At 38.4% G+C, this 144,179-nt stretch overlaps 1 long non-coding RNA gene and 1 pseudogene across 1 annotated transcript; one reads left to right on the top strand and one right to left on the bottom strand.

The window, feature by feature from the left end:
* The first annotated feature begins 39,343 nt into the window (after nucleotides 1-39,343).
* Nucleotides 39,344-125,856, top strand: LOC131273267 (uncharacterized). Its single transcript, XR_009180433.1, has 4 exons — nucleotides 39,344-39,910; nucleotides 121,566-121,671; nucleotides 123,333-123,476; nucleotides 125,275-125,856. It is a non-coding gene; the product is annotated as an uncharacterized lncRNA (long non-coding RNA).
* Nucleotides 125,857-131,702: 5,846 nt separating this feature from the next.
* Nucleotides 131,703-132,338, bottom strand: LOC101430377 (large ribosomal subunit protein eL15-like; annotated as a pseudogene).
* Nucleotides 132,339-144,179: the final 11,841 nt, after the last annotated feature.

Raw genomic sequence — 144,179 nt, 5'->3', positions numbered from 1 at the left:
CCTGCACGAACATGTCCTCACAAGAATAATGTTTTTCTGAATTTCAATTCAAGCTCATTGACCCTTTGTTAAGAACCCCTGGTCCAGTTGTTTTATCTATTGATGTCAGTGGTGTGTTGAAGTCTCCAACTGTTGTTGTAGAGATGTCTATTTTTCCTTTCAGTTTTGCCAGAGTTTGCCTCATGTATTTTGGGGAACCCTGGTTAGGTGCATAGATATTTATGATGATTGCACCTTCCTGGTGGATTGTCCTTTTATTAGCCTATAAAACCTCTGCATCTCTTATCACTGTTTTGCATTTAAAGTCTGTTTTTTTTGACACCAGTATAACTACCTCTCTTTTGGTTACTATTTATGTGCAATATCTCTTTCTAACCTTTCACTTTCAATCTGTTTGCATCCTTAGGTCTAAGGTGAGTCTCCTGCAAGGAACATATGGATGGCTCATGTTTTATCCATTCTATCAGCCTATGTCTTTTGATTGGGGAGTTTAATCCATTAACATTCAATGTTATTCCTGTAAAGGCATTACTTACTTCGACCATTTTATCCTTTGGTTTTCATATATCATGTCTTATTTTTGCCCACTTCTACATTCTCCTCCAAGTCCTTCTCTCTTCTCTTTTCTTTTCTGGCAGCAGAAAACTCCCTTTAACGTTTCCTGCAGACTCTCTTAGTTTCTGTTTATCTGTGAATATTTTAAGCTCACCAGCATATTTGAAAGACAATTTGGTTGGGTAAAGAATTCTTGGTTGGCAGCTTTTCTCTTTCATTACCTTATTTCTATCTTACTACTGCTTTTCTCACCTCCACTGTTTCTGAAGAGAAAACCACACTAAGTCTTATTGGATGCTCCTTGTATGTGATATTTAGCTTTTCTCTTGCTACTTTCAGAATTTTCTCTACCTTTGGCATTGGCTTTCTGCATATTATGTGTTTTGGGGTAGTTCTATTTGTATTTATTCTAATTGGAGTACACTGTGCTTCTTGGACATGTATACTCATGTCTTTGATGAGAGTTGGGAAATTTTCAACCTTCACTTCTTTTAATACTCTTTCTGCCACTTTCCCTTTCTTATCTCCTGGAACTCCCATAACACTTACGTTAATTAACTTCCTGTTATCATTCAACTCCCCTGCTCAATTTTTTTCCATTCTTTTCTCTCTGTTTTTCTCTTTCTTAAATTTCAGTTGTTCTTTCCTCTACACTGCTTATTCTTTCTTCCGTTATTTCAAATCTGCTTTTGTGTACCTCTTTTGTAATTTTGTAATTTTTTCACTGCTTAAATATTTTTATTATTTTAAAAAAGTCATTTGGACATGGATAGCTCTGCAAAATACTTCTCCCATCCCAAATCCTCAAACCCTTTCCATATGTCCTCCATAAAGAAACAAAATTGTCATACCTTGTGCCCGTTGAAATCTAATTTTTAAAAACATGAAAGTTCAAAATAAAATCTTAGTTTTCCCCCTCAGAACTCATTAGTAATTTTAAACCGCAATGCAACATACTTAATGGCACTCCTTTTTAAAAATTAACTTGCCACACTATTTTATGAGAGAAAAAAATCAATTCAAGACCTTAAAAGAGAATATAAATTCCCTGTTTCTGAAAGCAAAAGACATTGAAAAATCCCTTTGTGCCCCTGAAGTTTGTGATTTCAGTATTACTAACAGAACCAGCACACAGGCTGAACTACTTAAGAGCTCTGGAATGTTTGAAAGGCTGAAATGGGTGGGCCACTCAACAATAATGACCAGGCTGGGTGATCAGAGGATGGAAGCTTTCTGAGCCATAGAGTAAGACCAGCCCAGGTTCCTGGGACCCCACGTCATGTTGGGTCTGTTTGGTGTGGAGCAAGATAGGAGAAAATCTGCAGTATGCACCTACTTCTTCTTCTTATTTCTCTCCCTTCCCTCCCCCCCCCCCCCCACATTGTCTGTTCTTTGTGTCCATTCACTGTCTGTTCTTCTGTGTCTGTTGTATTCTCATTAGGTGGCTCCAGGAGTGGGAGAGAGGTGATCATTCTCTTGTGTCACCTCAGCTCCTGGTTTGCTGCATCTCATATTGTCTCTTCTCTGTGTCTCTTTTTTGTTGTGTCATCTTGCTGCATCAGATCTCTGTGTGGGTGGTACCACTCCTGCGTGGGGCTGCACTCTTTGTGTTGGGGGGGGCACTCCTTGCATGGGGGAAGACCCTGTGGAGGCAACACTTCTTGCATGTGGCAGCACTCCACATGGGCCAGCTCACCACACGGGCCAGGAGGCCTTGGGTATCGAACCCTGGACCTCCTATATGGTAGGCGGGAGCTCTATCAGTTGAGCCACATCTGCTTCCCTCTGCTTATTTCTTAATGACACAAGCATCAACCAAAAATATTGCGCATGGTATCAGAGGTACATCAACCACTGCAAAGTTTCAGAAAGGAATAACTACACATGGAGAAAATTCTCCAAAGCTTCTTTGGGAACTGGTTGGAAGAAGTAAATTCTCTGAGAGAAAGCGAAGGAGTTAAAGTCAATCATTTGGAAGTCACTAGAAGGGGGTGGAAAAATCTTTGTCCTTGACAGATCCTCAGTGGATAGACTTTTAAGCAAACAAATCTTCATCACAGATGTATCTAAAAGACACAGTAGAGGTATCACTCCATTTCTTCCCCAATACAATTGATACATCTTATTGCTTAGCTTACAGAGGAGGGAAAGAGGGAGAAATCCCACAGTAAGGTTGTCATTCCTTGCTAATTCTCTTCCATTTAGCCAAACAACAGCAATTTTTGCAAACTGCCCTTCCTTGCACACTCAACTTACCAATCGATGCCACACAAACAAACTCTCAAGAAGCTTCAGGGGTAAGTCGGTGTTCTGAGGGGTCTGCATCCTTCAAGGAGGCTTGCAAAATACAGAAGACATTTTCTGGCATGCCATGAGAGGAGAGCTGGTTGGGAAATGAAATGGCAGGTGCTGAATGAAGAAAGCCGGCATGTTCATGCTGCCTTTCTCCTAAAGTAACATCCACGGGCTTTGCTATAAAGCTATGGTGAGCATCTGCCGCTTGGGGTGAAATTAACTGGGCCTGGCCAAAGCTAGCTGTTCCGTTGCTTTCGGCGTTTTGTCACCAAGACAATTTTTCTGACCCATCTCTGGGAATGGATGTGAATGGGTTTGCTACCTAAGATACCGGTACAGAATTTGAGGGTTCCAAAGACCTATCCTCACTACATGGGTTAGCTACACTTCTGTACAAAATCTTAGGCCTACAAATTTTAGGTATCATAAGTGCCCTTTGACTACTTTCGCGAATATTTCTTCATAGCTTCCCCCTAACTTTCAACCTCACTCATATGCAGTACCTGTGTCATTAAAAGGAAATTCCTTTTTTCTAAAAATAAAAGTTTTCCCCACCACTCATCTCACTGAAGGGCTTTACACTTTCTCAAGCTGCCCAAGCATCAGACAGGTGGCCCTTCCAGTGGCTGTGCTCCCGTGGGTTACCAGAAAATGCCGATTCCTGCCCAGCTCTGCCCATGTTTTTGGGTTGTGAATGATGCTAACCTGTTAAGCCTTTTTTTGTGTGTGAAACATATGACAACATGTATCAATCTGGAGGACATTATGTTGAGTGAAACAAGCCAGACACAAAAGGACAAGTACTGTGTGATTACACTATTATGAACTAAATATACTGTGCAAACCCATGGATTTAATAATTAAAATATAGGTCATCAGAAAAATAGGAGGAGAATAGAGAGTGGAAAGCTAAGGGTTAATCTGTGCAGAATTGTTTAAAAGGTTTGAAAATCTGCAGAAATGAATAGAAATGGTGAAAGCACATCATGGTGTTTTTAACTAGCAGTGCTATTGTATGGGTAGGACAGTGGTTGAAAGGAAAATCTAAGGTCATGTATATTACTAGAAAGACAGCTAAAAACTGTAACATGGAACTGTATAAGATAGTAAAACCTCATGTAAAACACAAATATTGATGATATTGCATATATAAGACTGTTTTTACAAAATATAAATACAAATATACCAGAGAGAAGGAAAAAAATAGCAACTATGTATGCAAGGTGAGGCAGAGAAATTGAGTGATGAATTTTGTTTGTTTGTTTTTGTTTACTATTATTATTGTAATAATGAAAGTGCTCTGGGAGTGATTGGGGTGATGAATGCCCAAATGTGATTACACTGAATACCATTGATTGTACACTTTGGATAGATTTATGCTTTATTAATATGTATCAATAAAATTGAAAAAAAATGCTTAAGAAAAATATGAATGTACAAAATAAATTAGAGAGATTGAAATTAGAGAGAAATTAGAGAGATGAAATAGCAGCTATGTATTTCAGAAGAAGCTTTTCGAGAGTAAGAGGTAAAAATTAAGGGGTACAGTTATTTGTCTTTTTAAAAAGATTTATTATTACTACTAATATTGGAATAATGAAAATACTCTAACGGTGGTTAAATTGAATTGATGAATATATAGCTATGTGATTATTCCGAAACCACTGATTATGCATGTTGGATAGATTGTATGCTTTATTAACATGTATCAATAAAATTGATTAAAATGTTAAAAAAAATCACTTAAAGAACGAAAACAAAGCAAAGGAGAACATACACATACACACTATGGCACCCTGAACCTCGAGTCGTCTGAGAGGGTTCATACCTCCCCGCCCTCCACACATCTCACAACCTCGGAGTCTCTGTTTTAGGAGAACGTGGCTCTTTCTGCTCCATCGAAAAGGGGCGCTGCCAACTACTGTGGTTTTGAGAAGCAAAAGGACGAGGTACAAATGCTAAACTGGACCCCAAAATAGTTCTCATGTTTAGCACTAAAATGTTTGCAACGCTGCAAAACTTTTGCCCCAGGACTATGCGTTTCAGAACTGCTAGTTGATTAAATATGTATATACATACAGACATATATAAATTATTAAGTCCACATTTGCTGTTTTCAATGTGAAACTGATAAAGTGCAATTCTGAATAATAGTGCATTTGCTATGGGGCCATTGTTAAAGGTACCATAAAAATAATTTCGTAGTAAAAAACAGCTTTTTTTTTTTTTAATTTTAATTTTTTATTAAGTTTAGTTTTGCCCTCACATTCAAAAGTTTGGAGCAAATGTACGGAGTAAGCAAGACTGGACTCTCTGTTCCTGCCAGGGGTCTGGAAGCCTGAACTTTAGTGTCCCCATCGCCGGCAGGGCCCAGGGAACTTTGTGGTCCCACCAGCTTGGCCTTGTTACCCAGGGGTGCTGGCTGACCCCAACCACAGAGAGGTGGAAGGGAAAGCGGACCCAGCCCCGCGTCCCGCAGCAGATGCTCTGCGAATTGCCACCTCGCTGCACAGAGCTCTGGGGAGCCCGGCTGCGCCAGGGCTCTGCCTTTTCTTCAGCTACTGGACAAAGCATCTGGGGTGAGGGAGGAGATGGGCGGCCAGAGGCCTGGGCAGGCTCGGCTCTGAGGTGGGAGCAGAGTGAGACCCACTGAGCACCAAGGCAGAGGGGACCCGGGGTGGTGACTTTCCACACAGGGGAAGGCGGGGACTGAGGAAGGAGCGGGCATTTCAGTGATACAGAAGTTAGCTGTGCAGGAAGGAAAAGTGCATTTCAGGGACCTTCAAAACAGATTCCGATCGAATTACCACAGAGAAGGAGGGAGAACTGAGCCGGCTCCCCGCACTTGTTCGGCTCGTCGGCCCTGTACCTTGCATTCTGTGGGTGACACTCCTGCTCTCTGACGCAGGTCTGTTCGAGGACAAGCAGGAACACTCCCCTGGTTCTGGCAGGTACACTTTTTTTTGCCAAGGTCAGTTTTTTGGTTACCTTTCTGAACTGCTGTCACCGAAATTCATAGAAGGGTGCACTGTGTTCAGACGCGGTAGACTGAGGGGCTGCCACCGCTCCGGAGGCAGTAGCCGCCGTCCACGCAGGCTGCGGACTCCAGGAACCGATGCGGCAGGAGCCGGCCACGGAACACCCCTGAGGTCTTCGATCGGCAGGCCTGGGACCAGGAACTGCTCCTTCCACCTCAGGAAGACTTGATCCCCATTCTTCAGCTCTTTATAATCAAAGTCATCTCAGTTAAATGATTTAACATACGGATAAAAAACCAGAAACTTGCCCCGGTGTTTCCGATCGTCTTCATCTACTTCTCATTTTCGACTTAAGAAAGGGTTTTGTTTTGTTTTCTTTCCTCCCTGATTATTTATCCTTCAAAGAAGGTTGTAAGTGTTGGACATTCCTCAGTAAGGCCTTTAATCCTCAGGCAGCTACAGAGGTAGGTGTTTTCCCCGTCCACGTGCTGCAGCGCCACCTCTCTGTCCCTTCTGGTGGCCCCAGGAACTTGGAGCCGCTGGAGAGCAAGCTCGTGGCCACGCCGGGCTGCGGGGTGTTCGTGGGCGGTGGCGGGATGAGAGAGGCATGAGGGAGGGGGTCCCTGGAGCCAGGGTGGGGGAGGGGAGAGGAAGCGCAGCCGCTAGGCAGGAGTGGAGGAGGGGGAGGGGCTGAGGCCCTGGGCGCGGGGTGGGCGCGGGTGGAGGGACCCCCTAAGCGCTGCCTATGGACCAGCACTCCAGCTGGCGCCAGGACCAGCCAGCAAGGCCTCCCCATCCGGAGCTGGGTCATTTGCCCTAGCACGCACACTCTGTTATGTTTTATTTATTTATTCATTTCCCTCCCCTTGCTGCTTGCTTGTTGTCTGCTCTCTGTGTCCATTCTTTGCGTGCTCTTCTGTGTTTTCACTTGCCTCCCTTTTTGTTGCGTCACCTTGCTGAGTTGGCTCTCCCTGTGCCTGCCGGCTGGGTGGCACTCCAGGGCTTGCCGCGGAGCCTGCCTTGACGAGCACGCAGGGCCTCCCGTATGGTAGACAGGAGCCCAGCTGACTGAGCCACAGCCGCCTCCCACTCTGTTGTAGTTTTAATCTCACTTACTGTGTCTTTCGTTCCCACAAGCTCTGTTATATTTCTATCCCAGATTTAAAATTTTTCTTTGTGCTCACTCAGTGTCTTCTTAATGTCTTTTATTTCTTTAGCCATGTTGTCCTTCGACTCCATGATTTTTATTTAATTTCTAAAAACCTCATTGATTAACTTTTTCAAGACCTGTGTCTCATCGGAAGCTTTGATTTGTTCCTTTGCCTGAGTCGTATCTTCCTTTCTCTTTGTGTGGCTTTTGATTTTTTTGCAGCTCTCTAGGCATCTGATTCTGATGCTGAACTTTCTCTGATATTCAGCTTCTCGCTTGCCTAGAAATTTACAGTGAAGTAGCTATGTGCTATCACTGTTCTTTGACTCTTGGTTCAACTTGTTCTAGATTTTTAGGATTGCACCTGTTTAACTGCTCAAATTAGGGTTAAGGACCCAGTGATGGGGTGCAGGTCAGTTTACAAAACTCTTGGAGAGGAAGGCAGTAAAGGCACTTGAATGCCTCTTTTATTTATTTATTTATTTATTTATTGATTGATTGATTGATTGATTGTTTTTTTTTTTTTTGCTTTTTCATGCACATTCCTTGTCTGGCCAGTAGGTGGTGCACTTTGACAACCCTCTCAGCTCAGACCAGCGGTGCTAGGGGGGAATGCATAAGTGTAACTCCTCAGGTGGGTGGGTGGTGCAGAAGCAATGTCCTCAGGGCTGGCTGAGCCTCACAAAGAAAGTTTCCCAGAGACAGTTCTCCGCCCTTGGCTGGGCACCCCCTCTTTCCCTCTTCCTCCTCAGCAGCCAGCCTGGGGCCTTGGAAGGGTGCTTGAGAAGGCAAATTATCTTTTGCTCCCTGCATGCTCTCAGTGAAAACAATGTCATGACCCCACCTGACCTGGAAGTGTGCAGCCCCTCCAATGTAGCAGACCAAGGTCACCGGCCAAAATACGAATTTGCTGTAGGCTGTATCCCCCTCTCTCCTTTCTGGGGAAAGAGGACCCCTGCAACCTCACAGCCACTGCAGGCCACGAGCTACTGCAGTCAGCAGACTGCTCTTTGCTATATAGGTGGGGGGATGGGCACCTGCTGCTGCTTTTGCCACTCTACTCACTGATTTCTCAGGCAGCTGAGACTCATTTCCCTCACCTCTCTCTCTTTTCTGGATATTGTCTTATCTTCCCCTGGGTGTCCTGAGCCCCAGAGCAGGCCTGCAGACACTGTTTGTCCTTTTGCTATTTCTTCTGGGAGAAAAGTGATCCTTCTGCTTCTCTAATCCTCCATCTTCCTGGTAGTTGATGGTATTATTTTTATTGGTGCTTCAAATGACTCATCTTTGTACAGGGAACACCACTTCAAGATGGTTCATGAATTCTTTTGAAATTATTCCAATAATTTTTGATAGCTTCCTTGCTTTCCAGAATGATAAGATATTCAGATTCATCTTGTAAATTTCCTGTTTCTGACTTCTATCTTTGTTCCCTTCACATGTTACCTTTCATCCCATATAATTGATAATTCTATTTAATTATAGCTTAATCTCCCATTGTGTGTGTATGAACACACACACACATCCACCTTTTCTTAGATAAATGTAATATTGTATATATATACACATTGTTTCTATAACTTGCTTTTACATTTAACATATTCTGAACATCACATATAAGGAAGTGCTCGTTCTTTTCTTTTCTTTTTTTTTTGTTAACAACTTTGTAATGTTCCATTGCAAGGATCTATCAGTTAATTCAATTCATTCCTTATTGTTGGACATTTAGGTTGCTTCCAATCTTTTGCATTTCAAATAGAACACTAAAGAGTGATGTGTAAACATCTTTTTGTGTTTTGTCATTTTATCTTTGGGATAGATTCCCAGAGGAGAGGCAACTATAAATACATATGTAATTTTGCTGGATGGTGCCAAACTACCCTCCACAGGGTTTGCAACATTTTTGCATACTCTTTAGTAATGCATATGTGTTTCTCCTGAGCCTTACCATCTAAATATGTGGTTAACCCCCTCCATTTTTGTCAGTTTGATAAATAAGATATGGTACATCTGTATAGTGTTAATTTGTGTTCTCTTGTGATGAGTTATTCTCTTAATTATTGCCTCATATATTTGAATCCTAAAACATGTGAGGGCCATTTGCATTGCCTTTTATGTAAACTGTTTGCACCCCTAACCCATTTTTTTTTTTCTATAGGGTTGTTAGTCTTTTAATTTTGTTTATGATGTGATATTTTTCATACGGTTTTGACCTTTATATATCAAATTTATTAAATTACTTTCCTCATTACTTCTAAATTTTCTATGTTTTCTTTACTTGTAGCTTACAGAGGAATTCACAAATGTTTGTACATGTGTAATTTCATTTGTTTTTACATTTATAATGTCCAATTACTTTGTAATTTTTCTTGAATTTTGATGTCAGAATTAAATTCAATTTCTGTTATTTTTCATATTGTTCTACCACTTATTGAAATGCTCATCTTTTCCCTTTGGTTTTTGATGTTACTTTATTGAAAACCAGAAGCAATTGTATTTATTTCAAGGTTTCCTACTCTTCGCTATTAATCTGCCTGTCTATTCACATGCCAATACCACACTGTTTTAGTTATGGAGGCCTTAGAATATGTTTATATATGTCATTGAGCTAGCTACCTCCCCTTTCCTCACTATTGCTCTTCTTTTTCCAGGTGAATCTAGGTCTTTGAAATCCAAATTCAACATCTTTTCATTACATTCTATTTTCTTAGTAGGCTGTCACAAAACCAGAGTGCTTGGACTATTTTAGAAAGGAAAAGAAGTAAGAAAATTGAAAGAATTTGATGGTAAAACAGAGTCAAAATATTTTGTTTTTAATTTTTGTTTTAATTAAAACCCATCCATGTTTAGTGTATTTAGCTTTTGTTTTAAAAACAGATCCCCTTAGGGAGGCATATGTGGCTCAGATGATAAGGCCTCCGCCTACCATATGGGATGACCGGAGTTCAATCCCAGGGGACTCCTTGTGAAAAAGAAGAAGAGAAAGCGTGCCTGCGTGGCAAGCCATTGCCTGTGTGGCGAGCCAAGTGCCCATGTGGTGAGCCGAGTGCCTGAGTGGTGAGCCGAGTGCCCATGTGGTGAGCCGAGTGCCTGTGTGGCAAGCCAAGTGCCCATGTGGTGAGCTGAGTGCCCGTGTGGTGAGCCGAGTGCCTGAGTGGTGAGCCCAGTGCCCATGTGGGTGCCTGTGCGGCAAGCCAAGTGCCCACATGGTGAGCCGAGTGCCCACCACGTGAATGCCTATGTGGCGAGCCAAGTGCCCACATGGTGAGGCAGTCCCCACAGAAATGAGTCACGCAGCAAGATGATGATGCAACAAAAGAGAGACAAAGGGGAGAGTCAAGGTGAAGTCCACCAGAGACCAGGAACTGAGGTGGCACAATTAACAGGGACACTCTTTCCACGTCAGAGGTCCCCAGGATTGAATCCCAGTGAATCCTAGAGGAAAAAGATGAGAAGAGAAGACAAAAAGAGAAAGAGATACAGAAGCTCACCCAGCAAATGGACACAGACAGCAATAACAGCAGGGTGGGGCAGGGGAAGAAAAAAAAGTGACATTTCCTTTAAAAAAACAAACAAAAAACCCCAGATCCCCTTAGAGAAATGTTGGGTTATCCTGATTCAGAAATAAAACTTCCATCCTGTGGATCACTTAATTGGCTCTGATGGAATAGAGAGAGATACCTTCTGTCTGAGAACATGTGAAGAATTAAGAATCTGCTCAGATTTATTAGTGATAACACTTTTCCAATAATTTGATGGTAAAGCCCTGAAGATTCTTGTTCAAGATCCAAGACATAGTTACATGGTTGTTATATTGGGAGATAAATAAATATATATACACACACACGTCTTACTAGAATATGGTGGGGTTCAATAATTAGCATTGTCAGTTTCAAAAATCCCAGTAATATTTCATAAATGGTAATCTGAGGAAAGAAAACAATAATTACAGAGCCTGGAGATTTTGATGCCTGACAGTTATAGCTACAAAGAATTGTGCTAACGTACTATTTGAGAAAAATATTGCATTTTCAGATTAAATATTACTGTCATAGGTGAGCCTGTTTTCAATAGCTTCATTCTACTAAAGGTCTGATATAATTATTTTTGTAATAAGTGGGAGGAAGCTTGCTGGCAGGTTAAAAAATTTGCCAATGACAGAAACACTCGATGAGAAAAATAATACCTCTCTTAATATTTAGCATTGAATGTTGAAGCACAGAAGAGGTGCCATAGTTTTGGCATTTTACTAAAGTATTTATGACACTAACAACTGATTATTGAGTGCCCTTACCATGGGGCAACCATCAGATAGGTCACTATGGATATACATTAAAATAAACTAAAGTCTCTGGGCTTTAACTGTTCCCAGCCTAGGAAAACGGACAAGAATACACCAAACAAAAGCACAAAGTGATGATCTCTGTGATGATGGTGTAGAAGTGCAGTGCCGTCAGGTGCTAACTGTATTTGGTAGGGCAGGGAAGACTTCAGGGAGGGAGAATGCCTGACCTGAAGCTTCTGAAGCATTTTCTTTTTAAGTTTCATGTATTTTAAGGGACATCACGAACTCCAATCATCTGGTGTCTTCCTAGTGTGCCTTTTATTTTTCTAAATTGTAAGATGATTACTTCCTTTTTTCCTCAAAGTGATAGTCATCTCTATCCCTTTTTTAAAACCAATTGTTATAACACCAGCAGGTGAAGCTGTTTTTCCCAAAAGGAACTCATTTACTCCTGCCCAATCTACTCCGTATTTCCTATCTTGTTAATTGTGTCACCATCTACTGCCTGATCTAAACTAGACATCTCAAATTGAAACCACAATGAATCATCCCTCATGTCCTATATCGAAAGGTCTTGAAGTTTTGCTATTTTTCACTGAAATATTTCTTCATTGTGCCCCTGCTTCTCAACTCCACTGCTGCTGCCCTGCTTTCCTTCCTCATTTTCATCTGTGTTACTATATTGCATTGAATTGGCCACACTGTTTCCATTGCTTACAGAACTGTTGCTCTGAAATGCAGTTGGGCCAAGTCATTCCACAGAAGGAACTTATTTGCATGGGTTCCAGTAATGCCCTTCAAAACTTGGTTGATCTTAGCCATTTACCCCTTCCTCATGAATGTCTTCATCCACCCAGTAGCATTTCCAACCTCAGCGCTATGTTCTATTTACCCCAGATCACTCTGCTATTCACTGAACATGCTGTGTATCTTCATGTCATTATGACTTTCAAACATTGTGTTCTATGCCTGTAAGGCAGCTTTCTCATAATTCTAACTCTTAAATTCCTCTTCTTATTTGCAGTCAAGGTAAAAGATTTTCCTGATTATTCTCTCCTGCTTTCTCTCCACTGCCATGATTGAGTTAAAATTTAAACCCTCATGTACCAATAGTACTTTGCACAAATAAATGCCACATTTATTGCACTGTTTTTTTGGTGTTTTTTTTTTTTTTTTTTTTTTTTTGAGATACCAGGACTGAGGATTGAACCCAGGATCTTGTATGTGGGAAGTTGGTGCTCAACAACTGAGCCACAGTGGCTCCCCTGAGTTGGTTTTTCATTTGTTTGCTTGTTGTTTGTTTTTGCTTTTAGGAGGTACCAGAACAGAACCTGGGGTCTCCCAAATAGGAAGCAGGCGCTTGCGCTTGAGCCACATCCACTCCCCTGCACTGGATTTTGAGTTGTGGTTATGGATCTAGCTCCCTGCGAAGATTGAAATCTTTGAAGAGAATGAGTGTGGTACACATACACACACGCACACACATATACAACAATATATTGTATTCTTTGTACTTTGCACATAGCCCAGGGCTTGGTAGGTAGTAAGGACTCAATAAAAAATTTAAAAATCAACATAAAACCCAGCTGGCAACAGTGGAATAGGTTGAGAGGAAGGACATATACTCATGTTTCGAGGCATACTTAGATGAGATGCTGATGAGAACTTCATGAGGGGACTATTTACAAAGCAAACCAGCAAGAGCTTTTCAGGCCTGAGGTACTAGTCAATGCGAGAAGCTGACATGGCTTCTAGCCCGAAAGAGAAATGGAAGGAAATAAATTTAGGTGTCCATGAAAGCTGGCGGTGTGGAGGAGGGGCTCTGGTGGTAGCTGCAGAGGAATCTGACCATTGCCAGGATTACGGTCCACAGCAGGGAAGAAGAGAAGGAAAATTCCTAACCTGTCTTCTCTCACCCTATTGGTATTTCCCATTGGCTGGATCTAAACGGAAGCCAGGAAAGCTCAAGGGATCGAGTCCCTGCGGGCACAAAATGGATTAGGGAAGGGCAGAGAATAGAATGGATGGTGCAGTCAGACAATAACAAGAATATGTAATTGGTTCAAACTTGGATCTTAAATGGGTGTTCTACAGTCTGTGGAGCAAGCTATCATTGGGTTCAGCCTTCAGTAAATTGTACCTATATTGTTATTACTAGTTTAAAGATCATTTGCCTGGGGAATGTAAATCTTAACTGAAATCTCTATTTCTCTTATCCATATCCTGGTAACAACAACAAAAATGATAACTGCAACAATAAAAATGACCATTTACTATCTTCCAGATGCTGCACCAAACACCTCCCAAGTTTTGTCATTTATTCCTCATAACAAACAGTCCCTGTTTAACAAATGTGAAACTGAAGCAGAGGTTAAGTAATTTGCCCGAGGCTGCATCTAGTAAGTGGTGGACCTGGGGTTTGAAATCAGGCTACTCTGATTCCAAAGACTTTTACTTCCTAAACTATACTGGTGGTGGGAAAATAGGCAATTCAGTTCAATACAAAACTGCAGCATCCTCTAACAGCATTGTGCAAGGTGAAATTCTCCCGAGGCAACCTGTATGAAATTGTGGTGAAGTGTCTATGCAAAGATCTAGGGAGTAGAATACCATTTTTGGCTACAACACAAAGATAGGCTATTTTATTTTCAATGAGGAAAAGAAAGCTAAAAATGCTAATCAACACTGCTGAGCGACTGGTTACCTGGGAGGGTTTTAATTTAGAAAATCTCAGTGCATGTGCCTAATGAAATGATGGTACTATAATTGACTATAAAGACACGTTGGTAATGAAATGAAAATGGAGAATAAATCCTTGGTGTAACAGGTTTAAGTCTTTTTTACATTATGTTCTAATGGAGCAATGCCCCTAATAGTGCTTATATAGGATATTTTACCTGCTTTATCCATTAAAGTTTTGATTTGGTATCAGAGCGTTGGTGGCCTTCCTTTCCTTTTTTCAAAAATTTGTGAGCTTGTGCTAGGGAGGTTTGTTTTGTTATATCCATCAGGATCATGTAGGTCAAAACACATGAATTTGCTCTTTGCATTTCTTCCGCCCCAGTGGTTTGGGTGAGTGTCTTGTTTTTATGGGGGAAATTGAGCCTTACGGTTCAGGACTGGTTCATGCAGGTCTCAGTTTTATCCCAGTCCCTTTGGAGGACAGGAGGGAATTGGATAATGGAGAGGAGCCTGTGACAGTGGGCCAACAGCACAGGACTGGGACTGGCTTCGTGATAACAGACTGAAAGTATAACTCACTGAGCATGAGGGACGGAGGCGGAGCAGCCACCCTGTGTCATCTCCTCATCTCTGCATTGCTTCTGGTCAAGAGTAGCTCAGTTACCCAAGATCCCAGGTTAAAAAATAGTGTTTTGTGGAGTGGTTGAGGGTGCACTTCACATGTACCAGATCCCAGATTCGTTCCCTGGTACCTCCTGGAAAAAAAAAAGGTAATATTTTGATAATGAACTTCCAAGTACGTGGCAGTTTCAATTCTTGGGAGAAAAGGAATAAACTGTTGAACTTATTGCATAATTATTTTTCTGGGAAGTAAAAGACCTGGGTGTTTTAATTTGCTAAAAGCTGCTGGGAGGAATATAGCAGAAATGGTTTGGCTTTTACAGTAGGGATTTATTAGGTTAAAAGCTTACAGTTCTAAGGCTGTGAAAGTATCCAAATCCAGGCATCATCAAGAGATGCTGTAGGAGCTTGATATTATTGATGAATTCCAAAAAGAAATATTGGATTATGCTTGTAATCTGATCTGTACCTGGGCAGGATTGAGTTATGATTAGGGCATTGAGTCCCCACCCCTTGGTGGGTGGGAACTCACAGATAAAAGGACAGAGTTGTGGGTTTCTGATGTTGGAGTTTTTATGTTGGAGTTTGATGCTGAAGTCTTAAGCTAGAGCCCCGGGGAAAGAGACAGAGCCATTTGCCTGATAGTCCATAGCTGACCTTGAGGAGAGAGGCAAAGCCTAGAGAGCCTCAGAGTCTACAGCTGACCTTGTGGAGGAAACAGAGGAGCTGAGCCCAGAAGAACCCAGGAAGCCTGAACCCTCACAGACATCGGTGGCCATCTTGCTCCAACATGTGGAAATAGATTTTGGTGAGGGAAGTAACTTATGGTTTATGGCCTGGAATCTGTAAGCTCCTTCCCCAGATAAATACCCTTTGTAATGCCAAGCAGATTTCCGGTATTTGGCATCAGCCCCTCTTTGGCTGAGTAATATAGATGCTCTTTCCAAGCGGCAGCTGTAGGCAACCAGACATGTGACAGCGTCCGCTCATCTCTCCCCTCTCCTGTGGGCCTCACTGCTTTCAGCTACCCGCCTCTCGGTCTCTAGCTTTTCTCTTTCCTGGGTTCATGAATTTCACTTTCTGGAGGCTTCTCTCTGTCTTTGCAACTTTTTTTCTGCCTCTGGCTTTTAAAAAATATTTTATTTATTTATTTTCATTTCTGGCTTTTTCTTACTCTGTTTAGAAAGGACTTAAGGACTACTCTGGGTCATGCCCTACTCAGGTGATCTAATCAAAAGGAAGGTCCCTTCACCAAATCAGAGGGTCCTGTCTACAATAAGTTTACATGTATGGAAATGAATTTGTTTTAAGAGCAGGGTTTTCTGGGGTCCACTCAGCTTCAAACTGTCATAATGGATAACCACTTAGGATGACTGCCAGCCAGCCAAACAGATGTTTTTCTCATTCAGAATTTTACAGGGAGACATTTTTACTTTTATGCTATTTGCTTGCAGTCCAGTTTATGTTTTACCACTCAAAGTCTTACCTTTTTGTTATCAAACATCATGCTTACTTTAATATTTGTATTAAAATGCTGCTGATGGAAGGATAATTCATAGATCTATTGGTGTCAAAAGAGTTAAAAATATTAGAATTATTAATTTAAGACTCAAATTTCTTTTAAAAAATAATATGAAGGAAAAAGATTTTGTTTAAAGGATTTTCTGTTAGTTTTTATTCTCAGTAAATACTCCATTAATTATTTTAATGTGAGAAGCACAGGTGAGCTTTATTGCAATTGATAGATTTTTCAAGGACAAGATGAATAATTCAAATATTTTGTAATTGCAAAAGCATACTTCTTGATCTCTCTGACTCTGCCAAATAATTTTCATTTAATATTCTTCTATATTACCTCCCCCACCCTTTTTTGATAGTACGGATACCATGTCTTATGTCTCATTAGGTAGATATTACTTGAAACCTTTCCTTTTACAATTACATATTTTCAAAGCTGGAATAATGATGCAAGATCAAAACCCATCACTTATCAACCTCTTTGATCCTGTTGGTGCATGTAATTCAATCTCTTCATCTTTTTCCTTCATAGAAATGTGTGTTTTCTTTAACATTTTGTTCATGAATCATTTTGTATTCTAGAATAGTTGGACTCCCAAACAGTAAGAATATAATCACTTCAATGTTAAAAGAAAATTTTTACTTAAATCCAAATTTAGATTAATTGATAAATATTTAAAATGAACTCCTGCATCCAACAGAGTGTTTCAAACATAAATTGGTATTTCATCCATGTGGGTGACCATGCTTGGAAGCAGAGGAGAAAGTTGCTGCTATGCCAAACTGGGCTAATTGAAAAACACACCAGAGGGTATGGGTCTTTCTGGAGAAAGATGCTCTGAAACATGGATCATTTTACTATAGGGAAATCCTGCTCCATGATTATATCTATGATATCCTGTGACTGGTCAAGGATTGAAATATAATCATTTTAATATTTTTTCTGCTCCTGGGATAACAGAATTCTGGATATTGGGAAAAATCTGAAAGCTTTGCAGCAGTTTATAAATAGTTGAATAACTGATTGCTTCCTATTCTATGAGGATGTTTTGATTACCTAAAAACCATGAAGATTGAATAGTCAAATCTCATTGTTTAAATGCTCCAAAGGTAGGCAGTTCACTTTTAAAAAGGTTTTTTATTAAAGTTAATCTCAATTTTAGGGAAGAAGAGAACTTTTAGGGCATCTCTGAACTGAATTTTCTTTTCTGATCTTTCATCTGGAATATTGAAATTAGTTCATTTGAATATTAAGAATGGTGCATTTGTGAGGGAATTCAGGAAAAAATGTCTAGGATTTGCATTGAATTGGAGGGTACATTAGAAGACAAATTTTGGACTTTTTGCATACTCTTTAATATAAACAGTTCCAAAGTGAAGTGATGGCAGTATACGGTACCTCGAAAGCTGGCATGTACAGGTGTTGGAGAGATTATCCTGAGTCAAAGGGTGGTGGGGGAACAGTTCTGGGCTTCAGGCTTCCGTGGTCTTCCACAGGGCATGCTCGTAGCAAGGCTGAGCTGAGGGACCTGGGAGCTGCTTGCAGATCTGCTAGCTGGGAGTCATTGAGAGTTGTTGCACTATGGTGTGGTAAGAGGCTATGCTGCCAGCCTTTGCTGTTGCTTTTGATCTCCTGCCCCTGCAGAAGCAACTGCTGCTTTCATGAAGCACTACTGCTCTTTTTTAGTGAAGACCTTTATATCTGCTTGTTGGGTGTTGATCCTGTAATATTCTCCAGCTGAGGAAAGATATATTGGATTTGTGCAGAAATATTTTAGGACAGCTTGAGTTAATTGCATTAATGTAAAGCTCTTGTAATGGGTAATTTTATATGTCAACTTGGCTAGATTATGGTGTCCAATTGTTCGGTCAAACACTGACCTGTTGTTACTGTGGAGGTATTTCATAGAGGGGATTAGCATCTACAATCAGCTGATCTTAAATGAAGGAGATGACCCTTTAATAGCTGGAGGTCTTAACAGGAGGGACACTTTTCTTGGGTGTACTGCTAAGGAGTAGAATATTTAGTGATGTAGCTTCCACCATTGGAGGGTTCCAATATCAGAAGAATTGTGCCTCAAGACTTCAGTATCAACTCTTGCCAGAATTTCCAGCCTGTGGCCTGAATTTTGGAATTCAGACTATGGGCCCCAAAACTGTGTAAGAAAATTCTTTATGATAAATACATATATCCTGTTGGTTCTGATTCTCTGGAAAACCCTGACTGATACACTCCCAATACTATTAAGTTTTTTAAAGTAATTTTTTATTGGGGCATAATTTATGTAAAATAAACTGTAGCTATTTAAAGTTTATAATTTGATGAGTTTTCATGAAATCATTGTTGCAGTTAAGGTACAGAACATTTCCATCACCAGAAAATATTTCTTACTCTTCTTTTCCTCTGCCCTGCCTCTGCCCCCAGGCAAACACTGATCTATTTTTTGTCACTTTAGATTAGCCTGCATATTTCTAGAATGTTATATAAATTTCTTTCACTAAGCATAATGATTTTCAGATTCTTCCATGTTACATATACCAATGAGGCGTCCCCTTGCTTTTTAACGCTGAATAATATTCTATTGCATGGAATTAGAAAATTTTGCTTGTCAATTCACCAGTTGATAAATACTTGGGTTATTTCCACTTCTCAGCTATTGTGAATATGAATCCTTGTGTGGACATATATTTTGATTTTCTTGGGTAAATATTGTTGATGTATCTTTAACTTCTATAAAAAGTGCAAAAATTTTTTAAAAAGCAATTGCATCATTTTACATTCCCACCAGCAGTGTGTAAGAGTTCCAATTACTCCACATCATTGCCAATACGTGATATGGTCTGTCTTTTTAGGTGTAGCTATTCTAATGGGTGTAGTTGTTACAATGTTTTTTGTTAAAGCCATGATTATCGAAGTATAATTAACATACAATAAAATTCACCTTTCTTGAGTATACCGTTAAGGAGTAGAATATTTACAGTCATTTAACTTCCACCATAGCCCAGATACAGATTTTGGCAGTCATTGTCCCAATGTGCCCTCTGTAGTCCATCATCTTTCCCAGCCCCATTCACGAGAATCCTTGATCTATTTTTTTTTTTTTTTGGTATACTTTTGCCTTTTCCAGAATGACATAAAAATGGAAACATATACCAGGCAGCATTTTGTGCCTGGATTTTATTCCTCTTAATGTTCTATCTATTCATCCATGTTGTTGCATGCATCAGTAGTTTGTTACTTTTTATGTTGAATAGTATTCTATTACGTTGATGTTCCACAATTTGCTTTTTCTTCAACAGTTGATAGGCATTTGGGTTGATCTCAGGTTATGGCTATTAACAAAGTCACTATAAACACTCATGTACAGGTTTTTGTATGAGCATACTTCTCTTTTTTCTCAGGATATACCTAGAAGTGGGATTTCTGAGTTGTGTTGTATTGTGTGTTTAATTTTATAAAAAAGTACCAAACTATTTTCTAAAAAGGCTAACCTATTTTGTGTTCCAAAGAACACTTTTGAAAATTCTAGCTGTTCCACATCCTTCTCAGCACTTAGTATTTTGTCAATGTTTTAAATTTTAGGCATTCATTATGGTTTAATTTTCATTTCCTTAATAAGGCATGATGTCAAGTGTCTTTTCCTGTGCTTGTTTTTTATCCATATCTTTTCTTTGGTAAAATGTTAAATTCTTTGCCCATTTAAAAAAAAAAGATTTATTTATTTATTTTTATTTCTCTCCCTTTCCCCCCCCAGTTGTCTGTTCTCTGTGTCTATTTGCTGCGTATTCTTCTTTGTCCACTTCTGTTGTCAGCAGCTCGGGAATCTGTGTTTCTTTTTGTTGCATCATCTTGCTGTGTCAGCTCTCTGTGTGTGCGGCACCATTCCTGGGCAGGCTGCACTTTCTTTCGCGCTGGGCGGCTCTCCTTACGGTGTGAACTCCTTGCGCGTGGGGCACCCTGCGTGGCAGGGCACTCCTTGCGCGCATCAGCACTGTGCATGGGCCAGCTCCACACGGGTCAAGGAGGCCCGGGGTTTGAACCGCGGTCCTCCCATGTGGTAGACGGATGCCCTAACCACTGGGCAAAGTCCGCTTCCCTCTTTGCCCATTTAAAAAAATTGGATTATTTGTTTTATTATTGGTATGTAAGTTTTCTTTATATATTTGGACGCACTCTTTTAATACATGTTTTTCTACTCTGTTACATTTTAAAAATCTGCTTGATAGTATTTTTTAAAAAGTAAAAGATTTAATTGTGATGAAGTATGATTTATCAAATTTTTCTTGCAAGGCTTATACTTTTTATTTCTTAAGAAATGTTAACCCAGTCCAAGCTTGTAAAGATATACTACTATGTTTAATTCTAGAAACTTCACAGTATTAGTTTTCACATTTATGTTTATGATTCACCTTGAGTTGATTTTTGTACGTGGTATGAGGCAATGAATGTGGTTCCTTTTTATTTTATTTCTGTTTGCACACGGATGTGCCTTAGTTTTTCAGGGCTTCTGTAACAAAGTCCCACTGACTAGTTGGCTTAAACAACATGAATGTATCGTCTCATAGTTCTGGAGGCTTGAAGTCCAAAATCAAGACATTAGCAGGGCCATGCTTCTCCTAAAGAAGAAAATCCATTTTATGCCTCTTTCCAGGTTTCTCATGCCTGGCCAGCAATCTGTGTTCTTTGGCTTGTGGTGGCTTAACAGTCTCTGCCTCTATCACATGGACATCTCTCTCTCTCTCTCTCTCTCTCTCGTTCTCTCTCTCTCTCTCAGACTCCCAGGACTATGAGCAGGCCTAATTGGAGGCTAGACTGAAGCCATGCTTTTCAGCCAGATCCAAGTCAGTTAAAGATACTGTTAATCTAGCTGCAGCCAGAGATATTTGCTGTTGCACATACCTACCTCTACTGGCCAGCAGGAAGTCCAGGGAGATACATATATATTTTTTAAAGATTTATTTATTTCTCTCCCCTCCCTCTATTGTCTGCTCTCTGTGTCCATTCACTGCATGTTCTTCTGTGTCTGCTTGTATTCTCATTAGATGGTTCTAGGAACCGATCCTGGGATCTTCTGGAGTGGGAGAGAGGTGATCATTCTCTTGCTCCACCTCAGCTCCCTGGTCTGCTAAGTCTCTTATTGTCTCCCCTCTGTGTCTACTTTTGTTGTGTCATCTTGCTATATCAACTCTCTTCGCTGGCCAGCACTCCTGCGCGGGGTGGCACTCCACGTGGACCAGCATTCCACATGGACTGGCACGCCGCATGGGCCAGCTTGCCTTCACCAGGAGGCCCTGGGTATTGAACCCTGGACCTCCTATATGGTAGGAGGGAGCCCAATTGCTTGAGTCACATCTGCTTCACAATATATATTTTTTATTATCACTTACGCTAGAGAGTTAGACTAGTTTTTGTATGATAGTCAAGTATAGGCCTCATGTTCTTATAAGAAACAGTAGTGACCCCAGCAGCAATATTTTGTTGACATAGGGTCAAGGCTTTAATAAGTTTGTGAAAAATGAACAAAATTATTTTGTCTTCCCTTAAGGCAGAAGAAAAATACAGGGTACCAATGATAATAGCTCCTATCCGAACAATTAATGAGCTTGCTTCATGTTTTTAGTCTCAGTGTTTGCTGAGCTTCTTGGGTTGATCAATTTTTATTGAATTTGAATTTTTTCAGCTATTATTCCTTTAAATATTTTTCTCTCCACCCCCTCTATCTCCTTTCCTTTGGGATTCCAATTGTACACATATTTTAGGTTGCTTGAAGGTGTTCCATAGTTGACTAATATTCTGTTCATTATTATTATTTTTATTGTCTTTTCTGTGGCTTTATTTGGGATAGTTTATATTGTTCTCTAATCTTTTCTGCGGTATCCATTCTACTCTTAATCCCATAAGGTATATTTTTTCATCTCAGAAATTGTAGTTTTTGTCACTAAACATTCAGTTGATTGGTGGGAGCACAAAGTATTTCTGACCCTGAAAGAGCTCCAGGAATTGGTTCCTCAGTCCTTTGGTATGCTTCTTGCTTGGCCTTGTACTGCTTCCTCACGTGAACGCACTGATACTCGACTGAAAATTGAGGGCCCTTCTGTCTGTGAGCTCTCTCTCTCCATGGCTTTCTCCTCTCTGGAGTGCTGCCTTATGAACTCCAGCCAGCCTAGTGTCCTTGGACTCCCAACTTCTTCGCCTCAGTTCAGGGAGAATGCTGGTCCATTGGAGTTTCTGCCCCTGCTCTGTGGCCTGGACACTGTCCAGGCAGCAGCTGGTGCCCTAGTAGGGCTCACTCTGTTTGGTTTCCTACTTTCTTTGGCTGCATGTTGTCTAATGTCTAGTGTAATTGTTTCACATATGTTGTCGGTTTTGGTAGTCATTCCAGGTGGGAGTGTAATCTGGACCCTGTTACTCCTTCTAGGAGTGAAACCATTTGCCATTCTTTGCAATTTAGTTCCATTTGCTGCCTTCCAACCTCAGCTATTTGATCAGCTTAGGATAGTCTGCTCCTTCGTGTTTTTGTGTGGTAGTGATGTTGTGTTGTGGCTGTCTGCATCCTAAGCAGAAGTGGAACCTTCAGTAAATACACATTTGGGTTTTAAACAATTAAAAATAAGCCTTTTACCATGGTTTGGGTTATATATGGGAAGAGAGCATCATAATTTTAAAAAATTGCATGTGTGCGGGAACATATGTTATCTATAGTTAAGTCAGGAAACATTATCAAGAATTGACATTTAAAATAGGAAAAAGTGGAGGCTCTTCCCCAATCAGGATGGGAGAGTGAGATGCTTCAGGGCCCCATTCCCCCACAGAGGCTTTGAACCATCAGCAAGAACCGGCAGAAATCATGGAGGCAAGAAGGCACTGGGATGACATATTTAAAGCACTGAGAGCAAAAAATTGCCAACCAAGAATTTTATATCTGGAAAACTGTCTTTCAAAAATGAGGGAGATGAAGACATTCCAAAATAAATGAAAGCTGAGGGAGTTCATCACCACTAGAATGGCTCTACAGAGATGCTAAGGAGGATTCTATAGGTTGAAAGGAAAGGACAATAGATAAGAGATGGATGCCCTTGACAAAATAAAAATCTCTGATGAGGGTAATGACATATGTAAATAAAAATGCCTGGTTATTGTACTTTTGGTTTGTCACTCCACTTTTTACTTCCTACAGGATCTAAAAGATAAATGCATACAACAATGAATCAGGGAGCTTGGGCTCATAATATTTAAACATGTAATCTGTGAAAAGAAGTACATAAAGATGGGTACACAGAGGGGTATAGATACAAAGTTTGTGTATTCTATTAAAGTTAAGTTGGCTTCAAAGCAAAGAAGACTGTTGTAGATTTAGGATGTTAAATTTAAGCCCCATGGTAATTACAAAGAAAATATTGGGGAATATTCATGCTCATTGAGGCAGAAATTAGAGTACACATTGCCAAGGGTGGGGAGCAGGGGGAGGGGAGTTGATGCATAATGGGTATAAGGTTTGGGGACATGGGGAGGTTTTAATAATGGAAGGTGGTGAGGGTACCACAATATTGTGAATTTGCTTAATTCCACTGAAGAGTATGCTTGGGAGTTGTTGAGATGGGAAAGTTTATATTGTATATATGCTCCCACAATTAAACTGAAGCATAGCCAGAAAACAGTGAAACTAAATAATACATCAGTGATTGAGCATCTGATGCCCTTGAGTTGAAATCTCTTGCTTTTCTCCTTCAGTCAAACTGCTCCTCATTGTACAATATAATATATAATGTAGTTATAAAATTTATCTCCTCCTTACTAGCCTGCATAAAACTGGTTCCTTGTAGAATTGTCATACTAGGTAATCTGTTCTTTGAGGCCAAGAAATAGGGTTGTTGTTTTTTTCCCCTGTCTGTGGTGTTCTCATAATCTCTATTATAGAGATATACACATAGAAGGTGTTCCATGAATACTTGTTGAATTGAACTGAGGGGCAGACAGAGATAGGCATAAGAGATAATACAAAGAAATTGTTCCAACAAGGTTCTGAAGTATTGCCAGAATTTCTCTAGTTCTTGTTTATGAGCGGGTCCAGGCAGAAAGAGAGAGAAAGGGACAATTTAACTTCTGTGCTTACTTTTTAAGCCATTAATTATTCTTCCCACTTGCTAATATTTGGGGGAGGAGCCCCAGTTGTTTGCTGGGTTTTTTTAAAAAGATTTATTTATTTATTTATTTCTCTCCCCTCCCCCTCCCCAGTTGTCTGTTCTCTGTGTCCATTCCCTGTGTGTTCTTCTGTGACTGCTTCCATCCTTATCAGCAGCACTGGGAATCTGTATTTCTTTTTGTTGCATCATCTTGCGATGTCAGCTTTCCGTGTGTGCGGTGCCATTCCTGGGCAGGCTGTGCTTTCTTTAGCACTGGGTGTCTCTCCTAACGGGGTGTACTCCTTGCGCGTGGGGCTCCTCTATGGAGGGGATACCCCTGCGTGTCAAGGCACTCCTTGAGTGCATCAGCACTGCGCATGGGCCAGCTCCACACGGGTCAAGGAGGCTGGGGTTTGAACTGCGGACCTCCCATGTGGTAGACGGATGCCCTAACCACTGGGCCAAGTCCACTTCCCATGTTTGCTGTTTTGATTGTTTACTCCACCTGTCAGTTCCCTTGGTGGGGTATGCCCAATGGAAAGGCCCCTTGAGAATATCTGGGGCTTTTCCTTGAACCAGGAAGATTAAGGAAAATTCTCATGGGTTCTTCCAGCTACTTTCTGGTAGGGGTGTCTTTCTCTCAGAGGTTTCCAGTGGAATTCCATAGCCACATGTTCCATGGCCATGTTTTTCTGCCAGGTTCCAGATTTGTCTTTTCATTCCCTAAACTAGCCTGCCTCAGAAGCAAACACTTTATTATTTGCTAGGGCATACTTAACTGTTACTGAGTGCCTGCTGTCTCTGTCCTGAAGTAATTCCTTCAATTCATGGCAGATAGCGTTCTCCCTAGAAGACACACTTTTCTGTCAGCCTGAGGGGTATTGTTCCTTTAAGATTTTTTCAGTGTTTTAAAAAATCGGATTTTTTTTTGGGTCCTGTGTGCTCTCGAAGTTGAAACTGGGAATCTGGGAGGGTGGGGTCTGTGACCATTATATGAAACTTTGTTTTGGGCTCATTTAGAAGCACAAAATGTGACACTACTTAGAAGAGTCTATCTCCTATTCTTGGACTTGCACAGTCATTCCCATTTTCATGCCTCCTGGGATCTCAGGCAGCAAGTGCTTCCGGTGTGGTCGCTGCCTTTCACAGGCTGCGGTTGTTGCTAGGGCTGAAGCTCCAGCCTTCTTTCTTTGTGTGTGGAATGTGTGGGGGCACGCTTCATGCTCCCTGGCTGTGGTCGCTTCCAGAGTGAGATTGCTAATCACATGCAGGGCAAATCAGGAAATGATTTTTCTGGAAGCAGAGAAGACTTTTTTCCTTCAGCCATTAGGGCAAAAATTAAGACCTCAAGCACCGTGAGGGTTACAGGGCCACTTTTCATTCTGATGTAAATAACATTCAATTATGGAAGTCACAGGTTTAACAGACATTCGTGAAAAGCTGGTAGAGGTAAAATCTGCACGAATATGCCACAGGCTCTTATCCTGAAGCTTAGAATGATGCCTGTAAAATGTCTTATACAATGGCAGTTTTATATTTCAATCATAGGCCATTAAATTATAATGGCCGGATAGTAAAAGATGCTCCACATTTCCTTTGAGAGAAAGAGAGAGGAAATGTGCATGTGTGTTTTTTTTTTGTGTGTGTGTGTTTACATACATCTGCACCTAGAATTGTGCTCAGGAGTTAGTTAGGCTTTGAAAAATGCAAGGAGCATGTTGACTGCATTTCTGAGAATCAACCATATATTAACTCTCTGGAGAAGCAAAGCAGTTTATAATAGGTGATATTACCCTCTTGGTAATACAGATCTTTCAAATGAATTTTGCTCACATTGTAATAAGATACAGTAACTGAAAAATTTCACACTTAAAAATAAAACTGAAGGAAATTAGTCTAGTAAATAGTAGTAATTTATTCCAATAATTGAAGAAATTATTTTGTGTGCACAGAAATAGTGACATTGACTCTGTGTTAGAGAACTGTTTCTTTTGAGATATTTAATTCCATTTGATAAATTTTATCAGGATGACCTGTTCAAAATAGCATTTGCATATTGACAAACCTTGTTAATGCCTGCTTCACTTAGCTATCATGCATAATCACACATATGAATGACTCTTTTGAATAGACCTATTTCTGAGAACGTAATTATAGTATATTATATTTGTGGTAATTACCATGTTCTTTGAGAACATCTTAAATAGTACATCCTTTGACTTTAGTTTTAAGACTTTTAAAAATGCTTTTACTTAGAAAATAATTAAACTAGGGCTTTTGTCTGAATGTAAAAAGGGCTTTCAGTTGATAAGAACCACATTAAATCTGACCACGGAATGCTGCAGCCAATAAGAAAATGCTTCTCCATCTTCTGACTTTATCTTCTTTCCAACTTTGTTATTGTTCAGATGATACTTTTGGCTTGAGAGTCACTCACTGTGAGGAAGTTCGTGGACTCTATAGAAAGATAAATTTTCAATTATTTAAGAACAAGAAAATGGGTGGTAACTCTTCTAAAACATTGAAACCACAGGCAGGCCAAAACCAGTTTGGGGGGAGGGTGTCCTCTATTCCTGTATCCTTTTCTTCTGAGCTTGTTTAACTGCAGGTCACGTAACCTAAGCATGCACAAGAAACACTGACTTTTGTCCTTTAGACAATCTCTGAGACACCAGGAACAAAGGTCATTTTCCTTGGGACAGGGCAACATCTGAAGCAGATCAAATGCAAGAGGTTCTTCAATAAGGAAGATCCAGCTTAAAATCCACTCTACCACATATGAACAGCTCTCTAATTAACCAACTGGATGACCCCAAGTCAAACCTCCCTAATTCTGTCCCCACCTCTCACCTCCCTTTCCCATAAAATCTCCCTTAACTCTTAGATAGGAGATACAGGTTTGAGCTATGACTCCTGTCTCCATGCCAGTCTAACTTGCATTAAAGCTCTTCCTTTTCTCAAAATCCTGATGTCATAGTATTGGCCTCTGTGCATGTAAGACAGTGAGCCCTTGCTCATTAACAATATCTCCCGAGTCTTTTTATTTCAGATCTTAATTCTTCATACAGCTTCATCTTAGCTCATAATCAAGAATTATGATATTGATAGGTAAGAATGAAAATGATGTGAGGAAGATAAACAATTTCCTTTTCTCCTCAAAGTTCAGGAGGTAGATAGATATTCATAATACAGAAGAACAAAGAAGAAAAGACAAGGTTGTAGGAACAGTACCAAAATATTTAGGAGCATTTCATCTGCGATTCTTTATTGTGATCACTTTTGCTTTTTCTCTCTCCCATCCTCTTTTCTTCGTTGTTTTATATCTTTTTGGTTCTTGTGTTTCCAGCTTAGTTCATATGGACAGTTTGGTTGTGAATCTTAGACTCCCCACCCTCATCAGCCCTCCCTAAGCACCTCCTTCCATCTGCCTCTTTGTTTTTATCCCTTGTGGCTTGATTTATTTTTGCCACTTGGTTTCTGTCTCTGGTATCACTTGTCACTTATCTTTATCTACTCATGCCTGAGCACATTTTACTAGTGTGGTATACTGGAAAAGCCAGGACCTTTGGGATTTAAAATCCCAGTGACCAGTTACCAGCTGTGTGACTTGGGATATGCAGTCTCTCTGGGCCTCAGTTTCATTTTCATTAACTATGAAAAGAGGATATTAATACATTCCTATTAGGTTGGGATGAAGAATTAATGAGTTACCTGTCTACAAAATGCTAACCACAGCAGCTGGCACCTCTTCCATCCTCAGGACCTAGTAAATTGCTTCCTTTCTCCTGACTTTCATCCCCAGAGATATCACTGCTTCTTTCTGCACTGACTTTCCAGCATTGGAGGCCTACTGGTTCAACTCCATCTCTCTCCTTACCTTCTCCCCGACTAATATGGGTTTGTGGATCATGTCATTTTAACAAGCATGACAAGCGATGGAGTTTTTTTATTCCATCCTTCAAATTGTCCTCTTTTTTCAACAGTTCTTTCCAACACCTGACCCTTTCTACCATGATCACTCCTGGCAAGGTTCTTGAGAAGGAAAGGAAAGAATCAATAAAGATAATATCTGAGGTTGCTTGGGAGTCACAAAAATAATTTAAGTCTTCAAAAATGGTATCATCTTAGGTTTAACAACAAGAACATGAATAAGAACAATGCTGCCATTCGCTTACAGCTTTTCTTTCCCTTTCTGCAGAATTCTTATTAATGATGTTTTCCTCTTGTTCCACCAAACCAGGAAATTAGTGGTCTCCAATTTCTTTTCATTATTTGCAGTATCCTTTGCCAAAACCTGCTGCTTTTCTTCTATGAGCTTAGCCTCACCAATTTTCACATGAACTACAATTTAGACTCAGAATCTACAGTAAATATAATAGATCATTTTGACTTTTTCTTATTCAATAGCTCATTGTTTATCATCAAAGAAAGGCCATGGTCAATTCTCTTGCCAGCACCATTCCTATGGTACTTTATCTATGAGCAGGTGCTTTATCTCTGTGGCTTTCATCTCTGAAGATACTAAGAAACATAGATGCTCAGGATCCTGGAAACAAGTTAAGTCCGTAAACAATCGATACAGCCTCCTTGCCAAGCAATCACTCAGCCCAGCCTGTACGATCTTAACAATGATCTAATCATTGACTCTCAAGGCAGCAGCCAATTTCATACTGGACAACTTTGATTATTAGAAAGTCAAACCAACATTTCCTTTAGCAGGATAAATATTTTCATTTCCTCCAATCATCTGTAAAATCATTATTCATTAACACATTTCCCATAAAGTTAGGAACTTGTCTTTCTTCATGGTAATGACAGAGAAACAATGATCCTCAAAAGAATCCACATTAGATTTCATTTTAGAAACAAACAACAAAAATAAACATGTTTAATAAATGCTCTGGAGCAGAATGTTTATATTAAATGATAGTGTTGCATACACATCTATGGCAATTTGAATATGTACTCTTTTGTTTTTGCTTTTAGAGGTATTGGGAACTGAACCCAAGACCTCCCATAGGGGAAGCAGGCACTTAATCACTTGAACCACATCTGCCGCACTAAATATGAACTTTCTAAGTATGGGAACAGCTGACCATATATATATATATATATATGGTGTGGGGGTAGGTGGTACTTTTTTGGGTCCAAGACTGTCACCCTAGTCAACCTGAGACAGTCATATGCCTGAGGGGTGATAGAATTTATTAAAAACAATGGCAAAGAGAAAGAAAGAAAGATGTATAGCTTCTGATATTAGAAACAGGATTAAAACAAAATAAAACCATTGTATACCAGACTATTATCTTGAGAGCTGATTCCCATTCCCTTTATTTCTCCCCTTTAATAGATCAGGTTCTAAACCCAGTAGCCTTCCATCCATGACAGCAAAGCCATGCACTTGATGGAGAGAGAATGTAGAGAAGAGAAGGAAAAACACAGCTCAATTCTTTCTCAAACCTGGTTGCTAATGATGGGACTAGGTCAGACAGAAAGAGAAGGAAGGAGCATATTGGCCAGATGTGTGCCTCTACTTACCATTTCTGGAATGTGGGAAGTAGATTCAGGCTGAGGACTGTGAGGGAGGTGAAGGGAGGAGGCTTTAGCCCTGACCTGGCACCAGACAGATCTTCATTCTTCCATGGGAGCCAGATCCCCCGAGGCTCAGCTTTCCCAGTCCACCCGCATTCCGCATGGAGCCTGGGTGTCGAACCTCTGAGTCTGCCTTGAGGCCTGCTAAGGCCTGTGGAGGTCTTAACAGAAAAGGCTGGTGGAATTGGCTATGCCATGAGTTGGCCGTGACCACGTTGGGAGAGAGACCAGCTATAACCTCCAGTCACAAATGCCAAGACCTGCAGCAGCCAGCTGGACAGGAAGTCATCGCACAGGGGGCCAGGGCGCCATGCTCGCCTTCGCTGCGTCCATATCCATCCAAACATCCTATTGCGTTCTTTCAGAAAAGAGTGCAAGGAGGCAGAAGAAATCTGACTGAGCATTTCTACGCCCCCCGCCCCTCAAGAGAGTTGGAATACTGTTTGAAAGGACTATTAAATGATCAAATCAGCCTGGATTTAAACTGGGTTGGACATTCATTTACAATTTTCCCCTCAAACCAGAAGATGGGGGCTCATGAGGAAAACTATAAACAAAATAAATCAACTATATTTCCTCTGCATCTCCACCTTGTGGGGGAGTTAAAATTTTTGACCCCCATTATGCATTAACTATCCCCCAAAGACCTCCAATTGTATTTGAAAGGGGGAGAGAAATTGTCATAGTGATTTGTCACCTGAGGTTTACTGATGCATGGAGTTAATCTCAACTTTCTAATGGTGTAGGGGTTTATTTGCACACAGTGTGCTACATTAATTTTTCAGCATAGTTTTTATGTATTTTTGTTAAAGTATACTTTTCTTTTGACATTTTAAAAGCCCTGCTGGTATTGCAGTAACTAATGCATGCATTCATCAGTTTGATTCATGTCTGTATCTCAGCTTACCTTTTGTGTTTGTCTTCAGTGAGAGCATGGCAGAAAGTCCTATCCATCCTTTGCTGTTCATTCAATATTAATATAGATTTTTACATACTCCCAGGGTGTATTGTTCTTTATGCTACTATGCCGCTGAGATAGGGGACCTGATAGTTCAGTATTTCTGTGAAAATAATTTTTAGTATTTTACTGCTGATAACAGAGATAAGGTTACCAAATTGCTTTCTTTTATGGAATTGGGTTCAGATGCTCATTATTTTCAGAAAGACTCAGATTTATTGCGATTGAATTTTTTTTTCTGAGATTTTATTTTAGGAACTATAAGAGATTATACTATTCATGGCTTTATTTTGCAGGGAAAGTAAAGAGGTTATGTTACAAGATCAAAAAAGTTTTTGGATTTTTTTTTTTGATTAAAAAATCAAATCTATATTGAATTTCTACTCCATGTTAGGTAACCTGCCTGTTCTCTTCTAACTGTCTCCAGCAGTTGTCCTGTCCCATAGAATGCTCAGTTACAGGAGCCTGTGCTGAATGAAGGTCTAATATATAGTCTCATTTTACCATTGGCCTACTCCTGGAGACAATTGCCTAAACTTTGAGGAATGTCTCTAAGGCAGGATATTCTGGAAGTGAGCCAGATCTAGGGAGAGATATTGGGGAGGGTAAGTCTCTTAGTGCCTCTTGAATCCTCGGGACTGCCTGCCCTCTGTCTCTGCAGGGTCAAGTCGGTAGTGTAGAAACAGGAGAACTACAGAGAATGGAAGCACTGAGACAGATGAATCCTGGTTCAGCCACCTCCGAGGGCTTGTGCACTCTTGGGTATTACTTACCTCTCAAAACCACAGTTGTGCTCTTCTGCAAATTGGGGATCATATGGGACTTGACCTGCCTATGTCAGAATAGTTGTAAAGATGAATGAGGTAATGTAGGAGAAAGCCTTTATACACTACGAAGCATGGTAAATGATTGTTGTCATAATACGTTTGTTTTTCTTTGCACAGTCAGCAAGGGGTAGCGGTGGGGAGGTGGCTGGAGAGGAGGAAGAGTATTGGCAGGAATCCTGGCCCTCCTTCTCTCTAGACCCTGCTCTTACCAGCCCAGGATTTAATGGTAATTTCCATTACCACACCCTCACTAGAGCATTCTGTGTCTAGGATACCACCCCCTCTCTTTCTCTCTTACTGGTGGTCTCTTTGTAAGAAAGTTTTAGACCTTATCAAATAAGTTACATGAGAACTGGGCAAATTCTTAGGACATGGAGAGGGTTAGTCCTGCTGGGTGATCGTCTGAAGTACCTCCTATTTTCAGAGGGCAGTCCTAACTGAAAGCCAGTTATTTATTATGTTCATGTTCACTTGAGTAGAAGCTGGAAGCACAGTAGATGATGATCAGCTTTTCCAGCTCAATTCCTGGTTACTTCAAGTAGCCTTTAATGATTTCTCCACAGCTGAACTTCTCCAGTTACTTTCCCTCCCCCTCCTCCCAGGCTAAGCCAACAGTTTGTAGACAAAGGTAAATCTTACTCTCTCTAATCTTCACTCCTTCCCCCAACCCCCAAATTGGCCCAAGTCCCATGTCCTCTCCATTTTCCTGTAGGAAGTCAAAGCTGAGAAGACTCCTTCCTGCTTTTTGTGTTGACACTCTTCTCTGAGACAATCATGCAGAAGCAGCCTAATCACTGGAGTGTGGTGGTGGGGGAACCTGAAGCCAAATGGGGGAATATATTTGAGATAATATCTTCATAATTTGAAAAAATGATCCTGCCATGCTCATGTTTGGAATTATTTACTGTGGCAGACTTTGGAGAGCCCCAGAATAAATAAATGTTAACCCCCCTCCCTCCTTCTAAGAGAGCTTTTTTATCATGTGCCTCGGCCCATTCGTTTCTTCAGTTTCTAGGATTTAGATTTAAACAGAAACTGAAAAAATTGTGCCCAGTGATAAATCCAGAACTTGTTTAGTTTTGGCTGAAGTAGTCTAGAATATTTTATTCTAAATTTGTATAAAAGGGCACCTCTTTCCAGGCTGTTGTGAGTGCAAGCAGTCATAGTGTACCAGGAAGGGGGACCCATACTTTTCATTTATTGTCTTCTATGGAGTTACAACATTTGTTGGCTCATCTTTGATTTTATTATCTTGAACTATACTATTGAGTACAATTATAAAAATGTGCTTTCATCAATTGTAACAAATGTACCACACCAATGCAAGTTGTTAATGATAGGGTGGTTTTACAGGAACCCTGAATTTTATGCAAACCCACAATTTATCTAATACAAAAATTAAAAAATAAAGCAAACTCTTCTAAAAATTCGTTTTGTTATTTCATTTGCAAAGCTTTTCAACATCTTGAGTTTGATTCAGCTTCTGCTCCCCTATGTTTTATCGGCTTTTTTCTCATTATCAATTTCACACCACAGAACAGTGTGGGGCTGAGCAAGAGAGATAGGAGACGAGATCTAATTAAAGAAAATTTCTCAGCTATACTTAGAAATTAGGGCAAAAAATGTGAGCATAAAAATAGGATACTGAATGCTTGAAACCCAGCCTTTTTGCAGTTTGGGATGCTTATCCATTTTAGGTGCTGATAAACATTGAAGGATAAAAATTTATTGAACAGTCGTTTAAAAATTCTCATGTACTTTAATAAGAATTTCTTTTTTTTTTTTTGAAATAAGGTTAAATATGTATCAATTCTGCAGAGACACAAGGGTCAAAATGTTTTTTTAAATTGGTACATCTTTACACTTAATTTTTACTTCCTTTTTTTCTTCCCAAGCTCCAGCTTGTGCTCTGAAGTTTGGTCATGGACTTCTGCCCTCAGTCATTCAGATTAGATTTAACCGTAATATTCTTCAAATATCTCCCAACTTATCTTTTTCAGGAAATCTTTTCAAGAAAGGTCAGGGCTCTTGAAGTTGCCCACATTTTCATAATCTGATTTTGTAATGGGATTTTAAAAATTCTTTTTGTCCATGTACATGTTGTAGCATAAGGGAAGCTGTCCTGATGTCAAAATTGCTTGTAAAGTTCACGAAATTTGTCCTGCCCCAAATTAGAGAAATATTTTATGACCACTTAAACCATTAGACCATGTAGATGCTTGATCCTGACAGTATATCATCAGATCTCTTTCACAAAATTCCTCATTTTATATGGGTTTAATGTGCAAAAGTAATCAATCCCCTGCAACTGAGACTGATTAGTGCACAGCATGAAAATTAGTGGTTTGAAAATGCGACTGTACCACTGGCTTGCCGTGTAACCTCAAGAAGGCCACTTGATGCTTCACAGCGCAGTGTTACCACATGTGTTAGTTTGCCATAGGGCTGCCGGTGCAAAGTACCGGAAATAGTCTGGCTTTTATAATGGGAATTTTATTTAGGGTAAAAGCTTATAGTTCCGAGGCCACGAAATATCCAAATCAAGGCATCGGCAGAGATGCTTTCTCACCAAAGTCAGCTCCTGGTGACTCCGGGGTCTGGCCAGGTAGTGAAGTTGGCTGTTGATCTCTGTCAGGCTCTCTGCCTTCCCCTCCAGTTCTACTTTCTTGCGGAGCTCCTTGGAGGGCACCCAGGCACAGGGCTTGTCTCTTCTTGGGCCTCCTCTTTCACTCTCAGCTGCTCCGCTTTCCTCCTGGCTCTAAGCTATCAGGCATATGGCTCATCTCTCCCCGGGCCTCGGCTCTTTGAGCCTCTTGGAGGCTTCTCTCCTTGCACTCAGCTGTGGGTGAACCTCTCACATTGCAGGATCAAATATGGCAGCTTTCTTTTCCTCTATGCCTGCGTCTCTTTCTCTGTCTCTGTTTACATCAGACCCACCAAGAGGGCTGAGACTCAACCTGCATCATGGCTCACTGACTTAGTCCAATCAATAGGCTCTCATACCTACAGGAACGGAACAGTTCAAAAACAATCTTTCTCTTCTTGGGATTCACCAAAGAGCTTCAAACTATCACAGAACCTGTGTGTGTGTGTTGGTGTTTTTGAAAGTTTATTGCCATGTGTATTAAGTATAAAAGCATAAATAAGGTTCAAACACAGTTTAAACAAAAATAATAAAATAATAGAATGAACATTTGGCCACCCATCTTCTATTTCAGAAATCAGAAACTTACCAGTTTCTTTGAAGGACTCCCAACCTCCCTTCTGATTGCATGCCAGCCCGTTCAACTCAGAATGAACACTCCTGAATTTTGTGTTAACTGTGCTTTTCATTTTCTTTTTTCTTTTAATGTGTGCTTATATCTCTTAATATGTTGTTTAGTTTTGCCCACTTAAAAAACTTTAAATAAATTCAATCATATTTTGTTTATTCTCCAAGGACTCATTTGACTTTTAAAAGACTCTACATTATCCTTTTTTTTTCCTTTAGTTTCACCCCTTTTGATACATGTGCACATAATTTACTTTCCATGGCTATATATTATTTCATTGTATAAATATAATATACTCTATTACCCAGTGTACTGTTGGGTTGTTTATATATGTCCACGGGATCAATTTTGTAAATTAGCCTAGTTTTCTTTACTGATATTTGTGTGTATAGTTTATCAAATACTGACAGTGCTGGGTTAAAATCTTCACTATTATGGTCAATTTGTTCCTTTCTCATTGTTGTCCTATCACTTTTTACTTTATATTTTTAAAAGTTAATATACTAAATCATAGAAATTTAGATTATTTATTTCCTCCAAACTGAGCCTCTCTTTTACTGAGTCAATTTTTTTTGATATGTTGGGCCTTCTCTCTTCTCTCTTTAATATCTCTATTTCCTATTTTTTTTTTAAATTTCTGTACTTAATAGTGAGCAATTCCTTCATAAATATTTTCTAGTTCAGAAATTCTACCTTTAGTGTCTAAATTGCTAAGTGATCATTAAACATTTTTGTTTCAGTTATTATAGTAAAAATTTTTAAAGCTCTGAGTCCTTTTCAAAGTATTTAATCAACTTTTTTTATCAGTTTAAGATCTCTGCTTTATTTTTTTAATACTTTTTTATTAAAGTTAATAGATCACAAAGAACATTACATTAAAAAACATTAAAAAAACATAAGAGGTTCCCAAATACCCCACTCCCCAGCCCCTACCCCATCATTTTTGTAAATTGTATTTTTTGAAGATACATACATCACAAAAAAAGGTTACATTAAAAAATATGAGGTTCCCGCATACTGCCCACTCCCCTACCCCACTCCTCCCACACCAACAACCTCTCCCATCATTGTGGCACACTCATCGCACTTGGTAAACACAGTTTGAAGCACTGCTGCACCACACAGATAATAGTTTACTCTGTAGTTCACACTCTCTCCTAGTACATTCAGTGGGTTATGGCAGGATATATAAAGTCCAGCCTCTGACCCTGCAATATCCTTTAGGACAACTCAAGGCCTCAAAAATGCCCCCACATAACATCTCTTCTTTCCTCTCCCTGCCCTCAGCAACTACTGTGGCCACTTACTCCACCTTAATGCTACAAATCTTCTACTACTAGTCACAATAGTTTTAGAGTAGGATATCAGTAAGTCAACTCTAATCCATATTTTATTCCTCCATTCTGTGGACCCTGGGATGGTGATGTCCACTCCACCTCTATATCAAGAAGGGGCTTAGATTCCACATGGGTGATGGATACAATTCCTCTGCTTGCAGTTTTTGGCATTCTTGATTCCATGGTAGGGTGGTTGACCATCTTCACCTCCCTGTTAGCTGACCTGGCTAAGTCCAATGAACCAGAGAGTAAGAGTCTCAACTCTGCTGAGGCTCAGGGCCCAGCTGGCACATGGGCAGTCCAGAGATTCAGGTCCCCTGAGTATGCACCATCCCTAGTGCCAACCACAGGGTCAGTAAAAGTGATAAAAGAGGCATGTGTAGGAAGGTCACGTCTGAGTCCAGCTCCATCACACTTAGAGCACAAATTCCAAAGTAGGGGCTTCTGACATGGCACGGAACTCCAAATCAATCTGCCATGACTATATACCCCATGGATCTCCATACCCTTCAGGAGAACCAGCACCTAGGGTTGTATCTACTTTGGCTCTCTCTGGGGTCCTGCTGAGGCGTGCGTAAGTGTGACCCCTTTGATGACCTCCCTACTCTTTTTGGAAGACTCTTAGCCACATAAACTCATTTGTCTTTGCCATTTCCCCCTTTTACTCAAGGTCAAAAAGCAGTTGATCCAACTTGTAGGCTGAGATATTCAGCTGGTCTGAGTTGACCCTTTTATTCAAGGTTTCTTTCTAGTTACATCACCAGTTAGTGATTGGTAGTGATCCCTTGGCGCCAGGGAGGCTCATCCCCAGGAGTTGTGTCCCACACTGGGGGGAAGGTAATGCATTTACATGCTGAGTTTGGTTTAGAGAGTGGCCACATTAAGCAACATGGAGGCTCTCAGGAGTTTATATTTCAGGCATACAGGCTCATAAGCATAGTCATCAGTATCAAGGGCTCATTATTGGACCATTCTTCCTTGTTGGTCTTTGCCATTGCACTTGGGGGATTACTGTTGTTCCATTGGGGAATGTGACAGAGCTCTCCTGGGTAGGAACTCAGTACTCCCTCAGTTGACATTTGTAACTGTAACTATTATAAAAATACCCAACATATATCAGAACATTTTTATGTCCCCTATATACATGCCTTGGAGAACTCCCTCCCACTCATGTGCCCCCCATCAATAACATCCCACACCAGTGTTCCTCCCCTGCCATATTTCAATCTCTCTGTGGCCCAAAACTTCTTCAACAATGAAGCCTAATATATTGCCAAATTCAATTAATAGGAAATTGTAATATAGTGATATGTTTAAAGTTTAGAAACAGAATACACAATAATTTGGAAATACTAAAATAAAGTAAAAATAAATTGGTGTATTAATAAAATGAAAAATATTATAAAGCTTTGTTTCAAACATTTTGCCTATCATCATTGTAATAGGTGTTTACCTGTATGTATAGTGGCAAGGCACTTTATTTCATCTCTTCCTCAGTGTCTACATCTAATTTTTAAAATTTGTCTTCAAAAAAGTTTTGGATCACAGTAATTCACACACACAATATAGGGGACTCCCATATATCCAACATCAAGCCCTTTTCCTCTTTCCCCAGCAATGATCTTTTTACATGTTCTTATTATATTTGCTGCAGCTGATGTACAGATTTTGAAACATAGCTATCAAACATGGTTCCATTTTGGTTTACATTATGGTTTATATTTTAGACTCTACAAATTTCTAAATTTTTAGCTTCCTTGTGTTTTACGTTATGGTTTACATTTTGGCTTATAGACTTTTATACACTTTTGGTGTAAGTTAACATGTCCTGTATCCACCATTGCATGATCTTGTGGAGCATTTCCATTGCCCCCCAGTTGCCCTGCTTTCGTCTATTCTATACCTCTCTCTCCCTCCCCACAGGGCCCACAGTGACAATCAATCTTCACTACTGAGGGACCAGATTTATAGATACTGTAACAATGCTGAGGGCTTGATATACTAGGCTGCCCTAAGTAATTGGGAGCTATTGATTCTCTCGAGAGATACAATTCCATCTATTTGGAAACATCAGGTCTCCCCAGGATGTGGGTGTACCTTCATACTCATTGTATGGGTCTACTCCCAATGATTTAATACACTATGACAAAGTGAGCACTCACACACTCCCTAGGAGCTTGCCCCTGTACCAGATACCCACCCCCAAGCACCTTAAATATGTAATCCTTCCTTATTAATCAACTTAATAGTCACTTCCTTATTGAAATTTCAATACTTCTTTTTAATATGCTTAATCTATATTCTGTATCAGATATGACTGGTAACTAGTATTCACAGGTCTGATACTGCAATTTGCTCTTGCTCCAGATTCTTGTTCAGAGTGACTTTTTCTTGTGTGTTTGCTGAGTGTTCATCGTGAACTTATATTCCCTTGAATTTTATAATGTGGTGGTTCTTTCGGACTTGTTATTGAAGGTAGATTCCCTCTCTAGAGATGAACCTTGTTGCTTCTTACAGGTGCTGAAGGGACACAACAATCCAGGATCATCACTAGGTACTCTGTAGGCTCAACATTTCTGGGTCACACTCATATGATTATAGTATTATAGTTAGAGCTTTTCAGACAAGAATTGTTTCTCTTTTTTTACCAGTAGACCTACAACCAAGGCCAAGACAGATCAGTCTCTGTGGGGTGGGCTTTTACTGGTTCACTCACTGACATGCCACTGCTTATGAATCTTAACTTGATGTGGGGTCTCCTATCTGCCCCAAGTTCTTACCCCTGTCTGCCGACCTCATATTACTGCTAAAATTCAGGCTCTGGGTGCACAAGAATTATCAGATATCTTTAGGGCAAATGCTGTCTCTAGGGCTAGCCTATCCCTGTAGAATTGTTTCCTCATATCTGGAGTAATTCAAATTGTTTCTTTTACTTTACTTTCAGTTCAACTAAGCTTTAAATACTTAAAAAAAAAAAAACCTTGTCATCCAGCATTTTTTTTTTTTTGGTTTTTTTATTTCTCTCCCCTTCCCTCCCCCCCCAAGTTGTCTGTTCTCTGTGTCCATTTGCTGCATGTTCTTCCTTGTCCACTTCTGTTGTTGTCAGCAGCACAGGAATCTGGTGTCTCTTTTTGTTGTGTCATCTTGTTGTGTCAGTTCTCCGTGTGTGCGGCGCCATTCCTGGGCAGGCTGCACTTTCTTTTGCGCTAGGCACCTCTCCTTACAAGGGGCGCATTCCCTGCGCATGGGGCTCCCCTATGCAGGGGACACCCCTGCGTGGCAGGGCACTCCCCACACACATCAGCACTGCGCATGGGCCAGCTCCACACGGGTCAAGGAGGCCCAGGGTTTGAACTGCGGACCTCCCATGTGGTAAACGGATGTCCAAACCACTGGGCCGAGTCCGCTTCCTCATCCAGCATTTTTTGCTGTTCTGTACTATTGTTACTCTGCACATCTAGTATATACTGCTGGAAATGGAAATTCCATGGGAATGTCTACATACAAGGTCTGTATGAAGACTCTCACAGAGCCTTAGAAGATGAACTCAGTTAATGCAGTTTTGACTTGCACAGTACCATAATAACAAGGCCGGCAGCACATGTTTTATGTTATTCTTTGTCCTTACTTTGCCCATGAATTTCACCATTTGACATATATAGGTAGCTCTTTACTGCCTACTGGATGAAAGCCAAAAGCATTTCTACAACTCTCAGGTGAGTATTTGTGTGTGTGTATGTGGTGTAGTCTAAAGGCAAAGGTGTGTAGTCTAAAAGACAAATTACATTAAGAATCTTGTTTTGTGTGTATGCATGTTGTATGAGGTTGCCTGCCCTTTTTGGAATATACTTATTTTTAGGCATTAGACATTTCTAAATCTTACCTGAAAGGTCTTCTCCCACCTCTGAGTGTTTGCACTTGGTGTTCCCCCTCTTGAAGTGCTTTCTCTGCTAACATTCACATGCATCACCTCCCTCATCTACATTTTGTTTAAATGTCACCATTTTAGGGGGGCCTTCCTCTGTCACTCTTTCTAAAATGCAATAATTTCCCCAACTCTTCCTCTGAATTAATTGAACCATCATCTAGCATCTATTATAAAAGTTTACAAACTCTTTTATATTCTGGCTTTTTCACTAAAGTGTAATCTCCATGAGGGATGAGATTTGGGTCTATTTTTTCCAGTACATTTCCTGTGCCTAGCACATCATAAGTGCTCAGTAAACATTTATATTATGACCTAAATGAATGGATGTGAAAACACCTCATTTCTCTTGATTTGAAGACACAGAACCTAGTGCTGCCTGTAAGTCTACATTATGGTGCTTCAACTGAAAAGATAGGCATCCGTTACTTTATCATCCTTCTGTCTCCACAGTCACAGATTTTAGGTTGAGCCTTCTATAACTGTACTTTCCATTTTATTCTGATGTTCAAAGTGCTCTTTAAAGTTTTCTTCTGCCCATATTGCAAGCATGTTCTTGTGCCCTTTTTTTGTCCCCAAATGATACCAAACTACTTGGGGACTTAGTTGTTATTCATTTCACTCCCAAAGGAATATGGGGTTGATGATAAAAGTCTTGCACTTCCTTGAGTGAAGAGTGACTAGTTGGCATTTTCTGATATCATTGTGAGTCAGCATAGACTCATAGGTATATATGTGAGTGTGATATATACTGTGTGATCTCAGAGAGGAAGCTGGAATGGTAGACCACCACAAAAACCAGTAAAGCATTAGATAGTGATGATCAATGGTGACTTGGTGAATTGAACTGAGCTCGAGGCATGTGGACTCTGCCTCTGAGATGTTGCAGAAAGGAGGCTAGTCAAATACAAAGTTAGGTCAGGGCATCAGATCCTCGAAGCTTAGTGGCCTTTACTATGAAGCAGACCTGGATTAAATTCTAGCTTCAGCACTTACCAGCTTGCTCTACCTTCAGCACATTTCCAAAGAAATATTTCTTGTTCCATAGAAACCCAATAGTTCTGTCTTCTCCCTCTTTGTTGCGCTCCTCAGGACTATTTCCTATCCTTCTCTGTCTTGAGAAGCTGACCTCATTGGCTGCCCATTTGGGCTCCCTTCCCAATTTGGTTCTGGTCAGGTTTGGCACCAGCAGGAGATCAAAGGGAAGAGGAGAGTGCGGTTGGGAACTTCTCTCCTGGCTCCTTCTCTGCTTCAGCTGTCTCCTGTCTGTCCACCCAGCATCCTTCCAGGATCACATTCCTGCTGGCATAGTCCTCCTTCACTGTTCCATTCTCTGGGCTCTGGTAACACAATTTTCTCCCTTTGTCCCTTTAGCCCTAGGAATGGTAAGAGTGTCCCACTGTTCCTTATCTCTGGGAGTATAGATCTCTGGAAATATCACCTTCATTAAATATTTTATTTGAACATGTGGGGTGAATTCTACTTCCTGCCAGGAGCCTTTCACAACAATTCAAATAAGCTTTACTCAAAAGGAAATAATTGCTCTTATAAACTGAAAATTTATGTGGTGGTTGTATATTCAGGCTAGGTTTGGTTTGGTTAAGGTTCAGTGATGTTACTGTGCTCCATCTTTTTCTGGCTTTATTCTGCTTGGAGGTTTATGGCACAGAGAAGGCAAAATGGCCACTAGCAGCTTCATACCCTAATCCTCTTCTCTTAGCAACCTAGAAAGAGAGCTTTTCTCCCAAAGTTCATATAGAAGTTCAAAGTGGTTCATTTTTACATGTTTCTACTCCTATGGCCAGGGAAAGCAGGAATACAATACAAAGTTTCACTAGGATGTCATTGAATGGGGAACACTGGTTCCTTCAAAGACAGGATGCTGGTGAATAAAAACAGTATACTCACAACATCTACGTCTCTATAATGGAGATAATCTCAACTGTTGTTATAATTAAGTGAGATAATGTAGCGTTCTTGGTATTTGGCTGGTATTCAATTCAATAAACGGTAGCAATTGTTATTATTTGAGCTGCATTAACTGTGCAAGCTTCCTTTCTCACTAAATTGCAGTCCTTATTTCTATAATGTCTTATTGCTGTTCTCTGCTGTCTAAACTTAATATGTATTGTCATTAAAGAAGTAATGGGAGCAAGTGATAATTTTTTAGTTTCAAAATATTGACCATTGTCTATTATTTTATGATTGCAAAGTGCTTTTGCATACATTACTATTTAAAATCAACTCAACAATCCTGATAGCCAGTCATGATTATCATCTTTTCAGCTTTTCAAAGAAAGAAATTCAGATTTAGACAAATTAAATGTCGTGTCTAATATTGCATAGTTGGTAGATAGCAAATTCAGGACTCAAGATGAATTTTGATTCTAAATCTTATGTTCTTTACCGGTACTATGTAAATATGGACTTGCTTTTCAAGATATTATATTTTCCAAAGAAAATGGAACATTTTGAAATTGAACAGTATTTTGTCTAAAAATCAATTTATGGGAAACTTTTCACAGAATGCGTGGACCTATGTCCATATACAGGATTTTTGTTTTGACAATGGAGGTATTTTAAGCAAACATTTTGAAATGACCATGCTAGTAAATAGGTGGGAAGGTAAAGAAGGTAAAATCGACCTTTCTCTCCATTTTGCTGATCTGCAGTAGAGATACCGAGCTTCCTACTACCACAAGGTATCTTAGGAAAGTCACATTTTGCTATTACACTTTTTGAGGCTGGAAGCTTCATGCTAATGGATATGTTTACAAAAGAAGTTAGAACAGCCCTTTTTCCTGGGTTGGGTAAGGATGTATCAGTGCTGGTTAGGAAGTGACAAGAATTGTAGTTTCCAACCTGACTATGCATCTGAATCCCTTGAGTGGCTCTTAATAGTACACATTATGAGACTCTTACCCCAAATCAGAAGGTCACTGGACCTTCATTTGTGAATCACTTTTAAGGGTTCTTCTAATTCTTAGAGTCTATGATTCTCTCTCTATATTTTTGCTGTTAATCCTTTTTTTTGGGTGGCAAGATATTTAATGCAGCATATACTTGATGATTTTCAAACTGTTAAGTTCTTTGACCAAGTAAGTAAATGCAGAGATTATTCAGACATGAGTTTTTTCTTTGAACAAACTCATAACATAATGCATATTCTGACAACCAGATCTTTAGAAGAAAATCATTTATTTTTTTTAACCACTGTTCATTGTGTAACAGTCACCCCTAACTTCTAGACTTAGCGCTTATTTAATTTTGATATGCCCTGGGGCAACCAGGACACTATCAAGCACTCATCCTTTGCTCCAGGGTTTCTTAAATTACCGGCCTATAAATCTCAACTGCAGCTGTATTTGGTTTCCATGGCAACTTACTGGGTGTCAATATATGTTGAGCATATCCATGTAACTTGGAAACCAAAAGATGTGCCTAAAAAAGCAATAAATAAAACACATGCAAAGTGGATGTTCAAGTGTTATTATTTATTTATTGTTAGGTTTGTAGAATATAAAAGAAAAAACCATTGACAGCAGATCTTAAAGTATCTGCTGAGGCCTGGGCTCAGATTTACAAGCCTAGACTAAAAGAGTGGAATTTTGATTTCTGAGATGACTAATATTGACTTGACTGCTGTTGGAATAAGGAAAGCTCTGGTTGCCTATGACACGATGAGTTTATTAGACTCTGTGATGAGTTATGTTCGATAAACCAAAGGCAGAGGTGTGAGCAGCAGGCTGGAGCACTGCTGGAGGAGGCTTTGGAGACCACAGGAGGCAAGGTCTCTATTTCTACCCTGAAACTTGATAACAGAAGAGTCCTTCATGAGTGCCTTATGAGGGCACCTGGGCATGGAGGAGCAGAAAGCACATGTAACTAGAGCTGCAGCCACTGGAGGTTATGCGAGGAAAGGCGCACTTAGAATATACCTTTCCACGTATGGACTTTATTTTTTTTCCCCAGACTTTTTCTTCAACTGAGGGATAATTTACACATAGTGAAGTGCATGTATCATAAATGTATTCCAATAATTTTGACAAATGCTTCACTCATAACCTTATCACCTCAAACAAGGTATAGAACATTTTCATCATTCCAGAAAATTCATTTGTGCCCCTCCCCTATGTCTCCCCCCCTGGAAGCAACCACTACTATTTCTTATCATTGTAGATTAAATATCGTCTTCTAAAACCTCATATAAACGAAATGAGACAGTGTGATCTCTTTGGGTCTGGCTACTTTATCTCAGTATAAAGTTTTGAGATTCACCCATGTTGTCTCTGTATGAGCAGTTTGTCCCTTTCTATTGCTGAGTAATTTTATGAATATATTAACATTTGATTATTTTTTCTTCTATTGAAAGATATTCAGGTTGTTTCCAGTCTTGGGCTAATGTTAAGAGAGTTGCTATGAGCATTTGTGTACCAGTTTTGTGTGGAAATTTTATTTCTCTTTGGTAAATACTCAAGTGAAATTGATAGGTCATAGCAATTTCATACCATAACCATATATCTATGTGTTCAGCTTTATAAGGCATTGTCAAACAGTCCTTCAAAGTGGCTGCACCATTTTACACTTTCGCTTATGATATTTGAGAGTTCTGGATGTTGCAAATCCTCATCAATATTAGGTGTGGCATTCTTTTAAAGTTTAGCTACAATAGTGGGTGTAGCAGTTTGATATTATTGATGAATTCCAAATAGAAATATTGGATTATGTTTGTAATCTGATCTGTACTGGGCATGATTGAATTATGATTAGGGCATTGGGTCCCCACTCCTTGGTGGGTGGGGACTCACAGATAAAAGGCATGGCAAAGGAAAGAATTGAGGGTTTCTGATATTGGAGTTTTGATGTTGGAGTTTGATGCTGAAGTCTTAAGCTAGAGCCCTGGGGAAAGAACAGAGCTGTTTGCCTGATAGTCTACAGCTGGCCTTGTGGAGGAAACACAGGAACTAAGCCCAGAGGAACCCAGGAAGCCTGAACCCTCACAGACATCAGCGGCCATCTTGCTCCAACATGTAGAAATAGACTTTGGTGATGGAAGTAACTTAGGCTTTATGGCCTGGTAACTGTAAGTTCCTACCCCAAATAAATACCCTTTATAACACCCAGTGGATTTCTGGTATTTTGCATCAGCACCCTTTTGGCTGACTAATACAGTGGGTTTAGATGTCTAGTCATGTATCTTTGTGGTTTTGGTTTGCATTTTCCTGATGAAAATGCATTTTTTCAAAGGTTTATGGGTCATTTGCATATCTTCCTTTGAAGGTTGTCTGCACAAGTCTTTTTCTCCATTTTTATTGGCTTGATTGTCCTTTTTAAAAATTGAATTATAGATATTCTTTATATATTCTGTGTGCAGAACTCTTTTTCAGATGCATGTGTTGTGAATATTTTCTCCCAGTCTCTGCTTTGACTATTCATTTTCTTAAAGTGTCATTTGATGAGCTGAAGTTTTAGTTTTCAGAAAGTCCATTTATCATTTTGTTCTTTTATTGTTGGTGATTTCTGTGTCCTATTTAAGAAATCTTTGCTTCACCTGAAGTTGCAAAGACATTCTCTTATGTTTTCCTGTAGAACAGCATTTTTCCAGCAGAACTATTTGAGTTATCCAATATAGTTGCCTTTAGCTACATGTGGAAATTTAGCATTTGAAATAAATGGCTAGAGAGACTTAAAAATGGAATTTTTAATTTTATTTAATTTTAATAAATTTAAATTTTATTTTATATGGCCACATATGGGCAGCATATTCCTAAAAGCTTTACAGTTTTAACTTTCACATTTTTATCTATGACCCATCTCAAATTATTATTACTGTTATTATTTTCATTATTTTCATTGTTTGAGGTCAGTGGTAAAAGTTCATTGTTCTCTCCTTTTGTTTACCCAGTTGTTCCAGTATACCAGGCATTCTTAAGCTTTTTTGTTCCACAGAATCTTTTGTCAGTCAGGTGAAATAATACTCCTATAATCTATTTATTGCAAACATTCATAAGTGAAGGAATTGCTAGATTTCAGTTAGAGGTTAGAGAAAATAAAGATAATAAGTTGATTTTTTTCAATTCAAGCTCGCAGACCCCTGAAATCTTTCCATGGACGCCCAGGGGTCCATGGACCTCTGGTTAAGAACCCCTGCAATATACTGAATTGTGTTGTCAAAGACAATTGACTATATGTAGTAGTCTTTTTCTGGACCCTCTATTCTGTTCCATTAATCTATTTGTCTGTCTTTATATTTAACTATCAACTCCCAATCACCAATTAAGACAGATAATATCTTCTTTTGCACTGTTCTGACATTGTTATTCTAACATCAGGAGTCCTGGTTTAGGGCTGTTGATTTCTTGGCAGTGGGACAGTCTAAGGTGATCCAAAATGATGTTGGGGAGATGGAAGAGCAGATGTGAGAAATTTCCCTTGACTTATTTCTCCACTCCTGTACCTGACTGCTCTTCCCCTTCCAGCACCCCGTCTCCTCTGTCCCTCTCCTATGCCAGCCTATAACAACCTCTGGTGTCCTTAGGTGTTTCTTCCAGTTTTTAAGTTAGTGCCTCACCTCCTTGCTCATTCTCCTTTAGTAGTGACCCAGAATTAATCTGGGGAAGGGGAGCCAATAACTCATGTTCCTTCACTATTTTATCAGGAACTGGGCAATCTACTATTACGCAGTTGTTTTGATACTATGTACGAATGTGGATGCTATGTTTATACGTAATTTACATATGAGAGTAGAAGTATGCCTAAATATACCTAATGAGCTATTTAGTTTTTAATAATTATTGTGTGTTAATGCCTGAGGATGTAATTCAAAGTAACAAAACCAACAAAATTGATAGTGGTTTCTAGAGTATGCACTAGAATGTAATTCTCATTGCTTTAGAATGTAATGATCAATGGGAGCCATTTCCTTCTACAAGGATGTGGACGTCTCAAACGTTTTGATCTTGAGACTCCTATTTTTTTTTTCTCCCAAACAAATATGCTCCTTGAAAATTGCTTTTCAAATCTGTCTGTAAGCTATGATTCTGATCATAATAATTAGCTTTATTTATTTTCTTATAAAGGGGCTCAACCTAATGACATTTTTGCTGGCTATGTTCTTAGCCTTACTAGAATTCCTATTATGATTGATTTTGGAAAAAAATAAGACAATTACTATTCCTTTCTTAGATATTTGTCTTATTTTCTCTGTTAATACAATCCATTCCATCTACAGAAATTTCTCCAATATTATGGTCAACCTGATTTGAAAGTAGTTAAATAGTGTCAGGACTGCTAGTATTTAGTGTAGTCATAACTTGAGTCTAGAAACTGATTGGAATAAAGCTAACTCTGTTAACTAGGCCCAAGGTACAGAAACAAAGTTGATTGTGTTATTTCTTATTTCTCTTCTCTTTAATTCACCCTCTCCTAATTCATACAAGCATGCTCACTTCCTGCATCTGGTCTTATCTTTATTTCCTCATCTCATTCCAGATACTTAAGTCTTTGTCACTTTGCTTAGCTTGTTCTGCAGTGTTATTCATTCTTGCAGTGGATGATGATCTTTTTCAACCTCTTTTCATTCTGTTTGCCAAAGCTTTAAAAACACAACTGTTTTTTTAAAGGCGAGAATTAAAATCATTAGAAGGTGAGAGATTTCCAAGTTTAGATTTTCAAGAGAGATTAATACTTGGACGTTTTTGTATGATGAAGAGGTGAAGGGAGAACCCTAGAGACTTATATATGGTATCGATAAATAATTTTCAGAAATTAAGTGTAGGGTTTAGGTTTTGGTGACTCTTTTAGCTTCCTAGCTGCCAAATCAAATGTCATACAGGGGGTTGGCTTAAACAACAGGAATTTATTGGCTCATGGCTTTGAGACTAGGAGAAGTCTGAAATGAAGGCATCATTAAAGCAAAGCTTTCTCCCAGAAGAGCATGACATTCAGCAGCTGGCTGCTCCCTGTGGCTTTTCCATTCTGTTTTTAAATGTATCCAGTAATCCAGATTAAAGTCCAAACGGATCATTTGGGCCACATCTTAACTGAAGTAACATCTCGAAGAGCTCTTATTTACAGTGGGTGCATACCCACAAGAATGGACTGAGTATAAGAACAGGTTTTTCTGGAGTATATAGCTTCAAGCCACCACAGTGGAAAACAGCATTTTCTTTGGTTTTCAGCCAAAAAGATGGAGATGAAAGATATGTGTGACAATTTTGGGATTGATAACACTGGTTCCTCAGAGTGGTCTTCCATGATCAGTGTAATGGGAGGAAATTTTCTTGAAACCCTGGACCCTCAAGCACTTGACTCCTAGTGAATATAGAGATCCAGTAAGTGGGTAGCTGAGGCCTCAAAGCTTGCCGTAGTGTGGTCAGGATGTGGGCACTAGCCATACTAGACCTCCACAAGCATCCTGAGCTGAGCCTCGACTGAAACCAAGCTGGGAAGATGTTTGGTTCTGGGTGTGGGTGAGTAGTTAACCTCCATAGAATTGACCTTAAATTAGCCAGACTATGGTTGGAATGTTAAGACAGAGAAAACTGGAATTCCAGTACTACAGAGATCACATCCATCCCCTCCGGGGTTGGGAGGCAGAAATTAAACTAGAGGACTCTAAGCCAAAAACTCTAGGGACAAATCTTATAGAATGGAAACAAGAACAGTATAGGGGAGTAGGTCCAAAAATCTGTGCTAAATTCCTGATATTTATGGGTGATAGCTAGTGATGATGGGAGGATGGCTTAAAGGTTTTAGGGGTTGGAGAGTGTGTGGATTAATTACTTATGCCAAGAAGAGAATTTCAAATATTCTGTGGCATATAGTAAATTTTCATTAAATGTGAGATTATTATTATAATTATTATATTATTGATTCTAGCTCATCCTTACATGTGTCTACAGGACACAAAAGAAAAAAACAATAAACTGAATTTCATCAACATTCAAACCTTAAAAGGCACCATTAAGAAAATAAAAAGGCAAGCCACAGAATGGGAGAAAAATATTTGCAAAACATATATATAATAAGATCTTGTATCTGGAATATACAAAAGCACAGTTATAACCCATTAGTAAAAGGACAAACATCTCAATAAGCAGATGATAAAGCAATTTGAGCAGTCACTTTACCATGGAAGATATATGTAGATGGTAAATAAACATTTGACAATGATTAATGACATTAATCATTAGGGCAATGCAAATTAAGACCACAATGAGATAACACTACACATATATTAAAATGTCTAAAATTAACAATATTGGCAAACTAAATGTTGGGAGAATGTGAAACTACTTGAGCTCTCATACATTGTTGGTGGGAATGTAAAATGACACCACTTTGGAAAACAGGTTGGTAGGTTCTTAAAGTTTAAACACACACTAATCATATGACTTGGCCATTCCACTCCTGTGTATTTACCTAAGAGCAATGAAAGCAAATGTCCATGCAAAGACCTGTACAGAATTGCTCATAGCACCTTTATTTGTAATAGTGAAAAAGTAGAAACAGCCCTAATATCCATCAACAAATGAAAGGATAGACATGTTGTGATGGAGCCACACATTTCCCTCTAACATGATTTTATGACCCACAATTTGAAAAGCACAGTTTATTTGACTATGTCAAAACAAAGCCAAAGATGACAGTTTAAAGTTTGGGATACTTTCCTTGCGCCTGACGCGGGAAGCTCCTGTTGCCTGGAAAACTCTTCTTGAACTTGAGATTCTGCTTTGGCGTCTCCTTTTGGCAATTTCCCTAGTCCTTTTTTCCCCATAAAAAACTTCATTACTGTCTCTTTTGGCCACTATTAAAACAAGCCCATTTATTAAATTGAAGTGTTGATAATTTTGTAAGGAAGACTATATTTTTTTCATCTTTGCTTCTATTTCTTTAACTATAAGAATAAATAAATAAAACAACGAAAGCTTAAAGGGAAAATATACATGCCTCAAATGTTCCACTGATGGGTTAGGGGCCATATGTAACTGGTCTGCTTGGCTGGGCAAAGTTTGGCAAGAATTTTTCAGGAAAGTCATGGATTTATCTTTAAACAAAAGATTTTCTAGAATATAAGATTTCTTTCTCAATATTGGTTAAAATCCTGAGATCAGAGTGATAAAGAATTCTGAAACAAAAGAGTAACTCTGCAGAAAAATCCAAGGCAATAAATGTCATTAAAAAGCCTACTTGTTCTTTCAGAGGGTCCTGTGGGCCATGCCTTGTCCTGTGAAATTAAGAAGTCTGGTACAGACCAGTGGTACAGGGAGATCAGTAACTGCCAAAATGCAATTTAATAATTTGATTTCTAACCTATTGGGACAGAAGCTGTTTTGAGGATCTCAGGAAAATTAAGGACTCTGTTCTTAGCAAAAGCTTACCCAACTACACCTGGAATTTCATAGGTCAGACTCCCATGATAAGAACCCTGCACAAGATTTTAACAGGACATCACTTCAGGATAGTCAGGATATTTTCAGGAGAATTTATTAACAAAGTGCATCAGTTTCCTGTGACTGTGGTAACAAACCACCATGAATGTCCTTACTTAAAGCAACAGAAACTTATTCTCACAGTTTTGGAGGCCAGAAGAATGAAATCAGTATCACTGGGCTGAAATCAGAAAGTTGGCAGAGCCACGCTCTCTCCGGAGGCCCTAGGGGATAATACGTTCCTTTGCTCTTAACCATCTTCTGGTGGCTGCTGGCATTCTTTGACTTTTGACTGCATTCCTCCTCTTCTGTTGGTTACAAGGACACTTGTGATGGCATTTAGGGGCACTGGGATAATCCAGGATAATCTCCCCATCTCAAAAGCTTAATCGCATCTGCAAAGATCTTTTTTCCTTATTAGGCAGCATTTGCAGCTGGAAATTAGGACCTGATATCTTTGAGTGGCTGTTATTCAGCTTACACGTAAAGGGACCATGTGAAAACTAGGCCAAGTCTAGTGGGAGAAACCAGCAGCTTGGAGCTGCAACTTGAACGGCTGGTGAGGATGTGGGGACTGGGGCTTGAGAGGAGAGAGCTGTGTAGACGAGGCTTCCTGGTGAGGAACAGCTGTGGGACTGAGAAGAAGGCTGGGTGCCATTGGATCCCTGTGACTGATGGTGCCCAGTGACTTCTGGTACATGGAAGATCAATATCAACCACCTCCATCACCCACTTTGGTTTCCCAAGGTGCTGCCAACTCTTAGAGCTGAAAGATGAGGTATCAGTCAGGGTTCTCCAGAGAAACAGAACCGTGGGATGCATGGGGGCACGTGCTTGCACACATACATACATATATATATGTAAAGGATTTCGTGTGGTTGTGGGGGATGGCAAGCTTGAAATTTGTAGGGCAGGCTGGAAACTCGGGCAGGATTTTTATGCTGCAGTCTGGAGACAGAATTTCTTCTCCAGGTAACCTAAATTTTTCTCTTAAGGCTTTCAACTGATTGGAGGGTGCCCACCAAGCTTTAAAGTTAACTGATTGTGGATGTTAACCACACCTACAAAATACCTTCACAGCAATACCTAGATTCATGTTTCATTAAATAACTGGATATTCTAACCTAGCCAGTTGACTCATCGGACTGATCTCCACTATGGGAACCCTTTCTGGTCATCTTCATTGTCTTCATCATCAGAATAGAGTAGATTTGTGATCCACACCCTATTATCCTATTATCCAGACATAGTATACTTCTTAAGATATGGCTAAATGCTTTATGTCACTCAGCATTTATGTATTTGTCTTGTGTATACCTTCTGCCTCAAATATGGTATCTTTCAATTTAATTGGGATGATTTGCTACCTAGGATATTTGGACAGTCATACCTTTTTCGTTATCTAAATTAACCAATAAACTTCCATGTTTATATATACCAAGTAGTGTATCACAACAGATATATGCATGCCCAGTGATATCTGAGTATCACTCAATGCTGAAACGTACCCTGTCCTTGAAATTAATTATCTCTGAGGCTTAACACATCTCTTGAATTTTAATTCCATTCATGACCCAATCCCATACCTGACCTTGCTCTTGACCCTCACCCAAATCCCAGTCACAACCTGTTTCTGAGTGAGTAAATAAGATGGAAACAGTAGAGTTGATTGCCTAAAATACCACCATTCTTGGAGGGGCTCATTAGCTGGGCATATAGATGTAGATTTTGGCAACAGGTTTTTGAAGGACAAAGGCTGTATTTGGCATTAAATAAATGATTTTGAGACTGATAAGAATGTTTCTCTTCCAACAGGACAGGATAGAGTTTGAGGAGGGACAGGGCAGTAATACACTCCTTAAATAGAACCTTGCAGCCTGTAGACAAATCTAGGATGATAAATGCCATGAAGAGGTTAAATTAATCTTCTGACCTGGCCTTAACATCTTTTCCTGCCCAGCATGACCCTTGATTTAAGAGAACTTCTGTTTCCAAGAAATTTGATACTTGGCATACCAAATACATGTTAAGTTGCTAAACTGGAGTTGAATCTCATTACTTTAAGTCTTTCTGAAGTTAGCACTGTTTTGAAAATCTGAGGAAAGTCACTTTCTCCCCAGAAAATTTCATATAAACACATACACATTACAATTTTGCATACTACTTTGCGGACTTTCACAATTCAAGCACCCAATATTTAGAAAGCCATGAATTATAGATCGTAACTATTCTAGGTAACTGGCCTAGAAAGGGACTCTATTATTAAAGGAACTTTCTCCAGGCAGGTTCTCCTTGTTCTGAAAGTTTCTCTTCTGGGCTTGCTTTCCTTCACTGGGTCATCTCCAAGTCTTATCTATCCTAGAGATCACTTCTCCTGGGTAATCTACCCCAGAAAGATCATGAATTATTTAGACCGCATTTACCTGAGGCTTTGACACAATGTTTAGCCCTTCAGAGAGGAGCATAGCTTGGCCCTTGAGAGACAGACAATGCACAGGCAGGCTAATTAAGCCTGTATGTGACCAGATTTTAGCAGCTTCTGATCACCGCCTCCCAGTGGACTGGTTGGCTGCCTTCTGTCCCCATAAACAGAGACACTCACAATATACAACCACCACCACCATGTCCTAGATGACCTTGCTGAGACAGACATAATTTAGACACACTTATGCTGTCTCACACAAGCCACAGAGGTACGTAAGATAGTAATTTAACTCATGTTATAGCTTAGGAAACTGAGGCGTTGATCATACAGTAAATTTCTCATCCATATACAGTGAATGTATGACAGCTAAGATTGACTCACCTCGCTACATTTCAGAATCATCATCACCTTGCTCATCAACATTTCTGTCTGTAATTTGGTTCTTCTTGGCCCTTTATCACCCAGTCCAATTCAGACCCAGAGTGCATCTTAATTCCTCACCATTATACCCTCTGAAGAGAGGGTTTCAGCAAAGGTTTCATCCTACTCTGTTTAGGGCCAAGCTCCAGGTCTGGATTCTTTGCCTCCATTGGGAATTTACTCGATCAGACAAATTTCAGCTTCCTTTAGTTTTGTTGCACAATCAAAATTTTTTTCCCCTTCCTTCGAACCTTAGGAGCAGAGTTACATTCCTCCATTCCTAGTACCTTGTCATCATTGGTCTCTGTAACTCCATGTCTATTTTCATCCTATTTTCTCTTCTTCCTGACAACGGTTCTGTTTAATATGCATCCTTTTTGCATGTGTATCTTCTAGAAATTGTTTTGTGCATGTGTTTTTAATGTATGTAGGCATCATGTTATTGTATTAGTTATGGTAATGTTAGCTACAATGACAGGCAAGCCCCAAATTTTAGGTGCTGAGCATAATAAACTTGCTTGTTCACAAGATATGTTCTGGTTGGGTGACTTTCCTCCAATTAGTGATTCAGGAACCCAGACTCCTTCCATCTTGTGGCTCTGTCAGTCCAACACAGAGCAACCAAGGTCAGCCTGAAGGTTGCAGCATTTGAGACACCTATAATAGAAAGGAAAAAGAGTGTAGAGGATGCCCTAGTGTAGAAAGCTTGTCTGAAATCCACCTCTTTCCCTCCAGAATTCCAGGCACAAACGTTTACAAATGATTCCTTCTTGACCATTAATTCATTGGCGCCAGGGGCTAAGCTCTACAGAATACACGAATTACTTTTGAAGTGCAGGCATCTCCAGAAAATATCCAGTAGCTGAACAAACTTTATTTCACTTATGACTTGCATTTATACATTTTAAGTGGCATCCAACAAACAATAGACAACAAGCATTGTTTTCAGTCCTTCTTTTTGTTAAGTTCCACACTAAGCTCCTCTAAGGAGAGAACTCTTTTATGTGGGGATTGTACATGTAAAAAGCCCAGAAAAGGTGATGTGAAAAATTTTGGTTTAACAGAGATGTTACAAAAGTTCTGCCTGAGGTCAGAAGAAGGTATAATCAATTTTGAGAAAAGAGTCAGAGAAGGGTTCATATTACACTTATTTGGGATAGAAAGGCAAGAAGAATATTTCCAGAAGAAAGAATAAATTTAAAAAGACTTGAAGGCCTGGAAAAGCAGAACAAGTCAATGGGGGTGGCTGCAGCATTGAGTGCAGGACACAGATTTGCAGGGCTTTATGTCAGATAGGTGTTCTGATCTATCTGCCGTCGAAAGTCAGAGTCAAACTCAGCTTGCAGAAACAGAACACCAGGGTTCAAGGGCAGGTTTGCAGTTCATTTGAACTTTGTACACCTAACCTTCCTTATTTGTAAAATTTCCATGATGATAATTTCTGATTTCCACCTGGAAGTGTCATTGTGAAACTCACACAGAATGATCTAAAATCCTCTTGTACACTTTACAAGTTGTTCACAGACAAGAATTGTTGTTGTGGCCTGTGCCACTCAGTAGGAAATATGCTAGCCAGCTGAGCCTTTGTCTACTGTTGTCATAAAATCTTACATCTTTTATTGATTTTTAACATATCAGGCATTCAGGTCTTTCCTCTCTTGATTTCTTAGCCAGCTCTGTAAATCCTATAATGTGCAGCATGATACAAACACATTGTGTGCATCAATATACATGTCTTGATTTGCTACTTTTTAAAATGTTTGGTAGTGTCCACTACAATAGACAAACATAGTCTTTAGGACTTGGTGATCAACGATGTCTTAAAACAATTCAGGGGTTTCCTTAATAATGGAAATTCAGTGACAAGGTCATGGAATTGAGTCAAAGTAGATGGAACTTCAGAATTTTCCCAGACTTGTCAGTGCAAGCAAGACTACCCTGAAGAGCCAGAGGGTAGGAATGGAGAAGAGTAAGAACAGAAAGAAGAGGGTCTAGGGAGATGGGATGCAGACAGAAAACAGAAGTCCAAGCAACTTTTCAGAATAGAGTTGGTCTAAAGTTACCTACCAGGGTCTTACTTCCTATAGGAGCAGTTTAAGGCGCTGCACATAAGCACTAGAAACCCTGGTGAGCAGAAGTCCTGGCTTCCAGAAAGTTACTAACATAATGGTGCCAGAGATGGACAGTAGGCTCTGTAATAGGAATATAGAAAGAGCCCAGTTGCTAGAACAAGCATTAAGTTAGGGCGTCATAGTAGACACAATCACTGGAAACATAAGGCTACTAATGGAAAGCTACCTAAATACCTCCTGACAAAGACAGGATGGGTTACGGAACTGGAGCAAGACCAAGCCCGTTGGAGGTGCTCAGGAGCCTTGGTTTTAAGGACTAGAGAGAGATGAGGAGCCAACCAGTCCCTGAAAACCACTCAGTGTTCAGATGATTAAGAGTTTAGGAGAATTTGAAGTCATCTTTGGGAGCAAGTTTACAGAGTCCATGCAGGGCTCCATGTGAGGCATTCAGGATGACTGTACAAAGCTTGCAATCAGCCATGTGTTTACATCTTGCTATCAGAGGTCTCTCTTTGTTGTTCACATTCTATAGCATCTAGAAATCCTTGATCTCTTCATAATGATTGAATGGCATTTAAATTATATTATTTTCTCAGTTGAATTGTCTACACTCATCATTCCATTTCCCTCTTATTCACTTGGTAGTCTACCACATTCTACCTCCTATCCTAGCAACTCAGCTGAAACTTCAGCTAGTAAACAACCGTTGACTTCTGAATTGTCAGCTTCAAGAGGGATTTTCCAGTTCTCATCTTTCTGGGCATTCTGCTTCAGATGATATCATCACTTTCTTGCCTTCCTTATATTTTCCTTCTTTTGTTAGTTTTCCTTTCTCCACTTTTCTCCTTATGTATTGGGGAGAGTCTTCTGACCAACTTAATATTCTCCTGGGATCACCTCTGCTCTTAGGGACTTAACTGCCATTTTACCTACTGATAACTTACAAATTTATCTTCTGTGCCCAAAAGTTCTAAAGAGCTTCAAACTTGTGTATCCAGTTTCATGTTGGTTAATACAACCTGCATGCCCCTGGGATGCCTCTAATGTAATAACTACAAGGGAACCTGGCATTCTTCCCTCTAAAGCTGTTTTCTTATCAATGTTTGACCTTCATTGGCAACAGCATGGCCACAGAGTCACCCACAAAGTGTGACCATGCACCCCTACTTCCCAACATTTCTCTCTTCCTTCTCTTCAATGAAACAGACAAAGCCCTGCTAAATTTAGCATCTACATATTTAGTGATTTTGCCTCCTTCTACTCATCCTTTTTAATACCACCCAAACTGAATGTCAATACCTCCTTTTTATCCCTTTCCAATGAGCTCTGCTTGTTGTTTACTTAGAAGACTAGAAATTGACCCAAAAAGTAATTTCTAGAATGATACACATTTACCGTGTTACATGATGAAGTTGTAATTAAAGCACTGCAACAAAGATAAATTATTAGATCAAAGGAATAGAATAAGGAATCTAGAATCAAACCTATATGGAATCTGGTATATGACAGAGATGGCTTTATAAATAAATTGTGTAGGGACATTGTGTTCTTTATCTTATATTATTCTAACAAACAAATTCCAGATGGATTAAATTGCAAATAAAATAAAACTTTAACATATTTAGTTTAAAATAGAGAAGAATATGAATCTAGGTTAGGGCATGACTTCTTAAACCATAAAGGGAAAAATGATATATTTGATTACATCAATAATAATATCTTACAATAAAACAAATGTTAAAAGTGAAACTAATTTAAAAGTACTATAATGTACCAGGAGACTATATTTACAACACATACACAACTAAAGAAGTAGGATCCAGAATATATGAAGAAATCAAATAAATTAACAAGAAAAAGACAATCAATAGAAAAATCAGCAAAGACAATGAACAGGCATGTCAAAGCATAGGAAATCTGAATTGTTAATGAGCATATATGATGCTCAACCTCAAGTATTATAGGTGAGATACAAATTAAAACAAAAATGGATGCCATTTTTCAAAATCAGATTGTCAGAAATGAAACAATTGGACAATCCCAAATATTACTGAGGCTATGATGAAAGGGAAATTCTCATAAACAGCTGGGAGGAGAGTGAGTTGGTCAAAGCAGATTAGATAGCATTTTGGCAGGATTTCATTAAATAGTGAATGTATATTTAATGACTTGGAAATCCTGTTGGTGGACTAAGCCCTAGAAATACTTTGACACTATGCAAGAAGAGACACATTTAAGGATGCTCACTGCAGCTTTACTTGTAGTAGCAAAATACTTGAGACAATTTAAGTGTCCATTGATAGGGTAACATGGAAAAAAAATCTTAAAATGCATAATGAATTAAAAAAGTCAGCTATTGAATGATTACTGAAAGTAATAAGAAATTTAACTAACCGCTTTTAAATTTTTCTATGTGCCAGACACTGTTCTAATCTCTTTACATATAGTAACTCATTTAATCATCACAATAAATGTATGCGATAGAGAGTATCTCCACTGTACAATAAAGGGTCAGGCGAAAAAGAGAGAGACTTGCAAAGGTTACACAACTAGTTAGTAGCAGAGATGTGGGATTTAAACTCAGATAGTTGAATTCTTGGGTTCAAGCTTTTGCCATCATTCTGTACTGCCTTCTCAGACTTCATCCAGTGTGATGCCTTTCAAAATTTTTGATGTTTTTGTTATTTTTTGTTTTTGTGTGATGCCTTTTATACAATTAAAAGACACACAGAAAGTATTATTATATACTTTCTACAATTAAAAGATACACATAAAGTATTAATATATATTATTCACAGTTAAAATGTGTGTATGCACATTATAAAACATGGAAATATACATACTGAATTATAGTAGGGCTTGTCTAGGAAGGGAGAGTGATACTTAGGATGGTGGAATAAATGGAGCTATGGCTGCATTTGTTATGTTTTATTCTATATAAAAGAACTTTATTCCATAAAACAAGCAATTGTCAGTTGTACCCGGTGTCAGTTTTATTTTTCATTGCAGTCTTTGTATTTTTAAAATTTCTTGAAACACCAAATTATAATTAGCTTTTGTTAAACAGTTTGCATAACAAGTTGTAGAATATAATCCTGATTTTGTAAAAAATACATATAAAATTCCAGTAATACAGAGTGATATGTTAATAGTAATTTCTGGATGGTGGGATTATAGATAGGTCTTTTTCTTTTCCTTGGTACTTTGAATAATAATTAAAATAACATAGCAGTAAAAATTACAAGAAATAGTGATTAAGTTGTATTTTCTGAGACAGAGATTTTAAGTCTAGTCAATCTAACTTTAGAGTGTATAATCTTTTTTTTTTTTTTTTAGGCAAGAACCTTTTTTTTATGAAGAGACATAGTAATTTCATTACTTAAGACTTACATTTTTTTATCATTGTAGAGATTCCATTAACATTTATTTTTTTTAATTGACTTTGTAATAATATTACATTAAAAAATATATATATAATACTGCCTTTTACTATCTCCTTAATAAAAAGCTTCTGAACCTTTTTTTCTTTCTTCTCACTACCCTTTCCCTAGTCCAGATTTAATAACATCTCTCCTGAAGAATAAACAATAGCCATAACATCGTTTCCCCATTTCTATCTCATTCTCTCTTATCTACCCTGTGCACAGTTGCTAAGCTGTCTTTCTGAAAAGCCAGTCTCTTCGTGTCATTCCATTTCTAATAATCATCAGGATAAAGTTCACATTTATCAGAAAGTGCACGAGGATCTTGTTGATCTAATTCTTGCTTTAATCCCTTGCCTCATATCTGCTGCACCATCCCCACCTGGACTCCTTTCTCAAGCCAAAGCAATTTCTCTTGGAGACACAAATGATAGGAGCAAGCCATTGCATTTCTCTAGAATACACTTGCCCCCTTCTCTGGCCTCTCACCCATTTCCTGCCCTTTCCGCCTGGCTAACTCCTGTTTATCCTGTACAGATATGTTCTTTATAGAAAGCATTTCCTGAGCTTGCATCCTTAGCTAAGACAGCAACAACTTTTCTGTTCTCTGTAGTCCCTATCTACAGCCTATGTTTATTGCTCTGGGTTTACTCAAGGATTTTCCTATCTATCTCTGACCAAATTAAGTAGCTTTCAGCTCAAGAATCCTGTCCTAGTATCGAGTGCTTGGTCCTTAGGTGGTACTTAGCATTTTGGGGTGTGTGTGGGGGGGTTGAATATATTTTGGTAGTCTGATGCCACCTGAGCTTAGATTTACAAGACAACAGCCCTCTGAACCCTTGGTCCAGGAACACTGGGGAGATCTTCCTGTACCGAGGAGGCTGGTTTCACATGACTCAGCCTCTGGTCACCCTTGTTTCAGGTCCCTCTAGCATCTGCAGTGCATGAGAGAAGTGACCTACATTCACAATCATTTTAAATTCAAGAATTAAGCTCAGATGTATAATGGAAGGGGAGTTTGTCTCAGGACAGGGAAACATCAGTTTTCAGAAATCCGTGATAATAAAAACTGAAGAATTGAAGAAGCAAGACCTGCTGACAAGAACAGCTCAGAAAGTAGGACAGTTTACATAAAGTTCCTTGGAGGAAAAAGTCACGCGGTGACTCTAGAGTTTTCTAACTTTCCTCCACAATCCTCATATGAAAACGATACTTTCTGAAACTTTTGTCCATGGAGAGGATGTGGGCAGGATCTTTCCTAAGGTTGTGCTGTCTTATAAACTGACTGCATGTTCAATACTTCTGAACCAGGAATCTACTCTGTGCTGCCAGCAAAAGACCATTTAAACCTAAATCAAATCACTCAGTTGGGAATTACTGTCACATTAAACTGTACTTTCATGTAGGCTTTTGAAACATACAATATCATGAACTCATCAAGGTAGACGCAGTACATGTTCATGATCCCAAACTGGCAAGTTCATTAACAAACACCAAGCAGAACTCTTCTGCGTAGGTCGGCTTCTCTGGAGGACTCAGCCCAGAGCTGACTCCAGGTCCTTGTCAAACTTCAGTCCCAGCCACACTGGCCGACTTCCTCCTTTTTTCCCCAGAGGGCCAGGCTGTCACAGCAAGATGTATAAAGATTCCCTAGTGACTGTCAATCCTCCAATCACTACCATAAACATCAGGATGGCAGAGGGTAGGTCCCGAGTCAATAGCCAGTACATGAATACATTTTAATTTTAGTCTTGAGTTCATTCTTACATTCATTTGAACATTTATTCCTTCATGAAACGTTTTAAAATCTTTGGTCTTTGCCACATCTCAGGTTAGGCTCTGGAGGTTTTGATATAATCAAGACTCAGTCTCTGTCACGTAGTTTGTTCCTCTCACATTTTACAATATCTCTCTCATGGCAGTTCCTCTTTTGCTTCAAATCAATGTTTAATGAAATGTTGCCAAGCCCAACTTCACTTAAAACCTTGTTAGTAGTATTTTTAAGTGAAAAGAATAACGATCACCTGTACATTATGACTTCATAAATAATAATAAACATATTCAGCAATTGCTATGAAATCAGACACTGATTTCTGTATTTTACATACTCAGGTAGTCTTTTCCACAACTCTATGAGGTAAGTCCTGTTATTATTTCCAGTGTCATGGGTGAGAAAACTGATAGAGAGGTTAAGTAACATCTTTTTAAAATTTAATGACAACCCTATGACGAGAGTTACATAGGACAGGTATTGTTACTACAATTCATAGTAGTTAAAGAAACCAAGCCAAAGACTCCTCAAGTGACTTGCTTAAGGTCACAAAGCATGAATTCTCCTTCCATGATGCCGTGATCAGTAATGGATAGAATTGGAATTTTTCCTGTACTTTTGTTCTTCCATAGAGTCTACAGATTCTGCTTGGGAGACATTTTCAGCAGAGAGGATTCCACAAAAAGGATGAGGGTGCTAAGCATTAGCAAAGCAGGGATGCACACTACTGAGCTCTGATTAATGGAAAGAGATATAAGTGCATATGTCTTCAAGAAGCAAAGAAGAATCCCTGACATATGCTAAGTCTTTGTGTAGGCGTCAGGATCTGCTGGGCCACAGCTCTAGTGCCCGTGGACACTCTTTCTTTTGCTGCTTTCTCTACAGGAAATGATCCAAGGGCACACTCCTGTGCACTCCAGCTCCTGATCCTGGTCACTTTGGCTATCACCCATCTCTCTCTTAAACTCAATAACATAATCTTCATATGATCTCCAAAGTGAGCATTAATTCTTCAGTCAAGATGGACTTGAGGTGTAAGGCTTTCTCAGTGAACATCAAGGAGTTGAACTCATTTAAAAATTTATTTTATTTATGCATTTGTGCATATATATAAAAATACTTTCTGAGCCTTGTTATGGGACAGATCCCAAATCAGACACCCCTTTGAGAGAGGGAATTGTAAGTTACTTTTTGCTCTTAGAGAATTAATAGTCTGTAGAAGAAAATAGCATTACAATTTGATCTCATTTCAGTAAAAAGGCATGAATTTATATAAGATGTGGAATAATTTATAATAAGGCATTCACGATTTTCTCTAGATATAGGAATATAGTGCTTTAATCTCCCTATTCTGTTATCTACATATTTAATTTTTTACTATGCATATGTAAAGCTTTTAAAATAATGTAAGTTTATTTTTAATAATAAAAATAATCAACTGAAGTCTGACATGTAAAAAACGATATAAATCATAAGAAGGGCTCTTTGAGCACAGAAGAGAGGATAAGAATCTCTGCCAGGGAATCATGTGGGAGTTGACATGGAAAATGACCTGGGAAAGTTCTGGAAAGAATGAGGAGATTATTTGGCAGAGAACAATGGGGAAGGACATAGTAGGCACAAGGGATGGAATAAACAGACAGAAAAAATAGTACACATGTTGAACGAGGACAGGGGAAAGAGATCAGTTTGGTAGCTTGGAGCAACAAGCACAGACTTTAGATTTGGAAACCTTGGGTTCAAATCTCAGCTTTGCCACTTGGCAGACGTGTGAGGTTAGGTGAGTCACTTGACCTCTTTCAACCCCAGTTTTCTCATTAGTTAAATGTGTATTGTGAAAACTTCTGTCTTTCTCCCTTGAAGGGTTATTGTGAGGCTCAAAAGACACGTATAATATTATAAAGCATATATAGATACGTATCAGTAAAATGAACTTGATGTTATTGTCTACAATACCTATTGGAAAGTGCCTGGCTCTTTTGATAAATTATTCTTTTCTTGGTATTTTAACTAATTTTTTATGGTTATTTAATTTTTCTATAATCCTTTTCTCTACCGACATGCTAGTAAACTCTCAGTACAATGACCAGAGTGAACAGAGGTACATACCTTCTGGCTTATTAATTATCCTTTAAGCTGGTGAGTTGGAGCTACTGTAATTGACAAGACTTGTTCCTGGGTAGAGGTTGTAGTGAGGACTGCAGTCACTCAGTGAGGATGGTGGTGGGGCTCTGATGGGATGGGTTAGCTCAGGACAGGTGGAGTGTGGAGAGAGGCATCAGGGCACACATGCTATCCTAAAGGATCAGAAGCGGATTACAGAGGAGTGTTGGGATGGAAAGTGAAGGATGTGAGGAGTTGGTAACAGGCACTTGTCCCTGGTATGAACAGTGCTCTTAAAACTAGATATCATGGGACAAATCTAATCCTGGGGTTAGAGCCAAATCCTGTGGGGGACACAGGCAGGTGCCTAGACTCAGATTAAACAGGCATGAATACAGGGACTCAGGTTCTGAGGGAAATGGATTGTGGTCCTGCTCGTAGACTTGGCATGCACAAGAGGTTCATGACAGTAGCAGGAAGTAGTAAAACGTAGGCATACAGTCTGAGCGGGTCAGCAACCTCAGCACCTCTATGCCCTTCTATTGGTCTGGGGTTCTTTCAGTGCCCCTCAGTGGGAATGAGCTGCTCCTGCAGAAGTGCTAAGAGGTCTCAGCTGTGGAGATTGGTGGGCGCCTAATATTCCTCTTTCACGTTCTGGATCAACGTAAGTAATGTCTTGACTACTACTTCTAGCATTTTAGAGTGACCATTCTGGGTTGGAAGCACTATGAAAACCTTCAGATGGGGGTCAAATCTCTAATTTGGAAAGGAATTGGAGAATCAAGGCTCTTGTGGGTAAATGGCTTGTTCTCTCAGCAAATGACTTATTCTCTTGGTCTTGATAAATAATGAGAGGTGTAGTGATTCAGAGTCACACTTATAAAAAAATTTTAATCTGCACACGAATTGCCTGGGGACCTAATTAAAATTCAGATTCTAATTCCATAGGCCTGGGATGAAGCCTGGTGCTTGCATTTCTAGCAGCCTTTGGGTGATGCTGATGGCCAGCCCATGAGCCACATTTTCGGTAGCGAGGCTCTAGAGTTGCATTGTCCAAAATGGTGGCCACTAGTCATATGCAACTGTTAAAATTAATTAAAGGTAAAAATAAATTCCTCCTCACACTAGCTGTAAAGCAAGTGCTCAATAACTACATGTGAACAATGGTTACCAGGTAAAACATTTCCATCAGTGTAGAAAGTCCTATTAGACAGTTCTGCTATAGCGGCAATGAAACTACATTATATCTTAGATGCTCTTGTCCAAATCTCAGTTCTGCAACTTACTAGATTTATCAATATTGGAACTCAAATCTGTAAGCCTCAGTTTCTTAACTTGAAAACTGGGAATAATAATGACAATAGCTCAGAGCATTGTTGAAATTTAAATTGTGTAGTAAAGGTGATTGGCATAATATAGATGCTTGATAATCCATATAATATAGTAATTAAAATTCTGGACCAGGCCAACTAAATTAAAATTGGTATCTTGGGATTGCCACTTACTGGCTCTGTGTCTCAGTTTATTTAACTGTAAAATGGAGATTATAATAGTAATATATTATATTACATATATATAATATAAATATAAACATGTAATAGAATGACCTATATGATTTTAAAGAGGATTAAATATCTAAATACATGTAAAGCTCATACAGCTGGAACATAGTAAGTTCTCAATGAATGTCAGCAAGGAATGAACTATGATTAGTTCAGAATATTTGAATGTCCTTGACATCCAGATCATTTAGAATAGGGATTTTTAAAAAAGATTTATTTATTTCCCCCACCTCCACTCCCTGTTGTTTGCTTTCTGTGTCTATTCACTGTGTGTTCTTCTGTGCCTGCTTGTCTTCTCTTTAGGCAGCACTGGGAACCCATCCTGGGACTTTCCAAAGTGGGAGAGAGATGCTCAATCTCTTGCACTGCCCCAGCTCCCTGGTCGGCTGCTTTTCTTATTGTCTCTCCTCTGTGTCTCTTTTTGTTGCATCATCTTACTGTGCCAGTTCTCCTCTCAGGCCAGCTTGCCACGTGGTCCAGCACTCCTGCATGGGCCAGTACTCCTGTGTGACCCAGCACTCCGCGTGGGTCAGCTCTCCACTTGGGCCAGCTTGCCTTCACCAGGAGGCCCTGGGAATTGAATCTACCTCCCATATGGTAGATGGGAGCCCAATCGCTTGAGGCACATCTGCTTTCCTAGAACAGGGATTTTTAAACTTTAGGATTTATAGCTGGCTTCAGAGAACTCATGTGTACCTGAATTTAAATGAATTTAAGTGCATATGTGTTATATACAATTTTCTGAATCCATGACATTCAACATGACTCAGACCAAGAAAAAATGGAAAAAATCACTGTTTTTAGAAGGCCTTTATACCAGAAAGTACTCTCTATTCAATGGTGATTACCTTTCAGTAACTGACTCCTGATACTTATGATAGTAGAGTGAATATTTGAAGTTTTGTTTTTGAGGAATATCAAGAAATCTATTTTCCCAGAAATTAGATATTTCACTTCAGTTCTCTGAGCCTAAGTTTCTTAAGCTGTACATTAGGGATGTTAAACTGGGTGGTGTTTTTGAATAACACTGGGAATCTAACACATATTATGATTCTAATACAAATGAAGTGCTAATAATAAAATGATCACTGAATAAAGGATAGTGGGCAGATTTAAAATAAAAATTTGATGAGTATTCCCTTACCAAATCTGTTTAACATTGGACAGAATATCTAGAGCAAGGAGCTCCTGAAATACAGCAGTTCGCTGAGAGGGAAGCACTGCTCACTGCTTAGCAACCTCCCAGGCTGTAGAGTGCAAATAGGTACCTGCAGGACAGCCCAGCAGTTTCAAAAGGAGCCAGAAAGAGGCAGCTCAGTCTCTAGGGCAGAAGGGATTAATTAGGATACCGTGAAACAATGCTTAGACAATATACAGAGTTTTGAACAGGAAAGGGGTGGGGTGGAGCAAAATTCCCTGTTAACCAAATTTTTTTTGGAAAAATTCGAGTCTAAGTTTTATGGTAAACCAAGACAGCTCTGCCACCAATACCTTCAGCCTTCAACAAATATTTACACACATGTGGTTTTAGTCTTTTTCATCACGAAATATTCATACACAATATCAACTATCTTGTATGTAAAGATCTACAAAGCTTGACATTTTAAAAATGATATACTAAATTAGAAATTGTTTGAGACCTTTCTTCATTATGTAAGAAATGTGTTATTCTCTTTTTTTCCCATACCATTATATGCCCAAATCATTTTTTCTCCATATCATATAAGGTGCTTCCTTAAAAATAAGAGCCATTTTTTTTTGTTCCTGATAACAGTTCTAAATGTTTGAGAGTAAAAGTCATTATATTGTAAAACATGCAGAAAACCTAATTATGTCATGATCTAGATGCATTTTGTAAATCACATATCATCTGCCAGTCCCATCCGTAAAGGGCATTTATAGAGAAGTTTGAAGGAAAAGGAAGGGTATTTTTTGCTTTTAGAGTCCTTATGATTATGTAGTTTATTTAGCATCATTCTCGCCTTCTCACCATGATTTTATTCTCAGCTAATATTACCGACCCAAATATTTCTAAGTGACAGATTGTTCTGCCTCAGACAGGAAACATAAATCACTTTCCCTTGACTGAGTTCTGGAGGCAACAAAATCTTTTCTGAAACTCTGATTAAGACCAGAGTTGTCATCTATCTCTGCCTTTGCCTTTCATTTGACCTCTATCCTCGTTAGAGTCAGGACTACATTTTTTCTTAATGCAACTAATAATATCTTCTGTTTACTAAGAATTATCAGCTGCAAGCCAAGCACTTCCTGTTCTCGAGGGTAAGCCTAGAGGACATGCAGATGGTTACCTGATGCTCTGAGAGTAACACGTATTTCTTCAGGGTGTTTGGGGGCAGGCGACAAGGAAAGGGAAAGTCAGGCTTTAACAGAAATAAGGAATGCACAGAAATATAAGGGATCAAATGAAACAAACAAACAAAAAACCAGACAGGTACCACATGGGTCAGGTAATTTTCTTCCCCTGCTTCTATCTCAGGAATGGGTCAGGTGGAAAGAGGGGGTGCCTCCAGATAGCTTGGGATTCATTCCTTTGCAACACGGATAATCAGACTTTGAAAGCCAAAACTTTTTTTTTTTAAACTACAATGTGAGGACTTTTCCAGGAAATTTCTGTATTCTTCGAGAAACCCCAAAATATACAGTCCCACGTTACCAAACCGTTCTCCCAGGGGCATACTGGCACAACAATTAGTAGTGTGAATTTTGGATTCAATAAACCTGGGTTCAAATTCTGGCTTCTTACGACCACTTACTAACCCACTTGAATCCCAGATTTCCTCTTTTGATAAAGGGGGCAATATAATTACTTACCAAAGTTATAAGGATTAAATGAAATTTTGATTTTAAAGAACCTAGGGCAGTGCCTGATCTAAGGTAAGGGCTCAGGAGGTGGTAGATATAATGAAAATTAGTGAACAAGTAAAAACTCTTTTCTAGAACAAATCCACATGAAATGTTTGCATAACAATAGCCCAGTAAATCTTCATGTGCACAGCTGCTGGAGCCAAGGAGGGAATTGAAAAAGTGACAAGGAAACAATCATAAAAAGCAAATTGGTGGTGAGTGGAAGTTTTCTCAGTAACACCTGAACTGGAATTTTTTCCTTCTCCTATTCTAGGGACCCTTCAACCACCCTCCACTTTCCCCTTAAGGAGTTCAAACAGCATTTTATAGTTGATACTACCAAAGGGTCATGTGATGGTGTTCATGTGTCTCCATGACTTCAGCATTGTTATAAAATTGATCACATTTCCATAAATGTTGGCTGATGTTTAGAAGATAGGTCATGGTGTTTAAGAATTGGCCTTTGGAGTTGGATTTGGCTTTAACCTTTTGGTAACTTACTGTCTATGTTAACTTGGGCAAGTTGCTTATCTTAATTCATCTATGAAATGCTAATGATAATAGTACTGCTCTCTTGGGATCCTGGGATTTAATGGGATGGTGACTGTGTTGCATTCAGTCACAGAGATCACACTCCAGAACCACTCCAGAACAGGAGCTGGAGCTGCCATCATTCCTGAGTACCCAGGGCCTGCGACAGACAGTACCTGTCACATGGTGGGTGCTTGAGAAATCTTTGTGAAATTAATGAGAAAACAAATCCTACTCTAGAATTTGAAAAGTACTTTTTGTTTTTCAAAATTCCACATTTGTATTTTAGAATATTCATCTTTTCTTGACCATCAATCCACAATGATTTGGGAAAGCTCTTTTTTTTTTTTAAAAAAAAAAAATAGATTTTAGTTTTTCTAAGTTTTTCTTTCTTTTTTAACTTTTTAAAAGTTTTTTTTAATTTTTGAATTAATTAGAGACTCTCAGGAAGTTGTAAAAATAACACAGAGTCCTGTGTATCCTTCACCCTCCAACGATCACATCTTAGATAGTATAGTACAATATCAAAACAGGGAAACTGACTTTGTTATAATACTGTTAACTAGACTACAGGTGTTTTTCAGTTTTCAGCAGATTATACGTGCATTTGTGTGTGTGTGTGTATGTGCGCGTGTGTGTTTGTAATTTGATCCATTCATACCACTGTCTGGGGGTTGAAATTAAGAGTACTTTATGGCAGGGAAGCGGACTTGGCCCAGTGGTTAGGGCGTCCGTCTACCACATGGGAGGTCTGCGGTTCAAACCCTGGGCCTCCTTGACCTGTGTGCAGTTGACCCATGCGCAGTGCTGATGCATGCAAGGAGTGCCATGCCACGCAAGGGTGTCCCCGCATAGGGGAGCCCCATGCACAAGGAGTGCAACCCGTAAGGAGAGCCGCCCAGCGTGAAAGAAAGTGCAGCCTACCCAGGAATGGTGCTGCACACACGGAGAGCTGACACAACAAGATGATGCAACAAAAAGAAACACAGATTCCCATGCTGCTGACAACAACAGAAGCGGACAAAGAAGAACATGCAGCGAATAGACACAGAGAACAGACAACTGGTGGGGGGGGGGGGGGGTGGGGGGGGGAGGGAAGGGGAGAGAAATAAATAAATAAATCTTAAAAAATAAAAAAAGAGTGCTTTATGGCAGATGGCTCTGGAGTTCAGTGCCATGTCAGTTGGCCCTACTTTGGAGTTTGTGTTCCTGAGTGTGATGGAGTTGGACTCAGATGTGACCTTTCTACATATGACTCTTCTGTCACTTTTACTGAACCTATGGTAGTCACGGGTTGGTGTATACTGTGGAGACCTGAATCTCTGGACTGTCCATGTGATAGCCAGGCCCCGAGCCTCAGCAGACTTGCAACTCCTACTGTCTTGTTCATTGGACTTACCCTGGCCAACTAACAGGGAGGTGAAGGTCAACAACCACACCAGGGAGCCAAGAGTGCCTACAACTTCAAGCAGGAGAATTGCATCCATCATCCATGTGGAATCTAAGCCCCTTCTCAATATAGAGGTGGAGTGGACCTAACCATCCCAGGGTCCACAGGAATAGAGTATGGATTAGAGCAGACTTATTGATATTCTACTATGGAACTATTGTGATTAGTAATGGAAGAAACTGTAGCATAGATGTGGAGAAAGTGGCCACAGTAATTGCTGAGGGCAGGGAGAAGGAAGAAGAGATGTGATGTGGGGGCATGTTTGGGACTTGGAGTTGTCCTAAATGATATTGCAAGGGCAGATGCTGGACATTATATATCCTGCCATAACCCACTGAATGGACTGGGGGAGAGTGTAAACTACAGTGAGAACTATTATCCGTGGGTGCTGCAGTGCTCCAAAATGTATTCACCAAATGCAATGAATCTGCCACAATGATGAAAGAGGTTGTTGACATGGGAGGAATGGGGTGAGGGGCTGGGGGGTATATGGGAACCTCTTATATTTTTTGAATGTAACATTTAAAAAAAATAAAGAGATTGTAGAACCAAAAAAAAAAAAAAAAGTACTTTGCTGAGGACCTGTTGTGCATCCTCTAATCCTTCCATTTAGAATGATTCTGTTCTTTCAGTTCTCCAAAAAATGGATACCTTTTGAGAGCATTCATCACATCTTTCCTCCATCTAACTCTCTGTCTATTGAGGTGGATGCTTCCTACCCAATTTCCACTTTTTCCCCCTGAGACCTTAAGAAAGGGTTCATTTGCATTCTTTGTCTGTCCTCAAACTTCTGCTGAGACAGGAGCTTGCCACAAACCCTGTACTCCTTGGTGGAGCCCATATACCTTGGTGAATCCTTATTCACCTCTTTGTCTCGTTGATCTGTGTACAAAGCCCCAGGGTTGTATCATGGAAGACAGGGTAGATAGAAATGACTGCCCTGCAACCAAGACTAGATTCTTCACCTGACTATACCACCCTTCAGACTCAGGAGGCAATGAATGTTTCCAGAATGAGGTTGGGACTCTTGGAAAGATAAACTAACCCTTGTTAGCTGAATGGAAACAGTAATTCGGACCAGTTGACAGCTTTTTAGGAGTTCATCTCTCTTGATGCTTTCACATTTTCTACCCCTCAATAGGCTGTTTTTGATATTTCATCCTATGAGCAATGGGGGAATAACATCTTTCTCTTTTATTGAGCTTGTACTAGTTATGACAGTTTACTCTATTAAAGCAAAAATTCATTTAAAGTGTCCACGTAGTCACTCCTGGATGTTAGGTTTCTTGAGTAGTTTTAGATACTCACCAGCTGGATGATATGTTTTTCTTGTTCAGTAAGTATCATATATCCTACTCTGACTCATTACTGAAAAGGTTACTGTGATGGTTAGGCTAATGTGTCAACTCGGCCAGGTAATTGTGCCCAGTTGTTTGGTCAAGCAAGCACTGGGCTAACTGTAATACAAGGGCATTTATGGACTTTGGTCACCATTGACTTTACTGCAGTGGTAAATCATAGAGAGCTGGTTATAATTATATCAATCAGGGAGATTGCCATCAGCAGTGTGTGACCCTTAACCCAATCAGTTGAATCTCTTAAAAGGGGAAGTGATTCCAACATTGAGAGAGAATTTCCCAGCTTGTCTTTGGACAGCCAACATCTACCAAAACTCATCAAGAACCATCATTGGACTTTCATTGCAACCCCTGGTTGCAGCCTGCCTGCAGAACCTGGACATGTGCATCCCCACAGCTGCGTGAGAGACTCCTATAGAATCATATGCTATTGACAAATATCTTTGTTGACTCTGTTTCTCTGGAGAACCCTGAATAATACAGTTACTTAAGCAAAGAAAGGTATATGATATGGTTTCAGGTCTTTGAGCATATAATCTGTTTGATGATACAATATGCACAAATAATTTATCAAGGTTCTGTGATGAAAATAGTTGTAATTCCTGACCTTCTTAATAATTAGCTTTTATTTTAGAATGTTTCTTTGGAGTTAATTTTTTTTTTTTCTAAGTACTGAGGCTGGGGATTGAACCCAGGACTTCATATGTGAGAAGCCAGCACTCAACTGCTCGAGCCACATCTGCTTGCCTCTTCTGTGTAAATTTTTTGAACTATGTTTTGTTCCGGTATCTTTCTGTATGTACTGAAAGAGTCCTTCCTTAAGTGTGACCAAGTCTAGTCGAATAAGCAAGTGGGTGTTAAGAGATGTTGAGATTGTACTGCCAATCATGATCTCTGCCTCAGCTTCTCTGTCACTCATTATCAACCTGTGAATCCTTTAAACAGAAAAGTCAAGATGAGAAATGACTGTTGTGTGGAGTTCCCTAATGCTGTGTTACCACGTGTCATCTGAAGTGACCTAGCTAAAGGAGTATCAGCTGCCTGGAAATTATTAGAGGTTGCTTTGAGCCCCAGGCCAAATTACTGGTGCCATAGAACCAAATCCCCTCTTCTTCTGCAGTCATCAAATTACATTCTACTTAATTAAATCATTTCCTCAGTGTAGGTTTTGTCCTCAGGGCTATAAAAATGGATCCTTCCTCGAGGTACTTACAGTTTTTGGGGAGCAAAAGAAAATATACACAGTCAGTTATATCACAAGAACTGCGTGTGATAAGTGCCACCCAAGAGGTGCCAACAAAGACCCACAATGACACACAGGTGAGAAAGATTAATTCTGACCTGGAGATTATGGAGGATAAAATTGAAGTAGTGTGAGATGTTGTAGTCTGGGTAGGGTGGTCACAGGTAAATTTTTGTGGGGAGGACTTTCCAAGCTGAAAAAAATAGAGCATAGAGAATAAAGGCATAGAGAAGTTGAAAAGCAGACTTTCTGAAAGTTGATGAGTAATTTGGACTGACTGGACTTGGGTGTCTATAAAAGGACACTGGGGCATTTAACTAGGAGCTAGTGCCTAGAAACAACAAATTTGGACTTTTATTTTGTGGCCAATCAAGTGTCCTTTTATAACAGATGCATTCATAAGTTTGCTTTTAGAGGAATCCAAGCAGGGAGCAGCAAAGGGCACAGATTGTGTGGAAAAGAAAGACTAGAGGCTTGGGAAGCTTTGGGAATGACCAGAGTCCCAGGCATTCTTTGCAATGCTTGAAATCTAGAATATAATTAAAGCCACAAATGCAGACCATATTTGTAATATTAAATTTTTAATAGCCACATTGAAATTAAATAGAAAGAAACAGTGAATTTATTTTTAATAATATATTTTTACTGCAATATATAACATTGTGATTTCAACTAATGTAATCAATAATGATTATTCAATCGTAATCAATGTAACAATTACTAATGTGTTATTTGACATTCTTTCGTCTTATCAGATCTTTGCAGTCCAGTGTATATTTACATGTACAACACATCTTAATTCAGACTAACCACATTTTAAGAGCTTAGTAGTCACATGGGCTAATGGCTACCCTACTGGAGAGCACAGAGTTACATAAACAATTTTTTTTCCTTTTATTAAAGAAGTTGTGGATTTACAGAACAATCTTGCACAAAATGCAGGAGTCTCACATAACCAAACCACCTTTAACAACTTGCTCTGATGTGGAACATTTGTTATAATTGATGATAGCACATTTTTATAATTGTTAAATATATAGTCCATGGTTTAACTTAGGGATCACTGTATAGCGTAGTTCCATGATTTTTTATTTTTAATTTTTATTCTGTTATCATACATAAAATCTAATATTTCCCCTTTTAATCACATTCAGATCTGTACTTCAGCCCTGTTAACTCACAATGTCCTATTACCATCATCGCTATCCATTAGATAAACTTTTACTAATCCACTTATCCCTTTATATTGTAATAATTTGTTTTGACGATGCTGAGTTTCTAGAGGGTGAGACCTGGCTTTATGGATGTTTGCAGCTCTAGTGCATAGAAAGTAAGCCCTCAAGGAATGATTGTTCTGTAGGTGAAGGAGAGAATGCTGATTTTGGATGTAGCCTTGAGTTTGAAAGCAGTTGTGGATGTGGAGAAAAAAGAAAAGGTTTGAAAGTAGCTGTAGATGTGGGTGTGGAGAGAAAGGACATCTAAGGAAGTTTGAATGTCCTTCCAAATCCTCAAAGCAAATGTAAAAAAATGGTGAGGGGTATACTTTATAAAAAAAATCAGAATATGTATTTTTCTTTTTTAAATATATATTTTTCATTAGAGAAGTTGTGATCTTACAAAACTATCATCCATAACACACAGAATTTCCACACTCACCCTTCCACCAATATCTTGCATTGCTGTGGAGCATCATCAAAATTTTACTACTAAGTGTGGTCTATAGCTCACATTCGATATGTTTTTAGTCCCCATATTTATAATATACTCGCAGACAAGGAGTTGGATTGAATAAAGTTGTGTAGATGCACTGATGAGAAATTCATTTAAAATGTTTAGTGCTTTCACCATGCTAAATAAGCCTCATAGCTGAAACGTATTTCTTTATTAAAAGTAGCTTTAATTTTTTCCCATTTTTGCTATGTTCCCCTTTAGCTTCTTTCACCTGATTTCCTTTCTCTCCTCGGTCTGCTTCACTGTCTCAGTTATTTTGTATTTCAGCTATTTTGGACACTCATCCTTGCCAGAGGGTAGGTTTAGAATGGAGGCCAAAGGATATGGCAGAGGATTTGAAAATTGTGCTTGCACAGGGAAAGGAAATCCTTCAGGGAAGTGGGTAACTCAGGAAAGAGAGTGGTGGGTAATGAAGAAAAAGGGAGTCAGCAATACTTACAGCTTGTGTAAATGCATAAAGCATCAGAACACTAGAACGTGGGCTATATAATCTAGGACATGCTGGGTGTTTTTCCCAAGGTAGCTCATTAAATCACCCTCAGGACACAGATGAGACTCAGAAGGGTGGATAATTTGCTCAAGGTCACACAACAAAGTGCAAGTTGGATTTGAACCAAGGTCTTTCTTAGTCCACCACCCTTGCTCTCATTGCCACAGTACACTTTCTCTTTTCAGAAGATGTAAAGAGTGATGTATAAAAAAGTGATGTATAACATACCTGGGGGCTGCATTAGTAATGTTTTCTTATTCTGTATATCCGATGCTCAGAGTATTTTTAGATATAGTGTTCAGAGGTCAAGAATCTGCAAAGAAAAAGTACAGATTTATTTAGAAATAAACAGGTGACTTCAGACCACACAGAAGACATTGGCAGAGACGCTGCTAGCTGAAAGGTATTTCTCAGATCAGAAAAGAAGGCGATTGAGGTCTCAGGGGTCGAACTGGAATGCTGGATATGGATGGAAGAAGTCTCTAGAGAGGAGAGGGAATTAAGCAGTTGCCAAAACAAGTTGTAAAGGAGAGGGACAATTCGATAAGTGTGATCTTGCAATGATGGATACAGGTCATTTTAAATTTTGTCAAAACCTATAAAAGTGTACAGTACAGAATATAAACCATAATGTAAACCATTGACCATGGTTAGTAGCAATGCTTCAATATTTGTACATCATTTGTAACAAATGTGCCATATACATGTAAAATGTTAATATCAGAGGGGAGGGATGTTGGGTATATGAAAATCCCCTACATTCTATATGTGACTTTTCTGTAATCTAAATCTTCTCTGAAGATAAAGCAAAAAAAACCCCACAAAGAAACAAAAAAAAAACAAACCAAAAAACAAAAAACAAAAAAACACTGGGGGAACATATGAAAGAAATAGTCACTGCATATAAAAGATAGACTTTATGGTGATAAAAGAGTGAAAAAATTATTTTATTTTTGTTATTTTTGTATTTTCCTGGTTATTTACTATTCTTATTCCTATTTTATCTTATTATTTTCATTATTTTTATTTGTTGTTTTTTTTGGCTTTGTTTTTGGGAAGGTTTTGGACTGCAAAACAGTCACACCTGTGGCAGGGGAGGATCACTGGTGTGGGGTGTTGGTGATGGGGGGATGTCTGGGGAGGGGTGTACTTGGGCCATGTCTCTATGGCATATGAATATGTTCAAGTGGTCATGGGGTGTTGTCTAGGTGGGTAGAGACCCAAAACAAGAAGTGAAAGAATACTGAATTCCCATTCTGGAGATTCTTGCTACATTCTCTAACAGAGTAACTAGAATCCCCCAAGTACATGGGCAGTGCCCAGTGAAGGAAGACAGACCATTAGGCCAGAACCTTGATATTTACGGTTGTACTTATGAAACTTTTCTTGTGAAACTGAAACTTAGCATAGTGTTATATACTGTCTAAAAGTTATCTCCTGAAAGCCTCCTTGCCTCCTTGTTTCACAAATGTGGCCTCTTTCTAAAAGAAACTCAGCATATAAATGTACTAGCTTCCTTCCCACCCCGCCACCCCGACGTGGGGCATGACTCCTGGGAATGAGCCTCCCTGGCATGGAGGGATTATTACCAAGCACCAATTAGCAATGCATTTGGAACAAGACCTTGACCAAAAGGGGGAAATATTAAACACAAATGAGTTTTTATGGCTCAAAGATTTCTAAGTGAGTCGGGAGGTCATTCCAGAGGTTATGCTTATACACATCTCAGCAGGATCTCATCAACTGCCACAGACAAAAATGCCTCAAACAGCGGGGCTTCTGAGGGCTCTAAAGATATCCAGACACTGTAGGCAGGGCAGACAATATCAGAAATTTGGCACCCTGTCAGTGGGTCTTACTTTGGAATACATGCTCCCCAATGTAACAGAGTTAGACTTGTTTATAATTTCCGTACACATGGCTCTGCTGCCCCTTTTTCTTGAACCTATCATTAGCACTATACTTGTTAAATATATGTCCCAGAGATTTAAATCTTCAGTCTGCTTATATGCCAGTTAAGCCCTGATTCTCAGCAGAGTTGCAGCACCTACTTTCCAATTCACTGGACTCGCCCAGGACAATTAACAAAATGATGATGGACAACACCCATCCCAAATACGGAATATCTACAACTGCAAGAAATACAGTTCCATCCATCTGCCCCATGGGATCTAAGCCCCCTCTTGATCAGAAACAGAGTGGGCATCACCATCTCAAAATCCTCAGTATTGAGGAATGAACATAAGGGGGGAGTGCAACCATGGACTAAAGTAGACATTATTATTCTAGCAATGGAAGAACTTGTATCATTGATATAAGGGCAGTGGCTCAAGGGTTCTGAGGGAGGGAGAGAAGAATAGGTATAACACGAGGGCATTTTACGGACATTGAAAGTGTCTTACGTGACATTATAATGACAGATACCAGCCATTATATGTTTTGTCAAACCTATAACATTTTGTAGGGCAAAGTGTAAACTGTAATATAAACCATAGTCCATGGTTAACTGCTTCAATATGTGCTCATCAATTGTAACAATTGTACCACACTAATGAAAGATGTTAATGGGGGAAAGTGTGTGTGTGTGGAGGGGGTAGGGTATATGGGAATCCCCTATATTTTTGATATAACATTTATGTACTCTAAAACTTCTTTAAAAATAAAAAAGGAAAGGGAGTGGTAAGTTCCAGTATTTTAAAAGAAACTTATGACTCAATAAGATCTGATTTATTAATTTTCTCAGTAAGCCTATTATATTAATACAATAACTCAACCACCATTTATGAATTTTTCATGAAAACAGAGGGTTTGACACTTGAATTACAAAATGTAATTTGGGGGTATTCTAAGCAATGAGCAAAAATAAGAGGAATGCAATGAAACAATAGAACGATTACCTTTCATAACTGCAGAAGAGTGATGATCCATGTAAAGATTTTTCTTCTTTAATAACATATTTTATACCAACACATTTTTCACACAGATAAATGAGTAGGTAGGAGAAGAAGAATGGATATGAATAATAAATGCATGAAAAGGAAAGAAAATAAGTGTCTTCAGGAGGTTTGACTTATTGTATAAACAAAACGGCATTAAATTGGATAAAAAAGGATATATTCCTGGAAGTTTGGGAGTAAATGGAAAGTTTAAAGTTAATTTGATTGTCATCAATGATTATTTGAATGATTTTTGCTGTAAAATATTTATTCATAATTCAACAAACTATGATTATATTCACTGATGACCTCTGACTCTTCAGACCATTTCAAAATTACAGAATTTCAATGAGAGAAATTCCCAAAGTTTAAACTGAGGCGTAAATGGGGTTCTAATACCTTGAAACTTAGGAACAAGATTTTAAACTACATAGAATGTATAGAAGATGAAATGACCTAAAGTAGATTTAGCAGAAATATTCTGTAAGTGTTCTTAGCTGCAGCTCTGCTAAATAAACACTTGATAGATTACTGAAAAGTAGCATATGTCAGAGAAGACAGAGTATTCCTATACTCTATGAAGCAGTGAAAGCTGGAAAAGTGACTCATTACTTCTAAAATAGGAGCTATTTCAGTTCCCTTTAATTCGCATGTCTTTTAATTCAGTGCAAAAATATATAGTGTGACCTCTAGATGGTTAAGTTCTTTGGAGCAATTTATTTATTCTAGAACAAATTTTGTTCTCTCCTGTCTTGAAAATGGGTAAAACTAACTGAGTTTTCTAATATGGGAATAAGAGATGCAAAGAGAAAGGCAAGCAGGATGAAAAAAGAAAGGGGAATCAGTTGGTAGTGAGTTTCGAGAAATCTCCCAGAATTATATCAGTTCTCTCCATAGAACCAAGGGCAAGACAGTGACAGCATAATTAAAGCTTAGCAATTTAAAATGGGGTCTAAATTTGGTGTTTGCCAGGAGACACTGTTCTCCTTTGGCTCAAATTACTATCCTCCTGGAAAAATAACCAGATTAGGATACTTTGTGAAGGGATCCACCCTCTCAATTTCTTTCTTTCTTTCTGGAGTGGAGAACTTATGAATTCTGAGGGAAAAGAAAATCTAAAATACATGAGATGATTTCCAGCCCTCTCACCAAATATTGACTGTAAATGTAAATACCTGAGAAATAATAGATTTTCTTTTGCTTCTAGAATTTCCTATTCAATAAAAGAAATGAAAAAAGAAAAGACTTCATTCACAGTACAGAAACATCTTTAAAAATTATGGAATATTCCAAATTAATGGAAAAGTACAGAGAATACTGTTATAACTGCATTTAGTCCTTGCCCAGTATACTGCATTTAGTCCTCGCCCAGTATTCTCAAATATTAATATTTTGTCATCTTTCTTTTAAGGAAATCAGACATTAAAGAGAAGTTGAAGTCTTCTGGCTATTCTGTGACCCAATCTCCTCTTTCCCAAAAGATAAAGCCAATCGTCCTGGCCCCAGGGAACAGGGCTCAATTCCACAGACACAGTCCCTTCTCTGAGGGAAGTTGCAGTCTCTCAGGATCTGTGGATACTTAATAAGTACTATTATATGATGAACTTTATGAGAGGAGAGATTGATAGAAGAGAAGTAATGGATAAGTGACATGATAGATGAGTAATAGATAAGTGATAGAAGACAGATGATAGATGAGAGGTAGATAATACATAGACAGACATAGAGAAAGTGAGGAGAACATATAGAAGAAGCACCTATTGGAATATGAGTGCCAAATGTCCAGATGCTAGAAGCTCTTGAATAGTTAGAGAAGAGAGAGATGTCTGATTTTAAGAGAAGATATAGGATTCTTAGCACCCGCAGGGGAAAACAGAAGCAGGGCTAAAATACTTTGAGGCATTAGCTTTAAATAAGACCGCCATGACCCGATTTTAAAAAATTGATAGTATTCACTGTGGTCAGATAGACATAAAAGGATCCAGAAGGGCAGCAGGCTATTTGTGAACTGGCATTTGGAAACCTTGATTCGAGTGTTATCCAGATTTTATAAGACTTAGTTACTGGATTTTCAGATATGATTATAGTTTAATTATACATTGCGCCCTATACTTCTTCTCTGGGACGTGGAGCTAGTGACCAGCTCATTCCCTCAAAGTTCTCTTAGGGAATTCCCAAACTCTTTGAAGAAACAAATGGTAGGGTTTTTCTGTTATGTATTTTCTGCTACCTACCACTGCTATTTTCCCAGCCTGTCACTGTGGCAGAAAGACAAGGGCCACACAGACTGGTCATTGAGTTTTGATTAAAAATTTTATTGTATCAAGTCAGAAAAGTAGGGTGTCAAGAAAATATTCTATAGCTACACATTTTATATCATATATGTATCATATTGCATATGAAATATAGTATTTGTTGTTATATGCAAAATATTATTACATATAGTATATTACTAGAGTATATGTAAGTATATATACAGTGGGTGTGTACCTGTGTTTCTTCCTGTTACTTCCTTTTACCCAGAGCTTGGAGAAGGGCTAAGGCAGCAGAAAGGGTGAAAAAATAAACCTCAGGCTTTCTTTTGGGTTTTGAATTTTTAAAAAGTCCAACCTAGCCCATAGAAAGGGAAGGAATAAAATTAGGGCATGAACATTAAGTTTGGAAGACATTAGGTCTTAGAAAAACAGGGATTCTCCAGATCTTCTGTTTTGTAGGGTGGAGAGTAGAAGGGAAATGACAAGCATTGGGTCCTTGACAAGGCAGTGGTGGTGGTTGGGGGGGGGCTGTTTTCTGTGCCTCCCATGGGGCCCAGCCTTGGGAGGATAATAAATGTCACCAGGGAGAGTTCCATTTCTCCAGTGTTATATAGTACAAAAGAAAAATTTTTGTTGCTCAAAGTGGCACAGGAGTTAGGTGGTGCTATAGGTAGCTCAATTCCCATGGCTCAAAGTGGGATGGAAGCAGGAGAATGAGCCCACAAAACCAGAAGGGCACACAAGAAGCTGAGAATGGGCTGGACCTGAAGGCCCCTACCGTCAGGATACAGGCTGACGTCTGTCTGGGACTGACGGCAGGCCATCTGATGGAAACAGAATCTCTCATCCACTGCCAGGTGCATGTTCACCCAGGCCTTACACCCAGATTTGGCACGATGCAAACCCTCCAGAATTTATATGCAACCTCAGGGGAGGGGACTAAATTGATTAAAATTTAGGTCCCATCACTCGGTAAAATGGATGCTCAAAGTAGAAATTGAGTTGCATGATAGGAAAATAGTTACATCTCTTCAAAATCAAATTGGGAGTAAGGTCTATACTAATCACAGTAGCTTTCTCTATTTTTTATGTTTAGATTGGGGTTTGGGGATGACCTATATTTAGAAGTTGCCTTTTCCTTCCTCTCTCCTCTTTCTTCTTAGAGCATTGGATAATTTATGACAGAAGCATTTCCATTCTTCCAGCATTCTGTCGTCTTTTCCAAACTTGACCATCCACCCCTGTTTTCTTCATTGTTTGCCCCTGGAATAAGAGATAATGCAGGGAAGAGGACTTGCCCAGTGGTTAGGGCGTCTGTCTACCACATGGGAGGTCCGCGGTTCAAACCCCGGGCCTCCTTGACCCGTGTGGAGCTGGCCCATGCGCAGTGCTGATGCGTGCAAGGAGTGCCGTGCCACGCAGGAGTGTCCCCTGCGTAGGGGAGCCCCATGTGCAAGGAGTGAGCCCCGTAAGGAGAGCCGCCCAGCACGAAAGAAAGTTCATCCTGCCCAGGAATGGTACCGCACACAAGATAGCTGACACAACAAGATGATGCAACAAAAAGAAACACAGATTCTGGTGCGGCTGACAACAGCAGAAGCGGACAAAGAAGAAGATGCAGCAAAAAGACACAGAGAACAGACAACCGGGGCGGGGGGGAGGGGGAAGGGGAGAGAAATAAATAAATAAATTAATCTTTTTAAAAAAAAGAGATAATGCAGACAAAACCAAATGCAGAAACATGGCTGAGGATACCCTCACTCTTACTTAGCATCCATTTCTCACAGAATTCTGCAGACATCAGAGGTCCCACAAGCTCCCAAACTCACTCACCTTTTCCAAGGCACAATTATTCTGGAAGGAATGACAGGAGGTCTTTGTAGCTTAGTGAACAAAACACCAAATGTTTATGGGCAGGAAAGGAATTGAGAAAATATAGGCAAAGATGAAAAATATTTAAAGATTTAGCTGGAAAAAATGGAGTAAGTAGCTGTGTGGTTACAAGATTTCCTTGTTGAACATGTAGACCAGTTTGCTTATCAGTCATTTCACCTTCCATATGATTTTGCTGAGCCAAATACATGTATGTCTTATGCCAATGCTTTGGTGTGTGCATGGGGCACTTGGGAGCAACATCTACTGTCTGGGGAGCAGAGAATTCTATTTGCTCTTTTTGAATCTTTTTTCCTTGCCACGGGAGTCGCTGTCACGTGGAAACCTTACTCTTCCTGCTCTGCTCCTGCACTGCTGGCTGCTTAGCTACTCTTTGTCAGACGGTAGCCAGAGAGGAGGACAAGGTCACCATCTCTATACCCAGAGCAACAGAAGTAATTATTAGGATGACAGTGAGAAACATTCCATCGTTATTAGATCCCCACTCGCTCTACCCCAAGGGGCAGTTATTATTATTATTTTTTATTGTTGAAGAAAGCCTTTGGTGAGCAACCTTTTATAGCCCACCAATGAAGCCGGCCATGTGTTGTCACTCTGGGAACTGACTGCCACGCCCCCAGTGAATTTAATGGGGCACTTGGCGTGGTGTGACCTGCTGTTGCGGGGAAGACTTGTAGACAGCCTTCCATGCTATTCACACGCACAGGGGAAATCAAACGCGGTTTGCATCTCAAGTAGATGCTTTTCTGCAAAACAAAACCACAGCACCACTTAAAGCAATTTGGAGTGGTCAGTGGTGAACACAGGGGAGACTGCAGGGCAGGAGGGGAGGGGTGTGTTAAGCACAACCCTGGTAGCCCTGGCTGCTCTGGGGAGGGAAGGGCAGCCTTTGTCTGTGCAAAGCAACCAGCTCAGCACAGATCTGCAATGCACTGACTCAAGATCCTGTGATTAGTTTCTCACATTGGGGAGCAATAAAATAGAAAAGGCAGGAGCAGAAGCTTGCACGGGCTTTGAGAGAAAAGGAAAGACACCATCGACTGGGATAGGCTGCCTCTGTCTGTTTGCTTTTTTCCTCATTACCCAACCCCTAACATATAGTTTGTGTCCATGAACTATTTCTTGAATAAATGAATAAATTTTATACAATACAGTATTTGATTAGATCGTTCTTGGCTATTGTGTGTGTGTGTTTTTTTTTTATCAGCTGCAATCCTGTTTTTTTAATGATTCAATTGTCTAACAAGTTTAGTAATATTTAGTCTTGATGGTTGTACAAAACCTGACTGATTAACTGTGGGCCACATGACTCTATGAATGTGCTTTACTATTACGTAGAACACAATCTTAGGCCCCAGAACAGGGAAGTCTAAGGGGAAATCTCTGTATTTTCTGGGGTGTGAGAGAATCCAGTTGGTGATTGCAACAGAAATGCTTGATGGCTCAGGCAGGGCCATGATTCCTTGATGTGGGGGAGAGTGCTTTGCAATGAAAGCAGGGTAGGAAAGAAGCAGCAATTTTTGAGCATAATAATGTCAATATATTATTTCTCGAGTAGGGGGAATATCCTGCAAATGGAAGGAATGTGTTTCCTTCTTGTGAGATTATACTTCTTTTTCATAGTTGATTTTAGAGGAATGTGGCTGTTGCTATTACTTGTGAAGAGATTACCCTGGCTTCTTCCATTCAAGGATCCAGAGTCGTGGTTTTCCCTTCAGAATTAGCAGAAGCCTGGGCCAAGGAAAATTCCCATTAGCATTTTGCTCAAGTGTGCCGTATGGCAGTTTGCAATGCAAGAGGAGATAAAGGCACAGACGCTTCTTTCTCTTGTGGGCAAAGGTAGGATTTTCCTGGGAGCGGCAAGGAATTCTGGGAGGGGGATGATGGTGAGTTCTCCAAAGGAAGAAAGCATCAAGGTCTTGCTCTGGGAATAGAATGGGGCCATTTTATTATTCTGTATAGTTGGGGAGATAGAAAACTCCATGCAGGAGATTTTCTCCAGAGGCTTGGACAGAGAAGCTGTATTTTCTGATGCCCTAGTGTGATTTAAGAGAATGAATTAATTAAATAAAGTTACAACTCCTGGTCCTATTTTGTACTCTTTAAGGATGCTTACTTGACATACATGTGAAGATGGAAACAGATGCATTTACAAGCAAAGGAATACCATGGACTGCAAATGCCCGAAACTAGCAGAGGCAAGGTAGGGTTCTCCTCTGCAGGTTTCAGATGGAGCATGGCCCTGCTGACACTTTGATTTAAATTTCTGGCCTCCAGAACTGTGAGACAATAAATTTCTGTTGGTTGAAGATGCCTGATTTGTGGGACTCTGTTTCAATAGATCTAGTAAACTAAGACATACAAGAAGGAGAAAAACAGAAAAATAAAAGTCGATTTTTTAAGACTGTTAGAATTTCATGGGAAACGGACTTTGGCCCAGTGGTTAGGGCGTCCGTCTACCATATGGGAGGTCCGCGGTTCAAACCCCGGGCCTCCTTGACCCGTGTGGAGCTGGCCATGCGCAGTGCTGATGCGCGCAAGGAGTGCCGTGCCACGCAAGGGTGTCCCCCGCGTAGGGGAGCCCCACGCGCAAGGAGTGCGCCCTGTAAGGAGAGCCGCCCAGCGTGAAAAGAAAGAGCAGCCTGCCCAGGAATGGCGCCGCCCACACTTCCTGCGCCGCTGACGACAACAGAAGCGGACAAAGAAACAAGACGCAGCAAATAGACACCAAGAACAGACAACCGGGGGAGGGGGGGAAATTAAATAAATAAATAAAATCTTTAAAAAAAAAAAAAAAAAGAATTTCATTAGGTAAACTCCTGTCTGCTCTTGACCTGTCTTCATTTCCTATGGATTGGATATGTAAACTTTATTTTCAAGACTGTTTTTAGCATGATGTTTTGGTACATTTAAGGCACTATGTGTCTTTGTATATCCTTGCTGCTTTTTATTTTTTTCTGGTGGAAGCCGCATCTGTTACATGTATCATATAATTATGGGTGGCACTGCTTGGATATTACAGATTCAATTGGCAGGCCCTCATCGATTTGTTAACCTGCCTGAACAATGAAAACATAGATCAGTCTGTTATTTGAGTCCTTTTTCACCATTAATCCTCTGTCATAAATAGTTGACGTTTCCTTAGCAACTATATTATATATTTAGCTTAATATAGTTAACTTCTTACTCTAGGTCTTTTCTCAAGGTGAAGTTGAGTCATTTTCAAATTTTTTGCTTTTTCACAAGCAGGTTTTGTTAATTATGGTCCTTACCTTAATTGTTTTTGGAATTGCAACTCACATGAACAATTTGTGGGGAAAATACATTGTAATTTCACCTACTACATGTGGCCAGTTTGCTCAGAGATGACATTTTTTGTAAATGTATGGAAAAAGCTTCAATATTTGTTAACCTATTCCTCATTCCCAAGCATCTTGAATTTAAAAGTCAATAATTAAGTAGAATAATGGAGACAGCAAATATTTCTGAATGTAAATTAATGGATTGTCTCTCAAAAGTAATCTGATATGTTGGTGGTTGGGTGATGAGTGGGAATCCTATATGATATGCATGATTGTATTGTTAACTTACAACCTATAAAATAAAATAAAAAAATCTGATAAAGTATCGTTTTACAAATTCAGTAGGTCAGTTACTGAAATGCAGGAGGTTTTCCATTTGTTTTGAATTCTTGCAACATTAACATGTCTAATAGTTCAGTATACCTCACAGGCCTAGAAAGAACCATGGGAAACTTGAAGGGTACTGAAGTATGCCTTCTTCTGAATGTGAGGAGAGAGTGCAGTATATGGAATTCACTTCCTGCAGACCCAGGTTTTGAACCACCTAACTATATCTCCAAATACCTTTCAAGGTGTGAAGCCAGACAGGAGTCTTCCAATGCATGGAGTGTTACCTGCATATTGTGGTCTAACTGTGCCTTCCTATAAGTTTGCAAGCAATATGGCAATCCCATGTGTGAGAGGTTAAGATAGAAAGGCCACTCCTATTATATAGTACCCAAAATTCCAGTCTTTTGGACTCTGAACTATGACTTGATTCTTTGAATGGTGACATAGAAGTGCTTGAGGATCAGAAAATATGGGTCACACACACATATGCTTCATATGAAGTATGTAGTCTACAGACAAAAAATTTATAAACTGGTAAATATACTTTACTATTAAACAATATTTAAATAGTTTTTCTTGATTCTAATAGACAGGTGAAATCTTGTTATCTGAGAGGTTGGGAGGTTGGGGATAGAGGCAAACAGAACATTGAACAACAAAAACCAAGTTACATACATACATGAAAGTGATTTGTAAACTCTAAAGTGATCAACAAATTACAGCTTCTATTATTTGTCTAATTTATACATCCATGATTTACTGAATTTCCTTAAACTCAGAGACAAATTGTGCAGTTGATTTTCAATATAATGGCATTTTCAAAAAAGGCAGATGGCACAGTTTCTTGCATTTTAATAAAAGGAAAGGGTTCAAGTCTTTAATCTATTACGTGCAAGAGAAGTGAGATTTCTTGAGGAAATTAATAACTGTGACCTAAAATACTGTTTGAATAACCAGATGTTTACAAAATTATGGTAACTTCTCATTGGTTTTATTTATTTGTTTATTTCAGATTTATTTTATTAATTTCTCTCCCCTTCCCCCGCCCCAGTTGTTTGTTCTCTGTGTCTATTTGCTGCGTGTTCTTCTTTTTGTCTGCTTCTGTTGTTGTCAGTGGCATGGGAATCTGTGTCTCTTTGTTGTGTCATCTTGTTGTGTCAACTCTCTGTGTGTGGTGCCATTCTTGTGCAGGCTGCACTTTCTTTTGTGCTAGGTGGCTCTCCTTATGGGACGCACTCCTTGTGCATGGGGCTCCCCTAAGCAGGGGACACCCCTGCATGACATGGCACTCCTTACACCCATCAGTACCACGCATGGACCCCTCCACACAGGTCAAGGAGGCCTGGGATTTGAACCGCAGACCTCCCATGTGGTAGATGGACGCCCTAACCACTGGGCCAAATCCGCTTCCCCTCATTGGTTTTAAAAGGCCCTACTAGGAAACTGACTTTGTTCTTGCAAGCAATATGTTCCTGTTCTGTTTAAACAGAGTTATTATTAGGTGCTGGCAAAATAAAATATTGTTCTGTAGAAAACAATGTTAGCTGCTTTCCTTAAAATTTTTTTGGATTATGGAAATTTAATTTCAAGCTAACAGAAAAGTTGATAGAAGAGTACAATGAGGCCCCATATATTAATTATCTATCTCCAATGATTCTTGTCATTCATAATGCCAGAATTTCAAAAATGAAAGATTATAAATCTCAGGTCACTTTTTATTGCCATAGTCAAGGTATACCTGCCAGACATTATATGTGTATATATATCAGAACAAATAACCTAAAAGGGTGGAATTAAAGCATGGCTCTTCTAGATGCAGTCTAAGTCTTGGGATTCCATCAGTTCTCTTTGAATTCCAGGCTATGTGTTAGTTTCTGGATGCTCTTCTGATCCCGCCCTAGACCTGTTCTCTCTGTGAAGGGATATATAAAACCTTCCTTCCCTCCAGTTTAAACAAACTTTGGACTTATTGATTCCTTCTGAAAAAATAACTTCCAGAGTCTTTCCACTCAACAAATTTACTAAAAACCTTGTTACCCTCTGAATTCTGGTTAGGTTATACCTATTACTGTAGGTTTATCCTCTAGAATAGAAGACCATGAGCAATGTCTACCCCCCCAATCCACCCCAACCATTACGACTAATGGGGTCTAGCATAGTAGTATAAAAATGTTCTGTTTCCCACTGAACTGATATGCTCCAGACTAACCCAGCCTGTGAAGGCTAACTTGTTTATCTAGCACTACTCACGTAAGAATTTGATAGCATCAGTGAGGTGGGCAAAACCATTACCTAGACAATGGATAACTGAGATGAAGAAAGGAACTTACAAAAATGTTATCAAATATAACAAATATTTTGATAATCTTCTATGAATATAACCAACTTTTGGGATACAGTTGTTGAATATGGAAGAGAATTTCAAAATCTCACCCTGATTCCATTAACCTCAACATTAAGCTTTCTGCTTATGCTTCCTTACGTAAACCTAGTTCATGTTTTACTTTCATGTAAGCACCTGAGACATTTGTCTCAGCTCCTTTTTCAAGTCTCAGCCAGGGGCAGATTTGCTCCCCAAGGAGGATTTGGCAATGTCTGGAGACAATTTTGGTTGTCACAACTGAGGGGTTGCTACTAGCAGCTAATGAGTAGAGGTGAGGGCTGTTACTAAACACCCTACAGTGCACAGGATAGCGTCCAAAACAAGGAATTATCTGGCCCAAAATGCCAATGGTGCCGAGGTTGAGATATTCTACTCTTGGTCTTTCTTTCTTTCTTTATGTATTTATTTATTTGAGAAGTTGTTAATTTACAAAACAGTCATGCATAAAATACAGGATTCCCATATAGTACCCCACTACTGAAACCTTGCATTGGTGTGGAACATTTGTTACTATTGATGATAGCACTTTAAAAAAATTGTACTATTTATTTTAACAGTAGTTACCTTTCTTACAATTGATGAAAGATTATTAAAATAGTTCTGTTGTTCATTATTTACATTAGGAATATTTTTCCCATTTGTCACCCTATTATTACCTTCTTGTATTAGTATTGTACATTTTTGACTCATGAAAGGAAAATTTTTAAACTTGTACTAATTAACTATATTAACAATAGTCCATCATCTACAATAGGGTTCTCTAGGCTGTACAGGTCTATGTTTTATCTTTTAATTTTTATTCTAGTAATATTTACATCTAAAAGTTTCTTTTTTTAACCACATTCACCTATATAATTCAGTGCTGTTTCCAAACCTTTACCATCAGCCTAAATAGAAAATCTGTACAAGTATCAACTTCCCATTCTTTAATACCAGTTTATCTATATTCTAGATTCTAACTCTATGGGTTTGCTTATTATTATTAGCTCATATCATTGCAATCATACAATATTTTCCTTTTGTATCTGGCTTCTTTCACTCAACATAATGTCCTCAATGTTCATCCATGTTGTTGTATGCATCAGGACTTTATTATACGGCTGAATAATATTCCATTGCAGGTATACACCATGTTTGTTTAACTCTTCATTGGTTGATGATCTTTGGGCTGCTTCTATCTTTTGGCAACTGTGAATAATGTGTTTATGAACATCTGTTTGGGAATCTACTTTTAGTTCCTCTGGGTACATACCTATTAGGATTGTTGGATTATGTGGTACTTATACACTTATCTTCCTGAGGAACTGCCGAACTATCTTCCACAGCAGCTGTACCATTTTGCATTCCCCCCCAGCAATGGTTGAGTGTTCCTATTTCCCCACATCCTTTCCAACATTTGTAGTTTTCTATTTTTTAATAGTGGCCCTTCTAGTAGATGTGAAATGATACCTTGTTGTGGTTTTGATTTGCATTTCCCTAATAGCTAATCATGTTGGACATCTTTTCATATTTTTTTTTTTAGCTATTTGCATTTCTTTAGAGAAATGTCTATTCAAGTCTTTTGCCCAGTTTTAAAATTGGTTTGTTTGTCTTTTTATTGTTGCGTTATAGGATAAAAAAATATATATTCTGGATATTAAACTGTTATTGGATATGTGGTATCCAAATATTTTCTCCCATTGAGTAGGTTAACTTTTAATTTTCTTGACAAAGTCTGTTGATGCAAAAAAGGTTTAATTTTCAGGTGATCCTGTTTATCTAGTTTTTCTTTTGTTACTTGTGCTGTGGGTATAAAGTCTAAGGGGAGTATCTTGAAGATGCCCCTCTATATTTTCTTCTAAGAGTTTTATAGTGCTGGTTCTTATATATAGGTCTTTGATCCATTTCGAGTTAATTTTTGTATAAGTTGTGAGATAGGGGTCCTTTTTCATTCTTTTGTGAATATGGATATTCAGTTCTCCCAGCACCATTTGTTGAAGAGACTGTTCTTTCCCCGTTGAGTGGACTTGGCAGCCTTGTCAAAAATCAATTTACCATAGATTTGAGGGTCTATTTCTGAACTCTCAATTTGATTCCATTGGTCAATATAGCTAATATATCTATCTTTATGTCAGTACCATGCTCTTTTGACCACTGTAGCTTTGTAATATGTTTTAAAGTCAGAAAGTGTCCTCCAACTTTGTTCTTCTTTTTCAAGATTTTTCTTTGACTATTTTGCACCCCTTACCTTCCAAATAAATTTGGTAGGCAGATTTGCCATTTTTGCAAAGTAGGTTTTTGGAATTTTGTTTGGGATTGTGTTGAATCTGTGATTGTGTTGAATCAATTTGGGTCGAGTTGACATCTTAACAATATTTAGTCTTCCAATCCATGAACATGGAATGTCCTTCCATTTAATTAGGTCTTCTTTGATTTCTTTTAGCAATGCTTTGAAGTTTTCTGTGTACAAGCCCTTTACATCTTAGAACAACTTTTTTCCTAGATATTTTATTCTTTTACTTGCTATTTTAAATGGATTTTTCAAGTTGATTTCCTCCTCAGGTTGTTCATTCCTAGTGTTAGAAACAGTACTGTCTCTTGCATGTTGATCTTGTATCCCATCTCTTTGCTGAACTCATTTATTAGTTCTATTAGCTTTCTTGTAGATTTTTCAGTACTTTCTATATATATAGTGTCATGTCATCTGCAAATAGTGAAAGTTTTACTTCTTCCTTTCCAATTTGGAAGGCTTTTATTTCTTTTTCTTGCCTAATAGCTCTAGATAGAACTTCTACTACAATGTTGAATAACAGTGGTGACGGTGGGCATCTTTGTCTTTTTCTAGGTCTTAGAGGGAAAGTTTTCAGTCTTTCACCATTGAGTATGCTATTAGCTGTGGGTTTTTTTCATATATGCCCTTTATCATGTTGAGGAAGTTTCCTTCTATTTCTTTTTCTTGAAGTGTTTTTAGCAGGAAGGGATGTTGGGTTTTTTCCAAATGCCTTTTCTGCAATAATCAAGATGATCATGTGGTTTTTATCCCTACATTTTGTTAATGTGGTATATTATGCTAATTAATTTTCTTGTGTTGAACCACTCTTGAATAACTAGAACAGAACCCACTTAAGCATGGTGTATATATTCTTTTAATGTGCTATTGGATTAAATTTGCAAGTATTTTCTTGAGAATTTTTCCATCTATGTTCATAAAAGAAATTGGTCTGTAATTTTCTTTTCTTGTAGTATCTTTACCTGAATTTGGTGTTAGGATGATATTGGCTTCATAGAATGAGTTAAGTAGTGTTCCCTCATCTTCAAATTTTTAGAAGAGTTTAAACAGGACTGGTAATAATTCTTCTTGGAATGATTGGTTAGAATTCACCTGTGATACCAGTTGGTTCTGGGCTTTTTTTGTTGGGTGGTTTTTGATGACCGATTCAATCTCTTTATTTGTAATTGGTTTGTTGAAGTCTTCTTTTCCTTCTAGAGCCAGTGTTGCTTGTTCTCATATTTCTAGGAAATTGTCCATTTCATCTAAGTTGTCTAAATTGTGGGTATACTGCTTTTCATAGTACTGCATTCTTTTATGATCCTTTTTTATTTCTGTGGGTGATTAGTAATGTCTCTCTTCTCATTTCTGATTTTATTTTGTTGCATCTTCTCTCTTTTATTCTTTGGATGTCTAACCTTGGGTTTGCCAATGTTATTTATCTTAACAAAGAAGCAGCTTTTGGTTTTGTTAATTCTTTCTATTGTTTTTTAATTCTCAATTTCATTTATTTTGGTCTAATCATTGCTATTTCTTTCCTTCTGTTTGCTTTGGAATTAGTTTGCTGTTCTTTTTCTAGTTCTTCAAGTTATACCATTTGATCTTTGATTTTAGCACTTTCTCCTTTTTTAATGTAAGCATTAAAAGGTATAAATTTCCCTCTCAGCGCTGTCTTCACTGCAACTCTTAAGTTTTGATATGCTGTTTTCTTGTTTGCATTCCTCTCAAGATGTTTACTGATTTCCTTTGTTATTTCTTCTTTGACCCACTGATTGTTCAAAAGTATGCTCTTTAGCTTCCAGATGTGGATTTTCCAGTTCTCTGACTGCTATTGATTTCCTGCTTCATTCCATTATGATCAGAACAAGTGCTTTGAATAATTTCAATCTTTTTAAATTTATTGAGACTTGTTTTGTGACCCAACATGTGGTCTATCCAGGAGAACAACCCATGTGCCCTTAAGGAGAAGGTATATCCTGCTATTTTGGGGTGCAATGTCCTGCACAAGTCTGTTAGGTTTAGTTCATTTGTCATCTTGTTCAAGTTCTCTGTTTACTTATTGATGCACTGTCTGGATATTCTATCTATTGATGACAGGGGTGTATTAAAGTCTCCAACTATTACTGCACAGTTAAAGGACCTTTCTGTTAAAATAGCATTTCATTAACTTAAAAGGCTATAATTTTTTTTCTAAAGAGAATAGTAAAATGTTAGTGATCCATGGAATACCTTTGGAAAAATACTTAATGAAAAAGGTAGCTGAAATTAATTGCAGATATAATTGTGGACTTTGCAGAAAACCATAGGTTTCAGGATGGCATGTTAGTTGAAATCAGTCTTTCTATTTTCTTTTTTGTGTTCTACTGTAAACTGAGCCTTGTGGAATCTTGTACCATTGCCTCAATACATGAAGCTTTGAATAAATAATGAAAGAACTTTGAAATGATATATAGAAAGATGTATGCTACATATGGATTCACTTATATAGGGCCCTGCTTAAAATATGTCTATCTACATATTCAAAATATTGTAATATAGATGTGTCCATATTTATCATAATCAATAGACATTTTGAACACCTCTTTTGTTTTTATCTCTATACTAGGAATTGAGGATATAGATTTAATTGAGAAAATCTCAGTTACTCTGAAGTTTCCTTGGTCTCTAAGATACAGCTGAGAAATCTTGCTAATGATCAGGCAAGAGGAGCTGCATGTAAACACACTGAAGGGTGTCTTGGGAATTTTCACCTCTTGGTTGCTGGGTTTGCTGCTAAGGTTCTTCCCGAGCTTCTGCAAAGTGTATGCCAATGAACAACTAGAAGCTCTAGCCCAGTCGGTCTGTCATTTACAACCAAGAAGTGCAAACTCTTGTCCTTTCCTTAGACTAACAGGAAATAGCCTGGTACTCATAGCCTTGAGGGCCTCCTATACCTATTCATCACTGACCAATGGGAAAGAGGAGAAAGCTGAGACCACACTTGGCAAGTCACCCCAATTGTTGAACTGGCTACCAAGAGGCCACTTACTATAGAATTAGGGTCTAGGACCTGGGATGTAGAGTGTTATAATTACAGTTAAAGTAATCACACCTTTCAATGTACCTGATTTAAGGCCTGGCTTATGCCTATTGCTATCAATTATGGTATTGTTTTGTACTTAAATAATAATTGCAATTAATTACAATTAATAAGACCCTGTTCTAGTATCAAAAATGACCTTTGTTTGGGCAACAAATAATATTCTCCCCTAATAATAGAAGAAAGAACATAACTTGGGATTTGGAACTAGCACAACCTAGGTGTTAAACCAATTTTGATTGCTAAGTAGGTGACCTAGTATTAGTTATGTAATATTTTTGAGCTGTAGTCTTTTTATAAATAAAATGAACTTAATACTTCCCTGCATAATTATTGAAAGACTTATATGAATGCCAGTTTAACTGAGTACTTGGCATGTGGTAGATACTAAATAAATCATAGCTCCTTTTGCTATTCTGGTTGGTCTTTTTATCTAAGAAGGTTCAATTCCAGGAGATGGACAAGATAACAAAAATTGAGGTAAGAGGTGATGATTTAAGTGAAGTTTTAGGTATTCTGTCTTCAGGGAAAAGGATGTGGCCAGCAGCCAAGGACATGGGAGAGAGACCCCAGTTCCTCACAGGAGTAACTGCAGAAACTGAGACAGGTGGTTAGATTCTTAACAGTATTTTAAGAATGTGGTGATACTTGGGAAAAATATAACTATTTCAAATTATAGACTATAGTTAACAACAACACTGTAAGTTTCTGTAGCAAAGTAAAGTTGGTACTATATTAATTCTAAAGGTAAAGGGAAGTGGATGTGGCTCAACAGATAAGAGCATCTGCCTACTATATAGGGGGTCCTATATGGTTTGACACCCAGGGCCTCCAGGCTCGTGTGGTGAGCTGGCCCACGTGCAGTGCTGCTGCGTGCAAGGAGTGCCAGGGGTGCCCCTCGTGCAAGGAGTGGCCCTTGCACAAGGAGAGCCGCCCCGCAAGAAACCGCAGCCAGCCCAGGAGTGTTGCCACACACACAGAGAGCTGATGCAGCAAGATGATGCAGCAAAAAGAGACACAGATTCCTGGTGCCACCTGATGAGAATAAAAGCAGACACAGAAGAGCACACAGAGAATGGACACAGAGAGCAGACAATGTGGGGCGTGAGGGGGAGAGAAATAAATAAATAAATCTTTAAAAAAATTCTAAAGGTAAAAAAAGGAATTTGGGACTTGGTTTTGTGAGATATGAATATAAGCAAGCATTTTTTTAATTAATAAGGAGACATTGACTATGCCATTTAACTAATCTGTATTCATCTGTGTATCTTTCTGAACAGTAGAGGAACAATTGAGTTAGCAGTTGGAATCAAGAGATAAAAACACCTGAAAGAGAACATTTGAAGTAATGTTTCCATAACTTGTTGATCTGCCTTTTACTGTTTTTTTTTTTTTTTTGAATCTGAAATAAAGTTTTTAATTAAAAAAAAAAAATAGGACATAGACTCTACTTCAGAAATGTGCCAGAAACCCAGTGGTATGGAGCAGGCAAAAGCAGAGAAGCTGGGAGAGAGGATAGCTGCAGCAGCATACAGGGTGCAGCAGGCCGTAGCTCAGGCACGAGAGAAACCAGATATAGCGACATTCTGAATTCCATTTTACACCCCAAAATGGATGAAGACTCCTAATAGTTTCCCTGATCTATTGCAGATCGACGGCAGGAGCTGGGTGGTTTGAGGGCAGGCACAGCTTCAGAACCTGTCGTTGACTGAGCTGAAGTGGGCAATGCGGGACTACCCTAAGCAAAGCAGTTTCTTTTTTCCTGGTTGAGTAATGTGCTTTACATTTGAGAGAGAACAAAGGCATTTTCATAGCAGGGATGGTTCAGAGCTTGACCAAATAAACGACATCCAAAGGCGTGTGGTAATGGACCATAATATTTCATGCTGATTGTGTGTATAAATAAATTCTATTGAAAGAATTCTGCTGTTTCAAGAAACAGAAGTAGTCTAACCGTCCATAAAATAGAGTCATACTTCATGTTAAGTTTAGTTTGCGAGCACCTATGGTAAAAGAATTCTAATTTTCCCACCCCCTGTGTTTACATTCCCCTTGAGTAAGAGTGGAACTTGAGGATATGAGGTGGCTATAATTTAAAATTAATTCTGAAACCTGCAGCCAGCTGTATTTGGGAATTTTTCAAAAATTTCTGGGTTACTTAAAAAGTGGTTGTAGAGAATTTGTTTAAGCTATGCTTTTTCTCCATTTTTAAAAAAGATTTATTTATTTATTTATTTCTCTCCCCTCCCACCCCCACCCCGGTTGTCTGTTTTGTGTCTATTTGCTGCGTCTTCTTTGTCCGCTTCTGTTGTTGTCAGCGGCATGGGAATCTGTGTTTCTTTTTGTTGTGTCATCTTGTGTGTCAGCTCTCCGTGTGTGTGGCACCATTCCTGGGCAGGCTGCACTTTCCTTCGCGCTGGGCGGCTCTCCTTACGGGTGCACTCCTTGCGTGTGGGGCTCCCCTACGTGGGGGACACCCCTGCGTGGCTCTGCACTCCTTGTGTGCATCAGCACTGCACGTGGGCCAGCTCCACACGGGTCAAGGAGGCTGGGGGTTTGAACCGCGGACCTCCCATGTGGTAGACAGATGCCCTAACCACTGGGCCAAGTCTGCCACCCTCTCCATTTTTTTTTTTAATTAAAGAAGTTGTAGGTTTACAAAAAATCATGCAAAAGTTCAGAATTCCTATATACCACCCTATTATTAACATCTTGCATTAGTGTGGTCTTTTTGATACAATTCATGAAAGAACATTTTTATAATTGTACTATTAATCAAAGTCCATCATTTACAATAGGGTTCACTGTGTTGTATGGTCATATATATTTTTTAATTCTACTAACATATATACAACCTAAAATTTCCCCTTTTAACCACATTCAAATATATAGTTCAGTGCTATTAATTATGCTCACAGTGTTGTGCTACCATCACCACCAACTAGTACCAAAACTTTTCCATCAACCCAGATAGCAACTCTGTAAAGGTACTTTCTGATTAAGTTGCATTATATGGCAGAAGAGATTATTCAGATACTGGTAAAGTCCCTAATCGGTTGACTTTGTTAGGTAGGAAAGGAGATTATTGTTGTGGGCCTGATTTAATCAGGTGATCCCTTATAAGAAGTCACAGAGACTCAGAGATAGAGAGCCTCCTGTTGGCCTTGAAGGAATAAATTGGGACAATTTGGAGAGGCCATGTGTCAAGGACAGCAGGGAGCTTCTAGGAGCTGCTTCATGGCCAGCAAGGAAACAGGAATCTCAGTTCTACAGCTGCAGGGAACTGAATTAGGCAGTAACCTGAATGAATTTGGAAGAGGATCCTGAGCTCCAGATAATACTGTAGCTTCAGGTGACATCTTAATTTCAGCCTTGTGACCCAGAGCATAGAACCCAGTTATGACCCTAGATTTCTGAAACTGTGAAATAATAAGTTGGTGTTCTTATAAGGTGTAAAGTTGGTGACAATTTGTTCCAAAACAATAGAAAATTAATACATCTATCAGACAAGTTTTACTATGACTTTAAAATCTAACAGTGTTGACATGAAGTTGGAAAATGAATATAAATTTTTGATTTTATATCTATAAGCCTGAAGTTTGGCCAACTTTAATTGGGACTGAAAAGTTTAATGAGATATTATTTCATGTCTGATCAAACTCTTTAATTTAAAATTAATTCTGAGGACTGAAACCAGCTATATTTGGGTTATTTTAAAAAAATTTCTGAGTCACTTAAAAAGTGATTTTGAGGAACTCGTTTCACCTATTTTCTTTAGAAATTTTTACTCTAAAATGGAAGAAACTTCATAGACCATATGTTTTATTTTTTTCTTTTTCCTTTAATTGAGACTGTATGTTTTATGTTTGCTAAATACTGAAGCATATTTCTGAGCTATCAAACTTTTTTAGATAATTGGGCATTTCAGAACATTTGATATTTTAGAAAGATTCCTTTTGCAATGACTTTTATTCACTATACCTGTATAAATCAGGTTGGTAGAAGGCAAAAAAAGAATAAGATGTACATGTCTTCTGATGGGTGAATAGCAGAGATCTATTTCAACCTTGATCATAGATATTTTAAAAGAGACATTGAAGTCAGGAAACTAATTAATGTCTAACCATGTAGGAAGATGAATTCTTGCCCTTCTGTGGAATTCATGTCATCAAAGCTTTTTGTTTTGCCATACACTGCCTGTTGTTAGTGCCTATTTATATTTTATGAGATATTGAGAGTGTCATATTTTTCAAACTAATTGCAGTGTTTTATTTTGTCTTCTCCCAGAAGAACACCATAAAGCATGACAACTTTATACTAGGTTTAAGTCATTTTGGGTAATTCAGAAGGAAAATGTCCTGGAGATGTAATAGAGACCTTTCTAATCTGAACAATTTTACTGTGACATTAATTTAAAATTTTTAAATTTTTCTGAAGTATTCAGGAATAAGCCAGAATCGGGACTGCCAAAGTAATAGTGGGAATGTGTGATAGGAATGCCTCTTATCTTGGTCAGGCAGGCTCGGTGCATTAGTTTACTGTTAACTTGGTAAGGAGTTGTGAGTCAGTTATTTCACTCGCATCATGCCACATGCTTTTTTCTCTTCTGCAAATGTCCTGACAAAGAGCTCCACTGACATTCAACTCCTTTCAAAATGATTTTATCTCTTTTTTGTTAACTTCAAAGTAAAGGTTTGAAATAGTAGCAGAAGAAAATTGCTAAAGTAGTGAGGATAAGATTGTTTATGAGTGAGCTTGACAATATGAAAGTTGATTAGCTCTGATGTTTTATGCATTTGGGGAAAACTGCAATGGTTCAGATGGTTTTAATGATCAGTTGTTTTAAGTCTACAAAAGAAGAATGCTTTCAAAAAAATCCTCCCCCATTCACTTCCATTTTCTTGGTGCTTAAGCAATACATGAAGAGATTGCTTTATAATTTTGGCAGCAAGGGTCTTTAAAGGTATTGATTGTTTCTTTCCTTCCTCTCCCCTAAAGCTGCTTTGTCTGCAGACACTCTCAGAAATGGAATATTTATTGAGGTTGCCTCTAGGTTCCATTAGTTGGGCTTCACCTTGAGGTTTACTAATGAGGCTAGGCTGTGCTTGCTGTCATTAATGATGATTTGAAAGAATGCTTTAATTATCTATTTGCAGCGACCATGGTTGCTTTCCTTACTGCTTCGTTGGTGTCTATGTTGCATGATATCTTTCTTTTGGGGTTTTTCTGTTATACTTGTCATTTTGTTGATGGTCATTCTGCTTTGCCAAAAAAATGGAGTAGATTAATTTTCCTGCTTGTCACTTGGAGGAAGATGAGTTATAGATCTTTACATATGCTTAAACTCACCCCTCTCCCAACATATTGCAGGCAAACACCCAGGGTACTGCAGAGGTTGCAAAGCTCTCTTTTGTAAAGAATACCATAATCTTGGATTATATGTAAGTATATCTAGCAATGGCAATGTTTCTCCTTTTCTCTGGAATTTAGGATACTTTTGGCCAATATCCTGTGTGATTACTTAAAGGCTAGTATTTTGTCCTATTAATCCATTCTCAGAGTTGTTATTTGGCTAATTCATCCCCTACACTTGAGTGTTTTTTCCTCCTTTGCTTGTGGTTATTTTTGTTGTTTTTGTTGTTTGTTTGTTTCTAATTCAGCCACATTTGGCAGAGAGCTAAAGTCTTTGAAACACTCATAGAGTCTGAGTTACCTAAGATTTTGGCCAACATTCCAGTGAAATGTCTGGGGCAGAGGATATGTTTAGCTGATCTCCCCTTGATACATTCACCAGGGATTGTACCTTGTTTCACTAAACAGTGGAAAGCCTGTAGGCTTTGAAATGGATAGAACAGGTCAGAAACATAATTTTGTCACTCCTAGTTGTGTGACCTTGAGTAGGTACAAGGCTTGCTGAGCTTCAGTTTTCCACCTGTAAAATGTGCATCCTATTGCTTACCTCTCAGGCATCTTAGAGAGATGTAAAATGTATGTAACATAGTATATGTGTATTGTATGTTTATGTATCATTTATATACTATATGCAAAACATTGTTCATGATACATAGCAGACCCTCAAAGGGTATTTCTCTCTAGGAATATGCTCTTTTTCAATTTCCTACCTTTCAATAAAATGGTAACTAAAAGCACTCTGTATACAACTTCATAGAAATTGTCTAATGCACAAATGGATGGTGGGCTTGCCCCTGTTCTAACTCTCTTGATAGAATATATGTAAAAAATAATTGTTGTTGTTTCTATGAAAAGTCAGAGCATTATAAACCTACTGCTGATTTGTTTGTAGTAGAACACTTTTCTTTAGGATGAATTCAATGCTGAAGATGCATGCATTAGAAATGTTCTATTCTTTATAATGTCCAGAAGAAAGAGAATGATGTGCATTTACTTATTTTAATTTTTAAACAGCAGTAGCGGAGCTGACTTGATTGTTAGTCCTCTGAAAGGTCTACTGATGGCCATTTATAATAAACTGTGATCAATGGGCAAAGGGACAGCAGAAGAAAGAATCCAGTACCTGTCAATTAAGGAATGAATTCCCACACAAAAGACAAGTTAGGTTTTTCTCACATCAGACCTACATTTAGATTTGTAAATAATAGAATTCTTAAAATTCCTTGCGTGTTCATTGTCTGGAAATACCTCCCTATGCATTATACTAAATGGCACTTCCCTTAAACATAAATGAGAATGAAGGAATATTTGAGGTCATCTTACCCACAAACACGCAGAAGGAAGAGAAGATGCTTAAAGAATGAGTGGGTGAAAGATAAATAGATTTCTCTTCTGAAACAGTGGACTCAAGATGGAAAGTGTGGGGGTAAAGTATGAGGGGGACGGATCATGATATCTATTATTAAGCACTGGGAGGAATGACGTGTATACTCCCATTAGCAAGCACAAGAGGAGGGTTGCTAGCTCCCCTCTCCCACCCCGCTTGATAAATCAAACGTTTGCATTTGACAGAAGGCATTTTGAAAACATGTGGACTGTACCGGAGGAATATTGGAATGTAAAGAAGAATTTGTCTCTTCTGACCAGGAAACTATAAAGTGTCTTGGGGATAGCAGCATGGGAGAGCTAGGGGAACAGATGGTTTCATGTTCTAATCAGCCAAGAGCTGCTGATTCCTATCCTTCCCTGGCTGCTGGGTGCAGTATCATGATTAAAGTACTTATACCTTTGAAGGACGTATTAATTCAATGGACTTGGGTACAACTTTCTTAAAAGTTAGAAAGATTAGTGTTCTTTTAAACACCTCCCTCACATTTTTTTTTAAAAGGAAGGGATATAATAGTACCAATCTGAAAAGGAATTTCTACCATGCCAAATCCAGGAATGACATATTTTTTTTGGACAAACGAGGCCATGGAACAGCACATCTCACTCACATTCATGGCTGATCTGAAGCTAAACTAGGGATATTCAGGCAATGTCCTTTTCTGTGGAATGATTTCTTTTAGCAGAAATTTAAAATATAATTTTTTTTTTAGTGCTTAAAAGCTATCTGAGGATAAACACTATGAATTATCCACCCATCTCCACCTGCACCCAATATGTTGTGCCAGTCACAGTGCTCTGCATAGATAGTTACTCAAATAGTATGCAGACCATACTGCAAAAGGAAGTGCAGTATCAGGGCAGGTGGCCAGATGCATCCATTCGAAATCAATGATTTAATCTTCTGTAGTAAAAGAGCAGCTCCAATTTTAAGAAATAAAAATGTGCAGGAGAAGAGAATCTCATTTGCTTGGGTTGTGGTGGTCAAAGCTAGACATATAGTATAACCCCCTTTCTCCAGTCTGGTGCTTCAGTATTTCTTACTTTGGAGGAGAGGAGCCAGGTTTTCATGCCTATTAATGCTGGAAGAAGTACTGACATTGGTCTTTTCAGACCCTTTAGTTATCTGAAGGTTGTTGGGTCTTAACAACTCTTTGTGCTGTAGTCTAATGAAAGAGATGTGCTGAAAGTGGCCATAGTTTCCAGAAGTAGATGAGATACCAACTGCCTGGCGCTGACCCCTGATTTAGCAAAGACACACTGTGGCTTTATTCTTTTGCTCTTTTGATGTCAGAGATGGCAGTCAGGGTAAAGATCTACTGGCTTCTAATCTACAACTTGTGCAGGCACCTGGGAATACTCCCAGATTTGACAGTATATCCATCATTGTTTGCTAGTAATTCTCAGACCTTTCTCTTTTGGAATTTATTTGCTTTTAAATATGTGTCCAACAAATATCATCTTTTTTTCAAAAATTTGCAACAGGATATTTTCATGTCCAAAACATACTCATCAGATTCTATTGGCTCTCTTCATATTTGTCTTGACTGTGACCTTTGGTGTGGTGCCAAAGATGCATTCAATGCACAAAAGAAAATTCTGTACGTGAATTTTCAATGGTTCTAGTTTCACCTAACTCAGTTTAATGCATGTTTATGTTTAATATTAGACAGCAGTGGGGTATACAAATAGTATAAGCACTGAGTCATCTTTGAAGTGTGAAAGAAGCTACTCAAAATTAATTTTATCCTAAAAATAAATTTTATCTTAAAAATAATTTTGAATAAATACAGAATTTTCAAAAGCTGTTCCCTACCAATATTTCCCCCCAGAGTTTCAGAAATGCATATGGTTCTTGCTAGAATAAGGAACACCCACCAAGGAGATGATGTAATAATCCTAAATAGATAGCCACATATGATTGTGCCAGTCACTGATGGTATAGCTTTCCCAACAGACATTTCCACTTGTCTTCCTTTTTGGAGGAACTCTGAATTTGTTCAGAGATTGGGGTATCCATACATTTTGAGGAGTGAAACAAATATTTTAAGCCAAAATGTATTTTCATTCTCCTTGCCAGATTGGGAACATCATGAAATTCTGGCCAGTTGGATACAAGAGTTTCTTAGGAAGCTTTTTTCACTCTTAGAAAGATACTTAGGATAACATATATACATCCATTTATCTTTCCTTCCTTCCTTTTTTTTTTTGCATTTGGACTTAGTTACTTAGGGACACAATGGTTGGAGATATCATAATATCTTGAGACCATGAGTGGAGAAGGCTACAGTTGGCAAAATGGAGCAATCTTAATATTAAAATGCTGATATAATTGATGCTTGACCTTCTCTTTCTTAGGACATATTATTATATGTGATAATAAATGTATCTTTTTATATAAGCAAGTTTTAAAAGAGCTTTATTGAGTTATAATTGACATATAATAAACTGCACTTATTTAAAGCATATAGTTTAATAAGTTTTGGCATAGGTATATACCTATGACGTCATCACCACAATCCATGCAATGAGCAAGGTTTCCCCCTCCCCTATTTTTCATAAGTCTTTGTCTGTTAATAAAGAGAGTTTTAATTATTTATTAAAATGTTTTATTTCTTTATTTATTATCTTATTACACTTATTACAATTATCAGTACAATAGTGAATAGAAGTGGTGAGAGTTGACTTTTTTAAACTTTTTACTTTGAAAGTTTTTAAAACTCATGGGAAGTTTACAAAAATAATACAAACCCATTATAGAGAACTCCAGTGTACCCCTACCCCCAACTCCAGATCAACCAGTTTTAATTGTTTTAAAAGAATTATACATTTTATGTATCATTCCATATCTGTCAATCTTCTGTTTACCTATCTACCTACCTACCTATCTATCTATCTATAATATTATCTCTCTATTTATCCATTTTCTGAACATTTGAATGTAGGTTGTATATATCATCCTTCTTGAACACTTAATACTGCTGCATACATTTCTTAAAAACGAGGATATTTGCAGATGTAACCACCTTAATTGCAGTTGCCAAGTTCAAGCAATTTGATTGATATAAAGCTTACAGTCTACATTCCAATTTTTTCATATATCCCAATAATGTCCCTTTAAGTCTTTTCTCATCCCTTGCAAGATCCCATCCAGAATTATGTATTGCTTTAATTGTCACCTCTTTGTTATTCTTTCTTTTTTTCTAAAATGTGGGAACATATATATATAATATAAACTTTCCCATCTTGATGGGGTTAATCACATTCACAGCATGACAGAACCCTCACCACCTTCCATTACTAAAACTTTCCCATCTCCCTGAATGGAAACCCTACAGCCATTAAGAATTAACTCCCCACTCCCCCCAGCCCCCATGCCTGGCAATTTGTTCTCTAATTTCTATCTCTCTGAGTTTGCATAATCCCAATATTTTCTTTGTAGTTACCATGGAGCTTAAATTTAACATTCTAAATTAATGAAATTGATACCAACTTCACTTTAGTAGCATACACAAACTATGTACCTATATACCTCCATCTCCCTATCTTTATGTGTCTTGTCACAAAGTAATTATTTATACATTATAAATCCAAAACCATTGATTTATCATTACATTTTATGCATCTGCCTTTCAGATCCTGTAGGAAGTAAAAAGTGAGTTAACAAACCAAAACTATAATAGTACTGGCACTTATATTTATGCATGTTGTTACCCTCCCTGAGATCTTATTTATTCATGTGGTTTGATCTATTGTCAATTGTCCTTTCCTTTCAACCTGCAGAACTCTCTTTAGCATCTCTTGCAGGGCCAGTCTAGTGGTGACAAAGTTCCTCAGCTTTTTTTTTTTTTAGTCTGGGAATGTCATAATCTGTCCCTCACTTTATTTTTCCGGATATAGAATTTTTAGTTGGCAATTTTTGCTTTTTGCACTTTAAATGTCTTCTTGCTGCCTTCTTGCCTCCATGGTTTCTGATGAGAAATTGGCACTTAATCTTATTGATATTCCCTTATATATGATGCATTGCTTCTCTCTTCTGGCTTTCAGAATTTGCTCTTTATCTTTGGCTTTTGACAGACTGACTATAATATGCTGTGGCATCAGTCTATTTGGGTTTATCCTGTTTGGAATTCATTGAGCATCTTGGATGTGCATATTCAAGTCTTTTGTTGCATTTGGGAAGTTTTAATCCATTATTTCCTTCAATATTCTCTCTGCCCTCTCCCCTCTCTCTCTTTCCTTCTGGGACTTCTATAATGTATATATTGACATGTTTGATGGTATCCCCCAGATTCTTCAGGTTCTATTCACTTTTTTTCCCATTCTTTCTTCTTTCTGATACTCAGACTGGATGATTTCAAGTATCTTGTCATCAAGATACTTTCTTCTTCTATCTTCAATCTGGTGTTGAACCCCTCTAGGGAAATTTAAATTTCTGTTACTGTGCTCTTCATCTCTGTATGGTTCCTTTTTATAATTTGTGTCTATTGAAATTCTGTTTGTGTTTGTTTATCATTTTCTTGATCTCCTTTATTTCTTTGTCTATATTTTCCTTGAACTATTTGAGCATATTTAGGACCATTTTTGACTGGGATGTCCAGGTCTGGTCCTCCTCATTGATGGTTTCTAATAATTTAATCTTTTTTGCCTGGGCCATCCATCACTTCCTGTTTCTTTGCATGTTTGTAACCGTTTGTTGAAATCTGGACATTTTGATATTTTGATGTGTTATCACTGGTATTTAGATTTTTTGTATCTGTTTCTTAAGCTTGTTTCCAGATAGTGTTATGACCGAGTTTTCCTTATACACCAGGGGTTAAGAAAGAAAAAAAAAAAAAGAAAAAAAAGAAGGAAAAAATATAAAACAACTTTCCCAGTCTCTGCACACTGACCTGTGCAGGTCCTCCCTCTCCTTCAGGGTTTATCTACACAATAAATTGTATGAGAATAGCTCCTGGCCAAAACCAATGGGCCTCCCTGATCCTTCCAGTACGTACATCTTGTCTGGAGCACATGCATGTGGCCCTAGGAATTCCCCTATTTAGATAGTTCCAAATGTCTACTCTTCCTTACGAAACAATTTCCTTGTGGTTCCAGGCACTGCACTGTAAGTCCTACAGCCAGCAATTCCTTGCCCCAGGAAGCATGACTTGATTATATACTAATATATTTTAGGATATTAATATAGTCACTCTTACTTTCTTTTGAGTAGTGCAAGTATGGCTTAAACTTATTTGTGTCTATAATTAATGTTGGCTTCTTTTAGCCATCATATAGTTGGATATTGCTTTTGTATTCAATCTGATATTCTTTGCTTTTTAACCAGAGTGTTTAGAGAGACCATTTACATGTAATGTGATTATTAATATGGTTGGGCTTAAATTTGTCTTTTTTTTGTTTCCTATTTGTCTCATTTGTTCTTTGTTCCATTTTCTTCATTTTCTTCTTTATTTTGAATTAATTGAACATTTTCTATGATTCTATTTTATCTCTTTTATCACTTATTAGAAATAACTCTTTTAAAGTTGGTTTTATTTTTTAATTGGATGCTTTAGGGTTTATAGTTTGGCATTTATTAGGATTCTGCTTTCAAGTGATATTATAAAACTTGACATTTAGTATAACAGCCTTATAACAGTATATTCCATTTTTCTTCTCCCATCCTTTATAGCATTTTTGCCATACGGTTTTAAAACGACAACATGTTGCTATTATTTTTTGCTTTAAAACAGAATATAATCTTTAAAAGTTATATCAAATTTAAGGGACTTTTATATATACCCATAACCTATTTCACTGTCTTTATTCTTTGCATAGACCCAGATTTCCCTTGGGTGCTGTGACAATTTGAAATTCTTTTATGAATCCCCAAAAGAAACGGACTATATTTTTGAACTAATCCATTCCTGTGGGAGTAAGACCCTTTTGACTGCACTACATTAGTAAGGTGTGACTCAGGTTGAGTCTCCTCCCTCTTGCTGGGTTTTATAGAAGCAGAGACACACAAAGGGAGACACAGAGAGAAAGGAAGCTGCCATGTTGATCCTGCCATGTGAGAGAGAAGACTGCAGGAAAGCAGAGAAACCCCAAAAGGCTGGTTCCTGGAGTGTGGAACCAGCAGAACACAGCGGTACAGAAAGAGGCCCCTGAGGGACTGGGCCCTCAGAGAAGCTCAAGGCTGAAGAGACAAACCCTGCTATATGCCTGATCACCATATGGCAGGACACCAGGATCAACAGAGGTTGACTTTGGTGAGAAAGCATCTCTGTTGATGCTTGAGATGAAAACATTTCTGATGCCTTGACTTTGACATTTCACAGCCTTGAGACTGTAAGCTTTTACCCTAAATAAATCCCATTTATAAAAGCCAACACATTTCTGGTACTTTGCATTAGCAGCCCTTTAGCAACTAAAACAGGTGCAATTTTTCTTTTGCTTGAACAACTGCCTTAAACAATTCTTGTGGTATAGGTCTGCTGGGGAAGAACTCTTTTACCGTTTGCATATCTAACAAAGCCTTTATTTTACAATTGCTATTCAAAGATATTTTCATTGGGCATAGAATTTGAGGCTGAGGTTCTTTCCCCTTTCAGGACTTTAAAGATACATCTCTCATATTTTCAAGTTTACATTGTTTTAAATGAGAAATCTGCTCTCACTCTTATCATTGATCATCTGTATATAATGTATCTTTTTTCCTTAGCTGTCTTTATGACTTTCTTTTTATAAGTGGTTTTTTTAAAAGATTTATTTTTTAGTTATTTATTTTTCCTCTTCCCTCATTGTGCTCATTGTCTGCTCTCTGTGTCCATTTGTTGTATATACATCTTCTTTAAAATTTTAGGAGGCACTCCTGGGACCTCCCATGTGGGAGGGAGCTGCCCAATCGCTTGAGCCACCTCTGCTCCCCACTTGTTGTGACTCTCATTGTGTTTCCTCATTGTGTCTCTTCACTGTGTCATCTAGCTGCATCAGCTCACCACGTCAGCTTGTTGTGTCAGCTCATCTTCTTTAGGAGGCACCAGGAACTGAACCCAGGACCTTCCATGTGGTAGGACTGCTTGAGCCATATCTGCTTTCCTTTCTATCTGGTTTTAAGCAACTTGATTATGATGTGTAGTTTTTGTTTTCATGTTTCTTCTGCTATAGTTTCAGTAAGCTTCTTGGATCTCTTTCAATTTCCTTGAGTTTCTTGACTCTATAATTTCAACACATTTTCAAAATATTCAACCATTATTTCTTCAAAAATTTTTATGCTCCCATCCTCCTGTTCAGAGACTTCATTTAAATGTATGGGAGGCTGCTTGAAGTTGTCCCACAGCCATCAATTCTCTGTTCATTTCTTCCAGTCTTTTTTTCTCTTTATTTTTCATTTTGGCTAGCTTTTATTCTTATGTCTTCAAGTTTGCTAATGATTTCTTTTGCAATGTCTAATATATTCTTAATGCTGCCCAGCAAATTTTCATCTCAGACATTGCAGTATTCATCTCAGGAAGTTTGATTTGGTTATTGTCAATGTTGTTTACATCTCTACATTAAATGCTTAAAGTTCCCCTTAGCTTCTTGAATATATGAAATACAGTATTGACAGCACTGTTTAAATACCCTTGTCTACTTGTAATTTTTGGGTAAGTCTTGATTGATTTTTTTCTACCATATGGTGTATATTTTCTTCCTTCTTTTGGCCTGGAATAAAAAAAAATTGTTATGAAAGTGTCTGTGGTTTTATTGTATAATGAGGTATTGAAAAATTTGAATAAATCAATATCTGGGTGGTGAGGCAGCTGCTTTCTTCTACATTTGTTTGGGTTATTAGAACCAGCCTGAAGATTTTTGATTGGATGCTAGCCATTGTGATATTTATATTTCTGGGTGTTCAACATTTTTTTTTTCCTACAAATGTTCTTGAGCTTTGTTCTGGGTCAAATTATATAACCTTAAAGCAATTTGATCCTTTCAGGTCTTGTAGGGATAGTTTTACCTCACCATTGAAGCAAAAGCTTTTTAAAATAAATGTATACTTTTTTTTTAAAAAAAAGATACTTAGATTACATAAATGTTACATAAAAAATATAGGGGATTCACATATGCTCCACTTCCAACCCCTCCCACATTTTCCCACATTACAACATCTTTCATTAGTGTAGTACATTTGTTACAATTGATGAACACATTTTGGAGCATTGCCACTAAGTGTGGATTATAGTTTACATTATAGTTTACACTTGTGCACAATTTTGTAAGTTATGATAATATATATAATGGCTTGAAGCAAAAGCTTTTTAAGTACTTTTCCAAATGCCCTGTGAAATGAGGTTTTCTAACCTGGCTAGTCGGAGCAGGAGTGTGTCCTAGACTTTTGTGAGTTCTGGGAGTGTCCCCTCTAATTCTTTTGGATGGTACTTTCTCCTGCCTTGAGTAATTTGTTCACATTCTTATGTTAATTGGTACTCAGCTGAAGATTTCAGGGTGACCCTCTTTATATATCTCCAGTGTTCTATCCTTTTCTGTACTCTGCCCTTGGTCACTAGCTATGTTGACCTCCCAAGAACCCCAGTTCTCTCTCCTCCACTCACAGAATTCTGTGGGATCCACCTGGTTTCCTGTCTTGGGCTGTGAGCTAGAAACTCTCTAGGCAGTAGTACTCACATAATTTTTTTCCTACCTCTCTGGGGTCACTGTCATTCCTTGGTGTTCAGTGTCTTGAAAGCCATCGTTTCATATATTTTGTCTGATTCCTCCCCTCCTCCCCTTTTAAAGGCAGCATAGTAAATCCTGTTCCTATTACATCATTTTGGCCAAAAGTAGAAATTCTCATTTAAGCCAACTTTATTTACTCAATTGTTATTTTAAATAGCAATATTATACTATTTGTGACTTGAGGGAATGAATGCAACTTCTAAAAATTATTTATCTTGCAAGAAAATCTGAATAAATAACTTTCTTATTTATCTCTTTCTCATTCATAAATGAAGAGTAAGAGCACACTGCAGTTTAATAGTGAAAATTACCATACTAAAAATATCAGCAGGTTTTCTTTGTTTACAGAATGCAAAGAGGAAAAGGAGGTAGTTTTTTTTTTTTTAGGAGGTTCCACAGATTGAACATCATACATGGGCAGCAGGCACTGAACTACCACATCTGCTCCCAGACGTAGTCTTTTTAAACTGATTCTTTGTAAATAAATAAATATTAGTTAAACTTGAGGTGATTTAGCATACCCAGTTGGACTTGCAGGAATATTTCTCTTTGGGTTCCTTTGACTTCTGATTTCTTATTTCTCCCATGGACTCTCCTTCTATGTCCAATTTGTTTCAGTCATATTGGATTAAGTCCCACCTTTATTCTGTTTGAGTACATCTTAACTAATGACATCTTCAAAGGCTCTGTTTGCAAATGAGTTCACACCCACAGGCCCAGAGGTTGGGACATGACATGGACATGGGAATATGCTTCTTGTGGGGCATGGTTCATTCCCAACACTTGTGACTACGTTATTTACATGGCAAAGAGATTACTAAATTAAAGACATTGGGGTAAGGATATTCTCCTGGATTATCTAGGTGAGTTCAATGTAGTCACAAGTATTACTATTTTTTTTTCTACCAGGAGATCCCAGGGATAGAACCTGGTAAATGGGAGCTCAATTGCTTGGGCCACAAACACTTCCCACAAGCATTCTTAAAAGAGTCAGAGAAAGAGATGATGACAGAAGCAGAGTCAGAGAGAGATTAGAAAATAATACACATCTTTGGAGATACTGACTTTAAAAATTCTGGCTTTGAAGGTAGAGGTAATGGGCCATGAGCCAAGGAATGTAGGTAGCCTTTAGAAGAGAAAAAGGTAAGAAAACAAACTCTCCTCTAATCTCTAGGAGGAACTCAGTTTTTCCAACACCTTAATTATAGCCCCATAAGAACCACTTCAGAATTCTGATCTCCAGAGCTGAAAAATAAATTTTTGTTGTTTTAAGCTATTAGGTTTGTGATAATTTGTTATAGCAGCAATACGAAACAAATACAGGCAGTGTGGGTAACTGCTTGGGACAGGAGTCCCTGAGAGATGATCTAGTTGTTACTTGGTATTCAGAGATGTCTGTGGAGGACAGGAGGTGGTTGGAAGAACCATAGAAAAGCCAATGTGTACCTTTTAAAACTGTTTGATTTCCAGACTATTGTGAAAGTAACTCGATATAGTTTCTAACTATTAGCACGAGAAAATCAGATTTGAGTTTTAGTTCTGATTTTTAAGGAAGAAAAAGTATTTGGGATACAGAAAAAGAGTATAAGCCTCAATAATTTTTAAAAGGTATAATTTTACAGAATTTAAGTATATGATATTAGAATCGAATTTGAAGATATATTTTGTAACATTTTTCCCTTTTTAAAATTTTTATTTATAATTGTATTTTTTAAAAGATAGATCACAAAAAATGTTGCATTAAAAAATATAAGAGGTTCCCATATACTCCACACCCACCCCACCCTACTCCTCCCACATCAATAATCTCTTCCTTCATTTTGGTACATTCTTTGCATTTGGTGAATACATTTCAGAGCACTGCTGCACCACATGGATAATAGTTTACATTGTAGTTTACACTCTTCTCTAGTCCACCCAGTGGGTTATGGCAGGATAATGATTTTTGAAAATATATCACTAAAAGCAATGAATATTGAGATAATTTAAATTTATAAGTTCTTCTACAAATTCATTTTTCAAAAACATATTTTACATAGTAGGATAATAGAAAGGTTTAAAACCATAGAGTAAATTTATGTTTGAATGATATGTTAAAAATGTGAAATTATTTGAATTAATAGTTATATGAATGAGGTATACTTTATAAATATTAGTTGGGTAAATCACATATTTCTCATATTTCACATATAATCTTGAATATAGCCATTGAATTATTTGCATGGACTTTATTTTCTGATATATAATCAGAAAACCATATATTAAAACACATTTAATTCGTGTATTATTTATAAAGAGTTTAATATAATCGTTTTTAAAACCTACTCAGTTTTTGGCCAAAGGTAGGGAAAAAAATTCTAGACCCGGATTAGTAGATTCTAAGTATTTTTAAGATATCTATCTATCTTACAGATATCTATCTTACAAAGAAGGAACATAATGTATTATTTTTCCTGAAAGAATTTTTAAAACACATAAAATGGGAGGCCTTAATTATTAACATGCCATAGTCAGAAGTTATTAGTAGAAAAAAGACATTTCGACATGGATTTTAAACACATGCACATGAACAAAGACATACATATACACAAACATGTAGTAAATGTAGAATATAAAATGGTCTACTTGTAGTTGTAATCTGGACTCTAAATTATTTGTGCATTTTTGTGAGAAATCAATTATTTGGAACTTAAATTTACTACGGTTTATCCATTAGCTTTGTTTGGATTGTTGTCCTTGGGACCTGTAAACTCATGAGATATTTTTTCATTCTCTGATCCTTTGAAGATTAAGAATTCATAAGCCACACCAATCTAAAAAAGCAGTATGATATCAACTTTAAAGCATCTTTAAGGTTTGGAAATTAAAAAGTAGATCTGAGGACTAGACAAGCAAAAATATGAAAACTTTGTAAGGATAAGGTATATATTCTTTGCTTCATAGAATCTGATAGATGGAAAGCTACTGAGCACTCTTTCAGCCCAACCTTTTGGTATCTGTCTGATTTGGAACAAACTATTTAACCTATGAGTCTTATTTTTCCAATCAGGAAAATGGGGTTAACAATACCTACTCAGAGACTCCTTGGGAAGACTGATATAATGAATTTAAAGGATTTAATAAAGGATTTGGTACATTGTAAATGCTCAAAAAAGCTTATTATTACTGCAATTTTCTGAGAAATGCTAACTATTATGATTACTATCTCTTTATATATAAGTATTTCCAGTACTTAATTTTCTTACCTTTATTTAATAAAGGCAAGGATTCCTTATGGTTTCCTAAGTGCTGACTAACTGTGTACAAGCTCCAAATAATGCCACAATTTTTAGTTAAGAGGTCAGTGATGATGCCCACTCATTTATCAAAATAAATAAAGTAAATAATCAAAACTGCAATTACAACCCACTAACCACCAAATTCAATTTTAAACTCCTTTTGTCTTATTTTAAATTCTTCCCTGGTTCGACCGCAACTCACATTTCCCTTTTCCAGACACGCAAAGCCACATGTTCTCTTAGCTTGCCCTACATTTCTCTGGTTGTTCCTGTCCATGGTCCTAGATAAATACCTTATGTAGTAGCCTCAGGTGGGACTTAATGAGATAGACTGGACTGAGCACATTGGTAGATTTTTTTCTTTCATTTATTCTCCAGAAAAGTTCATTAACCAATTGAAAATAACTCTATATCTTTAGAGATTTTAATGAAATTGGGGTAAAAGAGGACAAATCCAGAGAAACTAGAATGCTCTACCCTTGTAAGACCAGTTTATATTACCCAATGATTGGCCACTAAAAAAAACCCTGAGCCACACTGCTAAAAGGCATCAATTTTTAACAAACTTCAATTTAAACCTTGTCTTTATCCTACTTGAATAGCAGTGCAAACTGTTTCCTACCACTCCCTCCTTTGATAAGCCCGTGTTTTTGCTAGTACATGTCTTTCAGATTCTCATTTTCAGTCTTAGCATCAGCTTACCTCATAAATCTACATCTCCCCATTTAGGAAATCCACCTCTCCCACTGGGCCATTCCCCTGCTCAATTTTTTGATTCCTTTATGGTTGATCCTCCCAGAAACATCACTTTGTGTGACATTCTTTTCTACCCTTCCTGCCTCTTAAAATCCTCCCAATCTATGGATATATAAAACAAACGCCAGCTCCTTCAAAAAGCCTTTTCCAATCCCACAAAGCAGCTGCAAGATTCTTCTACTTCCAGATTCCTAAGAAATGGTCTACATGCCATCTTTTACAGCAGTGGTTATGTATCTCATCTTTTCCATGCTAGATTTTGTCTATTGAAGGCAGAGATTGTGTTCTTCTCATATTTTTGTCCCCTGAGGAGAATTTCATAATTACGTGGGTGCTCAAGAAATATTTTATTAAAGGTTGTGTCGAAAATTTCAGTTCTAAGTTTTCGCAGGATTAAAGCCAGTTTCATTATGTTTAATCACACAGCAATATGTATAGAATGTCAACTAGTCCTGACAGATTCCAGTTTAATCAGCCAAGGGAAAGTGAAGTGATTGGACATTGGTATATTTTTAAGCCTTCCCAACTGATTTTAATGGGTAGTCAAAGGTGAGTATCACTGTTCTGGATCGTTTTTAATTTAGCTATAAAGGCTTTATAATTTAACTCATTCACTTAATAGAATTCAATTGTTTCACTCCTTCTACTTTCAATAACTAAACCAATCACATACACTGTGCTAGGTATTTCTCTAGTCACTACTTACTAACTCTTGTAATCCTCATTGTAATACTGACATAGGTGTTGCTATTTTTCCCATTTAATAGATGAGAAAATCGAAACACAAAGCTTAAGGACTAGACCGAGATTACACAGACCAAGTTACTCCTCCCTCACTATTAATTCTAACTTTCTAAACTACTATTATATCATCTTAGGGATACCACATGCTTCAGATAATAGTAAGATAGTGAGCTAATATAAAGGGAAACTTCAAAGAGAAAAATTCATAGGAAGTTATTATAAGCTAAATTAAAATGTCACATTAATATAAATCATTAAATCATAATCCTGTTTCAAAAAACTGATCAGATTTCAAACCCCAATGGCCCACAAAGGGAAAAGAACAATTGAAATGAAGCTTGCATTCAAAATACTTCAAGCAGTGAACCAATTATATTACATCAATAAAATCATTACTGGTAAATGGAATTATAAGTTACCAAAAACATTCAGAAACTGATTTTACTTTATTGCAATAGAATTAGATTATTAAGCAAGGGTCTTATTTGGCCATAGAATGCAGCTGAGCTATTTAATATGCATGGAGATAACATTTCTAATTCCGGTGGTCATTATGAGTTGAACTAAAAAAATGGGTTACTGCCTCATAATCCTAAATATTGGACAGCATTGGCATTATTCATTTTTAAAATGCCCATTGTAAGACCGAATATTACAATTCATTTCATGATGAGTTTACCAAAGAAAACAAAGGTGGGAGAACCTGAGGTGTCATCTTGTCTATTTACTCCTTTCCAGTAGGATTCTAATGAAAAAAATTATTCAATTACATAATACCCTTCAATCCATCTGCTGAAATTAGGTTTCAAGTCCGAGGCTATTACCTAAAATAAAGGCTAAAATCAGAAAAAAAAATTGATTCAAGTTCTTGGCTTTTGACTTTCATCTAGAGTAGTGGTTCTTAGTTGGGGGTGATTTTGCCAATTCCAGGGAATCTTTGGCGATATCTAGACACTTTGGTTGTCACATCTGGGGTGGGGGGAGGGTGTGCTATTGGCATCCAGTAGGTAGAGACTAGGATGCTCTAAACAACCTACAAGGCACAGGACAGACCCTTGCCCCAACGAAGAATTATCTGATCCAAAAAGGCAACAGTGCTGAAGTTGAGAAACTGCCATCTAGAGACTTTTGAAAAATCCACAGTTGACACAATATTCCTAACAAAACAAACAAACAAACAAAACCCAAAAAAACAAACTTACATTTTTTGAGTACTTATTAAGAGCCGGGGGCTGATTTGAGATTTTTGTATACTGTATGACTTAACCTTTAGAGCAAGGCCAGTGAAAGTACATAATTTCTAATTGCATTTAACATGAGGAAGGTAAAGCAGCTTGCTCCAGGTCACACTCATCATAAATGGTAGAGTCAGCTTTCAACCCTTCCTGGTCTAATTTCAGAACCTAATTGCATGACCCGCTTCCAAGACTTAAAATGCAAGTGTCCCACCAGTAGAGAAATGTGTTTGGAGGGAATATGTTCTACGTTATCAAACAAACCATCCAGTCTGAGGTAAAGAAACATGTTTTCTGTTCACTCTGTGTGGACAATATATGACTGAGATAATTAGTATGCAACTGATACTAAAAGGTTAATTGTGATAAATAAACTTTAGCAAAAGCTTTCTTATGCATTGAAATTGGGTCATGTATTTGGTCAATTAACCAAAAAGTCAGTAAAACGTGAAATAATAATATAGTGTTCATTAGGGATATTCATAAATATTTCAAGTTTTATTCTTCCAGGAATATTGCAATGAATATATGGTGTGTGATAAATAAACTGTTGTTTCAAGTGACTGAAATTTGGTAATTGTTTGCTACCACAACCTAACCTAGACATCCTTACTGATGATCATGCAAAGATAAAACCTTTGACTTTAACATGAAACATAGGAAGGTGGATTTATTTGCCTATTTTTTTGATAGGCATTTTCTGTAAGTAGGGACTCAGTGATTACAGTTCTGTACTGTCTTTCTTGAATAAATCACCCCAATAATACATTATCTGTCATACCGTTTGATTCTTTGAAAATTGAGCACAATCAATCTCACAGCAGGATCCTTCTCTATTTCCCCTTCATTTTTGTACTCATATTTCATGTGTTTATGTAGTAATTCCTTGAAAGATGTGATCATAATAAAAACACAACAGACAAAAATGTGTTTGGGGCCAGATGTGGTTAGTAAGCACACAATCAAAGCACACAAATTCAGGAGTACGGGAGTAATTTAGGATTTGAGAATGTTCATTGTGCTGAGGACACCTGTACTTAAGTTTAGCATTGGAAATGGAAAGTTTGGGTGAATAACGCAAATTCATTGAACAGTGCTTGGTTAAGAGCTTCTGCAGTAATTGATTAAAAAGATACGATTTGGAGGTCAGTACCCATACTTTGATACAGTTCACAAACTTTAAACAGCATGCAGTATTTTAAATGACAATACCTAATCTTTAATTGCTTTTTAAACCTTTAATTTCTGTTCTATTTTTCTTCTGTTCACTTAAAATATGCTGCGTTCTAGAAAGTTATTACCATGACAAAGACTGAATAACGCAAATGAGAGAATAGGAAATTTTTTCACTATTAACAATTCAATCTATGACTCAAGACAGTGAAAGTTATGAAAATAATTTGCATTGCATATTACACAAAAGACTTAAAAATTCTCAAGGATGGCTGAATAAAGTGAAAAAGCTAAGCCAATTAACACGCGCTTTAGGCAGTGGCTTGATTTCCCCAAGTAATTACTTCAGCGGCTCACTCTCCGCAGTCTGCGTAGTTCCCGCAGTGGCGGTGTTTGGACGGGGTTTCAGCCGGGAGGTGTCGTCTTCCGGGCTGACGACGGCGTTCCACTCCCCCAAGGAACTCCTTGATCCTGCCAGTGTTGGGGAAATGCTTGTCGTGTCTTTCAGTGACAGGATCACAGAATCTCGTTCCTGAGGGCCTAAGTACAGCCCTATCATTTTATAAATGAGAAATTCAAGTTCCTAAAGGTTTTTCTGACTTGTTCATGTACAATAACCAGGGGAAAAAGAACATTTTAGATGCAAGTTCTCCCGCCTCTTGGTCCAGTCCCCTTTCACGATGCTTTATCGTCAATTCTAGTCTAGGGAATTGTTGCCTGACTAATCCGTAGTGTTATCTTTTACCACTAAGGCTATTTACTCCTTATTTTTTTCATCTAAACTAGCAGATTTTAATTTTTTTAAAACAACTCCCTAATACCATGCTCTTAGCCTCATCTGGAATCTGCTTTTTCCTCTCAATACTATTTTGTGACCATCTTTCTATGTCAAGAAATATAGAGCTAACCTGAAAATTTTAATCAATACATAGGAATCTGATATGTGAGTATATATGTCTATTCTACAGAATATTTAAATCCTTAACCAGGTACCTTTCTGTGGAGACGGGTGTAAGAGCCTGACTGTGCTTTGCTCTCTGACACTTGACCTTAGCTGTTTGATCCAGTGGTAGAAACAATGATGTTCTGAAATTTCACAACTGATTATCAAAGAGGGTACCTTTTCATTTATAACTGCTCAGTGCTTGGTGGGCCCTTTCAGTTTAACAACTACCATTTCCCTTGAGCACTGGGGAATTTTCTCATGTTATTGTTCCTTAAAAATAATTTCTTTTTCTGTTTTCTATCTTCTCTCTTTATGGGACTCTTATGGAAAGGCTGCCCTGATCATTGACTGCCTTTCTCTTATAGTTCCTTTGGCTATATAACAGATTACCCCAAAACTTAGTGCCTTAAAACAACTTAATTTTACTCATGATTTTGCGAGCCAAGAATTTTGGAAGAACTTGTTTAAGCAGTTCTCACTTGGAAATTCTAACAGTTAGTCGGATTTCAACTGGGACTGTCCTCACCTGAAGACTCAGCTGGGATGGATGTTCAAAATAGCTCATTCATAAGGTGGCAATTGATGCTATCAGCAGGAGTATCTACCTACATGTGGCCTGGACTCCACCTTGCTCCTTTCTTTCAGAAATTTGTCAAATTCCCTATGCATCTGAGGATCCACACTCCATTATGTGGTGGTTTTATATGAAGCCTTTACTACCATGTTTTTTAAGTAAATGCTTTAGGGCAGCTTAATATAGTTATTGGAATGTGCACAGACTTTCAACTCAATGTATTTTTTTACAAAGTGAGGCCACCCATGTAACTGGGTCTCAGATCAAGATGTAGAACATTACCTATTCAAAAGCCCCTGCACTCCCTCCAAGGTAACCCTCTTCCCCACTCTCTTGGCTTCAAAAACCAGAGATATGTTTTGCTTGCTTCTGAATTTTAAGTAACGGAGGCACACAGTCTGTACTCCTTTGAGTCTGGCTCCTTTTGCTCGACATTGTGTCTGGGAGAGCCAATCGTTGTGGTATTTGCTGATTCACACTCCTTGTTATATTATTCCACTGTATGAAAATACTGTAATTTGTCTATTTTAATGTTGTACATTTTTTCATTGTTTTCAATATTTTTAAAATCAATAGTGCCTTTATAATTCATGTATTAATTCTAATTAGTATGTCTGTATATTCTTTTGGATTTTTCTTTATAAACCATTGATTTGTGAACAATGCCAGTTATTTTATCAAGGTCTTGGGTAGGAGAAAATATTTATGCATTTACTCATACTGCCTTCTTGCATTTGAAACTTGGCAAGCACATTTTACACATAGATATTATTATTACACCTTCTTTCAGAAATGATATATCGTGCTATCTTCCTAACATTAGTGTGTGGATAGCTGCTTTGTCATAGTTTTTCTAATACCATATATTTTTACATGTTTTAACTTTTGCCAAATTCTTAGCCAAAAAAACTTAAAAATGTATCAATTATTGGAAATTTGTATTTCTTCTGTAAATTACCTTTTGTCCATTTTGCTTTTGAAGTGCCTTATGAATTAGGATTGTATTTGATGTACAAGCAATCTGACATTACTGACATAGAGTGACTCAAATCAGCAAGGGTTGGTATTATGACTCCACAATTTTTTCATGCCATTCCCAGCATGCAGCTTTCATCTCATGCTTGTCACCCAATGGGATAAGATGGCTGCTTTAGGTTTAGCAGCAAGGAGAAGACATGGCTGATACCAGCCATGTCTCCCCTGACTTACAATTTTCCCCAGAAGTTCCATGCAGTGCCTTCTGCTTCTATCTCACCGGCCAGAACTAGGCCAGCTGCTCTGGAGCAATGGAAATGTAGCTTTAGACTGGGCCAATTGCCACATCAAAGAAAAGCAGGGTTTGCTTGAAAGGAACAGGGAAGAGTGTACATTGAGTAAACAACTGCAAAATTAGCCACTCTGCACCCCTTTGGTTACCTCATATCAATATGTTGCTCCTTCTCATACACAGACTATGTTTACCATCAACCCAAGGGAGTGATCTATATGAGGCATCTCCAAGACAAGTTATCTGCCTCAGACACCTCCAATGTACCATTTAGAAGAAAAATCTTATGATTCATTCATAGCTAGAGTAAAAACTCCAGTTTAGAGAAGGAACAGTGGAAATACACAGCAGTAACTATTTCACAGCAAATATCAAAACGGTCATGGCAGCCAAAGCAAGGATGCCCTGCTGTAGCAGTGGTGTAAGTTCCTTGGTAGTATCTTAAGTCTGTTTCACTAGAGGCAGAGCCTGAGATGGTAGTTCTAATGCATGTCATTTACTGAGGGAGTACCGTCCCCTCAAATCTATAAGGAAGTGAGGGAAGCAAGAGGGGCAGAGGAAGAAGTGAGGCACGAGATGAACTCAGCTGAAGTCTAGCCTCAAGTTCATCCACAGGCAGGCAGGGACTGTGAATGGCACCACGGAGGTGCTTTCCTTGAGACAAGGGGGTAGGGCTTAAATACTTGTATAGGAAGGCGTGTCATTGACTGTCTGCCACCCTCAGCAGCAGGGTTTGTGTAACCTCCCAGACATCGCAGAGTCAGTTGGCTCTAATTGGCCTAGGGTGACTCACTGGAGAAGGTCACAGCTGGGAACCATTCGCAACAGCACAGCTACTGGTCTTGGTAAAGGCGCTCTGGGCAGGTACCAAAAAACATCAGGTTATCTAATCTGGCAACCCCTGGTTCTTGTCTCTAGAGAATCTTCCTTACCCTTTTTCTTGACTTCTGATTATTCTCCCTGGGGCAGGGGTAGGGGTGGAGAGAGAGTAGACTCTGCCTGCGAATTTCTTCCATTACCTCTACTGAGGAGGGTTTAGGGAAGAATGCCCTTTCCTGAGGCTCTTTGGCTTTCTAAGGCCTCTTTCTAGGGGTGTAAATTGGGGGAACTTCAGATGGATTTAGGGGTTCAAAAATCACAAACAAGTGATGTCCAGGCCTTGGCTTTTGTTGTCAGTGTAAGTTCTTCAAAAATTTGTATTCGCCTCCAGTCATTTCCAAGTGCAAAAGGCTAATTATGTAAATGGCATAATGTATGAAAATTCCCCGGTTTTATTTGCTGACTTCTGTGCTCAGTTTAGCCCTATAGCCTTCAGCTGAATGACCACTGCCTTGATGCTATTCATATTATTAGGTCGAGAGGTAGACATCTCTAATTTGACTTGGTGAGTGGGTTCACTCCTATTGTCAACTAGAGAACGGTTAGTGGAAAGTGCTTGGGAAAGATTTGGGGTTATACGTTCATCCTTTGCTAAGGCTGCCACTTTGCACCTCTGGTGGAGCACACAGCAGTTGGCATCTCCAACTCTGCAAAGGTCCAAATTACAGGACTGTCTGTCAAATTAGGTCACAGACTTCAGGCAGTGGGTGCCACTCTTAGTGCTTCATTATTCTCTTCTGTTTCTCTTTGTCAACTGACTAGTTCAAGTACAAATACCAAAACCCGTAAGAAGTAACCCAGTTATTACAAACCCATATTCTAAAATTTTCCTTCATTTTGACGAAGACTAATAACTCGGCTAGGACGTGATCTGCGTCCCAGTGAATAGCAAGCATCAGTCTGACTAAGCGTTTGGCACTAAATAAGAATCAGCCGCCTTCTGCATTATCTGTGTCCTCACTGTGCAGAGTTATGCATCCTTTTATGAACGATTTCCATTTTAGGTTTTTACATTTACTGCAAACCAAGCCAGGTTCTAAATACTTTATTAATTAGGAAGAGGCTTGGCTACATGCAGCATAAACCCAGTTTAGACAGGCTTACCCAAATAGGGGTATGCTTTTCTCACGAAGCTTTAAGCTTAGAGGTAAGCATCCCAAGACGCCACAATGGTGGTTGAAAATCACATCAAGGATCCAGATTGATCATTCAAGTCTTCCAATCAGCATACATGATTCAGAAGGCTTTTTTTAATTCTTTAAGTTCTGGAATTATTTTTAAAGCATCAGTTTACCTGTACCCTACAGCTTTGAAAGAACTCACTTTCCCAAAACCTAGACTATTTTTTTGAGGGGAATGGGGAGTTGGTAGTGGTTTCAAACTTTCTTGGTTTCTCCCATGGTTACAATTTGTTCAGATTTTTCTACCTCTTTTGAGTTGATTTTGATCACTTTAATTTTCTTAGATTATTATCTCTTTCAACTTGTTTTCAAAAGTATTGCAATAAAATTTTCAATATTATTGTCTTAAAATTCTTTTCTCTTTGTGAATATTTTGCCTTTTTCTTTCTGAACTTGTATGTTTATACTTTTCTATATGTTAAGTCAGAATTTTTTAAGGGATGTCCAAGGGTTTTCAGTACTTCTGGTAATTCAATTGAATTAATTTTAATTATTTAAAAATTTTTTATCTGTAAAACATATCTACCATAGAATAAAAGGAGGGAAATTTTAAAATATTGATTCCAACTATCCAGTTGAGTTCCCTACTTTAAATTCCTCTCTGAACAATGAAAGAAGAAAGAGATTCCAGTATTCCAGTAAAGGTGTTCTTTTCTAGAAGGAAGAGGCTTATTCTACACTAAATAGGATTGGGTGAGATTTTTCAGAAGCTTCGTGTGTAGGTTCCACTATTGCATTTGCAGCTTATTCTAGTATTATCTGTTATGTGGGGCTCTTCCCACTAAACTACAAGCTCCTTGAGGGCGGGGCAGGAATCCTATTTATCTTAGTTTCACCTGCCCCCTGCAAAAGGCTGTGTAGGTATTAGATGCTCAAAATATTTAGAAAGTGAGTGAATATTTAAAGAATGATTTTGGGAAGATTTCTTAATGTCTTATGTTATCTTCTAATCATCATCCTTCATCTTGAAGTATATATACTTGCTTTTATTTTTTTAAGGGAAGTTTCTCACATCTCTAACCCTGAGAAAAATGACATGATGTTTGCTTCACTGAACATCCTAATCCTGATTCTGACCAAATTTCTAGCTTGTGAATGGAGTGAAAATCAGCTCTAAAACTCCTAGTAAGCCATTCCTACTTTTGCTCCATTTAGGATTAAGTTATACACCGTGGAGACTGAACATAATTCTTTTACAGTTTCTTGTCTTTGGAACAGAGCAATTCAGAGGAAAGATTCAGAATTAAATTAAAATGCCATAAATTTTATAGCTTTCCCAAATAGTAAATCTACTCTTTAGGTCCAGATCATTTTTCCCTTGTAGTACTAAGAAAAATAGAATGGTTTGTGCTCTGATATGGTATTATTTATAAAATTGAGTCATATCAAATTCTGGTTACCTTTTGAAGAATATTAATTGTGTTGTTGTTATACTGCCCATTAACACACTGATGATGTGTAACATTTCCTTTAAGGATGCTCATATTGTTTCTCATCAGTGAATAGGGTATAATGAAAGTTAAGGTCAAAAAGTGAGTGTGTGAGTGTGTGTTTGAATATGCTCTTACATTACTGAGGTTAAGGACCAAACTTTTGATTGTTTTCCATAACAGAAGGTGCTAATAGGCTCCCCCCGGCCCCAAGGGAGTAAAGGTTTTATTAAGAAACAAGAAAAGAAGAGCAGTACAAACCAAGACATTGGTGCGGGCTTGCTACAGGGTAAGATGTGCACTTGGGGCCCTGGGTTAGGCCTTTTAAGACCCGTCCTCCTTTCCTTTCCTAATATGGGGGTGGGGCCGCGATTTGCTGTTCTGATTGGCTGCCTTACCTGTTAGCTCTCAGGGGGCCAGTGGTGAGATAATAGGAACTTTTTGAGGGATATTAATGAATATTTCAACCCCTGATATGATTTGCCATCCTCTTTTATATTCATTATAAAATGGAGAGTCAGTGAGGTTAGTTGACTGGTATCAGGCTGCACAACTATTTAGATATAGCATCAGTTTTCCTTCATCCAAACCCAATGTTTTGACTAAATTGTATTAACATCAACATGCAAGCAAGAGATACCTATAATATTAATGATAGCTTATTTGTATTGAGGGCTTACTGCCTTACAGTTATTATTCTAAATGCTTTTCCTACAGTTATTTAATCCTTTCAAGAAATCTATAAGGGACTTGCCAAAGGTTACTTGGCTAAAAGAGACTGAGCTGTCTGAGAATACGGATAATACTTATTCAAAAACTATTCTTCTAAAATTATACTCCTTAATTCCAAATATCATTTCCTTTGTCTTCAAAACTTTCTTTTCTATAAAAATACGCCCCCTAGATTCTAGTCTGATCCATGTTTTGATAGCTCACATCAGGACAGGAAAATTTCAACTTTACTATTTAAAAAGAAATCAGTTCCATTTAAAAGGTCTCTGCAGGAGAGCTATTTGGCTGATTTAAATCCCTGTCAAGACTATTTTCCCCTCCACGGCTCTTTTCTCCTCCTACCCAGTAGGGCAGAAACGTGCCTGTCCTTGTGGTGGGAAGGGGCCTCATTCTCCTGCAGTCCTCTGGGTTTCACTGACCTTATGGGTACAGAACTCCTTCATTACTCCTTGTCCTTGGCATCCTGTCCAGGGGTCCTGCCATCTGCATGTGTGCTGGCACCCATTGCTGAACTTTTTGGTCCCTGTCTCAGCCTTCCGATTTGACATCCCCTTTCTCCGGCCTCCTTAACTCTGGGCCTCGCACAATCAACAGTCCCCGCACCTCTGCCCTCCACCTGGCCGCACAGGGCTCGCTTCTGGTATGTGCACGGGCAGCGGATCCCCAACAGATTCCACTACCGTGTACCATATTGGAAGAGGCAGGGAGGTGAAGAAACTGCTTGGGTGTTCTTGGATTCACCCTCAATGTATCTGGAGGCTCTGTGGGTGTTTCTACCATGCTTCTTCCTCCTTTCCTTTGCTGGGACCCAGGCTATATCTTCACATGAATTGCCTTCCCGCAAAACCCCTCCTCAGCCTCGTCCATACCAAAAGGCATTTCCCTTCATCTCCTCTGTAGAGTATTACTTCTAGTGGAGCTGTTTTCTTAGAACTCTAAGCTTCGTTTTTAAATGCATAAAAGGAAGCCTGTGGAATTTGGAATATCTTTTTTTCTCCCTCTGTAGCAGTTTGATATAGTTATGAATTCCAAAAATAGATATTGGATTATGTTTGTAATCTGGTCTATTACTGGGCATAATTGAGTTATGATTTGGACTTTGATTGGGCCACGTCATTAGGGAGGGGGTGGGGACTCACAGATAAAAGGCATGTCAAAGGACAAAGTTGGAGCTTTTTGATACAAGGGGTTTTTCATGGTGGAATTTTGATGTTGAAGTTTGATGCTGAAGACTTAAGCTGGAGCCCTGGGAAGCAAGGAACTCTGAACCTGGAGAGAAGCAAGAACCTGGAAGGGAGGAACCCAGGAAGCCTGAACCCTCACAGACATCGGCTGCCATCTTGCTCCAACATGTAGACTTTGGTGAGGGAAGTAACTTATGCTTAATGGCCTGGTATCTGTAAGCTCCTACCCCAAATAAATACCCTTTATAAAAACCAACCAATTTCTGGTATTTTGCGTCAGCACCCATTTGGCTGAATAATACACCCTTCTTTCTGTGTCTTTCATCAGATTCAGGCTTTCAAAAATCAGTATAAACAGCACTCCAGCTTTTATAGCCTGGAGAGTGAATTCTTATCTTTTAGTCCTGAAATTCAACATTCACAATTTGATTCCAAATCTATCTTTCCGTTTTCAAAGTCATCTTCTCTAAAACAACTTCCCTCTGTTTATTTTTGCTTATATCACTTACCTCAGTTTTAAGGCCCTTCTTTCACCACCTTTCCTCATCTGTTCACCTTTCCCTTCTCAGTGAAGCCATTTCTGGCTTTTTCTCTTCAGCTTCTTTCACACCTTTCTCTGTCATTTTCCCAATATCTTCTTTCATTTTATTTTCCTTTCTCAGACTCTAAGTGTTAGCATCTGTCAAGGGGGGTTTGGTTTTTGGCCTTCTCCTTGTATTGTCTTGTGGACTTTGACAGATCTTACCTGTTCCTCGTTCACAACCACCTGGTCTAGCCATTTGTTCCCATAGCTTCATCTCCACTCCTAATAGCTGTCTGGAAGCAGGCCATTTCTTTACTGTAACTGCTCTTCTTTCCTGCAGGCATCTCACACCAAATATGTTCAAAACTGAACTTAGAGATAGGGGAAATGGAAAGTTGTCATTTTCATATTCTTAACACTTTAGGCCAATTCTGTTGGTTCAAGATAAAAAATCTTCAAAAAAGATGAGGAATTTAGGAGATAGGAAATTCAGATTTATAAGGAGAGTGAAATGATAATTTACCTTACGCAAAGGCCAATAGATGAATGTAGATTTCAAATCATTTAATTTGGATTTTGAATTTGGGTCTGGGTAGAGGTTGGGTGACACACAATGGGAAAGTGAGACCATAATGCATGAGTAAAGATAGCGTGTTACTACCAGGTCCCAGAGAGAGAGACTGGTGGACGGGAAGCACGACGAGCTCAGGTGACACAAGCTGCTTGAGAGGGACCCATGGACTTGTGCCTTTATTGTGGTCCCAGGGTGGAGGTCAAGAAAGTCCTGTGGGCATCAAGGAATGGTTAGTTGAAAGCAAGTGCAGCTGAAGAGGTCAAGAACCTGGAAGATCTGAGGGTGTTGGAGATCGTTAGTTTATAATCTGGGACCAACTGTGGGTTTGTGTGAGGTGTGTTGATGACCAAAGACATGGGTTTGAGTTTGGATGTGTGTATGTGTGTGAATTTGTGCCCCAGGGCTGGAAAGCTATTTGCTAACTAGGCCAAAGGTCAGTGCTGAGCAAATGGCTCAGCCAAAGTCAGATGGATTCAGAGGCAGCATACAACAGTTTTGGTAGATATGGCATGTAGGGGTAAAATCTATACCATCTGCCGAAGTATTGGAAGAAGCAACACTGTGTTTCTTTCATTTATGTTCTGTTTCAGTTTTGCTCCTTAAAAATATTTTTCCTTATTATAAATGTAATAAAAGTTCATTAATGAAGAATGGTGGGAAAAAAAGAAACTGCAAATAGAAAAATACAAATTGCTAAGTCCAGCATCCAGAAATAATAACACCTAAATTTTTAATTTCTTTTTTGTTCTTGTTTTTATGCATTTCTATTTTATTAAAGTCTACTTGTTTGGGTGTTGTTTATCTATTTATGGTTATGTAAAATAATCATAATACCATATACAATTTTGTATACACTGTTTTCACTTAATTTTTATGCAGTGACTACTAGATGTCCCTGAGCCTCAACAGACTTCAGCTCCTATACTCTGGTTTATTGGACTTACCCCACTCAGCTAACATGGAGTTGAAGAAGGTCAACCACCACACCATGGAGCCAAGAATGCCTACAACTGAAAGCAGGAGGATTGCATCCAGCATCCATGTGGAATCTAAGCCCCCTCTTGACATAGATGTGGAATGGACACAACCAATCCAAGGTCCACAGAATGGAGGAATAGAATATGGATTAGAGTGGACTCACTGATATTCTATTCATGAACTATTGTGATTAGTAATCAAAGAAAATGTGGCATTGGTGTGGATAAAGTGGCCACGGTGGCTGCTGGGTGTGGGGAATGGGAGGAAGAGATGAGATGTGGAGGCATTTTCAGGACTTGAAGTTGTCCTGGGTGGTGCTGCAGGGACAATTACCGGACATTATAGGTCCTCCCATGGCCCACTGGCTGGAACGTGGGAGAGTGTGGGCTATGATGTGGACCATTGACCATGAGGCGCAGCGATGCTCAGAGATGTATTCACCAAATGCAATGAATGTCTCATGATGATGGAGGAGAATGTTGCTATGGGGGGGGGGGTAGTGGGGTGAGGGGGTTGGGGGGTATATGGGAACCTCATATTTTTTTAATGTAATATTAAAAAAATGAATAAAGACCAAAAAAAACTTTTTGTAATTACTGCTTTTATTGACTGCACTGTGCCCCATTGTTTGGATATACTATAATTTATCTCATCATTCTCCTTTTAAATTATTCTGATTTTCAATTGTATTTCTTCAATTTTTAATTATTTGATGAAAATCTTTTACTTATATCTTTGATCTCTTTTAGGATTATTTAAATAGAATCCTAGAAGTAGAATTACTGTGAATAAAGTTGAAAGATTTTCTTAAATTACCTCAACCAGGATCTATTTTTTCTTTTCCAATTTGATTTGGGGATTAATCAGGAAGAAAAGCATAAAAGCACGAATGGGTTTAAAGCCAGCAAACCTTTTAACTGTAGCTTTTTTCTTAAAAAAAAAATTTAATAACCTGTCTTCGTAATTTAAGGCTTTTGCTTAGCTTTCTTCTGAGACTTCTCCATGCTCATCTACATCTCCACATGCCCTTTCTTCAGATTTCTTCATGGGGAAGACACTAGCTCCCCATCCCTGCCCAAGAGGATGGTGGAGTTCTGAAATGGATGAGCCCAGAGGGAGGAGCCAGTTTCACGAGAAGATGGTCTTAAGGTATCCTGTTTGATCCTCCAAAGAGAATAAAATGATTCAATTCAACATCCATTCATTGAATGTTTTAAGTATTGTACAATTTTCTGAATACTTGTATATTTTAGATAGAAGATGTAAGCACAGTTCATATTGGTTTAAATATCTGTTTTGCTTTATTTTCTTCATCCTGTGTGGGATGATTAGGCACAGCTTGAAGCCAACTAGTTTGATTATTTGGGGTGAGGTACTTGGTTATTAATCTACTTTCCGATGGAACCTTCAGAGAACAAGTTTCACTTGTTGAACATCAGAGTCAGAATAGGCAAAAGAATCTGAAAAAAGACGCAGTCTCTGGTGTGTGGCCCTAAGATCAATTTAAAGAAAAGAGAAAGATCAATTAGAAAATAAGTTTTTAACTGGAGGTTTTCAAATTAAGTGATCAAAATGAATTGTGGAGCTTCTGGAAAAATTAAATTCTTGAATCTCAAGCTCAGAGATTCTAATCTTGTCAACAGAGGTGGGGTCCCACACTTTATTATTAATTTAAAAAGTATCCCACGTAATTCTGGTGATGAATTGGGTTTTGGAACCATGATTCTAAGTATTATAGCATTTACTCTTTGAGACTTTTTGATGGAAGATATTGTTTATTTTACACTTCTTATCATGAGCATAACAGTATAAACACAATGGCCACCTCATTACTGAGCTGTCTTCTCTTACAATTAAGAGGGAATTTAATGAAAACTCTGCTTGCACTGTCTCTTTATTACCTCATTCTCTTTAAATTCTCTTTCAAGAAACTCGCTTCAAATCATGATTCATCTTTTATCCAGCTTCGAAAGAAAACATTTAAACTTTGTTTCACTTCCAGTGTAAGGTTTGATTGCTTGAGAGAATCAAAAAACAAAAATAGATTTATATCTCCCCCAAAGGAATATATCAGCATAACAGACCCTGACTTTTTAATCTCGTTTGTTCTATTCTTTGTTCTATTTTTATAGAAAAATGTCTTTTCTCTCCTTTATTTTTGCCTCCCTCTCCTCACCACCTCTAACCATTTTCTGCAACCGTCTCTTTTTTATATGTTCTCATTTTTATAATTTGGAATTTGATCAAAGCTATTAAAAAGGAGCAGATGCTTTCTGGAAAATGTTATTGTACCTTTTCTTGAGAAAATTTTCTCAATTGATAACGTGGATTTCTGTATTTCTCTGAATATTTACCATTGTGTATGTACTAGTTTGATTCAAATAAAACTAATATTGACTCTTTTAATCTCTTGAATGACATTATGGGGTTGGTATTATCTGTTAGGTTGAACCAAATGAAATTGCCATGTTTGCAGGTTGAAACAAATTTTGGCAATTTCATATGAATCAGCTTGATATACTTGGTGGTGGAATAAATTAAATCTCAGACAGATTAAATGACTTTACTCAAGGCTGCTGGACTATGAGACAGAATTAGTTTCAACATACTCTTTCCCCTAAACATAGTTGTTTCTCTTAAAACAAGTATTAACCAACATCTGCAACCTGTTTCCGCTTATTTCCTAAATTGAGTTAATGTTAAGTTTTAAGTTGTGTTATTTAATATATATCAGGCATGCATACAATTCTGATTCATGGAGCATACATGTTACATTTAAATTGCTCTAACATCAAGCAGACTACTCTATGTTGTACTGTACATGTACATGTGTATAGATGATGTAGGTAAGAAATTATTATCATTTACAGAACTTAACATTATAATATAAAGAATTTTAAATTGGATTGCTTTGTATCTTATATTGCCAAACCTAATGTATTAATATAAAGGCAATGCTGTTATTTATCTCTAATAGATACTGCAAATAATCAGACCAAAAGGGAAGTCCAGGATACAAGTTTTGGAAACTTTTCCTAATAGGATATTAAAGTATGGGAAACGATATGATAGGCTCAGAAGAATTTCAACCACATTATAAAGATCACCCAAAAATATATTTGTTCATTTTAAGTTAGATGCTCTATTTAAAGCAGTGATAAAATATCTACTCATAACTAACTCATAGCTGTTGAGGTAGATGTATTGCTTTAACAATCCAGTTTTCACTTCCTTGTACCCATGTCTCCTCTCATGTAACTTTGCCCTGAGCAGGATGGCCTGCTCTGCCTCTTGACGGTTAGTTCTCCATGTAACCTGCTTTGGCCAATAGAATGATGTAGAGGCGATGGTGTGCCAGCTCCAAGCCTAGGATTCGTGAGATTTTGTGTGTTTCTGATTGTGATCTGAGCAGTAGTGGTTCTCAACTGGGGACAATTCATACCCTGGGGAATTTGGCAATAACTGGAAACAGGTTCTGTCACAACCTGGAGGATTCTACGGGCATCTAGTGGGTAAAGGTCAGGGCTGCTGTTGAATATACTGTACAGCATAGGACAATACCACCCACCCCCCAATATTTTTTTTTAAATCTAAAATGCAAATAGTGGTAAAGTTGAGAAACCTTGCTGTCTATAGCCTCTGCCATCACTTCAAGAAGGAGCAAAGCAGAAGGGACTCATTCATTATTGGCTATTCCCCACTATGAGACAGCCTTCTCCCCAGTGACCCACTGCCTATGGAAAGTTGGAGGATTTGGACACCTTGTGTGGAGATGGATGTGAAACAATTGCCTCACTTCCTGAGCAGGGCGGAACTGACCAGAACCCATCTGGATTTTTCCAGTGACCAGGTACAGCTGGGGACAGAGTAACACAATGTTTATTTTTACAGTAGCAATGCAAATATAACCATTGTTTCCCTTGCTGTCTTTGACCTACGTTCTATTTTTAATACACACAACACACACACACACACATACACTTACACACATCTCCCCTGGCTTCTGGTAGGTGGCCAGCGATCCATGATGTTCTTTTGCTTATAGCATAACTCAGTCTCTGCCACTGTCAGATGACTGCTGCATTCCTTCTCTCTCTCTCTCTCTCTTTCTCTTCTGTGTCCAAATTTCCTCTGCTTATAAGGACATCAGTCCTACTGGATTAACAGTTTACCCTAATCCAGTTTGGTTTCTTCTTAAATAATAACATCTTCAAGGAGCCTATTTACAAATATATTTATTTTATTTTTATATTTAAACAGCTTATTTATTGGTAATAAAGGTAATAGTTTACCATATGCCTTACTATGCTTTTTTCTTTACTATTATTTTTTAATGTTACATTAAAAAAATATAATAGTTTCCCATATACACCCCATCCCTCCTCACTCTGCTCCCCCTCACCCCACTCCTCCCACATCAACACCCCCCCACTCCCCACCGCAGCACACTCATTGCACCTGGCAAACACACCCCAGAGCACTACTGCACCACATAGATGATAGTCCACGTTGTAGTTTACACTCTTCCCCAGTTCACCCAGTGGGTTATGGCAGGATATATAATGTCTAGCATCTGTCCCTGCAACATCATTCAGGACAACTCCAAGTCCTGAAAACGCCCCCACATCACATCTCTTCTTCCCTCGCCCTGCCCCCCAGCAACTACCATGGCCTCTTTCTCCACATCGATGCTACAATTTCTTCCATACTAGTCACAGTATTTCCATAGTGGAATATCAGTAGGTCCACTCTAATCCACATTTTATTCCTCCATCCTGTGGATCCTGGAATGGTGATGTCCACTCCACCTCTATATCAAGAGAGGGCTTAGATTCCACGTGGATGATGGATGCAATTCTCTGCTTGCAGTTGTAGGCACTCTCATTTCCCTGGTATAGAGGTTGACCATCTTCACCTCCCTGTTAGCTGGCCTGGGTAAGTCCAATGAACCAGAGGGTAGGAGTTGCAAGACGGCTGAGGCTCAGGGCCCAGCTGGCACATGGCCAGTCCAGAGATTCAAGTCTCCTGAGTATATACCAACCCTAGTGCCAACCACAGGTTCAGTAAAAGTGACAGAAGAGGCATGTGTAGAAAGGTCACCTCTGAGTCCAACTCCATCATAATCAGGAGCACAAATTCCAAAGTAGGGCCAACTGACACCAGCTAGTGATGTACCTAGAAAAAGACCTTGAATAAAAGGGTCAACTCAGATCAGCAGAATATCTCAACCTATATGTAAGATCATGTGTTAAAAACTGCCTTTTGACCTTGAATAAAAGGGGGGGAAATGGCAAAGACAAGTGAGTTTATATAGCTTAGAGTCTTCAAAAATGAGTTGGGAGATCATCAGAGGGGTTGCACTTATGCACACCTTAGCAGGACCCCAGAGATAGCCAAAGTAGATACAACCCCAGGTACTGGTTGTCCTGAGGGCTATGGAGACCCACAGATTCATGGTCATGGCAAATGGCTCTGGAACTCAGTGCCATGTCAGTTGACCCTACAAATATATTTAGATGCATAGGACCAAGAGTCAAGAGGTGGGCTGTAATGGTCATTATGGTTGTCTTGCCAATATCCCTTCTACTCAGAATGATTAGCCCAAGGCAATCAGGAACCATAAAACATAAAAAGAATTTGGCAGTGATGCTTCTGGAAATGATTGGGCTGCTTTTTCAAAAGACACACAAAAGTGATATGGTCCTATTGCTGCCTCTGGGAGTAGTAACTCTTATTATAAGGCTTGTATGATGCTATCTTGTATGTAGGAGTCTTGCTACACCTTGAAGAGCAATCCAGCAAAAAAAGGAGGACAGATCTGTGAAACTCACAGGAAAGCAGAGCTGTTCTTTTTTTTTTTTAAGATGTTTTTTATTTTTTGTTTATTTTTAAATTTTTATTCCTCTTCCTCTTCCCCAGAGATGGCTCCCTTGTCTGTCTGCTGGTTGTCTGCTCATCTTCCTCAGGAGGCACTGGAACCAAACCCAGGACCTCCCATGTGGGGAACCTGGCACCCAATTGCTTGAGCCACATCTGCTCCCCAAAGATGCATTCTTTTTTTTTCCTCCTAAAGAATTTATTTTACACCCATAATACTACACAACATGGCATTTTAAAGCATGACATGTAGCTCCCTAATGAGATAAAGCAAAAACAAAATTCTTTTTCTTATTAGAAACATGGTACACCATCACTTTATATTCTTCAAACATTAGTGCACTTTAACTTTCAAAATTTGACAATACAGCCATGAAACAATCTGCAGACAACAACTGTTTTAACAAAGAAAAGTAGACTTGACTGTCTAAATTGTTTATTAGGTATGAATTTTACAAACATTGCTTATACATCAGCATTAACAGTGGAGCTGGAGAGTATTATGCCTTCTCCAAGCTGCACAATGAGAACCACCAATAGTGTGGTGAAACTTGTGGCCCTTTCCAAGGTCAAGGATCTTGGGCCCACAGATGTCAGCCCGTGCATGTCCTTGTGCTTGTGGACTGGCTTGGTGATCCATTGGGTGTCAGGATTTCTTCTGATAGCTTTATGGAATGGGTCAATGAGGATGACCTCAAAGAACTTATATGTGGAATCTTCACCATTCCAGTAAGAATTCAGGATTCTCAATGTCCCACAGTACCACCCAGCTTGCTCCTCAGCAACAGACAGGAGACTTAGCAAACTTCAACTGGTTAACACCATGATGGTCAGGCTTGCCATAGGTTGCACCCTTAGGAACCAGGCGTTTGTGGCCACCATGGCACACTTGAATCCTGTAGATGACAGAAACTTGCTTGGCCTTGTATCCCAGTCTGCAAACTTTATCCAGGCTTGTGTGTGTGTTTGGGGGGGGGGCTGTGGAGCACAGAGAGCTGGCAGTACTGCAGAGTGGACCCAAAAAGAAAGCACATCCCATTGGACAGCTAATTCCTCCATAGCTCCTTGATATATTTGTAGGCACCCATCTTGGCTTACCCTGAGGGCTGCCACCGGATGGAAAGGCCAGAGTTGAATTCTTGATGTTGAAGATGTTGAGCATCTTCCAGTTGTATAATAATACATTTCATTATTATTTAAGCCAGTTGGAGTTGGGATTTCTCTTGTTTGGAGCCAAACAAATTCTAGCTCATAAACAGTTTCTTTATTCAAGGTATATTTTGGTTTCCTTACTGAAATGAAACCTGGTGTTCGAGTGATCTATAATATCCACTTACACAACAGGGATAGGGTTGCCAGATTTAGAAAACAAAAATACAGGATGCCCAGTTAAATTTGGATTTCAGAAAACAATTATTTCATGGGATATATTTGTACTAAAAAAATTTCTTTGCTTGTCTGAAACTCGAATTTAATTGGACACCCCAAATTTATCTGACAACGATAGCAAAGATACCTTCAGATATTGAAATTTTTTATACTGAAGGCTATTCTGGTTGCTTGCTGAAAGAGGATACCATGTTATTTATGGCTGACAGTGAATGTGAAAAATGGAATCAGCTTGCCCTATAATTTTGGTTTATATTGGGGCTAGGGAATACAGACTATGTGCTGGCAAGCTTTCTCTGTAATGGGTCAGATGGTAAATATTTTAGGCTTTACAGGCCATATGGTCTCTGTTGCAATTATTCAACTCTGCCATTTTAGTTTAAAGCAGACATAGACTATATATAAATGAATAAGAGTGACTGTGTTCCAATAAAAATTATTTATAAAAATAATGGCAAAATAACAGGTGGCAGCCTGGATTTGGCCTGCAGGCTGCAGGTTGCTGACCCTTGATCAAGACCATCCAACAGGAACTGAGGATAAAACATGGTTTGTGTTAGCAGTTCTGGAACATCTCTTAATACCTCATTTCTGATCCTACAGTGCACTAGGTTGAGTGTTGAGTTGAAGAATTTGTATAAACTACATACAAAACTGTTATTGAACTAGGTTACATTCCACAGCCCCAGATTTTGCAAATATGTCAGAACATAGATTAAATTGAACCTTTCCCTTAAATAGAGAAAACATGTGAATCTGTAGGGAGAGCAGATGAAGTTGTAGGGATTACCTCATGAGAGACAGTAACCATTGTCCTAGTGTCAAAAGCACCACCTCTTGCTGAATTAAATTACCACAAGTGAAACAAGAACATTTGAGATTCAAAACACCACCATATAAATGAATAGTAGTATGTCATAATAACAGGGCAATGTGAGGAAAGTTTGCATGTAAATGAACTCAGGGGAAGTAAATAAAAAAATTAAAGTCCATCTCATGATATAAAAGACTAAATGAAGATAGTCTCTTTAGCCCAGATAAAAAGGATAAACAGATAAAATGAGAGAAGAAAAGTGGAGTAAATGAGGCAAATAAAACTTTTAAGAAGAGAATTAAACTTATGAGCAGAATTTGTAACTAAAAAATAATAGAGCAAATCACCTCTGAACTGAAAAATAGCATGGTTCCAGAAATTTATGAAAAGTGAACCATATCTATCTATATTCAGGAAATATTTAAAATTATTTTATAAGGATCAGTGTAAATTAGAGAAGTTATTATTACCTGTGTACAGTTTATATTAACTTTAGAACTCTGTTTCCACAGGGTTAGTTGCCAGAAAACAAAATAAAGTTTACCATCCACAATATCTTTGAATGGGCAAATCAGTTTTTATGTGTGAAACATATGGCAAAATATTTTAGATGTTTATAGAAATTAAAGCAAATTTCTCATCATGTTATCCTTCCTAAATAGATGCTCATTAATTATTGAATTAAAATTTCAAATCTAAAATTGGGAAGTTGGATATAAAAAGGACTGGTGAAAAATATTTAAGAAAAAAATGTAGATTTATTTAATTAGTTATGGAAACCAAAATGAAACACATAGCAAAACTGTATGAAGGATTATCTATTTGTTGGGAAGAGTTAAAGAAAAATACATGTACCTGAATTACATTACCGAATACTGAGAAAATTGCGGGAGAGTGATAAATGGTGGGTAAAGAAAAGAAAGAATGGAAATAAAATGCCTGTGTTTCTCTCCTTTAAATAATGGTAACTTTTCCCCCCAGCATGGGACATGACTCCCAGGGATGAGCCTCCCTGATGCTGAAGGATTACTACCAATCACTAACTGGTGATGCAACTAGAAAGAGACCTTGACTATAAGGTTCAACTCAGACCAGCAGAATATCTCAGCCTACATTTATGATCATGTGTTAAAAATTGCTTTTTGACCTTGAATAAAAGGGGGAAATGGCAAAGACAAATGAGTTTATATGACTAAGAGTCTTCAAAAAAGAGTTGGGAGGTCATCAGAGGGGTCACACTTATGCATGCCTCAGCAGTACCCCAGAAACAGCCAAAGTAGATACAACCTAGGTACTGGTTCTCCTGATGGCGATGGAGACCTACAGGGTATATGGTCATGAAGATGGATTTGGAGTTTTGTGCCATGCCAATGGGCCCTACTTTGGAATTTGTGTTCCTGAGAGTGATGGCGCTGGACTCAGATGTGACCTTTCTACACATTCCTCTTCTGTCACTTTTACTGAACCTGTGGTTGGTGCTAGGGATGGTGTATACTCAGGAGACTTCAATCTCTGAACTGGCCATGTGCCAGCTGGGCCTAGAGCTTCAGCATTCTTGAAACTCCTACTCTCAGTTTCTTTGGTCTTACCCAGGTCAGCTAACGGGGAGGTGAAGATGGTCAACCACCACACCAGGGAACCAAGAGTGTCTACAACTGTAAGCAGAAGAATTGCATTCATTATCCATGTGGAATCTAAGCCCCCTCTTGATATAGAGGTGGAGTGGACATCACCATCCCAGGGTCCACAGAATGGAGGAATAAAATATGGATTAGAGTGGACTTACTGATATTCCACTATGGAACTATTGTGACTAGTAATGGAAGAAATTGTAGCACTGATGTGGAGAAAGTGGCCACAGTAGTTTCTGGGGGCAGGGAGAGGGAAGAAGAGATGTGATGTGGGGGAATTTTAGGGACTTGGAGTTTTCCTGAATGATATTGTAGGGACAGATGCTGGATGTTACATATCTTGCCATAACCCACTGAATGTACTGGGAGAGAGTGTAAACTACAGGGTAAACTATTATCCGTGTGGTACAGCAGTGCTCCAAAATGTGTTTTTCAAGTGCAATGAGTGTGCCACAATGATTGGGGAGGTTGTTGGTGTGGGAGGAGTGGGGTGGGGGGGATTGGGAACCTGTTATGTTTTTTAATATAACATTTTTTGTGATGTATGTATCTTCAAAAAAATACAATTTACAAAAGTGATGGGGATGAGGGGGTGGGGAGTGGGTTATATGGGACCTCATATTTTTTTAATGTAATGTCCTGTGTGATCTATTAACTTTAATTTTAAAAAACGTGTTAAAAAATAAATAAAATTGCTTCATAAAAAATGGTAAATTTAAAAACATCTGCTTGTATTTTTATTTTTTAAATTAGAAAACTGTAATTTTAATAATGTTTTAAAACACAAGACACAAGATATACACTAATGAAATTAAAATGGATTACATAGCATCTAAATGATTGCAAAATTTCAAGACAAAATCGATTTAGTTTACATAGCCAAAAGTAGAATGGTAAAGTAAAAAACATTTCTCTAGAAGTAAATAAACCACATGAAGATAATAAAAGTCTGACCCAAATAAACCCTTTAAACCTTACTCTTTTTTCCAAAGTGTAACCTGGGGCAGCATAAAAGGGAAATCCTATTCACTATGTATTTTCAGAAAGTCCTAAAAGAAAATGTAACCTTGACCCTCTCCTCACACACCCTTTTGTCTTATTGTTCCCCATTCATCTCTACTTCATCCTTCAGATCTGCTTCAAACTACTGTTTTCCTTGGCCCCTGGAGACATCAACTGTGACAAGGACAGTATTGCCTCAAGCTGCAGTGTTGTGTGGACTAACTCTTAGGCCCTCTGACCTGTGTTGGCTCCACTAACAGTATTCTTCCTTATTTTTTGAGAGCCAAAGTACTATAAAATGCTATTAAACTAACTACAAATAAAACTAATTAAAGGACAATGGCACTCATATGGATTAAAGAACAAAGCTTAGGCCTATGATGGTAATAATGAAAATACATGATGCAGTAGGACTGAAAATAAAGAGATGGGTTAAAAATATATTTGGCAAGTATAGATAGAAACTGAAAGTAGAAATAGTAATACCAAATATAGTTCAAAGACCAACAAATAAAATAGAATACTTACTGTAAATCGATAATCCATTGTGAAAGTTTAATAAAAATTAACTTTACTGTAGCAAATAACATATCAAAATATTACACAAATTTTGTTATAATACATAAAACAACAACAGGTAGAAATACAAGAAGAGTTTCACATTGCAGATCAAATGGTTAAAAAAGGCTCTAAGGACAAAGAAGATTTGAATGTCAAATTACCAAAAAATATCCAACAGGGATGCTGAGCCTGTGGAATCTGTCTAGGCTTTAGATGATGTGTGTGACAACAGTAATCCACACACTAATTTAATCACAATCCTTATATATTAGAAATTTTGCAGGATGCTCTAAACATATTGTCTTAACTATTTTAAGAGCTTTTTTTCAGCACTCATGCTTTTTCTACCATGCTGTAATGCATCTTGTTCTCACCATGGTAGGAAGGGGATGGTGTCATAAATGCCCAACAACATGGAAATGTAAAGTGATGGCTCCTCATTGAAATATTATATAATAATAAAAACACCATGTTTATGAATTCTTCTTAATACTTTATTTTTTACAAGAGCAGAATAAAAAGTTGATATACAACATAACCTCTTCTGTGCAAACAAAATGAAACCATTTTTTCTTTTTTTTAAACTTATTGTATTTTCTCTCGAGTAGGTTTTATCTTTGATATATAGCTACCAAAATCCACTCCCACTTGATGTTTAATAGCTATTTTATGGATCCCAGGGAACTTAAGGCAGGAGGTTTTTTGACACATGGAGTCTAGTATTGCAGAGGAGATGACAAGTGCCCTTACTCATGGAGAAGCACTATCAAAAAGATTTTTGAAACTAAGAAGGTACCCTATCGAATTTTTTTCTGTCCTCTGATTATTAATATCATCCTTCAATAATATTATTTTATAGAGACAAATCTAATATTGTTTCTTATTCTTAGATATTTGAAAAACAACCTATATTGAAGGCAGCCACTATTCATTATTTTTTGTAAAGACAACTTAATCACAAATTTGCTGGCAGGTTACCATTATCGTGAATAGACTTTTAACATTTTCATTGTAGTTTGTTTCATGAAATTTGGCAATGCAGAACAGCCTGGCTCAGTCCTTATTGAGGAAATGAGTGGGTGTTGAGGCCTATTGAAAAAAAGCCATTTCTCACGGAAGAGACCATTAACGCTCATGGAAACTCACATTCAAGTAAACTGGTCTAGTTGTAAGAAGAAACATTTTATATTGGCCTTTATTTTTTCCCAATAAGAGACTTGTGTTCTTTCCTCACTGAAGGCTATCCCTGCTTTTACCCTCTGTTTGCTGTCTTCTCAGTATATAACGTAGAGTCTGGAACATCAGCGCTTTTTGTTTCAAACCGAGAGCTTTACTTTGATGGAAGTTGTGCCAAGATGGAGAATTGAGTTTTATATTGCAGAGGGAGCCTTTCTTTTTCTATTAGAAGCCTCATGTATTGCTTTCACTCAGTGTGGATGCACTTCTTTAAGCTTGCTGAGCTAGCCATCTATGGAAAACATATCCCTCTCACATACGCGAAGCCTGCCTCTGTTGTTGAATCTGATGGAGTGCAGTTAGTGTTCAGAGCTCCTAAGAAATGGTTTGCAAAATCAGTGCAAGTATTACAGGGTCAGAGTTAGCATGTACTTCACCTGGTGACTCCTCCAGATGAGGTTACCTTCCCAGTAGACCCAACAACAGCTCTCATTCCAGATATCCTAGAGACTGCTGATTCCAATTAGCCAGTGACACATGCAAAGTTGTACAATGCTTGTTTCTCAATGCCACCAACCCGTGTAGCCTTTTATAACTACCTTTAGAAGTTAATTGTTCCAGTTCTGCTCAAGTACCAAATGTTTAGCATCCTTGATTTCTATATAATGAAAGACTGATTCATTTATTTTCAATTTTGAAAGTACTCTAATAAGAGATCGCATAAGAAAAATCTGGGGAAACTATGAATAATAGCCCAAGCACCCATAGTAAAACCTGTGAGGCTAATTGTGGGGTAGACCTGGATACCTGAGGGTTTCTATGAATACATTAATTACAAGATAGAGAAAACATGTGAATGATGTTTTTCTCTAATTCTTCTTCCTTTTAGCCTTTTCCTGTCTTCTAGTGGTGTGGGCCAATGCCACTGGATTAACAGTGAGACTGGATAGTAGTCAAGTGATATAAACCATGGCCAACCAGTTTCAGTTCAGTCAGGGTTACGGATCACGGTTTGATGTGCCAGCTAGTGAAATAACAAAACCTGTCACTGCATGGAGAGGATAAAGATAAGCTCTCCAGGCCTTCCTGGGCTGAAAAATGATACGTTGTTGATCTTTCTCTGAATCTGATATTTAAAAAGTTCATCTTCAACCAGTCTTTGCCTATTTTATGTGAAAATGGCTAAGACACACACCCCGAAACAGGTATCATTTGGCCTGGGTCAGAGTTTTATGTTCACATCATTCTCATTATCAGTTGGATGTTCCTGTTTTCTTTAGATAGTAAAGCACTGAAACTAAGCTACTATGTTGGAGAGGCCAAGAGTTTCAGAAATATTCTGAACAGAAACAAACAAGAAATCCATGGTTTATTGAAATTAGACATGCATCTGCGTGTGAGAGGCACGGGGGCTTGCAAGTTGGGGACACCTCAGCTTACTGGCTTCTCTGAATATTTTGGCTAGAATTGATCTGTAATACAAAATCTGTTGTATGTGGATGTAGTAAATGCAATCAATGAGCAACAAAGAGGCTACAACTACAAAATTATTCTCTGTCACAACATGCACTCACACACATTGCTTGCATGTTTCTTAAATTCAATTCCCTCCTAATTATTCCCAAAGGTGCTGAACTCATTATATTTTGCCAAGACTATTGCAATAGCTTTAAAAATCATTTGACAGTTTCTAGTCCACCTTCCCTTCCACATTGTGCAAAAGTTAGTGTCATAAGACACAGATTGAATCATGACACTTAAAATCTTCAAGATAAAATTTACTTCATGTTTATGGTATATTTAATCCCATCCAAGAAATTCTGTTGCCTTTTGCAGACTAATGTTTTGGCATTCCTGCAAACCAACAGTGTTTCAAATATTTTCCATTAATTATTTAGATATGAGATTGAGTATTCTATGAGGAAAGAGTAAGAATGAGGCACTCAGTCTCTCTCCAAATATCTTGTACAATTCTGCTCTGGCCAAGCATGCATACCTTGTCCCACCAAATCAGTCCTATTGATAAGCAGCCCACTTTTCTTAAGAAGCGGCTAGGATACACACATACCTTACAATGTAGTAGTTTCACTCCTTGGTGTTTTCCCAAGGAAATGAAAACATATGTCCACAAAAAAAAATTGTTTTTAAATGCTAATAGCTGCAAAATACACTAATGTCTATCAGCAAAAAGGAAAAAAAAAAAAGAATAAGCAAATGGTCATACATTCACGCCATGAAATTACTACTCAGCAATAAAAGAACAAGTAACTGTTAAACAAAACAACATGAATGAGTCTCAGAAACATTCTGCTGAGTGAAAGACGCTAGATACAAAATGTTCCATATGGTATACAGCCTTTTATATGAAACCCAAACACAGGCAGAACTCATCTAGGGTGAATTAACAGGTAGTGTGGCGGAGGGAGAATTTGCTGGAAAAGGGCACAGGGAACTTTCTGGAGGATTGAAATCTTCTATATCTTATTTTGCTGTGGGAGATAATTTCACAGGTGTACACAATGGTCAAAATTTATCCACTGAACACAAAATGTGTGTACTTTATTTCATGCTAATTTTATCTCAGTAAAAGAGGCAGTCAGGAGACATCTGTTGTTACTTTAGCACATTCTGATGGGAGATCATCCTCCTTCCCAAGTAGCTAATCAGGGTTTTTTCTCTCCCCAGCATATCATATTCAGAACATCCTCTGAGAGGGATCCTGGTAAACATACTTTTATATAGGTCATTATATTTCTAATAATTTACTAGCATCCGGTGTCATTTCACAGCTCCATATAAGAAATGCTCTGTTCAACTACCCAGGTATACAGTCCTAACTTTGGCTTCATATCTGAGGATACTGACCATGTTATCCCAGCCCATCTCTCCAGCTTCATAGAGGTCTATGAAGCCTCTATTCATTTTGGCCTCAAAAAACAGCTTATACTTACTGCCATAGCCTGTAATTTAAATTGCATTACACTGCAACTTAAATAGTTTGCATAGTGGGTCTGAACATGGCTGTCTGGATTTGAAACTTTCATTTACAATTTACTACATGTCTGAGGTTTGCTCAATTATTTAACCTCTCTGAACCTGAATTCTCATTTATGTAAATTGGGAATAATAATAGTACTTAACTCAGAGTTTTATGGATATTAAATGTGTGTCTTAGAACAGTGCTTGATATAGTGCAATGTTTAGTGATTAATGTTAAAATATTATTATTCTGAGCCTCCTCTTGACATAAAGGTGCAATGGACACAACCAATCCAGTGTCCACATAGAAGAGGTGGCATTGGATTGGGAAAAGTGGACATAATGGACAAAGGGTATGGGGAAAGGCAGGAAGAGATGAGAGGTGGAGGCGTCTTCGGGACATGGAGCTGCCCTGGATGGTGCTTCAGAGGTAATCACCGGACATTGTAAATCCTCACAGGGCCTACATGATGGAATAGAGGAGAGTATGGGCCATGATGTGAACCAATGTATATGAGGTGCAGAGGTGCCCAAAGATGTACTTACCAAATCCAATGGATGTGTCATGATGATGGGAACGAGTGTTGTTGGGGGGGCGGAGAGGGGGGGTGGGGGGGTGGGGTTGAATGGGACCTCACATATATATTTTTAATGTAATATTATTACAAAGTCAATAAAAAATAAAAAAATTAAAAAAAAAATATTATTATTATTTGTGCTTCCATTCCATGCCTTTGCACTTATTCCTTTTCTTTTGATTCAAATTCTCTGACTCTTGAACAAATACTCATCTTTTTATATTCAACTGCATTTTTACCCCTCCACTCCCCCAGGAAAATTTATTGAATCATTGCATTTCATACATGAATGTTAGAGTGTTGTTGTTTTTGCAATCATTAATTTGTGTACCTATCTAATTCATTAACTATGAGCACCTCTGTGTTAGGAAAGAAATTTTATTCATCATTTATTCCCCAGAAACTAGCACAGTTCTCAAGAAGTGGTCAATTAATAAGTCAGAAAATGAAGGGATGGTTTGTGGTTTAGTCCAGTTTAATAATCCAGTTCACCAGTATTAGTTCAATAGCATCAAGCACTGTTGGTCAGGCATCATACGGAGCCCCAATAGGACACAGGTGAGTGAGAAGGGGTGCCCGCTCACGAGGGTCATGCTTTATAGGGTGGCAGACAAAACCATGAACAAACAACAACACTTTGACTTTTAAAGGGAGTAATTGGGAGGTGCCTTCTCAAATACAGCATGGACTCAGTGTGAAGATTTGTTCCAGACTTACTAATCAGTTTTTCCCTCAATGGAATGGAGTTTTTAAACCCAAAATAGAGATAATCAGGTGTTGGTATCAGCTGCAAATAAGGGGTATCAAGTGCAGGGTCTGCAGATGAGAGCAAAAAGGAGGGCGGGGTTTCTAGATGACAGGGGACCTTTGCAGATGGTTGTTTTAGAGAGTTGGAGAATAATGATCAGGAAACAGTGACTGTGAGATCAGGGAGGTTTCTCATCGCACCTCCTGACCCTGAAGTAAACACCTACCATGCAAGCGGAATGCAAAGGAAGCACATTCTTGGTGGAAGGCAAGGTATCAAGGTAAGACTGACAGGCAGTGTCCATGAAACAGTGTCACCCCTGCTGTTCCCTTAAAGTCTAAAAGTGAGTTGGCCATTGCAGATAGGGGGAAATTACAGTTTTAGCTCAGTGTTTTGCACTTAGTCACAAGCCACATTTCCTCTGCCCTCACTGGAGCCTAACAATTCAAATGTTGGGAAGACATTATAGATTATGGCCACATTTTCATTTAAGGGAGGAACTCATTTTGCTTTGTTCCTTATCCACAGTCCTTGGGAGGAATATCAGGGTAGGTCAAGGGCAGGGGGACTGAGGAGAACAGTAATATACTCATCACTCCTTTCTTTTGTTATGGTTTTACAGATCTGTTTGAGATTGATGCCTCTATTTTCTCTGTTCTATTGAGAAGAATACAGAAATGACATAAATTTGGGTAGTGCTGTGATACATTTATGAAACAAATGCTCTCTGCAGTGGTAATGTAAGGGATTTAAAATTTTTTTTCCCAAAGTTGTTTGAAGGGTTAAAGTGAGTGTGCCTTCTTTCTCTGACAAGTAGGAAAGCTGTGGTCGTTTGTGGTATGTTTCTTTCCAGTGTTTGGTGCCACTGCCTTTTCCAAGAATCCAGAATCTTTGTGGCAACTCTTGGATACTTAATCCTACTACAGTGACTCACCCAGTATTTCCCATCAGAGCAGTGCCCTTGTCCTTTCTATTCAGTTGGAATCTTTCTTTGAATATGTATTTGCATTTCTCCCCAGAGGACTTTTAGTAAATTTAGCTAATTCAAACGAAGGGATTTGCAGTCATCAAGGTATTGGAGGAACAGGATAACATTCCTTAAATTAGAACGGGCAGACAGCTTCTTATCTCATCAGCTGTAACCTCTTTTAGTCACTACATACGATTTGTTTTTTTTCAAAAGAATGAAGGCAGAACTCCTATACTTCATAATTGAAGAATTATCGACAGATCCTGGAAGTCACGAAATCAAATCAAATATTAGCTGGAACCTGCTATACAAAGTGTGCAGTTCTGGATCCATGTTAATTGGTCAAGGCCTTGTTTGCTAGAGAAAACCGTGGCTATAAGATCCAGTCAGCAGCTTATCATAGCCATGAGATGCAGAGTTCTTGTCACCATGGAGACAACAGAAGATGTGAAGGCCATGTCACTATCCTTGAGTGCTTCAGATACAAAGGCAAACGAATGAGATTGCAAAATCCTCATAATCTGTAGCAGCAAGTTGAGATGAGTATTGTGCAAACTGTACACTAAATGAAAGTAAAGCTGCATAATGAAGTGATTTCTCAGGCTATATCCAAGACATGGCAACAGCTGGCTGCTGACCTTTTGTGTCTGTGTTAATCTTTTTATAATCTGGGGTTTCCTTTAAAATTTATCTAGAGGTGGTATATGTTCCCTCTGAAATGATGTGGGTTTTGAATAAAAAGTTACAATTAAAGAGTTCAATTAGTATGTTGGTATTAAAGCCAAGAACAGCCACATTTTTCTATTATATTTCCATTCATCCATCCTTTACTGATTCATTGACTTTTCCAGCTAATTTTTAATTGGAGCAAACTACATGTCAGGTTTTGATAACAAGAGTAAATATGTGATCTCTACCTTTAAAAATTTCTAAAATCTAATTTACCAATGAGTGAAGACCCTAAATTCATTGTAAGAGCAATTCTTGCATAATCGGTATGCTGATGGTATAAAGTTGACCCTGTTGAGTTTAGTTAGGTGCTTTATAATTGGGCTTTTTGCAGATGGGGTGTTTCTTTTTC

Source organism: Dasypus novemcinctus, chromosome 14 (genome assembly GCF_030445035.2).
Source record: "Dasypus novemcinctus isolate mDasNov1 chromosome 14, mDasNov1.1.hap2, whole genome shotgun sequence".
Taxonomy (NCBI): Eukaryota; Metazoa; Chordata; class Mammalia; order Cingulata; family Dasypodidae; genus Dasypus; species Dasypus novemcinctus.
Note: the sequence above shows the minus strand (reverse complement) of the source record. Positions and strands in the feature narration are given on the sequence as shown.